Source organism: Patiria miniata, unplaced genomic scaffold (genome assembly GCF_015706575.1).
Source record: "Patiria miniata isolate m_02_andy unplaced genomic scaffold, ASM1570657v1 HiC_scaffold_29, whole genome shotgun sequence".
In the NCBI taxonomy this organism is placed as follows: domain Eukaryota; kingdom Metazoa; phylum Echinodermata; class Asteroidea; order Valvatida; family Asterinidae; genus Patiria; species Patiria miniata.
In genome coordinates, this window is record NW_024037068.1 from 16,117,608 (window position 1) to 16,240,961 (window position 123,354).

Here is a 123,354-nt window from a genome sequence, read left to right on the forward strand (position 1 = left end):
CGATCAGACCCATAAATAGTAAATAGGAAGTTAACGATAGGCAAATAAAATATGGAATTTAGTAACTTTTCAGTTATGACCTATTAATTAACGGCAAGCGTGATATTAAAAATGTACATTGATTTAAGCATTGCTAATGTCGCTCGCAGAGAAGAAACTGGGACATTGAGTGCAGAAAACATGCAAAACAAATTCAAAACTCTACTTACTCTTTAGCACACAAAATTCATCAAATTTTTTAAGGAGGCAAACTATGTCCTCAGTATTTCACCAGCCAGGTTTGAGGTCTGAATTCAATTTTTTTAAGGAGACTCTTCTTCAATATATTACACCTGAAAGTGATGCCAAGTGATTTCAATTTGAAGCCTTTAATTAGTTGTACACGTCCAACTTTTGGAAAAGACTGATGACCTCTTCAGTAGTCTGGTGGCAGACTATGGAGAGATGTGTAGAAATAGAGACCGGTACCCGATGTTTCTTTTACATTTTGGACCCAAAACTTATGGCCGCAAGGTTATTGCACTTATTCTAGACAAAGGACATGAATACTACGATAAATGGTACTGATAACAATAGGTTGAATCATCAGCAAGATAAAGACAGCGTTGGACAATGATTACGTAATGGATTAAATTTTGATTCAGAGTAGTGATTTGCTCCGCAAGATAAGGCAATTTTAATTCATTTGGTTTAAATATAAATTTAGAAGTTTAAAACAGAATACAGGGCGAGTCGAAATGAAAGTGACCTGGATTAATGATTTTCCCCCTTCAAAGCAATTAAATTTTTACACCAACGAAGCATATATTAGAGAAGCATGTTCTTCCTCACTTAAAAAAAAAAATTACTGAAATTGACCCATGCTTTCAGAAGTAATGCATATTTTATTAAAATAATCCATTATTACAACTGTCCATGGAATGTCAATTGAAGCTATTGAGCTGAGTGCGAACCAGAGATTACACACAGGCATTCAAATACAAGTGAGATTTTTTATAATTTTTGACAAAACTGAAAAATTATTTTTACTGTCAGATTTTGTACTATTCATATGAGAAAATATTTTTCCTTTGCAAATTGTAATTCATTCATAAAGGCTGAAAAACGTCCTTATTTTATTGTATTTGAACGGTAAATGATCATCGGTGGACAGCTGAATTTTTTGATGTTTGTATTAAAATAGACATAACCTGTGAACATACATGTAGTACTCAAATTACATGAAAGTTTCACAGTTACTAGTCAATAATATGTACTTAATCCTAATGTTATTTCTATGAAATGGAGCTAGCCACACGTTTTACAAAACATTTTTTTTTCATTAGGTCACTTTCTTTTTGACTCGCCCTGTATTTAAAATGGTTTCCTTCATAGCACGGTGGAAACCTGAAAACACACGAAAAAGCAAATGAAAATATACAAAGTTAATTACTTTGGTTTTAAATTCATTACATTTTCCAGCTCAAAACATGCAAAATGGGCCCAATTTCATAGAGCTGCTTAAGCACAAAATTTGCTTCAGCACAAAAAAAAAACTCTGCTTAATATAATCAGTTCACCACCAAAACTCCATGTGATTGTTATGCTAAGTAAACAACAGCTAAATACCAGTCACAAGCAATGCACATCGCATGGAGTTTGGGCCGGTAACCCAATTATAATAAGCAAGGGGTTTTTTTTGTGCTGAAAGGGAATATACAACATTTGCAAAAATCGAAAAATAAAACTACCAAGTTTTTAAGAAATACCTTACTAGGATGTTGGTAAATGACAGTCTAAAGCATCCTGTAAAATTATGGCACCTGGTGTGAAGTCATTTTCAGGAAAATGGTATTTTTGTATACATTTTCCGACCACCATTGGAAAAACCTAACTATATTTCAACTACTGCTCCAAATTTACCCTTTTTCAGTCCAAATTTTGTTTGGTATTGGTTACATGTTTATGAACGGGTGCAGGCCAGCTACACTGGTTCCCTTACCTTACAATTTTCTGGCAACTATAAATTGATCCATTTCATTTTAGTGGAGTCAGGGAACCAGACTACTTGAACAATTTTGTTTTTCTTGGTTTTTCCAGCATATTCGAACATAAAACTTCAAACATGTCAGTGTAACAATATTTGATATATTATTCTAACCCGAATACTCCATTGCTGAAAATTACAGCAAAAGCCAATGATGTACATTCCCTTTAAGCAAATTTTGTGCTTAAGCAGCTCTATGAAATTGCTTAATAACCCCCTAGGCCCTCTGGCTAGGATGCAACCTCAATCCTGCAAAATCCTCCAATCGCCACAAAAAAAAAATGGATTCAGCCTCAATCCTCCAAAATCATCCGTTATTTCTTGAATTTAGTCTGTGGAGGGTGACCAATGCCTCAATCCTCCAAAATCCTCTGCCAATTACTGCTATGGTTTGAGGCAGTGTGAATGGCAGTTAGAAGCGGTGCGGATGAAATACGAGACAAACACAGGGCTGATTTATGCATGGCTGAACATAACCAATGCAGGATATGGCCTACTGGCTTGACGTAATGCATCCTCCACAAAAAAGCGATACATCTTTTAAATTCATCCTCAATCCTCTAAAATCATCCAAAGCCAGTAGGAGGATTTTGGAGGATTGAGGAGGGTTAGGGTTAATAAGATAGAGCTCAACGGTGATCAAATCCTTGTTTTGTTTAAGGGATATCTTAGCCTTGAAGCAATACATCCTCAGATCCGGGTGGTTTATCTGCATCACCAAACACTAGTTCTAGTCACTGCACTCACCCTCCTTCAAAATCCGACCCTGGCTAATTGGTCTGGCTTTGTGACCTCCGAGCTGAAGGTAGTTCGCATTTTCTTTATTCCTGGAGCGGCAAATTTAATTAAAAACGACGGTCAGACCCATGCCTTGTGTGTTTTGCTACTCGCACATAATTCACAAGTCTCAGTATTTTGGTTTTCTAGGCTACAAAATAAGCAGGAATGGAGTCGAGTCCGTCACAAGTCCACTCACAAGTACATCGTCGTGTGCCATGGAATTGGAAGTTAGCAGCCCAGGCACACAAAAAACATTGATTTGAAAGGTTTTCTTGCTCCCATTTCTAAATTGAAAACCACATAAGGCTGAAATTTGGGCTCATGAAATTTGTTAATAATTGAAATAATATTATTCTTAAGATGGATTCTTTTGCGTCGGGGTGATGTAAATCAAATTAGGTTTTGCCCTTCGAACCAGCCAACCCATCCCGTTAGCTCGGGGGTCGAGTGGTAAGATATCTGAACTAGAAAGCAGGAGGTCGTGGGTTCCAGTCCCACCCTGAGCGATTTTTTCCAACTTTCACTCGGGAGGTAACACACTGAGTATACAGTGGTTTATACCTCAGTGAAGGGCAAAACCTAATTTGATGAAATAATATTGTGCATTTTTATTTCAAAGTATTACGCAATTTTGAAGTTATTTACATTTTTATGCCAACAACCTTTTACAGGGAACTCCCGCTGCCTTAATTGTCACGTCCTTTTGCTGGGAATAAACATGGCTTTGCATACCCACTTCCGCAACAAAATGTATATCAAAGGTAAGGATTGTACTGATTGCCAGAAAAATCTGAATTTGACCCTTTGACCCATTTTTCACCCAAAAGACTTTCCACGCACCCGACGAAATCACAAGTCAAGTCACAGGTAAGAATGGATGAACAGTAACAAAGGAATGCCTTTGTCAAAGCTCATTGGAGTAGCTTGTGAGTTGAATTGGGACTGGATGGAGGACTTGCAGGGACTTCAAGTCTTGTGATGGACTTAACTATCATCCCTATCAAAAGTGGAACATCGCTACACTGAACATTCGGCTATACCAAACATTGTCCTCAGCTCCAGAATTTTGTGTGCAAAATGTACCGAACATTGTTGTTGAAAAATGTCAACCGAAGAGGGAAAAGTGGCTATTATTTCCCCAAGGAATAGATGGAGAAAGGGTCATTCCGTGTCAAATCAACACGCTTTTGGACCCGACCCTCACAGATTGAAACAATATTTGGTGTGATGATTGGCCTATATGAGAAACCCCCATAACTGAATTTTTTTGTAAATTGACTCGTTAGTTTTTGAGATACGGGTCAACGAACTTTTGACTAATTAGCATGACCTCCGAACTTTAAATACTTGTATCTCAAAAACTATAGCTCCTACAAAGCCAAGTTGTACATCATATTAAAGTTCTTTGAATGGCCTCCATTTCATAAAATAAAACCAAAATCGTAGCATGAAGTGCAGAGAAAATGCGTAACAAAATGACCTTTGACCTCGAATTACGAAAAACAATATGCTTCAAATTTTGTAATTTTTTTTCAAATGTTAGTTTATGATGTCAGCAACAATCTTAAGAAAAAATTGGGATGGGCGCTTTCAAAGTTTTTAAGTTATGATTTTTTGAAGAAAGCCTGTCCATGAAAAAGTATGCATAATATTAAATGTACATGTACAAGTAAACATGTACATGTACACTTGTACTGTGTACATGTACATGTGCACATTTTACCTGTGCATCATGTTTGCCCTTTACAACCGCATAGTCTCAACTCATATATATTAAGGGCAGAACAAAATTACTTATAAAAAATATATTATACCGGTCTACTTTCATTTTTCGCTCAACCAAAGTCTGTGTTGCAGTGTTCATCTCCTCGGCGAGAGATGAAGAATGAAGCGGATATTCTCAGGCAAAGATTCCAAATTGCACGTACCATTCTAGGAACACAAAAGCTGCACTGTTTTTGTCCGATGTCTAAAGACAATATTAAGGTGCTTGATTTTTCCTCCTCCTCAGACTCAAGGGAGGAACCAGTTTGCCTCCAAGTCCATGGACAAACTGCATGTATTGATTTTGCAGATATCAAGGGGTATGTTACAGTGATGTATGACTGTTACTGGTGGCTAGCATGTGTTCAGGAGATCCTTCCAGCATCCCAAGAAGTGGAACTGAGTTTTCTTCATCCCCATGGGCCATCTCCATCTTTCAAGTTCCCCTATCGACCAGACACACTTGTAATTCATGGCAAGGATGTACTAACAGCAGTGGAACCGTTCACTGAAACAGGACGCGTATACAAGATCTCCGCCGAGGAGATGAACACTGCAACACAGACTTTGGTTGAGTGAAAAATGAAAGTAACGTAGACCGGTATAACATATTTTAACATATTTTTATGCCCCGCGGCGAAGCCGAAGGGGTATACTGTTTCCGCCTTGTCCTTCCGTGGGTGGGTGGGTGGGTGGGTGGGTGGGTGGATGTGTAGGTGGGTGTGTGGGTGTGTGTGTGTGTCCGGACAAATCTTGTCAGCGCGATAACTTGAGAAATACTTAACATATGAATTTCAAATTTGGTTTGTGTATTGTTCTTGGTAATCCTAAGAACCCTTTTGCATTTGGGGCCAAAAGGTCAAGGGTCAAGGTCCCAGTGACTAAAACCAGTGTTGTAGGTCTCGAGACCGGTCTCGGTCTCGAGACCGGTCTCGAGACCACTTTTTGCTGGTCTCGGTCTCGGAAGCTGTGGTCTCGGTCTTGGTCTTGGCCCCCTTTGGTCTCGATATTTTGGCCGGTCTCGGGTCGAGACCGGTAATATGTAGCTTTTACAGCTCGATCGATTACTTTGTGTTCACTTCGTTCTGTACCGTTGTTATTTAAAACATTTGCTAGCCCGTAGATCAAGCTTGTTATATATAGCGGTCGGTTTGGACTCGACTGCACGTTGGAAAGTACATGTAAAGCTGCAGCAGTACCAGTCACTGAACGATTTGGAACAAGTTCGGCATTTATCTGTTGAGTCGGCCACATAAAGCAAAGTATAAACTTGTAACAATTTATGCAATAAGGGTCAACCATTTTCGGGGATTGTGTAGTTTAGCCCACCCCTGTGGGCGTAATCACTTGCATTTTGTATTCTGATAATAAATGAGGTGCTTCAAATTAGTTATATTTTCGACCCCACACAATGTTCTCTTTAATTTGGGACAGTATTTTGAAGCAAAAGTAAATTTTTCTACCTGATTTTCCAGCTTTGAACTCACACACTCTTACCAGTTACCACTCACTGTTGCCATGATAGTGTATGATGAGACCCCATTTTATATTTTGAAGTACCCCATTATTCCTCAAAAATTAAAATCCCGTTCAGAAAAAAATTTAAAATCCATATCTGGCACATTCTGGCTACCACCTCGCAACTTGTGGGTCTATATTTACAAGTCCACATTCTATGACAGAAATTTAAAAATTAATTCAACATTTTCTAGCTCCCATTTTTTCAAATCAAGTACACAAGTCCTAAATTTATTTTAGGAAAAAAGAGGCAATGTAAAATTAAAATTGCATCTTTAAATATCCGTTAGAAGTCATAGCTGAGACCAAGGGGTGACTGTGGAGTTTAGGATCCGAGTTCCTATAACAGATGAAACATCTACCTTTAACTTTTTACTTTTGTCACGATTGGGTGCAGACAACATGTCAAAGCCCATATTTCTTAAGTGTAACTACTTTTTGCACAAGTAAGGTGTTTTGTTTCAATTTGTCAACACTGCCACTGTTCAAAATTTTGGTCTGTATTCTTTGTGAATAGAAAGGTTACATTTTTCAACTACAATAACGTGTCTTGTTTTTTTTATTTCGACTATTGTTATTTATTATCAGCGGTCTCGGTCTCGGTCTCGGACCATATTGGTCTCGGTCTCGGTCCGCCTTGAAGGGGCTGGTCTCGGTCTCGGTCTCGAATCTTCAGGTCTCGGTCTTGGTCTCGGTCTCGGACTATCCGGTCTCGACTACAACACTGACTAAAACAAAAGAAATTTTGTTAGTGCGATAACTTGAGAAATACTTTACATGTGAACTTCAAATTTGGTTTGTGGATCGTTCTTGGTAATCCAAATAGGCCTATCGCATTGGGGTCCAAAGGTCAAGGGTCAAGGTCACAGTGGCTTAAACAATAAAAATCTTGTATTTATTCTGAGATCATAGGGATTAGGGATTAATTCATATAAAACCTACAGAAGACACTAATGCTGTCAATGAACGTTCCATGTGACCAAGGTACGTACGTGTAAGTTGATGTTAAAAGAGTGGTGTTATGTCATGGGAACAGTCACAATTGCGGGGCATTTGTGTTTGTAAACACACCTGACTTGGATATGAGTTGAGACTATGCGGTTGTAAAGGGCAAACATGATGCACAGGTAAAATGTGCACATGTACACAGTACAAGTACAATGTATACATATACATGTACATGTACATGTACATGTACATTTAATATTATGCATACTTTTTCATGGACAGGCTTTCTTCAAAAAAATCATAACTTAAAAACTTTAAGACCGCCCATCCCAATTTTTTTTAAGATTGTTGCTGACATCATAAACTAACATTTGAAAAAAAATTACAAAATTTGAAGCATATTGTTTTTCGTAATTTGAGGTCAAAGGTCATTTTGTTACGCATTTTCTCTGCACTTCATGCTACGATTTTGGTTTTATTTTATGAAATGGAGGCCATTCAAAGAACTTTAATATGATGTACAACTTGGCTTTGTAGGCGCTATAGTTTTTGAGATACAAGTATTTAAAGTTCGGAGGTCATGCTAATTAGTCAAAAGTTTGTTGACCCGTATCTCAAAAACTAACGAGTCAATTTACAAAAAAATTCAGTTCTGGGGGTTTCTCATATAGGCCAATCATCACACCAAATATTGTTTCAATCTGTGAGGGTCGGGTCCAAAAGCGTGTTGATTTGACACGGAATGACCCGAAAGCCTCCCATTGCTGTAGGTACATGTAGTAAGCTAAAAACCTGTGTAACTTACATGATTCAATAGTCCGCACATGTTGAAAGTCGTCTTTCAGAAACTACCAGCGTGTTCAGGGTGAAGTTCTAAACAAAGGGCGCTATTTATTGAAGAGTGAGAACCGGAACACCGGCAGCTTAAAATCGCTATACCGAACGATCGCTATTACAAACAATTTCTGTGGATCCCGCGATGTTCTTTATAGCGGCGTTCCACTGTATTATGCCTTATTATGGGCAACTGCCATTATAATAATCAAAAACACATCACAAACCTGTTTCTTATTCGTATAGCATGAACATATGAGCTGTTATTAGCTATTTTAAATTTTGCTTTTAAAAATTCTCTTGAATTTGTCAAAACTAAATTTCCATTTTGATGGAGTTGCTTACTAAACAAAATTGCTCAGCACAGAAACGTTTATCAACGCAATTATAAGTTATCAGCTAAAATGTCATGTGATGTGCATGCTTCTGACTGCTTTCCGTATGATATTCACTCATCAACAAATATATTTGCTGTGCACTATTTGGTATCATAACACGCCTATTGCTGGTTCTTTATCCTGGTTGGCTGAAACGCGGTCATGTGTGATTCACTAATCTAGGCTAGTGCATGAAATTTGCGCCAGCGTGAACTAGACGCGCGTCAAGACATGTTACAGCGCCCTCCTCATATCACAAGAGGAGAACATTCTCAATGAACTTGCCACATCTCCTCTGCGAGCTTTCTTTCGCATCATGATGTGAACATGGCAACCAAGAAACTTTCAACTACAACTTTGATGGAGGTGTGGTTGATATTCCTAATCACTAAGCTGCACTACAAGTGAACAGTGAACAGCAACTCAAATTCTGGTACAGGAGTGATGTGAGAATGTTTACTAGTGAGAGAGATTAGTCTGGCACTGATGTTTTGTAGTCCCTGCAAACGGTTTAGTCGATTTAGGTTAATGCCGTACAATGTACAATTCTGATTTGCCCATGTCAATTTTGGATGTGATAAAAGCGTGAACAAGTATATACAATGTACAATCGTGATTTGCCCATGTCAATTTTGGATGTGATGAAAGCATGAACAAGTATTTCAGTTGTGTGTTTGTCAAGATATTTTCGCATGTGTCCCATGTTACGGATCGACATGCAGGCCGATCTAGAGATTGCTGTGAGGTGAGGTTCCATGGATAGAGATGAATCAAAGATAATGCCGAGATTTCTGACTTGATTTGATGGAAGGATAGTTGGATCACCAAGGCTTTACTAATAAGTTTTCTGTTTAAAGATGATTCACAGCACGGATGATGAATTCAGTATGATGTCATGCCAAGTCTAAATCAAAAGAGTCCATCCTTACAATTTCATGGAATGTGTTACCATTCAACGGCTGTTGCTGTTGCTGCTGCTGCTGTTGTTGTTCCTGCTGCTGTTGCTGATGCTCCTGCACCTGCTCTGCCAAATCATGTCGTTCAACCTCTCGCAGTGCTTCGACAAGTTCACTATCAGGTCTGCCTTTGCGCCACCACAGGTCCAGCATCGCGTGCATCTGGTTTCCTACATTGCCTGCATGATCAGACTTGATCCTGAACAACTCTGCACTCGTTATTCCCAAATACGTTGCCAGTTCTTCCCATTCTGCTTCCAACTGTCGAGAAAGTTTCCATAACCGTTGCTGCTCGGCAATCTCTGACTGAAACATGAAACAGCAGACATTTTCTCATTGGAAGCAACCGAAATGCTAAAAATCTTACGCAGTTTGCATAAAGCTGTTGAGGTTTCAGTTCACTGGATACTATGCATTCTGAGAAAATAGACAAAACATATGGAATATCTTTTTGGGTTACCTAACTGGACTCCATATTGGACATGCATGTAAAAAAAAGGTACCTGTGGCCACACTTTATTATGAAACCATCTTCAATGAATTTACTGTATTATTTGTGATTAATTAAGTAACATTATTGTCTTTACATACACTTGCCACATCTTCGGACAGACTTCTTGAATCCCTCTTGTTATGATTTGAATCTAAAGAAAAAAAATTAACCTGATTACAAGATCAGTTTTATAAAACAATGTTGAAGTTGAATATAAATGTAGACAGCCGGTTCTTGGAGGAATGCGTCCAATCAAAGAAAAACGGCTCATCAGAAGAACATCTTGTTTTGGAGCAGTGTGGAGCATGGGGCATCGTGGTTTAATGGTTAAGTCTTGCTCATATGCCATGGTATGAGTTCATACCCTAACAGAGAAAATGGTGATTGTGTTCTTGGGCAAGACACTTTACTACAATTGCCTCTCTCCACCCAGGAGTATCAATGGGGTAACCTTTAAGGGTAGAGACCATACTGCATTGATCTTAAGCTGCTGCAGAAAACTGGTCTCATTTTTTAATGAACAGGTGTAATAAATGTTTTTCAGACTTTGGTGTCTTTGTTTTGCGAGGTAGTCAAATAAGCCTAAACTATGTCTCAGGACAGTGTTGTGGTTCAATACTTGTATGTGAGTACATTGTACAAAGCACTCGCGAGTACCAAGCTATCTGGTACCTATCTAGTCTTGAAGATTATCGAGTATAATTTTTGAAATGCCGAGTCCAAGTACTTGGACCTCCGAGTGAAAGTACGAGTACAGTATGAGTACTTTAATAATGAGTACTCCAAGTGAAAACATTTGACCGGTAGTCAGGTACATGTAGTACAAAGAGACCGGTCATATAACGAGAGGACACATGAAGTCTGTGCAAATACCAACACAATGGAAATCAGTCATCTCCACAGTAGGGAGCACGCGTGCCTCTCCGAGTGAGATTGTGTTTATTCAAAAAGTAATTTTCAATTTTTCCCCCGAGTCCTTATAATCAAGTACAAGTGCTTTGATGATGGAGTACGATTTTGAATAGTTGAGTAAAAGTATTTTGCTTCTCGGGTACGAGTACCGGGAATTCAACTCCGAGTATTTGAGATCCCAGTGCGAGTATGAGTACATGTATGAGCATTCTCAAAATGTACTCGAGTACGAGTGACAAGTACGATTACTGCAACACTGCCTCAGGACCAGTAATTGCACACTTCTTTCACTCAAGCCATGTTATACACATGGGCGTCGCGAGGGGGGGGCACGGGGGGGGCACTTGCCCCCCCCCCCTGGAAAAGCAAAAAAAAAAAAAAAAAAAAAAGGAAGAAAAAAAAAAAAAGAAAGAAAGAAAAAGAGGCGCGAATACAAAGTGGTGTAAATTTAATGAGTTGGGGGGGGGGGCAAAATGTCCCTGCCCCCCTCTAAAACTGATAAATCGAGAATGTGTTGAGAAATACAAGCTTTTTTTGGCAAAAAAATTTTTTGCCCCCCTCTAAAAAAAATCCTGGCGACGCCTATGGTTATACATTATGTATTCGTGTATTACCTGACTCCAACCCTTCCTCCCAAAGCATCTCAGAAACCTCAAATCCTTTGCGCTTCAGTGTCTGCCTCAGGCTTTTAACCGCATCCTTATCTGAAACTTGGCTCGCTCGTTGGTCGGCAAAGAACAGCTTGAAGACTTCCATGAAGGAGATCATTGCAATCAGCCGCGCACCGGTCAAGCTCTCATCAGTGAGCTGGTCTGCGCCGTCACCTGCTTCAAGACGTTTGCCTATGTCTTGAAGGGCTTGCGGGGATAAGCCACCGTAATCTCCATACATCTTTCCGGGCTCCTTCTTGACTCTTGCCCCGTCCAGATTTTCCTTGATTGAAACAAAAAATATTGAATAATGATAATGTATTCTGGTTTCCATGACAAATCTTGAAACAAAATTCCATGACTATTTCATGACTTTTCCAGGACAAAATTAGGGCTTTTCATGACATCTTAGGAGCCTAGTTACAATATACTGGCCAGTCATCAATACAGAAAGGCCTATACATGGATCCTCCCTCTTGTTCATGTTAAACTCACAGTAAACAAATTAAATTCAATGTCTGAAATGGTATTAACCCTTTCATTACCACATTGTTTATTGACTTGGCTCTCCCCAGGACCAAACTGTTTGCTCAGTCATGCGGAAATCACTAGAGCGTGAACAAAATGACCACAAGTCCAAAACTCACTTTTTTCAACCCAGATTTTCACTGCCAAGGAGTGATTTAAATCGTAAGTGTTGTGTGTAAAGTTTGTTCCTTGAACCTTACTCTTTTATGTGATGTAAAAATGTAGTCCATATGTCTAAATATAAGAATGTTATGCCTATTTGTTCATCTGGTTCCATTTATCAAACTGCAAGACACTTCACCACATGACCAAATGGCACTCCATACCTCATTTTGTGCGTGTATACTTCTGAAGCACTTTTCTCATTTGTTTGTAATGGCAACACTATGAATAAACTACACCATTAGAACGATCCGAAAACACTCTTTCAGCTGGTATATGGTTGATGTATGGACGGCCAAACATATCAACATGCCGCCTTTCTGAATAGTAGTGAATATATCTGTGTTGAGGGTGTTCTGTGTGTGGTTTCCTGGTCGACTAAAGTCGCCCATGGGAACCAGCAGGGGGGTTCTTCTTGTCGACAAAAGTCGCCCATGGTAAAGAAAGGGTTAAACAGATTTCTGAAATGAAACCCACATCTCAGACATTTTTTCCCGAAAAAACCCAGGTACAAACATACATGTAGTTCATACTGTTTTGATTATATACAACTATAGTACTTAATTTCCTTATCCTTTGGCTTTCACAGTGTTAATGCCAACTTTTTTAAACAACAAAAAATCAACAATTACAACACATTGAAGGTTAGCGACAACTGATACCTTGGAATCAGCAGAGGGTTGGTCTTGGACTCTCATCTCATTCTCGTCTGGTTTTACATTCTTTGTCTGGTAAAATATAATGCAATGAATCAGGACCGTCAATAAAGCGTGCACCGACACATACTATGAATTGTCTGAAAGGAGACACTTTATAATACTAATTTAAGTTGAAGGGAAAATTTACACGTGTATCAGTCAGAAAAATATCAGCAGCAACATCGTCTTCAGACCGGAAATACATAACTTATAAATTGTAACTATGATTAATTGCAACTTTTGAAACAATTACAAACAAAATATATATAAATAATATTGATAACAATAATTTGGGAGGCTAATCATCCTTTACTCGCAGCTGAGAAGCTGAATTGCGAAGGACGCGGCCACAACATGGTCGAGCCGCAGGCATTGTATACAATGTAGGGGCCTTTGGCAGCCAGCCATACGATCAGTACATGTATGACCACGGAGCACAGCCAGAGAGCAAAAGTGTTTGGTGGTTTTTGGGGGGATGGAGGAAAACCGGAGGGCCCAAAGAAAAACCCTTTTTGGCACAGGAGAGAACCAACGCACAACTCTACTCACATATGGTCCTGCCCGGGAACAAACCAGGGCTCCAGTGGTGAGAGACGAGCACTTTACGCATTAGCTACCCAAAATGATGATCAATTGTTGACATCATTCTGAATGACTCTAGAGTCAAGTCACTGGAAATTTAGTGCATATAAGGGACAACCCGAGTCGCTCCTGTAGTACAATGTACATGGACTCCGGGCATGGACAGTACATGTACAAAAATGTAGCGCTTTTCTACCACTTTCAAAACCTCCACTCGGAGGCACATGCACATACTGGTCCATGGATGCATGGCGCTAATTAAGAACAACAAATTCTGAGAGTGCACAAGTCGATGCATCTGTCGTTTGAGTATGGTTCTTGGTTGGTTTTTCTCCTAAATACTCCACGTGGGAGTTTATACAGGAGGCCAGAAACACCGGGGCAAGCCCCTTCTCTTAGTGATAAGTGTTTACTGGGTTCTTTTACGTGCATTTATACAACACACGGGACCTACGGCTTAACGTCCCATCCAAAGGACGAGCAATAATGGTTAAGTGCCTTGCTTAAGAGCACAAGTGTCCTCCGGCGGGCTCGAACCCACGTCACTGTTGCCTCTGAAACACCAGAACGTGAGTCCGGTGTTCTTAACCGCTAGGCCATGACACTCTTAACCGCTAGGCCATCACACTCCAGTATCGGAGACCATTAACAATAGGCTTGATTCACGTGTCAGCCATATTATATTGAAAGCGAGGTAAATCTTCATTCTCGGAACTTGTGACTAGAAATGAAAGCTATGAAGTAAAGTTAATTACAAATTATTACCAGTCTGCTCTGATGAATAATTAAAAAATTGTGATTAAGCATACCATGATGTTGTAGGCCACATTTAAAACAGAATTGAAAGTGAGGCTTGGAATGCGTAAATAGTCTGGCACCATCCCATTCACCAGTTTACAATTTATAAAATACATGTACATTCAGGGAACACGATCGAAAATGGCTTCCACATGAATAAAGGTCCATGACTTTGAATGTCTCACCCCAACCTCGTCCCCAGTGCTTACTTTGTTTCCAACCACGTTTCTAATAGTAAACCCTGGATAGGCAACTTCCTGTATCCTGATTGGATACCGCAATTGGCTAGTAATGGATTTTTATCATGTACTTGGTGCTATTATTCACAACGTGCAGTACGTGTTTTCGCGATCATTCGTCCACGTCTTCTCGAAAATACTAATTTCCTTTCTAATTTGCTCATATTAATATGAAATATGATACTGCATGTTGTCTCGATAAGATCGTAACAGTTTGATTTCAAAAATCGTGTTTTCGTAACTCACGCCGTACTCGCGCTGCTACGAATTGACTCTGTTTTTACCCCAGACACCGCATACAAAAACAAACGCTAATGTGTAACACATATCCAGGCACCAGACTGTTCCTCATTTGCATACGTGTTCAAAAATCTTGCACATGCAAATGATCCAATACCAGGGTGAGAGAGCAGGTAGTGGTGGGCGCGTACTGTTCGACACCCTGGGGACGAGGTTGGTCTCACCCCAACTCTCTATTTGCAACTTGTGTGTACCGAGTCCACACTATGTATTTGTTATGGTGCAACTCAGGTAATCCAGTTGGAATCGGTTGTCACTTACTCTTCTTGGTCTGATGCGCAATTTGACTTTGTCTTCAGTCCTTGCGTTGCTAGCTTCTGGTGGGCCGACCTGGCAGACGTAACCCTTGCAGTGCAGACTTTTCTCACAATGCGACTGTCTTTCAAAGTCAAAGGTCACTGAGTTTGTGCAGTACTTCCAAATCCTTGACTTTAGAATTGTCTGAAAACAATCAATCACCAGGACTGCAAGTGAATCCATCACAAGTCAATCACAAATCAAACACAAGTCAATCACAAGTCAATCACAAGTCAAACACAAGTCAGTAGTCAATCACAAGTCCATAACAAGTCCATCACAAGTCAATCACAAGTCAATCACAAGTCAATCACAAGTCAAACACAAGTCCATCACAGGTCAATCACAAGTCCATCACAAGTCAATCACAAATCAAACACAAGTCCATCACAAGTCAGTATTCAATCACAAGTCAATCACAAGTCAAACACAAGTCAATCACAAGTCCATCACAAGTCAATCACAAGTCAAACACAAGTCAATCACAAGTCCATCACAAGTCCATCACAAGTCAAACACAAGTCCAACACAAGTCAATCACAAGTCAAACACAAGTCCATCACAAGTCAATCACAAGTCCATCACAAGTCCATCACAAGTCAATCACAAGTCCATCACAAGTCCATCACAAGTCAAACACAAGTCAAACACAAGTCCATCACAAGTCAAACACAAGTTCATCACAAGTCAATCACAAGTCAAACACAAGTCCATCACAAGTCAATCACAAGTCAATCACAAGTCAATCACAAGTCAATCACAAGTCAAACACAAGTCCATCACAAGTCCATCACAAGTCAATCACAAGTCAAACACAAGTCCATCACAAGTCAATCACAAGTCAATCACAAGTCCATCACAAGTCCATCACAAGTCCATCACAAGTCAAACACAAGTCCATCACAAGTCAGTAGTCAATCACAAGTCCATCACAAGTCCATCACAAGTCCATCACAAGTCCATCACAAGTCCATCACAAGTCAATCACAAGTCAATCACAAGTCAAACACAAGTCAATCACAAGTCAAACACAAGTCCATCACACATGTCACAAGTTAATCACAAGTCAAACACAAGTCCATCACAAGTCCATCACAAGTCCATCACAAGTCAAACACAAGTCCATCACAAGTCAATCACAAGTCAATCACAATTCCATCACAAGTCCATCACAAGTCAAACACAAGTCCATCACAAGTCAAACACAAGTCCATCACAAGTCAGTAGTCAATCACAAGTCCATCACAAGTCAGTCACACGTCAATCACATGTCAATCAAAAGTCATCAAGTTCCAAGTCAAATCACAAGCTTTTCAAATAAATTATGACAAATTTCCTTTCTGTTCATCCCCTGGTAATTGTGATCGACTTGTGACTGAACTTAGAGGGACTTGAGTTGACTACAACACTACCAATCAATGTACTTGTGATTTCAACAATCAGGGATTTCAAAAAAGGAAACAGGACCAGTTACCTTATCCTGTCCCTGTTACCTTGGTTCTTTGTAATTTACCATTCAAGTATCATTAAGAATGTTGACTTCAAACAATGTTTTATTTGTTGGGCAGGTAGTTTGCTATTCATAATCACTCTCGGAGGAGGACTCAATCACAACAGGATATCAGAATCATAAAAGAGAGGTCAGATGTACGGTAACATGGACAGGGAAAAAAAGGTAGACCCCAAATTCTACCAGAGTAGAACAAGTCAACTTAGTCTCATTTCCCTGGCACTTTAACCGATCAGTCACTGTACCGCCCCAAACTGCCCTGCCTGTTACTCCCTGTACTGCCACAAACCACCCTGCCTGTTACTCCCTGTACTGCCCCAAATCACTCTGCCTGTTACTCCCTGTACTGCCCAAACTGCCCTGCCTGTTATTCCCTGTACTGCCCCAAACCACCCTGCCTGTTACTCCCTGTACTGCCACAAACCACCCTGCCTGTTACTCCCTGTACTGCCCCAAATCACTCTGCCTGTTACTCCCTGTACTGTCCAAACTGCCCTGCCTGTTACTCCCTGTACCGCCTAAACTGCCCTGCCTGTTACTCCCTGTACTGCCCCAAAACTACCCGACCAATGTATGGTTGCAATTGCATGGCTTCTTCTGGGAAAAAATACAATGCAATACAATGCAATACAAATTGGGGAACCGCTAACATGGGGCTGGATAGCTCAGTTGGTAGAGCACCAGCATGCTAATCCGTAGGTCACTGGTTCAAACCCCCCTCCAGTCAATTTCTTTGTTTAATTTAACTCTAAAAATATGTAATAGTGCACCTAGTCAGTTTCCCATTGTGGTTTTTTTGAAAACAATGTTAGGGCCAATGATTTTCTGTTTCAGAAAAGTGCAAATTCCGTTTGCAAATATCCTAAATTCCGTTTTAGGCTGAAAAATTCCGTTTCACATTCATCCAATACAAAAATTGGCATTTTATATACTTGTACATTAGGCCTATACCATGTACACAGAAAATAATTCCAAGACGATAATGAAATAGTCGTTTGGTTGGAGCGCAGGAAAATTGCCCCCAAAAAGATTGCTATTTTATCAACGGCCGATCAATGTACAGACGTAGTATTTAACTTCGCCACAGTCAAGTCGTATACTGCACTGCCACTGCCACACACGTGAGAAACATGCAATAGTTGTACAGGCCAATCCCATGATGTCACACACATCAGCTGGCTGAAGCGAAATTCATGTCCGCCATTTTGTTTTCGGGCTAACGTTAGCGACAAAAATAGGATAGTTTACGGTAGATTATTGGACCTAAGCACGACATGCATTTCAAAAGAGCCAAAGTTAGATGTTATACGAATGGTGGATTGATTGCACAGAGAAAAATAAACCTGCCGATGGAGCAAAAGAGACCCGCGAGAGCATGCCGTGAGTGTGATGATTTTCACCCGTGCGCTGGCCGACAGCTACATACGGCGTGCGTCGGAACTGTCACTCCCATGACCACGCGTACAACGGTAATGATCTCGTAACATTTATTGCTCTGATCTTGAACGTTTTTGTCCCACCAACATCGTGATATAAACATCACTCATTTTTTATATGGCTCGTCTGTTCAATCAATCATCAACAATTCGTTTTGTATTTGATACATTTTATGAAAGTGTGTTTTTTTTATCAACGAAATTGCAGAAGTTATTTTGTTCAGATTCAAATTCCTTTTTCCGTTTCGAAGAGCAGATTCCGCGAATTCCGTCCGTTTTCCGCGATCGCGGAAAATCATTGGCCCTACAATGTAGTAAAATGTAAAATAGGTACCGGTATAACAGCAGATGGGAGCATACCTGTGCGTCTTCAGCTTGCCAGCCTTCTGAGACGTTTCCGATTTCAACCTGCACGTCTCCCTGGTTGAAGACAACTTCCAAGTCTCGTGGCACATCCAGTTGCTGGGAACTGACGTCGTGCCTCAATTCTGTGTCCATCACATTCTGTTTAAAACCCAAAAAGTTGACTCCATTTTTACTTCAAGAATTTTCCGAGCCCCAAACTTTAATTTGTGTTGACAAACAACCTTGTCACCCAGTTGTCACCCCCTCCCCTCCCCCCAAGAAAACCACAAGAAAATCAAACAACAACGAGGAAAAAAGAGAAATTAAGGTGAAGGGAAAAAAAAGAAGAGTCTGAAAAGTCAATATTTTACTGCACATTCAATGCATATTTTAAGACTCAGACTGGAAACCTTCAGAAATGGCCCTAAAACTAGCTTAACGTACATAAATACGTATATATGAATAGTTTTGAAAAGCGCCCCCAAACGCCAAATAATGTCCACCCCCCTTTTGAAATTTTCGCAGTCAATGATTTTCTATGTTGCCTTCCCTTCCAACCCCCACCCCCTCAAAAAATGATTTCTTTGCCCCTCTCCCCCCAAAGGTTCGAGTCCCACCAGAGAGAGCTTGCAAATATTCTTACAAAGCCCTTGGACATCAGTAAGTACTTACAGTGTTTAGGAAATAATCTTGGTGAAAAGTAAAGCCCAATTTAAAATCAAATCAGAGAGTAGTCAGTACCTTCTCAGCCACAGGATCATTATTCCACAGGTGAATCCGCACAGGGTACCAGTCTTCGCTTAAGTCCAAGTCAGCTCCAAATGTCCCAACTTTTACTATTTTGGCGACAGACTGATCTTGGCTGGTCAAAGCTGCTCCACAAAAGTGACTCATCAGTAGCACGGCCTTCTGATTTTTAGTCGACACCAAGATTCCGTCGTCCTGACTATCCATAGCCTGCCAGGTTTTTGAGTCATCCTCGTCGTTGCTGCAAATGTGTGCGGAGAAATTCCATCCCGTCCCCTCCTTGGCGTGGTGGGGAAACGACAAGACCACCCTGTCTCGAAACTGCAGCCCTGTCGGACCGCACTGGATCATTGGGGATAGGGGAATGTCTTGTCCACCCAACCCATCAATGGGGGGCGCGTTGGGGTTGACGTAGATGTACACCTTTTGAAGGCTTCCCGCGGGTAGGGCGTCACGCGGGATGTACAGGTGGACATTGTATTCCTTCAGGGATAGGCTTCCACCCATCTCGTTGAAGTAGGAGATGGCGATGTAGGGCAACTGGAAAATGCTCTCTTGTAGCTCACTATCGCTGAGCCCTGCAATCTGCTTGTCATGTTCCTGCAGAATCAGCTGCAGACGGGTCGGCCGGGTGGATGCATCGTCTGAAATTAAAATAGTCACTCAAATTAGGTTTTGCCCTTCACCGACGTATAAACACTGTATACTCAGTGTATTACCTCCCGAGTGAAAGTTGGAAAAAAATCACTCGGGTGGGACTCGCACCCAGGACCTCCTGCTTTCTAGTGCCAACGTCTTACCACTCGACCACCGAGCTAACGGGATCGGTTGGCTGTTTCATATCAGGGGGGGTGGGGTATGACACCCCTAAAATCCTTCTACTTCCCCAGTATGCACTAGAAAGCAGGAAGTCGTGGGGTTCGAGTCCCACCCGAGTGATTTTTCCCAACTTTCACTTGGGAGGTAACATACTGAGTATACAGTGTTTATACGTCGGTGAAGGGCAAAACCTAATTTGATTTACATCACCCTGACGCAAATGTTCCATCTCATTTAAAAAAAAAATCCTTAGGAATCATCTCATGAGTTTATCCAAAAAAAATTCAAGATAGCCGCAACTTGATAATGGTGTATAAGATTTGGGGGACACCTCCTAACAAAAACTGCCTAGGGAGTAAATATTACATGAACTGTGTTGGGGTTTTTTCATGTTGGATTCTGCTCTTTGGGCAATTTTACCTGTTTATTCTCAACATTTTTATCTCAAATTTTAACAAATTGGATTTGTAAATTACCTTTTGGCAATTCTCTGCTGTCCGATGGTAAGTATGCCGGACTAGTTGGAGGTGATGGAGTTGAATCACTACTTGAATCGTCTAACAAAAAAGCATCATCGCTGAATTTAGGTGGCTGAGAAGAATGCAACTGGCCAATGATCTACCCGGAAAGAAGAAATAAAACAGACGTTGTAACATACAATAGAAATCACTGTCATCTCTGCTGGCTTAGGAATTAAACCCATTTGAGGCTAGACATGCTAGAATAGACTGATACAGTAGGCCCCACCCATGCGCACGTTGGCAACATCATGCAGGCGCATGTTCCAGCCCTGTGGCGTAAATCTGTATCAATGACTGGCAGGGGGATGGGGGTATGACAGCCCTAAAATCCTTATACTTTCCCAGTCGTTGCATATTCGAAAGCAAGTGGGTGGACACCATTCAACACTAGGTGGCACGGTTTATATAACCGCAGGAGTACATATCTGTGAAATGAGTGGGTTTTTTTTTTCAATGAGCGCTTAACCTCAATAGACCTAAGACATAATGACGTCGCGCTTTGTTTACATGTGCGCTTTTCAATGGGAACCAGGTAGGACGCCAGCCAATCGTGCCCATCTGGCTCCCATAGGAAAGCTCACATGTAAACAAAGCCTGACGTCATTAGGTTTTGGCAGGGCTTCTGTTTTGGGACTCTCAAAACAGTGTATTGGGGGGTCCTACATTTTGAGAGTAGCGGAAACACAAACTGACCGGCAATGCACTCCCATCGATCATCCCTAACCCCAGAACCTGGGAGTCTCCTTGGTCTGGTACCCTGTCGTCCTCTATGCTGATGCCTGGTGACCCAAAACCCTCGACACCGACAGCTGGTTGGACAGAGCTTGATGATGCTCCCTGCCCCACAAATTCACGTGTACGTGTACCGGTACCTGCTTCAGCTGAAAAATTGACAAAAGGACTGTATCAAAAACGTTATACGCTCTCACTATACTTCGTCATCACAGAATACATGTACATTTGTACCGTACTGCATAATGTTCATCATTATTGCATGCACTGAAGTTGTAGAACAAATTTTTCACATAATGTTCCCTCGGTATAAGTGCGATGTGTTTGTGCATGTTGCTGATCAGTCTAGTTTTTGTAGATGGTCTTCATCGTAACACTGAACTTGGTAGAGTCTTTAACATTTTAGAACATTTCAGATGTGCACATTGATGGTGAAAGCATTAGACTTCACAGAATGGGTCAGTTATCCTAGTGATTTATTGTCAGAGTTCATTATACTCAAAGCCAGTGACTGGGAACAAGAGGAATTGTGAAGACTTGTGATGGATTTGTGTGGACTTGTGATAGACTTGTGACAAACTTAAGGACATTTGATAGACTGAGGAGGACTTGTGATGGACTTGTCATAGAATTGTTGTATGTGAGGACTTGTGAGGGACTTGTGAGGACCTGTGCTGGACTCAACTACAACACTATGTTTATCTTACGGACAGCATCAAGATTCCATGACAGCCAGGCCCAGTAACTTTCTATGACTCCTCCCCAAAATGTCATCTGCTTGAGTAGAATGTCCTCTTCAAGATCCAACCGAATATCTAATGGTTGATAGATCTCTCGATGGTTGAGGCCCAGCGCATACACCTGCTGTCTCAGCATCTCAACAGACTCCACCACAGCTTTCTGCAATGGCTGCCTCCGGTGGCCCCTCAACCTCTGGTGCTCAAAGATGACCTCCCAACGTACGTTGATGCAGGCAAACTCTTCCACCATCAAGTCCACGCGCTGCAGCTCTCCACTGTACTCCTGCACCGGATCACTGGCTTCCACTAAGCGGGTCTGCTCAGAGATAAGCTCCACTAGCTCCTTAGTTGTACCGCTCTGTATCTCTGCCATCTTAAACTGTCTCCCTGGAACCTTCCTCTGCTCGAGAGCATCTTCTAGAATCTTGATCAGTTCCTTCTGTGCAACGACAACCTTGCGCAGCTCGGTTACGATTCTACCCTGTTTCTCTGAACCAACGTCCGTTTCTTGTCCGGGCAGGACCTCCTCCAGATTGCAGACCCACATCCTCTGATGCCACACGAGCTGTTCAAAGTGAAACAGAATAGCAGGTCTGCCGGCGCGGGATAAGTCTTCCTCACTGCTCCTTTGGATGAATGTCAACTCGTCTGCCAAACCAGCTTCCGCAGCCTTAAGCCGTTTGAGTGCCGCTAGTGGTTTATCGCTGTAGTCCAGTTCACTGTGCTTTTCCTCTCCAGGAAGCTCTTGCGTAGAAGCCTGTCCACCAGCTTGGGATACATCCCTGAGTTTCTGCTTCTCGTACAGAAGTTCCCGTCTCAAGTACAGCCACTGTCTCTGTTCCCTGTTGAATGCCCATTCCTGTTTCCCTGCGGAAAGCTCACTAACTTGTTCTTTTTCTTTTCCAATCAACTGCAGTCTGTACTCGTTCAGATTCAGTTTCAGAGTGTTGAGATGGTCTCGTTCTTTGCAGAGCTCTTCTTTGAAGGCCTGCAAATCAGATGGCTGGATACCCTTCCTTTGGACAGCGATGATACGAGTTACATTTTCCAATAGCTGCCTTTTGCTGCTCACAATCATCTTTTGCAAAAAAAAAAAAAAAGAAAACAGAAAAACTTAAGCAACTCCCAAGTTGTCTCATCGTTTCCGGTATTATTATCAAGATCTATGATTCTCCACAACTGAACATTTTAACCAGTTTGCGCCGGATGACATGTATACCCGCAAAGGTTTTGCAGTATCGGGAACTGATGACGGATAAACATGCAGGGAGCGAGGCCAGAAATATCTGTCAGCGACCCGCAGCGGGGGAGGCCGGAAATATGAGTGTGCTGCCCGAGGGTGATGGTTTCAGCCTGCCTGGCTTGAGGTCGAGTGAAAAGTAATCCTGCGCCTCGTTCCGTTCTTGTCAAAATAATCCCGGCGCGAACTGGTTAAACTACATGAAGACGTATTCATTCTAACTAAGAATCAAGCCCTCAAAGAGAGAGTTCGGAGAGACCACTGGAATTCTTGATTGCATTGCCGACAATGCCTGGTGCTCTTGAAAAGATGCTCTAGGTTTGTGCACACTCGGAATAAAATAAGTTCTACATATTTTATGACAATATCACACAGAACTTAGAAAACCCTGCTTCAGCAACGGTTTTTTTATCACATGGTTAACACATAGATTGCAGACATGTAACATCCATAACGTAATAATTTAACTTCCGTAACAACGAAAGCATGTGTCCTTATTTATAACAACAAAGTTTCACTTTGTAAAATATCATTGTATGTTTTTGTAGCATGAACCAACATACTTATTTCATTCAACTCTTGCACAAACCTCACAGATTTTTATCAGTGCGTACTGAATATCAAAAATCTATGTCTCAAAGTATAACATCTGTAGCGACCATTTGCAGCACTCACTAATTCACGTTACATTAGCATTGTCATGCTGTATATTTAAGCTAGAGTTGTACCAAATCTAAAAATAGATCTTTCACTGCAAATATTTTACTTTGCTGTTTTCAAATTGATTTTTGGAACGATGGAATATCACTTAAGAAAAACCAAGTTTAGAAACAGCGGCAAGAGAAGCCAGTTCCTACATTTAAAAGCTAACTAAGGCCAAAAAAAAAAATTTTTTTTTTTCTCTTCAAGCTTGGATTGTACAAGACAAGGTGGGGTACTATTTTGCTTTTTTGGTGTCCTCATGTACATTGGTGTCCTCCATAATTTGCCTTGGTGCTCTCGATCATTTGCCTTGGTGCAATTTCCCATTCCTTGGTGCTCTTTTGTAAAAAAAATTAAGGAGGTGCGGCAATAGAGGGCGCTGTTGGAGCTACCGCGGAACATTTTGGAAAAAAAAAAGATTGACGCGCATGATTAAAATCGATGCGCGCGCTGACCAGAGACCGACTTATTATTTTTTTTGGACTAACAGCAACTCTAAGATTTTCCCCCAGTTTTCAGATTCAGTGTGGATGCCATTAGAAAGTGCACCATTCCTTGATTGAAAAAAAAATTAAGTGTACTTTTTCCTTTTGAATAATTTTTGTTACCTCAACAAGATGTATTTGTTGGTACATTTCATCTCCTTTCATATCTGAAATACAAATAAAGGAGTTTTATTTAAACTTCCTGTACAAATCAAAATATTACTTTCATTGATCGATGTTTGTAGAGTGCACTTTTGTCAACACCCCCCCTCCCGGGGGGGGGGGCATTGTCATGCTAGTGGTTAGGGTTTGAGACTCATCAGAGGGTCAAGGGTTCAAATACAGCTATTGGCCATACTACATGTCCTTGGGCAAGCCACTTTACCCCACTTGCCTTTCTTCACAAACGTTCTCCTTTGTTTTACATGACAAGACCTCACTACTTTCACCCATGGGCGTCACCAGGATTTTTTCCAGTGGGGGTCAAAGCACATTTTCTCCCAAATCCCTGTACTTTTCCAGCATATTCTTGATTTTTAAGTTTTCGAGGGTGGGAAGGGGCATTTCCCCTCCCCTCCCAAACCAATTATATTAACAGCAATATTACTTTGCGTCTCTTTTTCTTTTCTTTTCCCCCTCTTTTTGGGGTTGTTTTTCTAGGGGGGGGGGACAAGAGTCCCCCTTGCCACGCCCATGCTTTCATCCCCCCTCCCAAAGCTTCAATGTAGCCACTTATTTTATTTCTTCTCTGTTTAATTCTAAAAGTTGTGATCGAACATAACAAGTTATTTTGCAAAGTGCGCACAATCTTATCACCTTTTTCTCCTGTAGGCGCAACCCTGTCTGTGTCGCTGGGATGTCCTTCCCTCGTTGCTGAAGTGGAGGCTTCCGCCATGTTTGCCTGCCCTGTTGACTCTCAAGAGGTGTTCGTTGGACAAGTTAAATCAGACAATAACCTGAAAAGATTCAAGATAAAAGTACGGATATAAAAGTTGGTCTTAACATGCAAGATTGTGTAGGTACAAGTATGGGCCTTGTTCTCTTCAAAGGGACACCAATTGGGCTACAAACCACGCTTTGAACGAAATGCTTTCAATCGGAAGAATTTTTTAAAGTGCGATATCGAAATGTGAAAGTCAACTTTGGTCGACTTTCACTAAACAACAGTAATCAGAATTACGGAGCACGAACTACAATGTGTGCCTTAGGCCAAAAAAAAAATATTCGGTCTCTGGTCAGACCAAAGTTCCGGAATTGACGAGGCCATGCGGCTTTTTTTTTTTTTTTTTTTTTTTTTTTTTTTTCAAGCTTGGATTGTACAGACAAGGTGGGTACTGTTTTGCTTTTTTGGTGTCCTCATGTACATTGGTGTCCTCCATAATTTGCCTTGGTGCTTTCGATCATTTGCCTTGGTGCAATTTCCCATTCCTTGGTGCTCTTTGGTAAAAAAAAATGAGGAGGTGCGGAAATAGAGGCCGCTGTTGGAGCTACCGCGGAACATTTTGGAAAAAAAAAAAGATCGACGCGCATGATTAAAATCGACGCGCGCGCTGACCAGAGACCGACTTATTTTTTTTGGTGGCCTTATTGCATTTTTATTTTACGATCTGTTTCGCAGAGATGCAGATTTCGGTACCGAGTTGTTTGTTGGAATGAATATGCCTTAAAATATATTCCTGTGGGAATATTAAGGCCTAATCGTAAGGTTTAAAGTACCCAAAAAGTACGCCAATAGCTGTTTTTTGTTTTTATTGAAATGATGTGTAGCATATGCAACCATGTGCAGAGGCGGCGCGATCGGATTGGCCACGGAATGGTATGGTCGACCACGTGCAACGCGTGCGCCTGTATAATTGATTGATTGATCGCAGGTGTACTAGAATCAGCAATAAATGCCAGAGAAGATTGTTAAAGAAGGGTGGTTAAAACCACTGGTTTTGTTATGTTTTTGATGGATGGGTCATTTCAAATATTTTTGCCAAGTACTTAAAAATATAGCCACGGCATACTTAAGTTATATTGCAAATGTTTCTATCATTTTGGGAGAATCTGCATACATTTGTAAAATGTTATGTAATTGGCACATGGTTGATTTTCAGCAAAGCAAAATTCTCTGAACTCTTTCCATGCATAGGATTTAACTAAGCTTCTTAGACTTTCGACAAAAGTATTATAATATTTGTGGATTTAGGGGCCATTCAGAATTTTCAGTGTTTTAAAATTTCAACTGGAAAGATTTCCATATACGAAGTTCACTCAACACCCTGTGTTAAACCCTATGAGATTGGACTGAAAAATTCTAAGTGTTTTCTAAGAAAATGCTTGTATTTTCTCACTGCTCAAATTGACTTTGATGACATGAAATTGCTATCTGGGGGCTTGTTAGTCAATACAGAGGAAAATTAGTGAACTTCATATATGGAAATCTTTCCTTAACTTGACCCACCCATCCACAATTTGGAAAAATAGTCAAAATTTTATAACACTGAATTCTGAATGGCCCCTTAGTTTATTTACGTCAACATTTTAATTACGACATGATTTTAAATATTTTGCATGTAGCTTGAGTAACTCCAGCTCCTAATGCCTATCGCATAGGCATATTATTAGAGCTGGAGTTACTCAAGTTATTTTGCATGCAGTTGTTTTTACCATACCAAAATCAAAAGAAATTCATTTATTTCAAACGTGTATTTAGTAACAATGTCAGATGGCAAATAAAAGTTAGTTTATCAAACTACAGACCAAAGTTGTGCACATAAACTTATCCTTTATTCAACAAACATCGATCCGCATTGTTTTAAGAAGTAGGACACAATGGAGACTCCGTTAGTCCGTAGAATGACGTTTTCCGTTTGTGCGCGAATTATGGGCACGAAACATTTGTGGCAGCCAATTTGACTCATCTGCAGACGACGACGTTCTTGCTGCTTCCTTGACGTTCAATATGTTCAATTATTTTTCCATGTAGTTTATTAGTCATTCTTACAATATTATTAAAGTCCATAACTGTGTATGAACTATGATTTAGTTTTTGCAAGAAAAAAATCGGTCAAACTAAGTGCACGAAAAATGGTCAAACGAGCCTACTCTAGCACTTAGCAGGCTTCTCTCCGGGCGTCAGAGAAGCCTTCTGTCTGATCTAAATCTAGAACATGAGCCTACACTTACCAGCACAAATATAGCTGAAGGACGTTACTCCGTCATCCTTCACTGAAACTGAAAGTTGTAGTTGCTCTTGTACTAGTTTACGAAAGTATTAATTCAACGCCGTTTGAAAGGCAAGTAAACAGGTAAAAGTATCGATATCAACTTAACTCAACTGCATTTCGTTGTGTTGTTGTGTTGAACTAGGCACCATGCGTTGGGCGAGTGGAAAGTGGAGGTGTCATATTAACTCAGACTTCAGACACCAAAGTACACTCAACCTATCAATTGGTGTTTATTGGTAAGACGCATGCGCACTAGTACGGAAATTCAATTTACTAGGGTACAATGTTTTTACAATCACCCGTTTTATGTCAAAGGTTACGCTGACGTCATTGTCTAGCCGTACCGTCGATTCGTCGAATCCAATGGGATTCCCGCACCCCCTTTATAAGGTGGGAAATCCCAAATTATCCCCGCGCCTTCCCGATTCATCGCAGGGTGACCGTTTTAGCTGATTTTCGGCTAACTTTGACAGAATTTTTGTAAAATAAATGAGTTTGACAGAAAATTTGACAGAATGGATTTTTTGGCAGATTTCTGGCAGAATTCTGCAAAGATGGTAATTTGACAGAAAAACAGCAAATTTGAATAAAAAATGGCACATTGTTTTAAAAATACTTCATACCTTTGCATAATGGGACAGCTAGGTTGGCTGGTGAAGGTGCTGAGGTTAACTGGGACTTTGTTGTGGCCGGATTTAGTTGCGGTTGCACCTTTTTACCCAAAATTTACGCGATAATTTCAGAACAATTTCATAACATTTTAAACTATAAATTGTTTATAATGTAATTTGAACGTTAATTAAGTCAATACTTCCAATCTGCATGTGATTTTAAGTGTTTATTGTGTATTTCAAGTAATTCTGTGGAATGTGGCAGATTTTTGATAAATCTGACAGATATTTTTATGTGCATTTAGCAGAATTTGGCTCTGACCTTGCGGTCACCCTGATTCGTTGGATGTCAAAATGAATAATGCATGAACTTACGGCGAATGCTTAAAAGTCGACAACTTTCCTGAAGTTGTTCAAACGTGGAAACCAGATTCAAATTGTTCAAATTAACGTCGGAACCAGATGCAGGTTTTCCGCTTTTGAAACAAAATTTTGCATTTTATTTGTATCATAATAATGAGTACAATCAGTTTTCAAGTAGAACCCATAAAATTGCTCATAACATAATTAATAGAATGCTTTTATACTATATGATATGGTGTCGGACAGTGTAATAATTATATCATTTTCGAAACCGTTATGTGTCACTAGCGCTGTACAAATACACACATTCTTGACAAAGAAAAAATATAGTCATTAGGCCTAAACAATTGATAAATTAATATAAAAATTCGTTTTGAATATTGTTTACTTACTTTTTAAAGTAAGTAAACAATATTCAAAATGAATATGAAAAATGTTGAGAATGAGCCATAAAATGATAATCAGAGATTATTGGACACTTTTCGGAGGAAATTGTTCATACCGAATCCTGTATATATTTTGTACAGTGCAGTGAGTTACAGAAATTCTGGAATAGAGCCAGCCCGCAACCCCGGCCCGCACCCATGCATCCCGTCACGATCCCTCAAGACCCAGCGGTTTGATATCGAGCTCACAAATTTAAATTCTCCGACAATTATTTACGTACATTTTTCCAAACAGAACAAGTTAACTTAGTTGGTAAATATATATTAGCACGAAGCTTAGGAACAACCGAGTAAGGTTGGCACTGAGCCATCATGGAGGGGCGCGTGGTTCCCTCACCAAAAAATCCCAAGATAAGGCCAAAAAAAAACAGTCTCCGGTTTCTGGTATGGAGCTTGCCCCAAAAGTGGTGCGGCGACGCGGCTTTTTTTTTTTTTTACCTTTTTTTTTTTTTTTTTTTTGGCTTCAAATGTCGGCTGATGACTGCAAATGGTGCCCGACTAAACTTAGTGCAAATATATGGGAGTCCAGAGAGGCCACATAAATCTTATTCTCGATCATAACCCCTTCTAAAAACACGTTAAAATTGTGCAGCAGCAGAATTCCAGTCAAACCAGTGAGTTTGGCGGTTTTGAAACATCATCTTTTATTGAAAAAAAAAACTTTTTCATTTTGCCGACGCGCATGGCTACGGCGACGCGCGCGCATACCAGAAAGCGGAGACTTTTTTTTTTTGGCCTAATATGCCTAGCCTAATATTGTGAGGTTAATTCTGCACTATGGGGGAAACCCAACGTTTTTGGACAGCCTATATACTCTGCCCGTCTTCAGTTGTACACGTATTCCCTTTTATTAGCAGCGGCATAGCTATAGCTGCGGAAGGAGGGGGGCACGCCCCCATAAAATAATCGTCGCCCGCCCAGTTCCCCCCATGGAAATTTGGCAACCGGGGAAAATAACAGTCGTATAAATTACCATGCTCAGCGGGTTGAGGTTGAAGTGCCTTTTTTTTTTACACGTTTTGTTATAATTGTTAACGAACCCCCCCCCCCCCCCATAGGCTGTTTAATAAACGTCCAGTGGAAATCGTATAGCGCCATCTATTGTCTTACATTGACTATGATGTCAGTTTAGAACAGCGCCCACATGGAAAGATAGCATCCAGGCCCTCCCCTCCCTTTGATTGTAATTGGGCGCCCCCGCCCCCACTATGACGTTCCTCCCCCCACTAGCCCCCCTCCCTCCCCCAGGACGATAACCCTGGCTACACAGCTGCCTGTTACGTCAACCGACTGGTTAAAATGCTACACGAATGGCTCTGTGTAAATGTTTAGGTTTTTGAATGGTTTAACTTACAGGGTATAGAGCGCCTAACAATGGTTTCCCGGAGGTTCGTTTCGGCCAAGATGAAAGTGCGTAACGTGTATAAGGCCTCTTCTTCGTGCAGTCTGCGGCCGTCCTAGTTCTATTCATAATAAGTAAGTTCTTATTCGTAATATGCATGCAGTGGCGGTTCTACGGGGGCGCGGGGGGGGGGGGGGGGCTAAAAAAAATCCAGAATAAAAATAAATGCAGTAGCAAAATGTAAGAATGTGACGTACATGCGAACGTTCTCACCCTAAATAGTCGTGAGAAGGGTGCATTTGTTTTGTACACTTTCAGTTAATATAGTGTACCTGATTGTAGGATTTTATCAGCGCTCCCCATTGAAAATATGGCACGAGCCATATTGAATTGAAAGTTAGGTAAAATCTTAATGTTTGAAACTTGCGAAGAGAAATGAAAAGTAACTTAATGTATAATAAATTCCAGTCTGCTTCAATGAATAATTTAACATGTGTAATTAAACATTCCCATATGAACAAAAAGGTGTTCATATTAATATGAAATGTGATACTGCATATGTTGTCTCGATATGATCGTAACAGTTTAATTAAAATAAAATCGTGTTTTCGTAACTCACGCCATGCTCGCGCGCACTGCAACGAATTGATTCTCTTTTTACCCCAGACACCAAATACAAAAACAAACGCAAATGTAACGCACAGGCAGGCACCAGACTAGTCCTCATTTGCATACGTGTTCAAAAACCTTGCCCATGCAAATGATCCAATACCAGGGTGAGAGAGTAGCTAGTGGTGGGCGCGTACTGCTCGACACCCAGGGGACGAAGTTGGGGATATACCAGCTACAAGTAAGCAGCGCCCTCAAGTGCCCATATGTAATATAAGATCCACGTGACCACCAGCTTGTAACCCCACCTTCCCCGATGTAATTTTAGTAAAGAAACCTCAATTTTATAACTAATCCAGCACTTTGGCTGTCAATTCAGTACACGACACTGAACTTATGGTTTTCATTTTCTCAGAAATGTTTTCAATCAGCAAGTGTTTGGGTTCATGTGCGAGCATGCGTATGGCCGACAACTTTGCCAGCCTTTACATACATTAAAATTGATTAAATTGATTAAAAAGATTATGTAAAATGAATCACGATTAAATCACCTCGCCCCTGGTTCTGAATCGTGGTTTATATTTTGTACATTTTTTCCTAACGGAGTAAAAAAACACAAAAAAACCCAACAACACCCCAACAAACAAACAAACACCCCAGCAAACACCAAATCATAACAAAAAAAACAAGCATTATGCTTTCGACTTATCAATAGAGAATCTGATGGCGAATTGTTATTAAAATAACATTCAGAAAATTCACCTGTGAAAGCTTAACCCAATAATAACATTGTGAAATTCAATATATTATTCATTTCAATAATGTTCAATTATATGTCATATTACCCATCAATTTTGACATTAAAAACAATGGGAATTAATGTGTAACTTAGTGTTCTCCGTGTGTAATATTGACAAGATATCAGTCAAACTGTACTTAATCATTCTCTAACAACAATTGTTCTCTGTTGTTGGGGGGGGGGGGGGTTGGAGGGGGTTGCATGTTTTTTTCCTGGGCTGTTCTCTCTATTTACATTGGTTACCAGTTAGACAACGCATCAACTTCAAAACAGCAGTTTTCATGCACAAAGCACTTCATAACACAATGCCGCACATAATGGGATCACTCAACCTCAGTAATTCATCCAGCCGTAGTGGCCTCCGCTCCAGTATACAAGAGTTCCACGCACATTCAAAAAGGCAGGGGACAGGGCCTATTCAGTGTCTGGTCCCCGATGCTGGAATTCCTTGTCACACAACATCCGCAACATCAGTTCTCTTGACAACTTCAAGGGCAGACTGAAAACTGATCTGTTTTCTCCACATAATCTATAACTTGTCTTCTGGAGTTGTCCTTAGTCGCGCATTGTTACTTGCGAAAATGCGCGCTATAAATAGTGTTATTATTATTATTATAATCAAACCATAGGTCCATGGTGCTAAACAGATATGCCTCCAGTTTTCGGATAACTGGGGTGCGGCACGTATACGTGCACTGGCAGCTAGGACAGTCAGTCCGGTGTTTCCTGGTTTCACAAGTACTGAATAAACCCGCATAGTGCAGGTAGCAGGGTGACCGTTTCAGCCAATTTTCGGCTAACTTTGACAGAATTTTTTGTTAAAAAAAACGAGTTTGACAGAAAATTTGACAGAATGGATTTTTTTGGCAGGTAGGTAGGCTTAGCCATGCGCCGTGACACGCTGTAGAGCTAGGACCTAACTCTATGATTGTACGATGTTGAAATTACGTGATGGCCGGCCGTGACTATAACGAATGACCTTGAATTGACCGAACAACAACGAACAACAACGCTGTTGCACGTAAACATCAAGACTGCGGCTGTTGGGTGAGGTGGATGATTGAGTTCGCGAATTCTGCTGTTCAAGTCCACGCAAAAATCGGGAAAGATCGTAAGTGTTTGGACGTCACTTAATTAAATGAACATGTCCATGTATATCAGCTATGGTACAGTGTTATTGAGATATTGTTATATTTACGAGTTGAAAGAAAGCCAAAATTCATGGGCAGCCAAGCCAAGTTTTTTTACAATGTTACACCATAGGCTAGGCTGCACAATATGGGTGTACATGAACATGTACATGTACATGTACTGTACGTGTACGTATGCACAATGTACTACATGTAGTCTATGTACATAATGGGCCTATATACAATGTCATGTACCATGGAGAAATAAAACATTTCTCCATGCATGTACGTACATGCACTGCTCCGATTTCCTGTACTACTACGTTAACTCTTTGAGCTATTTGCATTATAAATGCACGCATGCAGTTAGCCAAGTCGGAACCACCATTTTACCGATGAACTGCAGACTTCCCCGTTTCGAGTTTCACCACAGTCCAAAAACATTGCTATTCCTATATAAAGGTTATTCAGTTTTCGAAAGAAATCGAATGAAACACATCCATGGATGTTTAAATAATAGTTATTGATCGAGTTATTTCTTCACGAAAATCAAATTTATTGGCAAATAAAAACTGACGCTTTCTGTCCAATGTTGTTTCTTCCTGAAAACAGCGACGAATTATTTATGCAGCGTAGCCCTTAATAATAATTATGTACATGTATTCGAATGATATAACAATAGTACATAAATTTAGAGTATTTTAAGCGAATAAATTTCCGTAATCTTGTGACAGGATGTGTTACTGTTTATATGTGCCTATCAATTGTTTCCCCACCCCTCCCCGCGGGCTTCCCCACCCAAGACGTGGGGATTGTCACTTTTGAAGTGACAAAATCCCCACCCCTCGGGCAAAATTTAAGTGACAATCTCCGACCATGCCCCGACATACATACGTGGGGCGCACTAGTGATTGCCTTTCCATGCAGTACACCAATGTTAACAATGTAATTTGAGTGACCAAAATCCCCACCCTGGGGCATGAAAAACGTGACCAAATCCCGACATCGGACCTGGGGCAGCGGGGGGGGGGGGGGAGGAAACATTTGATAGGCGCTTTACTTTCACAGTGCAGGCCTATAAAGTTTTATGTTGACAGTTTTACATGAACATTTTATAACTCCATGTGATGCACTCTTTATAGTGCAGTCGATCTCCAAGAGTAATTATGAATAGCAAATTACCTACCCGACAAAAAGTCGTTTGAGGTCATTCTCAATGATACTTGAAATTGTATAATTACTGAGCACCAGAGCAGCCACAGATCTGTGTAAGATTATTACTCGCATTTTGATTAATAACAAAACAGCCCGTGTTAACTTTTACCAGTTATCTAAATAAGTATTCTCTGTGAGCAGCTTTTTAAATTTTTTCAAAGATTTGAGGCAGACAAATCTACAGGTATGTGCAATGTACTAATTTTATTTTTTTTTTAGATTCTCAACCAACCTGTATGGGTTTTTCTTAATTTGTTTAATTCATGTTTACTGTGATTTTGATGTTTTTAATATTGTAAATTATCATGCAATTTGACCTTCGGGTTACAATGTGATAATGTGAATAAAATATACCATATATTATATAAATATACCATATATAGCACAAATGTCACATTTTGTACCCTAAAATAATGTATAGAATGAAATACGTCAAGTTTCTTAGTAATTGGTTTGTCCGCCTCACCCCGATGAGAGCCGACACTTATGACCTCTAAATGTCATTACTATTTGCTGCAGGTTTGAAATCTATCCTAAATCTGAGACATTCATACCAGCCACGATGGAGTTCACGCCAGCAGGCATCGTGTTAGCCGTTGCCGCATTGTTTACTCTGTGGTGCGCCCTCTACGTCCTCACCAGCTTGGCGTTTCCTGACACGCCCAAGGCGGGCAGGAATCGTTTCGTTGTGACGCTCAACATCATCGCGACTTTAGGCTTGGCCGTCTGGTGCGAATTTTACAAAACCGACCCTTGCGATAACCCAGGTACTTTTCTAAGTAAAATGAAATGATTTTCATTTTTGTTTAATTATAATATTATTTCATGAGCCCATTTCACAGCCATTATAGCCATGAATGATGTACAGGGTGAGTAAAAAAAAAAACCACCCAAATGTCGGGACCATTGTTTTAGTGAAGTTCTGCATGTAGCACTTTCAAAATCTCGGATATGAAAGCCCAATTCATAACCTTTCTTTTAGTACAATAATCATTCAGATCACTCATGTACTTTTGAAGTTATGGAATTTTAAATACAGCCACCGTTTTAAAGTTCTGTCCACGGATCACAAAAAAATGTGTGCTTCTTTCAGCAAAACGAAAACAATTCATACACATCCCTATGTGATTTGTTTTCGTTTTGCTGAAAGAAGTTACCTTTTTGTGATCCGTGGACACAACTTTAAAACGGTGGTTGTGTTTAAAATTCCGCAACTTGAAAAGTACATAAGTCATGTGAATGATTCTTGTGCTAAAAGAAAGTTTATGAATTGGGCTTTTATATCCTAGATTTTGAAAGTGCTACATGCAAAACGTCACTAAAACAATGGTCCTGACATAGGGTTTCGTTTTTTTTTTTACTCACCCTGTAATGTTCATCTGCCATTCAGACATCAAATAGACACTGTGCATGGGTACCCTCAACGGTGACAATGATGAAGAGCTCCCACTACTACTACGGTGGAAAGCCACCGTTGTAAAAATAAAACATCGTTATTTATACTTCCAAACATAACTGGACCAAGAAACGCTATACCAATGACTTTCGTCAAAAGTAAACAAAGTTGTTCCAAAAAAATCAAAGAAACCCCTTTCGGTTAAACCCGCTGAACATGGTAACTTTAAGGACTGTGTTTATCTCTGGTTGCCAATTTGTTTATACATCCCAAACGCCCCCGTGGCTACGCCGCTCTCTATACCGTGCAATAACATAATCTAAACATGTCTGAAAAAGCGGGTATAGGCCTACAAAAAATGTTTAAACTCTAACCTCCATTTTCACAGTCGGAACTGCTCTGGTTCTTGTGACAATTCATATTGATTGATTGATTCTCGCAAACAGGTGCCGAATCCAACGCCAAGGAGACAATCCTACTGATCAACGCCCTTTCTGGGATGCTGTACGACCTCTTCCACTGTTGCTGTATCGGTCATCTCGAGAACCTGAGACAATTCGTCCATCACTCCCTGGTCATAATGATGCTCTCCACGGCACTCGCCACCGGTCGATCGGGCAGTGAGGTGGTTTACTTCCTTTTCTTCGCCTTCATAACTCTCCCCATGAACAGTCTCTTGCGTTTCATGAGGTATCACGACATGACGGAGCACATCGCGTACAAGATCGTGGACGTGACGCGTGCGGTGCTGTTTCTATTCCTCCGCGTTTCGGTAGGGGCGTACGTCGCCTACTGTTACATTCCAAACCCGGTGCCGCATATTCTGATTCGCATACCTGCTACTGCATTTAATGTCGTTGGGTTGATTTTCGCTGTCGTTAATGCACGTCGCGTTTATCGACAGATGATGCAAACAAATCAGAAAGTTGAGTAGCAAGCACTCGAGCTGCGGATCAATGCCGTAAGCCACCGGAAGCCACACTCTGAATATTCTGGCTTGCACAATGAATAACGTTACGCATAAATAGCCTGATTTGAATAACACTAACCTTAACAAAATGCCAGGATCCTACCCGGCACGGACAATCTTGTGATAAACACAAAGGACATTCCTAAAACAGATAAATACACGTACGTGGCTCACTGAAGTGGAAATGGATCATGATTCTAAGCAGCCCTTGATTTAATTCAGCGCCGCAACGATAAAACGCGGTAACTCTTCGCCATACTTTCCTAACGAAAAAAATCTTGGCCTGAAGAGCAAACATCTATCCCCTGTACCCCTAATCAAACCTGCCCTTAGCATCCTCGACTCCTCCCGTGAAACTTGAGATCTTCCCCGGTCCGGTGGTATCAGACTCAAGTTTCCTGAGCCTCGAGCAAAACACGTCCAGCTGCGGGTCCGCCAGAATCGCGACTGACGATGGGTCAGTCGCCCTCTACGTTCACGGCGATGCAAATAGTGAAAATGTTGCCTACTACTTTTCAATTTTCATTGTGTAATATTTTGTAAACAGGTTGTGATCCGCTGGTCTGCACATGCTGCGGACGTGCGGCGGCCGGAGGACAACATGCGATACTTGTACATGTTGTGTGCATACATGCGACGTGTACACACATACTGAAATTTGTATTCTTGTGGAGAAATTTTTTTGTTCTCGTGTAGTAAAGTTTTCGAGTTTGAAAGTGAAGTTTCAAAATGCTCTTATTTTAACCAGAAATAATTTCCTTGGCTAAAATTTGGACTTAATATCCCTTTTCTAAAACTCTTCCTTTTGCGACGGATCAACCCACCTTCAAAATTCCTAGTTTTTGAGTAAAATCCATATATCTATTTCGTGAACACCTTGTGGAGACGTATTCATCTCTAGAAATTGTCCTGTGGGGACGTATACAATCTTTTGTTCCCTATTGCGTGCACGTCTCCAGAGGGCACGGTGTATCAGATCCTTCTATTTCTACCTCCAAATGCTGGAAATAATGCGTATGCCACAAAATGTCCGCTGCGTCAGATGTAACTTTAAGAACCGTTTTTTTTTCTCGTCTTTTCCGAGGAACAATGCGATATTAGGTTAGTTTCCATTCAACAAGACCTTAAAAATAAGACAGACAATCGTAAACATACGCGCTGGTTCCAAATCTCTCAATTCAAATATGGCACGGGGACCAGTATAAACATTCCCATCGTACATTTATAATAAAGACAATATTTATGTGTTAAATATTTTTATCTCAATATAATTTAATATACAAACTATTTTTTAGTCACAAATTAATTTTAACTGTTTAATAAAATACAATGGATACATTTAATAAAAGGGTAACGAATAAAGTTAAATTGAGATAGCTGTCTTTACAATTCCATTGTTATTGTTTTTGGCCTCCTGTTAAACTCCCTTGCTGAGTCCTTAGCTTAGGAGAAGAACCAACCAAGTACCAAGAGTGGTAATACGGCGGACGGTGACTTCACTTTTTACAGTGAAGGCAATGGGCTATCCAGATTTGTCTTCTTCTTTTTTTTTTGTAGCGATCGGTGCTTGTGACTCATTTCGTCGGGTTGGTTAAATGGTTTATAAACTATTACCTTACGCTCTAATTCTTTGTACAGCCACAGGCAGAATTACGTAAACATTTAAAATAAAATAAAGAAATCGATAACAAATACATGTACAAATGTATATACTATTACACACACAGTTCATAATTCACCAGATAAGATATGCCTTCTATATGAGCAAAACAAAAAAGAAGTCGAGTCACATGGTCTGCAAAACATCTCGGCGAGATTCCAACTCTGACAAACACCCGATTATTGAAGTTGCATTTTAAAGGGAATATACATCATTTGCTTTTGCTGTAATTTTCAGAAATGGATGGAATTGGGGGTTTGGAAATATAAAGCAAATATAGTTACACTGACTTTTTGGAGGTTTTGGGATCGAAAATGCTATAAAAACCAAGAAAAACGATCATTTTCCTGTAGTCTGGTTCCCTGACTTCATATAAGAAGAAACAGAGCAGTTTACATACATTGGGGAATTGTAAGGTCAGGGAACCAGTCTAGCTGGCTCGTACCCGTTCATAGGTTTGTAATCGATTGCAAACAAGTGCAATGGTCAATTGGGGCCAGTATTTGAAAAAAAGCCAGTTGTTTCCAACGCTGATCGGCCGATCAGCGTTGGAAATTGATACAAAAATACCACTTTTCTTGAAAATGACAGTATACCAGGTGCCATAATTTTACAGGATGCTTTAGACTGTCATTTACCAACATCCTATTAAGGTTTTTTGCAAAAACTTGGTAGTTTTATTTTTCGATGTTTGCAAATGTTGTATATTCCCTTTAATCTAAAATATTATATCAAAATTCTTTTTTTTTCCTTCAAAATTTATTTCCATTAATTACAATATTGAAAATCTAGTTATTACAATGTTTAGAAAGTACAAATATAACAATCATAAATGATATACACAACATTAGTTTTGATGTACTACATGTATATAAATGTTTGTAAGAACCATAGGTTATAATATATATGGTGTTATCATTTTGAATAAAAATATATAAGTGTGAACAGCAGTAGGCATATTAATTAAAGAAATGTATACAGTTAAGTCATAAAATGTTGCCAGAAGTCTTTGTTTTTCTTTTGAAACTTTGCTCTGAATAATAACTCTGTAATGAACACATTAAAAATATTTATCCTTTTATTTTCTATACTCATTTTGATTCTTGCTTAATGTATTGAAAACATTGCTATCGTAATTATCAAATTAACCTCAGGTCTTCTATCAAGACCTGTTAATAGGTTTGGCAATGTTGGTGTGATAAAACTACTTTTTGTTTTTTCTTGGTAGTAAACCTTTAATTGATTCCAGAATTCAATTGTTTGTAAACAGGTTAAGAATGCGTGTTTATAGTCGTCAATCGTGTCACACGTTGAGCACAACGGACTATTCTCATTTTTTTATTTATACAATCAATCTTTCGTTGCTATTAGACGATGCATGAGTCTGTAATTGAAGTTTCTCAACTTAATTTCTTTAATGTCGACTATTTTCTTTTTCCATGTGGAAGTCCACTTAATCTTCTCACCAAATACGTTTTCCCACCACGATTCAATCTGAGGTGTTTTACCTCTTTCGTCTATCAATATATTATAAATATTTTTAGTTGTAATATCAAAATTCTTAATAAAATACGAATACTCTAATTATTTGTCTCTGAAAGAAATTAACAGTTCTCCATGAAAACAACAATGCGATTTCCAAGTGTCTTGGGAGGGTCTCCCATCCTAGATCCTGGGAACAGCACTCAGCAGTACACTCTTGGGGGAAATAAATCCATATTTACTCAGAGTCGGTGGAATCTAGAAAAGAGATTGCCAATTTTTTTTTTTTAAATAGCTTTAAAGTATTATTACCTCCGCCGATGTTTTCATCGGATTTGGTTAGTTTGTTTGTTGGTTGGTTGGTTTGTCTTATGTTAACAAGATAATCCGGATCTGGGTCTGGATCTAGGATATTGTATAGGATTCTTCACCATTTATGCGGGTATTTATTTTGGGTGTAGGCCTACTGACAGTATGGCGGGGAATAAGCCTTTTCGGAGTTCCAACTGCGCATTCATAACCTGTGACAACGCGCATTGTTTGTCTCAAATGGCCTTTGACAACATCGCGCCACTGACTTTACAAAAAGGCTGTTTGTGCATTGTGGGTACTGTCAAAGGGCATTTGAGACAAACAATGTGCGTTGTCACAGGTTACGAATGCGCGCAGTTGGAACTCCGAAAAGGCTTATAGTTTAGCCTTGGCGGAGGTTTGCGCTCTCTGGGTGCTTTCTATATGTTAATATGTACAGACCAATCCGGCGGCAGCCATTTTCTGCGGTGGCATTAGGCTCGCGCGAGCCGCGCTCAGGTAGTACGCACGCGCACTCCGGGCTCCTTTGACCAATAGAAATACCAAAATGCACACACGCCTCGTTAAGAACAACAGATCCTTTCAGTCGTCGGGCGTTGGGTATTTTGTTCAGAAGGGTCCTCTGTAGTAGGTTTGTGTGCTTAGTCTATGGGAAAGTGTTATATTAAAGGGACAAAGGAAAACACAAAGTATTGTCCTCGGGAGGACAAGAGTGTATGCGAGTTTGTTTCTGCATTCAATAGGAGACGTTGAACAATAGAGGACAATAGGGTCCCCAATTCCCGAGCGGTCCCCAATTTGGATTCGTGTTCAAAACATATGGGAGGTTTTCCTAAAAAGTTAAAGTACAAACAAAAGAGGGACAATATAGGGGGTCCCCGATTGCAGGCAAATGCACACTTCTGTCCGTGAGCGTGATACCAACGCAGTAAAAGCTTCTGATTTTGGTCGCCGAATTCATCTATAGAGACATTCAGAAAACAAACAGGGACAAAAAGAAACACAAAGTATTGTCCTCGGGAGGACAAGAGTGTATGCGAGTTTGTTTCTGCATTCAATAGGAGACGTTGAACAATAGAGGACAATAGGGTCCCAAATTCCCGAGAGGTCCCCAATTCGGATTCGTGTTCAAAACATATTGGAGGTTTTCCTAAAAAGTTAGAGTACAAACAAAAGAGGGACAATACGGGGTCCCCGATTGCAGGCAAATACACACTTCTGTGCGTGAGCGTGATACCAACGCAGTAAAAGCTTCTGATTTTGGTCGCCGAATTCATCTTTAAAGACATTCAGAAAAAAAGCACCCCGGGAAATGCTTTACAATGACTCAATACACTTTGTATACATCGGCCATCTTGGAGGTGTTACTGTAACTCACTTACAATAAATAAAACAAACAGGTCTACTCTTGCTTATATCTGTTATTGCAGTTCATCGATCGACATTTGAAACTTTGTATAAAATAGTAAACAGCTTACCTCAGTTTTGGAGCAAACGTCGAAGCGGAACTTCTGCATGACATGGACGAGCGCCATCTTGGTTTCCAGCAAGGCGAAGCGCATAGCGATGCAGTTACGCGGACCGAAGCCAAACGGCATGTAGGTGCACGGTTTGATGTTGGCCTTGTTCTCAGCGCTGAATCTGCATTTCCAAACATAAGAAAAAGGAATAATTTACAAAGGGTACTGCCTAGCGCCACCAAGCGTTTGCCTTGAGTAAGGATTTTCAAATAATACAGTGGTTCATAAGCCGGCAGTTGATACCACACAAATTGAGAAGTTATATCAAGTTTAAGTCACATGCTCAAAAAAATAAAAGCAAGTTCATACTCAGCCGGAGAGCGAACGCGACCGCGCATTGTGACGTCACGGCAAGTTTCTTGACTACGAATTCGCAAGAGTTGAACATTTCAATTCTCGCGAATTTCGCAGCAAAGTTCCATGGCGTCGAATTCATTTCACATTTGCATGTGGAGTACGAGCTTACCTCCATTAAAACGTGTGCAAGATCCCAGTTCTTGAAACAAATCAAGAACCTGGTTATATAGCTGAGAAACCTGTTTACTGTTGAACGAAACTTTCCAGCTCCGTTCTCATTTTAACCCGAACATACTTAATGCTTCTGCATCCAAGATTCAGCACTGTACGAGGGAACTTAGCACCTCGAATTGGAGGCCGGCAGGGCGAGAAACTCTTCGACATCTTTGCTTCCTTCTTCAGATTCTGAGCAGGCCGCATAAGGGCCGTGGCCGTGTAAATTCCTGGGAGGATGGCAAGGATATATTCGCCCACTTTTTGACAAGGGGTGATAAGTCATCGGATACTCCCCCCCCCCTACCGCATATTTTTGCGGCGAGAAAATAAAATGCCAAAATGTATGAAATAGCACTGAAAAATGGGGAACAGCCAAAAAATCAACGTCTTGATGCAGTGTAAGAGTGCCAGTTTGCATGAGATATACATCTGCATCATAAACAGTGACCTCTAGTGCCATGTGGTGTCCACCCCCCCCCCCCCCCCCTTTTCGAATTTCATGACCGGGGAGTTTTAGGATTTTGGCCATCCCCTTCCCTCCCCCCTCCCCCACTCGCCGGCACTGTAACCCATCCAGGAGGAATTGATAATTTGGGGCCCTCACATTATATACAAATACATGTACATTTTTTGTACATCAAGGCAAAGATATAAACAAAGACAAGACCTTGACAAGAAGAAGAACAATATGTTATTAAAAAAAAACACACAAGTAATCTGAAAGACAATTATAGTTAAGAAATACATCTAGAAATCACAAAATTGCACTGAAACTGACAATCCCCATCCCAGCTGATCATATTAGCATGATAAAACGACGAGACAAAAAAAGGAGTAACAATTAGAAGATTAATGCCACTGGTTGGGCACACGTCTCGACCAGGGCCCGTCCGCGTAATTTTTATTCCTAGGAGGGTTAGGGGCAATGTCATGAATAATTCATGTTTATCCATGAGAACGGACAATGACATCAACAGCATTGTTGTTAGTTACTCAACTAGTTACAATACATTAAAGCATTTTAAAGAACGGTTGTCGTCGAGCTATACCACACAGTAGCCTAGTGGATAGCGAGATGAGCTATGGATACAAAGATCCCTGGTTCGAATCCACGTCGTCGCTGCTCATTTTCATCAGCTATTTTTCTTCTCCAAATTTATCACTGAGATAATTTTAAATTAAGGGGAAAATAGAACGAGAACCTAAGTCTTGCAATGATTCAAAGGAAAAACTGAATTATTCATGACATTGCCACTAACCCTCCTAGGAAAAAAAATTACGCGGCCCGTCCCTCCGTTACTCCACTAAATCATTTGACTATACCTTTCGGGGTCAAACTTTGCAGGATTCTGCCAATACTCGGGACTGTAATGAAGCGCCCAGATGCTAACGAACACGCATAGTCCCTTCTCTACAGTGAACTCATCCAAACGTATGGTCTCGTTGCACAGGCGTTCCAGACTGCAAGATTAAGAAACATTCCAAATAACTTAAAGGGGTATTATCCAACAGCTTGTCGTATACACTGTAACAACATCTGGGTCAATTTTGACGGGAACAAAAAAACAATCATTTTGACCCGGAAGTGTCATTTTTGACCCGGAAAAGTGTAATTTGTGACACTGAAAAGTGTAATTTGTGACCCGGAAAAGTATAATTTGTGACCCGCAAAAGTGTAATTTTTGACCCGGAAAAGGGTCATGTTTTTATCTGGAAAAGTGTCATTTTTTGACCCGAAAATGGGTTAAGCCCAATGGAACCCGCATTCTGGGTCAATCTGAGCCGAGAGTTATTAGATTGTTCAATGTACTTTATTTTTCAGGTTGTTACGTATAATGTGAGTTTTAATCACTCAGAAAGTCTGGACGGACAAAACTATCGACGAAAGTGATATGAAATAAATTTGTCACTAAAACTTGGACCTTGAAAATGTGCCACCAGTTTCAGAGTGTTCACCAGCTTCTTAAATAACCCTAAAAAGCCATTTTATGAGATTTATTAACTCAACAAGGAACAAAGTATATGTCAGTCTCAAGAACAGAGCTTCTTTAAACGCTTTGATCCATAACTGTCATATATGACCAATTAGGAAGTCAAACATATACATTTAGTCATGCATTTTTACAGACAACAGTTTTAAAAAGTTACAAAACACTTACTGACTTCTCCTTTTTAGGATTTTCATAGCTTCTGGGAAATTGATATAAGTGCCTTTGTGTGTAAATTAATTCAGATTTATCGTTTCGCTTTGCGGTAACATGTACACTAATTAGGTAATAACTACTGTCGCTCAGTAGATATTTAGTTCTGAAAGAACTTGTCCTGCTTATTATCAACTTTCGCGAATTAGTTTTAGTTCTGATGAGAACAGTCCTGCTTAGTTCTAAAAAAAACCCGTTCTTTTAGAAAAGCCTACAATCGTAACTCAGATGACAGCCATAAATGCGAGTTATGTCCTCCGGCGTAAATGGCACTTATGATGAATAAAATGAATATTGTCGAACAGAAAAGTAGTCACGGCTGTAAGCTAAGCTGGGGTCTGTAATTGGGCGATGTAACACACGCGTGACGGCTGTCCTCATTGGACAATGTTGCACACGTGATGCGGTCCTCGTTTGACAATGTTACAGGTCAGTATAAGCGATGAGGTTCCCTGACGTGTAGTAAGTACTATAAGGAATTTTTTTATATGTATTATGAAGGAAGACAAGCTCCCTGTGGACTGTATAGCTACTTTGAAAAGTTAACCACGCTAATTCATAATTATTCAATGTATTTTCTATTTACAACTTTAGACACATTGTCTCGGTATTGTAGTTTCGTTTATGTATATTTTTACGGCGTAAAACTGGGTAAGAAAAGGATGCTTCTTATTTTGCAAAGACACACGTCGTAACTTAGACGTGTTTTAAGCCGTTGTCAAGGAACTTACGACGCGTTCAACACATCGCAATTTCGTGAAACGGATCTTACGACGCGTCGCGAGTTGCGACGTGTTACACGTCGCAACTCGCAGCTCTTCGTGAAATCGGGTGCAACTGATCGCCTGTTTTACTTACAAGACCGCTGGTGGATACAGGCGGAGAGATTCACTGATCACCATGTCCAGATACTCCATCTTGGGGATGACGTCATAGCCCAGGCTGTCCCCGGTGGGAGCGAGGTTGTCAATTTCGGCGTGCAGCTTCTCTTGTATGTCCTGGTTCATGGCGAGCAGGTAGGCCGTAAGACTCAACAATGTGCTGGTCGTCTCCATACCCGCCGTGAAGAACGTAATTGCCTAGGGAAGAATATCAATGACGTTGGTGCCAGCACCATCGGTCGTATAATGGATCTACTTTGGCCACACCAAGGGATGTGTCGCTGCATTCATAGCTATGGCAGAAGATTGAGCCTCATGCAAGCTTTATAACTTGTAAGGCCGTGGCCGAATAACTCTGTTACGGCGCGGCCGAAAACTTAACGCATAATGAAATCCACTGGCTAGCAGCTGCAGTTTCTTCCCAAAGACTCGTGTGTGAAAACTACAAGGGCATTTTGGAAACCATGCATGTAAAACAGTACACGGTCAACACTTTAAAACCAGTCATATTTCGATGGGATTGGGTATTTTATACATGCATGTTTTTGTTTTCTTTGTAATTGATAGCATTTTTAGTGAGAGCCACCAGATATAGTTCGCTTTTGGCAATCCTTCAAGGGTGTTATCAATATTGTTTTTGTTTGTTTTTTGCATTTGTTACACTAGCACGTTACCTTAAATGTTTGTTTTTGTATTCTGTGTCTATGTGTGTTCTTACCTGAGAAATAATAAATGAAATGAAATGAAATTTCAGGAGATGTACATGCAGCGCAGAGGACAACCGTCTGCTGAAAGTTGGCATCATGCATCACGTGACCACAGCATCCAATTTGTAAACAAGTGTCACATGTAATACAGAAAACTTTCATCGGTTGGGGTGATCATAACATGTAGTTTTTAAGCTTCTACCAACCTGAAGATTAGTAGGCAAGCTTTCATCCACTCCTGTGGACTTTCTCAAGCCAAGTGATTGTGTACTCAGTTTCTTGCTGTCTGTTGTCCCGAGATCACTGGAGCGCAGATTGGTGATAATGTGTAACCAGAGTCCCTATTCAGTGAGGGATTAATCCTTTTGATCCAGATGGATTCTTTCACCTTTCTTGGCCAGAAATGTGTTTCAAAGTCGATAATGTGGGCATTGTCCCATCCAATGTTGTGTCCAGTATTAAGGGCGTGTTCTGCAACTGCTGAAAGAGATGGATTGTTCTAATTCAGTCTAAGAACTCGTTTGTGTTCTTTCAATCTCTCCTTTAATGTTCTCCCTGTTTCTCCAACGTATGAACTGTCACAATCAGTGCAATCTTGTAGATAATACCTGTTCTCTCTTCTATGGGCGATTTGTCCTTGGGATGAACCCTTACTGAATAGGGACTCTGGTTACTCATTATCACCTATCTACGCTCCAGTGATCTCGGGACAACAGACAGCAAGAAACTGAGTACACAATCACTTGGCTTGAGAAAGTCCACAGGAGTGGATGAAAGCTTGCCTACTAATCTTCAGGTTGGTAGAAGCTTAAAAATATGATGTTAAGTGTCGCATGGTCTATACATCACGCCGACATAATTTATACGAAGCGAATTATTTAGGGTATCATAACGGCCAACATCGCAATGGAAAGTCTCAACGTTGAGGTTATAAAAAGTTCCTTCAGTTTCGCTTTCCCGTGAATATATGAATTAAACTCCGTTGAAGCAGAAGCTGCCGATCGGTATTTGAGCGACGTTAACGATGAAAAAATTTCGGGTTCAATAAACGTGACCGCTGTAGACCTTATGACACTCTGAGAAACGCCATGTAAAAACACAACGCAGTTTCCGACGGGTGTGTTTTAGCTTTATCCGAAAGAAAAGTGTAGGCCTACCAAACATACTTTACAAAGAAACCAGTAAGATTTAGAATTGGGCTAGATAACACTTGCTGGATAGGCATTACATTCACTGTGTGGACTTCCGAACAAAAGAGGTCCACATAAACCAGGTAGAGGCGACGTTGTGTGGACTTGGGCAAGTCCACACAGTGTTTCCCCATTTCTGGAAAACAGGTTTAGAGGCATTTTGGGGTTAGGTTTATCCGTGGCAAAATGAAGAGAAACACTAATTAAGAGAAACACTAATTAAGGGAATCATAGGGGAAAAAATGGCTTGAAAGTGTTTTCACAGTGAGAGTAAAATAATTTGTTTCAGAGGTTTTTCTTAACTACACGAAACCAAGGGAATGTCCACACTTGGTATGAAACGTAAACATGGGTGTGTTTACCTGAGCCTGGACGTCCTCGTTAGACAGTGGCTTGTGTTGCCTGGTACCTTTCCCCTTGCTCTTCACCACCGAGTCCACATCTCCCTGGTCAAGCTCGGTGTCATTGTGGGCATTAAGCATCAACTGCAGCAGATCAATGTTCTATCCAAGTTGAAGTCAGAAAACAACGAAATTATATAGCCAGAAAATGTACGTTTTAAATGCCAAAGACCATGTGAGTCACCCACACTTTGCGCATGGGGAATTCCAGTATTTGATTGGTCAATTTGGTTTATGCATGCACCGTTGTATGGAAAAGAGAAGCTGTAGTTACAACTGTAGCCTATGGACGCTCAAATTTAGTGTATAAAAGGCGTTTCAGGGCTAGGATTTAGGCAGTTGATTGCTTGATTCTCCAGTGATAATTGCAGAGGCTCTTGATTAGGATGGCATGACATGACAGATGATGAATGATTGAAGGCACGACCACTGTTCTTGATTGACTGTTTCCGTTCACCAATTATATTAGTCTATGTTCTAGGTCAGATCTACTTAAGATTAAGGATTCCAGGACAAAGTCCAAAGGGAAATAAGTTGCGTCACCGACGTTGGCCCACCCTTAAGTTGCTCCACCCACCTTCCGACTCCACCCACATTCTGACTCCACCCACATTCCGACTCCACCCTTATTTCAACTCCACATTTCGATTCCATTTCCCCATTCCCACTCCAACTCCCTAGGGTGTTCCGCTGGCCCTACTTCCACCAGTGTAACTGGTCCTGTCCATCGAGAAGAGGGGATAGCCTGGTGCTGTGGCCCACCATTGTACCACTGCAGGGATAGGACACGTCATGGCGGCAGGACACCACCAGACGAACCAGCCAGACGATCGAAGGAGAGCTGGCGAGACATGTCCATACACACAACCGCATAATGTGGATATAGTTATTGTCCAACTCTACTTGCCTACTGTTGTTCTCCTTTGTTTCTATTGAAATCTGAAACTACATATCGCGTCACACCTGGGGTACCGAGACTTCTAATAAAGACCGACTTGCGGGGTACTGTCCACATTGTTACCCTTTGTTCGTGGTACCCCATAAGCTCATGTATAAGAACACTGACAGGTGGACGGACAAGGCCCCCTCGGCGAATAAAAATACCATCTTCAGTCAATTTGTTAGAATTTTTGGCTGATGAAACCCCCCTCCTGTGAAAATTCCTGGATCCGTTCCTGCTGTCGGCCAGCGTTCGAAGCTAATTGTTTCCGTTCTTGTTTCATTCTCTTCGTTCGTTCATTTACGTGTACATTACTAAGACACAACACAATCCCAAAAACATTCGAGCCAGTTGTATGATCCAAGCCAGTGTTTAAATTGAAATTTAGCGTAACTGGTTATGTAAAAATATTCATTTTGCAATGAATGGCACCCTCAAGCGTACAATAAGGTAAAGCGACCCCCCTCCTTCCCTCGCAAGTTTGAATCCTATCTAGATGTACCACGAGTGGCCAGAAAAATAATACCATCCCCATTCTTTTGAATAGTCATAATAGGCTCAACCCCCCCCCCCCCCCTCCCCCGGGCTCCCCCCCTTTTTTTTTTCTTTTTTTTTACAAATGCAGGAATAAAATGTAAGTGCGCTTTAAACATTTTTTTAATCTACTCCTTAATTTGTTTGCTCTGCATATGTTTGTCGCACCTTAGATGTGCCTTCTCCCTCTTTCCGCATCTTGAGAGCTTCTTCCGCAACCTCCTTGAGATAATCTATGGCTGACTGATCGACAATGGTGACATTCATCCATTTCAAGAGCGGTACCAGGGGTGGGAATACCACTGCATAAGAATGACCAGAATAAAAACAAGGTTTTCACTGAGGTTTTGAACTCGTGTTCACTTTTTCTATTCAAAATGCTGAGGCATTAACATGTTTTTTTTAAGACACCAGTTAAGGAACTTTTATTTGCTCGGACATCAAGCTCATGATAGACCTTGATCCAGATAACGACTTATGTGAGGGGATTCCCCATTCATTTGCAGCACTGCATAATGAACATGGATGATTTGATGATTTTGGTGGTTTTTTGTGTGCATGCATCTGGTCTTCACAATGTGCCAGATCTAGCTCATTAATCCAATACAATATTGTATTCGTGCCTACACTAACACTCCAAAAAATCCAGGTTCAGATTTGACCCGGAAAAGGGTCAGGCGGGGCCTGACCCTTTTCCGAGTCAAAACGACCCTTTTTCCGGGTCAAAATGACCCGGAGAATGAGCCATACAGTGTAATTTTGACCAAAAAAAAGTGTCATTTTTGACCCGGAAAAGGGTCAGGCCCCACATGACCCTTTTCCGGGTCAATTCTGTCCCGGGACTTTTAGCGTGTAATTTAAGCCGCGCGCGTTGTTTTTTTTACTGCAGCAAACATCGTCAATGGATAATAATTATATGGTTAGTTTGATGTATATTCATAAGAAAATAACAATGACGTCACACCATTGCTCTCAATCATTGTGCATGTACACTAAATCATTTCAAAGAACGGCTTTCGTCAAGCTGCCACACATAGTGGATAGTGGAATGAACTATGGATCCCAAGATCTGTGGTTCAAACCCATGCCCATTTTCATCAAATACTTTTGTTGGTTGGGATAAGTGTAATTGAAGGGGAAACACTACGAGAATCTACAGTATCTTCCATCAACACTGCGTGATAAATATTCATGTTAGGGTGCGTGATGTGATTGGTTCAATACGATATGCTGCAAAAATATATATATACGCATTAAATTGAAGCTGCCCTCAAGTCGACCTTGTGACAACACAAGTACTAGATAGTCGGCTATCTACACTACACATCTGTTCATTCAACAATTTGTGCCGAACGCTGATTGGCTACACAATGAAATAATGATCCTGATGTGCATATGGCGTCACACAGGTCGACTGCGATTGATTCCCGCGCCTGTCGCGAACACGCCGCAGAATTTGTTTTTTTTTCTGCTGTTGTGGCTGTTCACTGATTTGTTTTCCCTTAGCGCCGATCGTCTTAATAATCGTCACAGTAACACTGAGGTCGCGAAATATCGGCGACTATAATTTGTTCTCGACAGTCGTAGCTCAGGCACAGCTGGACTGTTCTGTGTCGTCATAAGGACGATTTACGGACGGCATAATCTTCCTGCTTAGTGTTACTTACTCGCAAGAGCCACACCCGGATTTGCGTTGCCGAAGTCAAATACCTTCTTCGCATTATTCACGAAGGGATCGTCTTTGTCTTGTACATTCACTTGCAGACCGAATCCACATCGGGCAATCACGTCCAAGGTGTAGCCTCCAAACAATCTAATCAAAATATACACAATATTATGTCAAAAGTAAAGCTTAAAGGCAAAAAAATCTTTTAAATTGTTCTTATTCCCATTTATAACTAAATAGCATACATAAGTTGAATCTATTTTGATGAAACAAACCAATAAACAGGAGGCAAATGCTGATTCTTAATGGCTCGGTATATTGAGCCGAAGTTGCTGAATGTGTCTAAGGCGGTGGTAGTGAGTAGTAGTGAGCGGAACTTACTCCCTGCATTCCACGGGGGTCCCACCCTCCTGTGCCCTGTCGAAGCCAGACACCAGTCTTTCGCAACACTCATTGATCAAAACAGACATCTTAAAACAAAAGACACACAAATTATATCTTAACATACAAAAACGCACCTGAAAAAAAATTCCGCACTGCAACTGATGTTTATATAGACACACTTTTTGTATTATTGTCATTACAGAATGACACCTTAAAGTTTAGGTTTGCGGTAACACCACGTAGTAATAACTACTGTGGCTTAGTAGATTTAGTTCTGATAAGAACAGTTCTGGTTAGTTCTAAAAAGAACGTGTCTATCCATCTATTTTCGCTAAGTAGGTTGGAAGGCGTTGGGACTTCTCGCAATTATCTTCACTGAGGCTGAGTGAGTTAAGTTTGGGCTCAACGTTTCCACTAGCCTACTCTAGTCATGGTCAGGAGACTGTCTCAAGTTATTGATATGTCTTAAAATAACTGGGAAAACTATATAATACAGTTTGGCGGAGACGAAGACGACGTTGACCCCATTTCTGCCCAGAAAATTACGTGGCTAGAGCGCCTCGATCGTTCACTCAAGAAGAGCGCCTATGGGCTCCGTGCGCCAACAAGAGGGCGCCCTTTTACCTAGCAACGACGTCCCATGGGCGGGACATTTAGTTGGTTGACGCGCACCGTTCCTTGTGTGTGACGCAAGTACACCAGGGGATTTGTATATAAAAATTATGTACACGCAGTGGTACATGGTGGTACGGCCGCGCGTCGCGGCAAAATTGCAGTCAGGCAAGAGCAAGTTCGCGCAAGGACTATAGTTAACCATTGGTCGACTATTGCTTGCCCGAACTCTGTCTAGTCGACGATGGTTGACTACTCTAGTCGACTATTTGGAACCAACCTACTGGGGCTGGTTGCATCGCTGGTAACCATAGCCGCGCGCGTTCATAACGTACAGCAGGGAGCCAGGATCCAGACGTTTTGCAATGACATTTTGACCAGCGTTCGACCAGAGACGTTCGCACTTTGCTATTAGTGCGCAGGCGTAAGGTACGTCACAAACCAACCACTAGTCGACTAATGGTCCTTGCCCGAACTGGGCCCCAGATGGCGTCGGTCGGTCACCCCAACTGTACTGTCTTTGCCGGTGAGGGGATACTTGTAAACAGAACGGATAGATACCTTTTTCATCTTTACAGCACTGAACGTTGGCGACAGGATGTTACGAACATCTTTCCATTCCTCGTTGGCGAGCATACTCAAGCCTCTGGTCAATGGGGGTATGAGGAGGGGAAACACCTGCCAAGATATGGATAGTGAAACGAAAATAACGATATATGTCTCTGTGTATTAGAGTAACAAAGCGAAGCGATCCTTAGTCAACCTCGTCCCTGCCCAGCTCGATCCGGAGTCCCATGCTCGACTCCATTGTATTCACCACGGAGGCAAGCAAGTAAATAGGTCCGTCCGAGTATTTTTCAAACATAAGGATTGTTCCGTTTTACGGTTTTGATATACATGTACATGTTCATCGAACGGCTATATGGATTGTTTTTTTGTGCACACGCTTGTTTTGGTCACGTGATTTTGACGCCTACAAGACCTAAGATTCGCCTGCATGTATAGCCAGAATCTTCAGTTAAGTTTAGAAAAACAATACTCTATTAAATTCATCGTCATGACTCCAACCAATACAAGCTCTGCTGAGATCGCTTCAGGGACAATAAAGGTGGCGCTCGAGACCTCAAGATAATACGGATGCCCTTTTTTGTACGTGGGTTTTAAAACAATTGGTGGCGCACTATTGCAAAATGTCTGTATAATTTACAAAGAAGTGAGACGTTATAAGGAGAAGGCCGAACTCAGTACCAAATTTTGAATTCAAATTCACCTAGACCCAGTAACTCGAGCACTAGAACTCTCTTTTTTGTATTATGCCTTTGGTCAGGCCGCGGGGTACCACATTGTAGCTAGTACGACCGACTAAAGGCAGAATACCCCCCCCCCCGGAATTCTAGCGCCCACCGTCTCACTTCAACCACATTGCCTCACCCTGCGGTTGCAAAAATGGTTGAAATTCTTGACCAGGACTTTCTTGATGACATCTGGATCGTTGATGAGTAGAATGGGGCGTCGGAATTCGTACATCCTACAGAGTTAAACAAAAAACACGGTGTTTTGGATAAATCTCTCTCTTTTTTAACACAAAACAAAACCTGAGTATAAACCTAGAGCTTTAATTTGGGGTGTTTGCATCAGCTCTCTCTTATCTCAAGATTTAATCCACTTGTATGGGGTGTTTATTACCCGATAAAGGCCCATCACCACCAGCAGGAAAAAATTATAATTATCACTGTGTAAAATATTAACAACGAAATACTGGTTTGAAAACTAATATAGGCATACCCTGGCTTTTAAAAGCAAGATCACCACATGCCTTTTAAGCACACGTTGGGAACATTAGCACACCGGAGGTCCAAAACAAGCCAAGACCACAAGCGAAACTGATTACTGTTACCATAGTGCAAAACAAAGTCATTATATCGTATGTCATTGTTTGTGTAGAAAAACAATGAGAAAAGGGAAAGAAAATACTTATTTTATTCATAAACATGGAGTTTTTGGTCGGGGTGATGTAAATCAATATTAGTTTTGCCCCTCACCGACGTGTAAACACTGTGTGTTACCTCCAAAGTGAAAGTTGGAAAAAAAATCACTTGGGTGGGACTCGAACCCATGACTTCCTGCATGCTTTCTAGTGCAGACGTCTTACCTCTCGACCATCAAACTTATGGAATTGGTTGGCTGGTTCGAATCTGATCAGATTAGGCCAAACCTACCATTGAAAGACTTATTTTGCTGTATGTTTACATTATCGTTACTAGTTTTCCTTACCCTACTACTTTCCCTTTTTCCTTCACGAAATCTTCCATTGCAAGGTGAAATCCCTGCACAAGAGTTTTAAGAAAGCACATTATTCAAACAGTTAATACATAAAATCAGCCAATCTGCGGCACCCTTGCCCTTTTACGCCAATCGGGCACGCTATCAATTATATCACCATGGCCCCCTTCAATGGCGAAAGCATTGCCCTAGCCATTTATTAGTCTTGGCCTAACACTATATAGTGATCGATAGTACGCCCTCTAATGGCAAAACAATTAGACCAGCAGGCCAACTCGCACTAACGTCTTGGCCATTTCGTATCAGCGGTTTATTTTTTCTTTATTTTCTCTGTAGGCTCACCTTAAGGAACCAAAATCAGCGATCGAGAGGAGGATGGCTCGCCCGACGGTTGTAAACATATACGCGTCTCCCGGTACGTGATCAAGCATCAGCGCTTTACTAATTAACCAATCAGCGGGCGAGAAAAGGTCAGTCGAGAAAAAGTTCAATATGGCTCACGGTTGTAAACATATATGCGTGCTATACGTGCGCGACCATGCAAGCATGGAGCTATAACAGGTTTGTTCGAATTAGTATAGACGGTCTTATGTACATAAAATGCCCCCCCCCCTACGAAATGACCAATACGTTAGTGCGAGAAAGTACATGTAAAAAGCAATTATACAAGGGCGCTACAAAACAATGCAACTATTGGTTAAAAAAGCAAAATCTGTAAACATTTTATTCGGCACTGATTTAGATAAACAACCACCATTCATAAACAGGCAGGACCTAGCTTAATAAAATATTTATTGTAGCATTACTTTTTATTTGCCAAGTTCAGCTCTTATTCCACTGAACACTCAGCTTTTTGGAAAACGCAGGTTGCAAAAGTGTCAGTCTGTTACCGTGGCAAAACATAACTTTACCCGACCCCGCTACCGCTAATTTCGAACCCTGTTTGATGACAATTCTGATACGATCTTACCTCTGAAAACTTGTATGAGCTACCGAAAATCGGGATGTAGTCCGCCACAGGAACGCCTCGTCGCTGGAAATATTGGTGGCACCACCAGTCATAACTGCAAAATGAGACCAGATTGAAACCAGATTATAATCATTGCAGGATAGGCTTAGGCCGAAAACAGTACCTGGTGAGTCTCAAAACTCACTGAGCCATTCTTTGAAATGCATGCATGACTGAGTGATATAATGACGCCATTGAAATTTTCTTATGAAAAAACACAACATCGAACTAGCTGATCCATGATATCCAATGATTCCCATTGACGACCGGTTGGAGTCTAGATAATTATGCTGAGATCGATCGCCCCGGTCACATTTATAAAACCATCATGGAGGAATTCCTCCATGATAAAACTTGCCAAGCATATTTGCCAAGCATCAATATTTGCGATTTGGAGACCATGTCGTGAATATTGGCGTCAACTTGGCGTCAATATCTGCGAGAGGCCATGTCGTGAATATTGGCGTCAATTTATATGTGCGATGTCCCTTTAAAGCCACCATACGTTCCTCCTAGAAGCGCAACAAGTAGTAAGGGGGGCGGGGGTACGGGACCAAAATCGAAAAAATCTGCGGCGAGCCTGGGCACGCCGCTCTCGGTTTTGAAAAAATAGGGGAATCCCCCCGATCTCCAAAAAAAAAAAAAAAAAAAATCCTGACGCCGGGAGAGAGAGAGAGAAAAAAAAAAAAAAAATCTGACGCCGGGAGAGAAAAAAAAAAAAAAAAATCCTGACGCCGGGAGAGAGAGAGAGAAAAAAAAAAAAAAAAAAATCTGTCGTCGCTAAAATGAGGTGATGTCACCACCACGTGACCTTGAAAAATGTGTGAGTCACCACCACGTGACCTTGAAACGTGTTGAGGCACGATAAAAATTTGGCGTAAACAACGCGACCTTGAAAAATGTGTGAGTCTGATTGCTTATAAATCCAAAGTCTGTCTTCCAAAAAAAAATGAGAAAAAAATATTATATTTCCTATAATAAAATGGAGAGTAATATGTTCAGACCGACCGTCAAAGGATATTCTAAATGGAACAAAGCCACGCTGCGTGATTACGTACAGCGGTATAATATACCGCACAATGAAAATGTTTCTCTTACTCGTTAAGTATACATCGAGGGGATAAAACATTATGAAAGTAAATTTAAAAACTTGAGGAAAAAGAAACTTTATGAGCTCAAACAGATTGTAGACGAACAAAATCTAGAATACGTACCGACGGGTTATAAAGGACGAGTTTTGAAAAAGGATTTAATCTCGGCGATTAAAACATACAGACAACCCGAATACTTTACAGAGTCAGCTTTTAGAGAAACGAGAAGGTTTAGAAATTACTACAGAAACTGGGAATTAAACCCCAGACTTTATAACCATGATTTGATCAAGTTTTTTGATTCGCACAAGGAACAAATAGTCAATAAAATCAAGTCAGAATTGAGAGAGCTGAGAGGTTTAAAAATGGAGCTCACAATCAAAATAAAATACGAAAAAACCAAACCGGATGGTACGATCGAAACGATCGAAGCTATTCATTATAGCAAGCCGAAAGCCGTTTTAAATCAAAGTCAAATAAAACAGGCTTTAAAAGAAGAGATCGCCAGATATTTAGAAAGGATGAAAGGTATACGAATCAAGGATCGGGTTGGGTTTTAAAAAAGATAATGGCGTTATACATCAACATCAACAGATATAATCCAGCGAGAGGTAGTTCTTACATAAACCTACCCGAACATCTTAAAATTAAACAGGCGATGATAAACATCAAAAACAAAGACGACGAGTGTTTGAGATGGTGTTTGAGAGCTGCTCTTGAGTTGTATACGGATAAAGTAAAAAATCAAATAAGAAATAATCCTAAATATAAAATTCATAAAGAAGAACCCGTTGTATACACCAAAGACGACGGACTCAGTTTTAAAGGCGTTGACTTTCCGTCACCGGTCGATCAGATACCCAAGATAGAAAGACAAAATAATTTATCGATAAACGTATATGGTTATGAGGATGAGATATATCCATTATACGTGTCTAAAAACTACGGGGCAAAAGAGATCGATCTGCTTTTGATTTCTAAAGGTGACAAGCATCACTATTGTTGGATAAAATATTTACGAGGTTGATGTACGACGTTACAAAACATAAATGTAAGAAATATTTTTGTCGAAGATGTCTATGTCATTTTACCAATCAAAACAAATTAGACGGACATATCGCCGATTGTAAGGGTATAGATGCACATCCATCAAAGATTGTATTTCCTATGGGTAAACCAAAATACATAGACGGGCAACCAGGCGAAAGAGACGTACCGATATTAGAATTTAAAAACTATAGGCACAAACAAAAAGCACCATTTGTCATTTATGCTGACTTTGAATCCATACTACAAACAACAACAACAACACCCAAACAGACACTGACATCTAAACCTACTCACTCAGACAAAGAGACAAACACAAAAAAGATTAACGTTCACAAAGCTAGCGGTTATTCGCTAGTTGTCGTCCGATGCGACGGTAAAAATGTGTATCAAGAGACTTATAGAGGCAAAGACGCTTCAACTAGATTTATAACGACGTTGTTACAATTACAAAGCGATATTAATTGTCTATTTGAAAAACCCCAAACCATGAAATTTAACGAGCGAGCTAAAGAACATCACGATAAAACAAACACGTGTTGGATTTGTGAAAAACCAATTTATCCCAATTACTCGAGCAACTGTCAGTGTCAGAAGCCCAGAGAACCCAAGACGATAAAACAAAAGAAAGAATATCAGTACAAAAATAGTAAGGGATTTACCGAGTCTAAATGTCTCGACTGTAAAAAGAGAATCAACAAATTTAGAAAGGTGAGAGATCACTGCCACGTCACTGGTAAATATAGGGGTGCCGCACACGCTTATTGTAACCTCAAACTACAAATTAAACCCGGTTGTACACCGATACCAGTCTTTTTTCACAATTTACAAAATTACGACGCTCACTTGATCATGCAGAGTATTTCAGAATACGATAGCCAAACAGAAATAGAAGTGATCGCTAAAAATTCAGAAAAGTATATATCGTTTTCGATAGGAAATCTACGATTTTTAGACTCGTTTAGTTTTATGGCATCATCGTTGGATAAATTAGTGAAAGCTTGTCCAAAAGAGTCGTTTCAGCTACTCAAAAAGCATTTTAAACATCCTGACTTGCTATTACAAAAAGGAGTTTATCCGTACGAATATATGAACTCGTTTGATAAGTTTCAAGAGACCAGCCTACCACCCATCGGCAAGTTTTACAGCAGACTAAAAGACGAACATATATCGCAACAAGACTATGACAGAGCTCAACGCGTGTGGAACGAGTTTAATATACAAAATCTAGGAGAATATCACGACTTGTACGTGACTACCGATACGTTATTACTTGCAGGTGTATTTGAAAACTTCAGAAGAACGTGCATTACAAACTACGGGCTAGATCCAGCCAATTATTACACCGCACCCGGATTGTCCTGGGATGCTCTATTAAAACACTCGGAAGTTAAACTCGAACTGTTGCAAGACGTAGACAAACATTTATTTTTTGAAAAAGCAAAACGAGGAGGCATATCTAGCGTGGGTGGAATGAGACATCACAAAGCCAATAATCAATATCTTGATGACTACGATTCAAACAAGCCCTCTAGTTATATCGCTTATCTGGATGCCAACAATCTGTACGGTTGGGCTATGAGTCAATATCTACCGTACAGCGATTTTAAATGGACACCCTCGAAACCGTTTACCGAAGAAAGAATATTAACGCTTAAGAAAACGTCCAACACCGGTTACTTTTTTGAAGTAGACCTCGATTACCCGCACGATCTACACGCCAAGCATAACGATTATCCACTAGCGCCCGAAAATATGGTCATACCCCAAGATTGGATGTCTGATTATCAAAACGAGTTATTGGATACCGAACCTAGTAGCGACGTACAAAAATTAACGTGTACGCTTAATCCAAAACAAAAATACGTGTTGCACTACGTCACGTTGCAGATGTATCTCAAACTCGGCTTGAAACTAAAAAAGGTACATCGCGTGTTAAAATTTAAACAAGCGCCTTGGATGAAATCTTACATCGATAAAAACACACAACTCCGAACAAAAGCGACCTCTGATTTTGAGAAAGACTTTTTTAAACTGATGAATAACAGCGTGTTTGGTAAGACGATGGAAAACGTTAGAAATCGAATAGACGGTTATCTACTGAGAGACAATAACGAGAGCGATCAAGAAAAATACAAAAAAATTATACAGAAACCGAGCTATAAAACAACAACGCCGTTTCCAGAATGTGACCTGTCGTTTGTCGAAACGTACAAGACTAAAACCTTGTTAAACAAACCCATTTACTGCGGAGTGAGTATCTTAGATCTATCTAAGACGCTGATGTATGATTTTTATTACAACCGATTGAAAGACAAGTACGGAGATCAAATCAGGTTGATGTATACGGATACGGACAGTCTGTTGGTTGCCGTTTACACGGATGACATATACAAAGACATGCAATCTCACGGGCAACACTACGACTTTTCAAATTACAATCTGGATCACGAGTTATACGATCCAACCAATAAGAAAGTGATCGGTAAATTTAAAGACGAGTTTGGAGGTAAGGTCATTCAAGAAGCCGTTTGTATAAGACCTAAGATGTACTCGATTTAAGCAGATGACAACAACATCACTCTTAAAAAAACCAAGGGGGTCACAAAATCGGTCACTGACAAAAAATTAAAACACCGGCACTACTACGACTGCATCTTTAAAAATAAATCTAAAACAGAAACGATGACTCACATTAGGTCGGAAAATCACATCCTTTACACCATATCGCTAGATAAATTGTCGTTGAGTCCGTTGGATACCAAGAGGTACATTTTACCGGATGGAATACACACGCTCGCTTATGGTCACCGTAATCTAGATATTAATTAGGCGGTAATTGCGTGTCCTCGGGTACGACTTGAAGCTCTTGTCTCACAAAACTCCTTTTTGGACCGTTTTGAAGGTAATAAAGAGTAGGACCCGTCGTGACTTTTTTACCGTTAATCATTTTAAATTGACTCGTTCTTTTTTCCACGTTAAAGATGTCTATGCTCCAAATGGGATCCGTGGCTCTTCTCGAGGTTCCACCCTCTTGCTCACCCGGGTAATATAAATATCTAACCATGGCATCTTGCGGTAATTGTTGCTCTTTTGTTTTAACGGGGTTAGCCGGCGATTGCCGGACCTGTTCTAGTTTAACCGCCTCTGACGGTGCTTTAGCTATTAATCTCGTCGTTTCATCGTTTATAGCTTTGATCACGCTGGGTAATCGCTCGACCCATTGCGTGTTTCTACTCTCGGGATTTAACATTTCTTGAGCGTACTGATGACCAAACAGTCTCTCGGCTAGCGTTCGGTTAAATCTTTCTACGATACCCTGCGATCGGTGGTTTCCTGGTTCGCCGACGATAATCTCGACGTTTTTTGAAGTCATCCATTTTTTAAATGCACCTTTAAATTCGGTACCGGCATCTACTCTCAACGTTTTAGGGTAACTCAAAGGCGATCTCGCGTAAATCTTGACGATAGCATCTTGGGTGGAATCCGCCGTTTTAGAAACCAAAGGTTCTGCTTCGTGGTATCGACTCGCAACGTCGACAACCGTCAAAGCGTATTTATAAGTCTTGCGTTTTACTTTATCCCAGGGTAGGTATAGCACATCCATTTGGTGAAAGTTGTTTGGTGTTTCAAACTCTTGCGAAGTACTCGTAGGCCTGGGTACATACGCGGGACCCGGTAGATAAATTTGCCAGATCGCTTGTTTTTTAAGCCAATCTCTGATTACCTTTTTATCGAATTTGGTTTTATCGTATAAATGGTCGACTGCACTTTCACCTCTGCAATAACCACTCGGGCTATAATACAGTTTAGCTAATGTTTGCATATTATTTAATATAAAAGACGTTTATAATAATATGGCTAGCGTTGCTATGATGTTAGGAGGCGCGATCGTCAACGCCTTAGCTTTTACGGGGTCAAACTTTTTCTTTTCAAATCTGAAACAGAGGGATGTCGACGAGGAGCGTAAGAGACACGATTTAGCGATAGAACAACTCTCGGCCGCCAAAGATAAGTGGCAACGAGAACGAACGAAATATCTAGATTTTCTCAACGAACGTATCAGAAAACAAAATGCCTCTAAAGAAACATTTTCCAACGTAGACCGAGCGTTACGTTACTACAACGAGGTGAGTGGTCAGTCTACCAAACTACCCGTAGGACTGCAACGCGAACCCAAACTCGAAGATTTTTACGAGCCTAGCGACCAACAAATAGAAAGAGAACTCGCGTTTATCGCGGGAGGAACGCTTTTGGTGGGTCTATTGGCTTACAGATATCTTTAAATTTAAAACTCGTATAAATAAAATGAATGCGTATGGAAAAAAGCTCAATCCCAGCAGGCTATTAAAAATACCCAGATCTATCAAGGGCGAGAGAAAAGAGGTGGTCATTACCCACAATCCTAGTAGTATATCGGCGGGGCAAACGCTGAGAGTTAAGTTTCCTCAATTGGGCGTAGACGACGTGATCGTACCTGACACTTGTAAACTAGCTTTTAGTTTAGAACTCGAAGGTGGAGGTGACAACAATAGAACCATTTTTGGCAATTTAGCCAGAAATTTAGTCAGTGAAATCAGCGTCAGACTTCAAGGTCACGAAATTATAAGTTATCGTAACGCCGACGTGTATCACAACTTTAAAGACAATTGGATCAACAGCTCGGCAACTCGAAACATGGCGTACTCGGGCATAGAAAAAGAAAACGTGTCTAAACTAAGAATGGGGGCTCAAGATGCTAACGCGGGTGCCAACAACGGTAAAGATCAGGCTATCGCGGATGCCTATGGTAACAGATATTGTATTCCCCTAGACATTGACATACTGACTTCGCATCACCCTTTTTACCCCAGCGGTTTAAAACAACCTCTGACGTACGAGATAAAGTTTAACGATCACGATAAAGTAGTCAACAGTTCAGATACGGCGGCGATGTACAGTATCTCAGACTTGTCTCTCGAATACGAAGTGGTGACCAACAGAGACCTAGCCATCACCATCAGAAATAAACACAAGGGGTTAATGCAATATCTGTTTGATAAAATCCACTCGCTAGAAGTTAGATCCGTCAACAAATCGGACACGCTTTGGAACGTCAGCGTCAATCAACCCATCAGGAGTCTCAAGGGTATTTTGTTTTTGTTTAAAGATCCCACTGAAAAAAGCCCGCAGCGATTTTATAATCCAAAACTAACCAAAACATCGGTGACTGTAGAAGGTAAACCCAATCAACTCTACAGTCAAGGCATGTTTCAATATCAACACTGGAATGAAATTAACAAGTTCTTTGGAGACAGCGATACCGAAAGCGGGCGCGGAGTAGCTAAAGACTTAAATTTGATGGGTCTTGACCTCGGAGACTATCTAAAAAACAAGTACGGTCTGTGGCTCGATTTTAGAAGTAACGACGACAATTCTGCTCACGGATCCGGTAGGAAACTCGGAGACGGAGGAGGCATCAACGTTCAATTTAACAGAGAAGCCGAAAGTCAAGGTGACCTCACGATGTACGTCTTTTTGGTCATGGATGCTCAATTGACCTTGGAAGACGGGAATTTTAAATCTCTGTTAAGTTAAAATGACACAACCGCATTGCGCTTTAATCGTCGGCAAAACAAATTCGGGTAAAACCAAATGGATTTTGGATCTGTTAGAGTCAGACTATAAAAATACATTTGAAGCGATAGTCATCATTTGCCCTACCATTTTTAAAAACAAAACGTACATCGAAAGAAAGTGGATTCAAGCAGATCCCGAGGTATACCTCTGCGATCCGGAATTGTACAAGATGACGCTCAACGAAGCGATCGATTTTTACAGTAAAATATTCGAAGGTGTTGCCACGCTGTTTATCTTGGACGATTGCTCTTCGGATCAAGAGATTAAATATCGCAAAAAGACGTGCGCGCTAAGCAAGATGGCGTTTAGCGGAAGACACGTCAATCATAGCTGTTGGTTACTGACCCAAAAGTACAACAGCGTTTTAAAGGATTATAGAGAAAACACGGCTTGGTTGGCGTTATTTTACTGCAAAGATAAAACATCGTTTGATCAAGCGTTAGACGAAAATGACGTCGTACCCATTGAAGAACGAGATTATATAAAACGACGTTTGAGAGATGTGAAATATAGTAAATTGGTCGTATACACCGAACCTCCAGTTAGTTACGAGCTACTTGAGTAGCTAGGTGAGTAACAATTAATAACTAGGTGAGTAACAATTAATAACTAGGTGGGTAACAATTAATAACTAGGTGAGTAACAATTAATAACTAGGTGAGTAACAATTAATAACTAGGTGAGTAACAACCTACTCAACAAGCTACACAAGCATTACAATTTGTTAATCAACAAACGTCAACAAAATACATTTTGTTGTTAGTAAATGATAGCAATATTCGAGTATTTGCAGTTTTTGGCTATTATCGTCATATCGCTTAATCTATCGTTTTACACCTACGAATACCTTTGCTTTTGTAACAAAGTTACAAAAGCTACAACAAAATTAAATTCGTTTCTAATTAAATGGAGGACATAAAACTGACTTTAACGAACGAACAAGATCACAACGCAGAACATAAAGATCGTTTGTGCGGTGTCGTAGCAGCCGGAAACTCTAGAAAGTACTTAGGAAAGGAATACACCGTTAAACATATCGAAGCTCTTGACAGCAAAGAACTCGACAAATTATATCATCTGTACGAAACTAAATTTGGAAATGAAATTGTTAAAACCGTTGGTAAATACACTTTAAGTCTATTTTCGAGAGTGTTAGCTGTTGTTACACCCGTACAAGTTTTAGGATATAACGTCACTATAGATTCTGAAGAAGAACTCACCAACGACTTGAGTTCCGATCCTATTATAAGCGCGAGTATGGCTGGTATGTTGAGCGACGTTTGTTACAAGTACGGAACTTTAATATCACCCCTAGTTGCTACGATTATCACAACAAAACATTTAAAATTTAACAAACCTAATATAATAAATGGAAGATCAACAAGCAGCGATCACAGCTCAACCAGCAGAGACAGAGACGCCCCAACCGATGAAAACAACGTCGTCACCGACGGTAACGAGAGTGACCAAGACTAAAAATCCTAAACGAATACAGCAGGGTAAAGCTTTAGCCGAGCACAATAGACAGATGAAATTAAAATTAGCAAAAATGGACGTAACATCGGACGAAGCTACGAGCTCACCAGACTACAACTCTTGGGTGATGTGGGGTGCTATAGCGTCTATAATAGGAGTGGGGTTGCTGGTACTAAAAAGTAAGGCAACTGCGCCGGTTGTACAGCCAGTGCCGATAGTCACGCAACCCACTACACCCATCACCCCCAAAACGCTAGACATGGAATAAACCAGCAATTTAAAAATTGTTATATTAAAAACGATGAGTAACTTTGACACCAACGGAATAGCTAATACGATTTATCACGGAGCCGTCATATCGGGTCTGGTGATGGGATACGCCATGGTAGGAAATAAACTACTCAAAATGAAAGCGCCAGATTTAAGCAAACTAAGCGTAGAAGATGCGGCTAAATTGACGGGCATTATAAGTGGGGCTCTGGCCACGCAAAATTGGTTGGTGGCCCAGGGTATACTACCGGGCAGTATAATGAAACCGGCATAATTTAAATAGGAGTATTAAATAAATGGCCGATGGAGGATTTGACTTTGACCATGTCACCGAATATGAGGATCCACCTGACATTAACTTAGATGATGATGATTTAGCAGAGACCAATCTGGATTGGGATGATACTTTTGATACTCCTGATACACCGCTAGACACAGAAAGCGTCCTGGGCACGGGTACAATAAGCAGTTTATCTATAGAACTAATAAAAGAAGATGTTGATTCATTTTACAAACAAAATAATATAGACCCCGCGTTTATCGACCCCAACGATTTTGAAATTGGTAAAGACAGAAATCTATACGTTAAAACATATAAAGGTCGAGAACCATTATCTTATAGACGAGGTGGTCAAAGAATATATTACAAATTAAGTACATTACAAAGTAAATATGGTACCGCATTTATTCGCGACACCCTCAAAATCGCTGACTATAAACCAACACTACTTGCCAAACTAAAAGATAAACTCGAAAAAGTACAACCCGAGAGTATCCCCTTGACAGAACTACCCAGAGCCACCGATGAGGTAACCGAGATTATAGACGATTTACAACGCGACACCGGCGCTCAAACAGAAGGATTAAATTACAGAGAACTCCAGGGTTTAGACAAAAGTCTTCAGACGTTGAGAGGTAACATAGAACTTAATTTAGCGCGTCTCGCAGAATTAGACCAAGAGATATTTGATGCCGAACATGAATAAGGTGATCATAGGATCAGCGAAGAAGAACGACGAGAGTTAAACGATACATTGAGCGACTTAGACGCTGAAAGATCCGCCAGATTAGAAGCCGCAAAAGCCAACGAACGAGGGCTCAAAAGTCAGATCGCTAGAATCAAAGAAACGATTAATAAAATTTTAGGCGACGACACGACTCTGGCAGAAAAGATTAGAACTCTGTTTAGAGAACAAGGTGTGACCGTAGTGAACATTTTAGCCGCTTTGAGTTTAGCCATCAGCACCATAGTGAGTAGCATCGTCGCTAGCGTGAAAGGGGCGGGTGCCCCACCCACGCCAACACCAACACCAACACCACCACCAAAAGGCGGTATCAAAGAGTGGATTTCAAAACAACTCGCTAATTTTGCATCTGCTCTTCAAAAACTCGGAGTGAGCGCGTTGGGTGCTCTGCCGGGTATCACAGGCAGCGTACTCAGTTGGATATTTAACGCGCTGAGTAAGTCTGTATCGTGGTTGGCCGAACACGTGTGGGCTTTGTTTTTGGGTGTGGGGGCCTTGGTGTTTGCGTACCTGCAAAAACGATGGTAGTAATAGTTGTAATCAAGTTTAAACAAAAAAAATAAGCCTTACCAGCAGAAAGTTGGTAAGGTTTTTTTGTTGTTGTGAGATTAGAGTGTGACTTATCGCGTTGCCTCGTAAGCTAAAATACCCATGCCAACGATAGCTAATATTCCTACCGTCAACGATAATTTTTCGTCTTGGTGAGTTTGTAGTTTCGTGGGTTGGGTTAAAACTGTTGGTGCTGGTGTTAGTGTTGGTGCAGGTATTGGTGCTGGTGTGAGTGTTGGTGTTGGTGTTAGTGTTGGTGTTGGTGCTGGTGCTAGTGTTGGTGATACAACATCGGTCATAGGCTCTAGGGGTGTTGGTGGCGCGACATCATCGGTGTCATCAAAAGAGTCGTCCGGTTGAGGTTGTGAGTTTAAATCTGGCACCAAACCAGTTTTCATACTCTGGGTAGCGATTTGAAGATTGTTGTTATAGCCGTCGTGCATTCCAACCCTCAAGTTCATATCCGATGGAATTAAATACAACCCCGGTTTCACGACAAAATTTAAAGGTGTTCTGGCATACTGCAAAGAGTCTTGAAATTGATTGATACTCGTTTCCATGTCGTCTACTGCATTGATGATATCTTCAACGATGACGTTAAATTGTCTTTGAGCGTCTAATCCGGTGCCTGGTGTTAATACGCTCGTTTTTGTTTGAGCCTGCGCACCGAGTAAAGCGTACACGTAAGATCTGATCGATTCGTTGATCTTTATGATTCCCGCGGGGGTAAACGAACTCGTGTCGGGTATAAAATCTAACCAAGCCTTTTGTACCGATTCATTTTGTTCGATAAAGGCTACGGTGTAATCGCTGTAACGCCCTGAACCCTTGGGTGGATCGTCCAGACCAAACCCCATTTTAGTTCCACTCATCATATCTTTACGATACTCACTATACTCGAGATTAAGGTCGGTTGTATCATAATCGTTTCCGGGTACGGGTACGTAAGACGTGTCCCAATAATAAGCTATACCTAAACCGTTAGAGTTTGTGTCTCTCGTCTGTTTAAAAGACTTGTTTTGATCGATGCCAAACAACAAACAGGTATCGGTAAAAGCTCTGAGATTATAACTGTTGTCTAGAGCTTTAAATGCGTCATCCCCCGGTAAAGGAGCGGCAAAGTCGTACAGGATCTTTCTAACCGTAAAATATAAATGAAAGTTAAAGATGGCCCAAACGTAACGGTTGCTCGCGTTTAAAAGATCAAATCCAACACCGCAGCCCGTAGTAGCGCAATAGATCGCAAAATTTAACTGATTTTGATAAAACGACATGGGGTGTGATTTCCAACGATCTACATCCTCATCCGTTGTGATGCGAGGCAATTTATAGTCCGAGGTTAAGTCGGGAAACGAGCTTAAAAACCCGTTGGTATTATTAACTATAACTTCCAGTTCACTGGGTTTAGTGCTGTTTAAAAACTTTGCTAGGGGTGCAGCTTGATGCTTTAGCTCGTTTGCCTTGGCTACATTTTGATTTACTTGTTGCGTTACCTGATCAGCTATCGATTGTATCTGCTTTTTTAACGACTCAAAATCACTCATTATTTTAGTTTCAGTTTTAATATAAAAAGACTTTAAAATAAATGCATTCGTTTCACTTGTTTCAAAATGAGCAGACGTTTAAATTAGAAGACGTTGTAGATAATTTAAACGGTCAAAAATCTGTACGCGTAAAAAGAGTAATGTTTAACCCCGGATATTTTAATATTTCCAGCGCCACAGAGATTGATTGGTATACGCAAATAGATGGGAGACCCGCTGAAAGACCTGATGATGATAGAAGATACGAACGGGTTGACTCAAATATAGCAGTAAGAACAGATAGAGATTTTATTGCGCAATTAGTACCCGAGTACCCCTACGACTTTTTAATTAGAGACGAAAATACTTTCAATAGAGTTATAAACGATCTTATAGAAGCGTATGAAGAAGATAGACTAGACTCTGCTTTAGAATCGATCGAAAAAGAAAAAGAACAAATAATTGAAAGACAAAGAAATTTACACGATAAAAGTCAAGAAAGAACACTAACCGACGTACAACGCAATACGATTATATTTTTAATAACAACTTTATTTGAAAGAAGAGGCTTCATCGATGAAGGTAAAAAGATAGCGCTAGAATATATCGAAGGTATAATAAGCGAACCTAGAGAGAGAGTAATTAGAAATGCTGGGATAACAATACGGGGGAGTCTTGTCGTGTCTGGTGATAATTTAGATTTTATTTCTCCGAGTCTTTTAGCACCGTTACCAGCCGGAGTCACCGGTTCAGTCACCATCCCACCTGGGTGGTACGACGTCGATTGGTTCGATTTTATTTTAAATTATATACCCGGGGTAAGTTTTCGAATATTTAGAGAATCTAAAAAGGTGACGTTGGTGGTAACCGACGTCAATCTCAAATTGCGTTTAAACAGAGAAGTCTCTCGATTACTTAATTTACCCAAAGGAAGACTGATACCCAAAGTGGTGTATACGGGGTCTTACGACATTAATCCGTTTAAATTTTTGTTTATTCGCTGCCCGCAATTAAGTACGAGTGAAAACTTTTTTGATGGTCGACCGTCTGACATCTTAAAAATCATACCCGTGGCTACGCGCAAACCCGAGCCTGATAGAGTCGAGGATTTCAAGAAACTTAAAAACGGTATAATCGACAAACTGACATTTTCAATCATAGGTGAAAAAGGACAGATCATCAACAACAAGGGTGTGAGTATCATGATAGAGTTAGAGATCTTTTAATTTTAAAATCTTTTTATATTAAAAACATGAGTATAGATGGTAAGGCTTTATACCCCGATATTTCTGGAGATGTACTCCGATTAAATAGTAACGAAGAAACAAAAGTGTACAGACTTAAAAAGATTGAAGAGATTCGATCTTTAATCTTAAAAGAGAGAGACCACCGAGAGCGCACTTATAAAAAAATAAAGAGAATGATCGACACTATTAATTACGTAGAGATAGGATTAGAAGGATTGGGGGCTATAGCGGGGGCTGTCGGTATTCCCGCTCTCTTGGGTGTTATATCAGCCCCCGTTGGATTGGTGCTAGAAGGAACGTTTATAGGCGCTTTTGGTGTAGATATTTTCCTTAGAATCGCGTCTAGGCGATTATCCGCCAAGCTGAAAAAGCACGACCAGATTAAAATATTAGCAGACTCCAAACTTAACACGATTGAAGAATACGTGTCTCAAGCCATCAACGACGGAGATATATCGCACGAAGAGTTCTTATTGATTACGAGAGAGCTCGCCAAATTTAACGAGCTTAAGCAGAAAATTAGAACAAAAACCAGCACAAAGCTTCAAAAGATTAAAAACGATACAGACTTTGAAAAAGAAGTTAAAAAACGGGTAGACGAACGGCTGGCAAAAGAAAAAAAATCTCTTATCGAAAAACTTACAAGTTCAAATTCACGGTAAATAAACATTATGAAAGCGAACCACCGAGTTATACCTCTATTTCACCGCTGAGGGTGTTACCCTCGGCCCCGCCTTTATTGTAGTGGTCATCGTATCTTTTTAGTGCCTTATTAAATTGATTTTGAGTCACTTTAAATAAATCTCTAACTCGTTCTTTGTCTAATCCAACGACGTGATGATAACACGCCGCTATTAACGAGCGTTTGACGCAACCGTTTCCCCTCAATGTTTTGTAATTAACGAGCTCGTTATATTTATTGATTGTTTCTTGGGCATCTTCTGAGCCTTGCTCTGGGCACACAGACAAAACAAGTTTCTCCACAGTTTTTCTTTTGTTTCTTTTTAAAATTGACCAATTGATACGATCTTCTTGCGCATTTTCTGCCGAAAAATCAAAGTAACGTGAGACTATTTCACCGCACGTTTCACAAACTAAAAAACCATTCTCGATGATTATATGGTGATCGCACTGATCTGTTTTATCAGATAGCTCGAGGTTTTCACTCATTGATATATTTAATAAAAACCGATATTATTTTTTATTAATTTTTCAAATACTCGTCGGTCTAAACATATTACTCTCCATTTTTATATTAAAAAACAGCTCCTCTACCTTTTCACAGATAGAGAAGCTAATTTTTTTTGTCTCGAGTTTCAAGGTCACGTGGTGGTGACTCACACATTTTTCAAGGTCGCGTTGTTTACGCCAAATTTTATCGTGCCTCAACACGTTTCAAGGTCACGTGGTGGTGACTCACACATTTTTCAAGGTCACGTGGTGGTGACATCACCTCATTTTAGCGACGACAGATTTTTTTTATTTTTTTTTTTCTCTATCTCTTTCCCGGCGTCAGGATTTTTTTTTTTTTTTTTCTCCCGGCGTCAGATTTTTTTTTTTTTTTTTTTCTCTCTCTCCCGGCGTCAGGATTTTTTTTTTTTTTTTTTTGGAGATCGGGGGGATTCCCCTATTTTTTCAAAACCGAGAGCGGCGTGCCCAGGCTCGCCGCAGATTTTTTCGATTTTGGTCCCGTACCCCCGCCCCCCTTACTACTCAACAGATCACGGTCCGCAAAAGGCTATGGCCACACTAGTAGTATTCAATTCACGAGAGTGTACCCCTATAGTGTTTTTACAGCAGGCCTATATACGTATATAGCTATACGTACCACAGTGACAGGAACACCAGACCAACGATCAAAAGCAACGTGAGCGTGAATGGAGACAGATCCAATCCTACAACTTCCATGGTTAGGTCTATAATCACGTCGACCGTTCAGACGACTTAAATGTCCACTTCCTCGTCAATGACTGCCGGCAGCGCAGTGGCGGCTAGCAGTATATATTACTTATTACTATATACATGTATAGTGCACCAGGACTGATCAGGCGATGTGCCGAGCTCAACCAATGGGCCAACCAAACTGGAAATGACCATCAGTCCAATAATAACATTATGCAATGCAATAATAATTGAAGGCCGGTCGCAGACAGAACCAAATTCCAAAATGTCCAATACACAGTGTACTGTACTTTGATCGCGAACTATGTCAATAATATTAATTGTTTGCTGAATATAGTCTGCGGCAATATTGTATGGTAGCCCGTAAAGGACATGCAGTACGCAGATACAGTGTTGATCAGGTCTCATTTTCTCCGTCCATTCGTTTTGTTTTTAGCTTGAGAAACTCCAGCTCCAATGCTCATCGCGAATGGACCGATCCAGTAAGCACCGCCCCATGGTATTCTGACCAATCACAGCCGTGATTTATGTCCGACATGCGTGCACAAAAGTCCGACATGCGTGCACGCGCGTATGATGCGCGCGGCAGGAAAATGCAGTGTGGCATTGGAGAGGAGCGCGTGTTAATTTGCCCTCGTGCGCAGTGGGAGGGGCTTACTGGATTATATGCCCTATATATAGAATTCGCGATGAGCAATTGGCGCCCTTCGGAAATTCGACTCGCGATGACATGGAGGGGGAGTTGATGTCGAATTCGCGATGAGCAATGCATTGAGCGGGAGTTTCTTAAGCTAGTTTCTTTGACCTTCCATTAAGTCTTTATAGTACGCTAGTATTTGCACATCATTAATTCTTATAGGCCTATTTTGCGAGTAAAATAATACTTCGTTCTGGAGCCAACATATATACTCCATAGGTGCACTTATCATTTTATGTTCAAGTATATAATTCACAATAGTCTAGTCTTTTGTACGCCTCAGCCTATATAACCACGTCAAATTCGAGCATCAATCGCGATATCTAAATTACTGCAGCAAATGCGCGATTTGCTCCGCATTTATTTAGCATAGGCCCTACAAATAAAATTTCACTGAAAAAAAGTCCACAACTTCCCAACAAAGTGGCGGGATTCTACTAGACTCAAAGTGGTATACATGTATTACCGAAGTTGATAACTGATCAAACCAATTAATATATTGAGAAATTCGATTTTCAATAACCCTTTATGTCATGTACAAACAATGAAAGAAAAAGAGGAAATGACTAAATTTCTTCAGAAAACTTTTGAAAGAGATTTTGTATGGACTCATGGACCATGATAATAGATCTGCGATGCAAAACCTACGGTTCCGCAGATGAAAAAGAATTACGTCATCTCCGTAAACAGCAGAATGACGTCATTCGTACCCTTGGAACTTGAACACAGATTAAATGGTCCATGGATAACGTTATCGATGACGAATTCATCATGGAATTTGGCGTGGAAGATGTATTTATTTTGATCCTTTTATAGTAACGAATACTAAAAGCTTGTGATTTGTTTTAAAAAAAATTATATTTTTAATTTATTATTATTTTTTTTCTGGGAGGTGGGGTGGGGGTTATTCCAGTTTCTCAACAAAGTAAAAACAGGTATGTAAGCAATTTGTGATGAACATTTTTTTATTGCACAAAACTAATTAATTCTAACAAATTCACATTTACTTATGCCAACAAAATGTATGCATCCACCTTATATTTTCCCTGATGCTCCCCCTTTCATTAAAAATACATGTACATGATTTTCCAAAACTACTATTGGTGTTTCAATATAAATACATCGCAGGCCTTTATCAAACAGAAATGATTTCACATTGGAGACTAGGCAGCCATAGACGGGGAGTACATGTATATATTGATGCATGTATTATACATTTTTATTACACAAGAAAAAGTGAACTGGGATCATACATAGCAAATAAATTGGTTAAATTTACTGTTCAAATTTTGATAGGAAATACAACAAAAATAAGCTTGTTGATCCCATTCGTGGAAAAATTGTATCATAATGTGAATGACTCAATCCCAAATACCAAATAAAATAATACATGTAGTAATAATAATAATAATAATCTAGTGCTTATACAGCGCTTTATACCAAAGGTTTCAAAGCGCTTCACAATTATTACCCCTGTTCATCAGGCCACGAGACCAGTCTTTGCAGCAGCTGGAGATCAGCGCATCCTGGTCTCTACCTTCACAGGTACCCATTTATACTCCTGGGTGGAGAGAGGCAATTGTAGTAAAGTGTCTTGCCCAAGAACACAAACACCATGTTCCCTGTCAGGGTTCGAACCTACGTCCTACGGCACGTGTGTCAAACACCGTAACCATTGGACCACAGCGTTCCACATATAAAGATTCCCTGTGGCAGTTTTAAACAACAAATATCAAGAACATGATGCATACATCAAATAATATCAGGAATGGCAGTTTTAGGTATACACTTGTTTAAAAAATTCTAACTTTTGTTACCTAATATAAAAAAACCTGTCAATCAGAACAGAACAGCACAAAATTAATATAGGCCTAGAAGAAGACAGCAGATTCTTATACAATTAAAAAGGATAAATAAACTGATGATTGATTACATATCATAGTTATCAGAATGGCCTTGATGTGATAATACCTGTAATTTACAAATGTACAGCGACAAATTCAAGTATTAACAATACAAAAAACACTAATTAAAACCTGCATTACATTTTCTATTAAAAAATCATCAGCGATAAATGGAATAGAGGGACGCAGTGTTGTAGTCGAGGTATACTATGTGTGATGCAGCGGCGTAGCCAGGGTTCTCACCTTAGAAGGGTAGGTGGTGGGGGGGGGGGGGGGGGTGGAGGCTGCCCATTTTCTGTTACACCTGTTAACCATGGTCACTTATACAGGCATCAGATCCTCTGATTTCCATGATTTTACTTTTCATGAAGCCATAACAAATTGAAAAATACTGTTTAGTCTTGTGTATTTTTGAATTTCCTCGTTTTCTAAATTTCCAGCTGCATGCCTGCTTATAGGACTAACAAATTTTCCGATTGGGGGGGGGGGGGTTTGGTTTATGGGTGTGTGGATGAACGTAAAATGTCTGCGTACACGTCAACCCATAAATGGCCTTTGCATTCGCGAAGGTTGCACTGCTAAACCTCCCTAACATGCCTAATGAGAGCTAGTCCCATTGAACAATGCCACAGTTGCATCATGCTTGAAGTTAGTGACCACAGACTCCGAGGCATTTTTGAGCTGATTGATCTTGCTACACTGAGCAGAGCCCAATTCCACGGCGCTACTTAACAGTTAGCAGGAACGTTGTGCTAATTACCGGTATACCAGCAACCTGTGCTAACCTTAAGCACTATTTCATTTCCTCTCAGGTAAGCGTCCCTTTTACCGTGATTACTGCTTACGGTCTCCATGAAATAGACGGAGGCTCTGTTAGCAGGAAATCGTGTGCGCTTAGCAGCGCCATGAAATTTGGCCTAGGCCCGAGTACTGCATGTTGCTCCGCTCAGCAGAGGTTCGAGCCAAAAAGAGAGTTAAAGAAGAAAGAACGCGAGTTGCTGGGATCTCATGGCATAGTCACGATAGTGGTGGATTTTGAAAGATTCAGGATGGTGCTATGCGAAAACGACCAGTAGATTCAGGTTAAAGGCAGATTTAGCGAAAACACCAGTATTTTGGCTTGAAATCTGTCTTGCTATATAACACATTTTTAAAAGTAGTTTTCAGATGCACAGATTCTCAAACCATGGCCAAATGTCATAAAGCTAAAGCAGAAAATATTGCATTGCAAAATTATTATTTGCAAAAATTCCGCAGAGTACCAGTCACAAGCCATATACATCGCATGGCATTTTGGCTGGTGACCTGTTTTTGCTTAGCAGTTAAGTTTCTGTGCTTAGTCAGTTCCATCTTGTGGTTCATGTAAGTACACAGATCATATATTTGTATGGTCTTTACTGACTCGCCACAGTCCGCTACCAATGAAAAGGAAAAAAGTTGAAGACAATCGGCGCTAAAGAGACGGCATGTCATACATCCCAGTCCATGGGCGGAGTCAGGGGAACGCGGCGGGCGGTGCGCCACGGCAACAGCCACGAGAAGACAGATCCTGCAAGACAAGGGAACAAACGAAACGCAGAAACCATGGACAAAATATAATGGTGCATTTGCTGTACGGTAAAAAATGAAATCTTAAAATGAAATTACGTAACTTTTGCAGGACAAAAAAAATATTGTTTCCATGCATGACCAATCCCTACGCTAATTTGTCATTTTATGAGCCTATTTATTAACCCTAACCTCCCCAACCCTATCAAAAATCCATCCCCCATTTTGGTGGATTTTTACCACTCGACCACCGAGCCAACGAGATTGATTGGCCGGTTTGAATCTGATGTACATAGCAGCGGGTATCGCATAAACTATTATAAGATGGAATTTTGCGTCGGGGTGATATAAATCAAATTAGGTTTTGCCCTTCACTGACGTTTAAACACTGTATGATACTCAGTGTGTTACCTCCCGAGTGAAAGTTGGAAAAAATCACTCAGGTGGGACTCGAACCCACGACCTCCTGCTTTCTAGTGCAGATGTCTTACCACTCGACCACCGAGCTAACGGGATCGGTTGGCCGGTTCGAATCTGATGTACATAGCAGCGGGTACCGCATAAACTATTATAAGATGGAATTTTTGCGTCGGGGTGATAACACACTGAGTATACAGTGTTTAAACGTCGGTGAAGGGCAAAACCTAATTTAAAACATTACTAAACATGGAATAGCCACCTTGCATTTGCATCTACGATGCATTTGTGAGATGTTCTTTTTTTAGCATTTACTTAGGTAAATGACAGTCCTTACCTTTGCCGAAGACTTCCTGTAGCAGCATCATCTTGGACTTCTCCCCTTTGATGCTTCGATAGCCGTTGGAATTCCCCGTTTTGTCGTGCTTGTTCTTCACTTGTTCAACAGCAGTTTCATCTTCAAATATTGCTTGGAACTTTGGAGGAGAAATACAATGAAACGTTACACTTCTAACAATGGAAGGCATTAAGATGGAAAATAAAAAATCCACAAAATAATCGGTATGGTGTTTGGGGGTCGCTGAGGGCTAGAGAACAAAGTACAGTGGAACGCTGCTATAACGAACATCGCGGGATCCACAAAAAATGTTCGTAATAGCGATCGTTCGGTATAGCGATTTTAAGCTGCCCATGTTCCGGTACTCACTTTTCAATAAATGCGCCCTTCATAACTTCACCCTGCACGCCCTGGTAGTTACTGAAAGACAACTTCGAACACCTGCCGACTATTGAATTATGTAATTACACAGTTTTGAGCTTACTACCTGCATTGATGGGTGGCTTTTCCCTTCTATGCCTTGGGGAAATAATAGCCACTTGTCGCTCTTCTGTTTTCAACAACAATGTTCGGTTGGTTTTGTACACAAAAATCGGGAGCCAAGGACGATGTTCGGTATAGCCGAATGTTTGGTATAGCGGTGTTCGGTATAGCGACGTTCCACTGTATATGTACCGGCATATGGTATGTGTTTGAATTTGTCCAAAGGCATCCCTTACAATACCCATTTCTTTTGTTCTTTACACTTTCATCTCAGTAAAAACATCTCACAGCAAAAACCTCATGGATTCCAGATTTCAAAAATTTACTGTTTAAAAAAATGCTGAAAAGGGGACAAAATGCTGACAAAAAAATCCTGAAATCAGGGAATATTCTGACAAAAAATGCTGAAACCAGGACAAATAAATCATGAAATCAGTAAATAATTTAATAAAAAAAATGCTGAATCAAGAAAAAAACCTGACACAAATTCCTGAAATCAGGGAGAAATCTGACCAAAAATGCTGAAATCAGGAAAAATCTTGAAAAAAAAAAAAAATTCAGAATCAGTAAAAATACCGACAAAAAAATTGTGAAATCAGAAAAAATCCTGGCAAATCTCAGCCCTGCTATCCCCTTTCGTTTCTAATATCCATTGCTAAATTGCATCTAGTGGATAAACCTGCAATATATCACAAGCCCCGCCCATCCAGAAGGGACCCATTTGATTGGTCAGCTGACTCACCTGATCGCATCCAATGGCTACGACAAACAAACCAAAGAGTAGGGACAGCACCACTAAGACGATACTGTGAGCTCTGTTAACACAAAAGGACATCACAAAACTCAAGTAAACAGAAAAATTATATTTGGAGTTACAGCCATGTAAGACCATTTGCTAACCGTGCATTTTGTTCGTTTCCAATAATAACACCACGCAAAATCCAAAGAAGAATGTTCAAAACCTAACCCGTTGAAGTTTCAGCTCAGTGGATACTATACATTTTGAGAAAACAGGGAAACCGTACGTCCAATTTTTGGTAACTGGATTCTGTTGCTAATGCATAAAAATGATACATTCCACGCAGAACAATTTCACAGGGACTTTGATACTGGTCCTATTCACTTTGAGCAAGGTTTCTGTCAGTAAGTCGGTAGGTACTTTTCTGGGTAATCGGAAATGATTCTACATAGTACATGATGTTCAAGCTATAGTCCATCATTTGCAGCCATCCAAAAAGTAACTGGCGTAATTATTGTTGAAAAACATACTTGGTTGAAAGATAGTAAGGGGACTAAACTCCCTGTGAAATTATTCTTTCTGGCAAGCTGTCATTTTGAAGTAATCAACGAAAGAAGGCCTTTCCTAGGAAAATTTAAATTAGTAGTTCGTTTTGTTATTCAGCGAAGTGCGCGCAAGCATTGGCGGTTGCTATAATTATAGCGGTTGCTATAATTCATCGGATCAGTGCCGACATCGCGTAGCTGCAATCGGCTCAGTGAGAAGGTGTCTCGGACGCTGAATTCAGGCGCAATTCAAAACATGATTCAGCAACTTTTGATTTGAAATTGAGATCCTAGAATGCTGTTTTTCTCGGAATATACAGCTGAAGCTGAGCTGAAACTTCATCAGGTTAGTTGTTCAGTATCCTTCATTAGATTTTGAACACTTTTGTTGCTTCAAACGAACAAAATGCACAAATTACAAATGATGGACTATATCTTTAAGTGCTACACTAAATTGCATTTAGAATTCCATCATGCACAGTTGCGGTACAATCCCCGCCTTCTACCGCTACGTGGACCCAAGTTCGAATCCCGCCTGGGCTAATATGTGGATTGGGTTTTCAGTCCCTGCATTGTACCTGATTCTGTGGGTTTTCCCAGAATATTCTTCTGGGGTTTTCCTCCCACCTCTAAAACTGTAATTTCTTCTCATTGTCTTCTCTCTACAGGTTTCTTCAGGCTTTCGGGCTACAGCGCGCTTTTGAGGAATCATCAGTTTCATTACCAGAAATAAATAATAATAGATATTAATAAAAACAAGTTGCTGTACTCACATTCTTGCATTTTTCTGTATCATGTTCTGACAAATGGGACAATCGTACGTCCAGGATATGATGGTGACAATCACAGCATACAACCCTGCAATACCTGGCAAAATACGAAGAACAACAATTGAATGTCAGGGACAGGGCTGTGCATAGTCTAGGGGCTACACGTTGTTCTTGTTTGATACGCGATAACGTTAACCCGCCGCCGTGATACCGGCCACCGCGAGAGGGCGCTATCACGACCAACCAATATCGCCCACGAACCCGTCAGAACAACGTCTAGGGAAACTCTTATTGGTTGTGTAATGCACGCGCACTTGTTTGGCCTAATATGCAGCACGCAATTCAAAAAATTTATAGTAGTTCTGAAGCAAACTCTCAAATTTCTTCCAGTGCAATAAAAGATGCAGCAATACCTTTGTGCAACTTCACTGGTCGGCTCTTTGTTACGTGTAGTATGTGTAGGACTGAAAATGGACCGTAATTGCCTGCAGAAGTCGCGTATGCGCACTAGTTTCCCCCATTTTTCGGGGGGAAAAATCAGCAGTTTCCCTAGACGTTGTTCTGACAGGTTTGTGGGCGATATTGGTTGGTCGTGATAGCGCAGTGGCCGGTTATCACGGTGGCGGGTTATCGCATATCAAACAAGAACAATGTCTAGCCCTTAGACTAGGCTGTGCATCGGAACCGGGTTCCGGAGTACCTGATCGCTAATGTCAGGAACCGGTTCCAGATTATGGGATCGGGTACCCAGAACCAACTTTACAAATGACTACCAGCTGAGTTACTTCTCAGACAACGCAAACGAATGCCATTTAAAAATGAAAACTAGGCTACATGACAAACCAAAACAGATTTTATGTTCCTGTGCATTTTAATGCGCGACAGATGGCCCTCATGAAAGTTGCAGTTTACACTGTAAAGCTATAAAGCCCTTCGGACAACTTCTGGGATTTTGAATTTTGGGGTTGCATTTCGTTTACTGGTACCCGTACCTGGGTACCCGTGTTTTACTTCAAATATCTAATATTCTGAAATGGAAGTGGAAAGGTTCAACTTACCCACATAAAATAGAAACTGAATAAAATAAATTTGGTTGAATTCGCCGACACAGTTGTTGATCCTGTAGAAAATAAAAATAGAAAACTGACTTTAGTCTCAAAGTCTATCACATCAGATTTGGAGTCTGAAATCAGCCAGCTAGGTGTTGATCTAATGACCTATGACCTATGACATAGGGCAATATGGTGTCAATTAACTCTAAATATCCTAATGTGTACTAATAGGGCATTGTGTTTAAAGGTAATAGGCCTATACAACACTTACCTTGGGGGTTAGCATTTTATAGAAAATATTGTAACACTGACCTGTTTAAAGTTTTGTTTTCATAGATGCTGGAAAAACCAAGAAAAAACCCCCACTGTTCTTGTAGTCTGATTCCCTGAGCCTACATGTACTTCAGATGAAATGAAGGAACTTAAAGACGTCGGGGAATTGTCAGGTCAGAGAACCAGACTACCTGGCTTGCTTTCGTTGACGGATGTGTAAACCAATTGCAAACACAATGTGGACTAACTAAATTGGGTAAACCGGGGGGAGTATTGAAAAAGTCAGCATTTTTTCTAACGATGGTCAGCCGACCATCGTTGGAAACTGATACAAAAAATTCCACTTTTCTTGAAAATGACAGCACACCAGGTGCCATGATTTCAATGGATGCTTGAGACTATTATTCACTCACAGTCAAGTAAGGTATTTCATAATATTTTGGTAGTTTTGTCTTTTGATGTTTGCAAATGTTGTATATTACCTTGGAATGAAATGAGTGCAAGGCCAATGAGAGTTCAAGGAAGTCAGCATCGTAACGTGCACAGCAACCAATTCGGGCGATTCACAATGCAGTGCGCCACCAAGAGTTTGCCATGGAGAGTCAACTTTTCAAGTTTACGGTCGACAAAACATGGCCCATTTGAATGAGTGTTAGTAGACAACTGAGCTATTATGTTATAGATAGGGGCATAGCATTTTGCCTCCTTCCAAAAACACACCATGTTGATAAAAGGAAAACATAAGGGCAAACATATACTCAAGTTATATGCTTACGAAACTACTGACCGGAAAAAACGAACAATTTTGAATGTCCCGCGCTGCGAATTTGTCGACCATCTCCCACAATGCACTGGGAAAAATGGATTCTCCGTGGCAAAGTATTGGTGGCGCTCTGCATTGTGAATCGCCCAAATTAGGTCTCAGGATCACTGTGGGAGTTGCCTGTCCTCCCCTACGATATGAGGTCAGGTATCCAGTCTAATAACCGTCCTATGCAAACATACACTCTGTGCCAAGTAGTCCTTTCAGTCAAAATCAATCAAGTGACTGTTTTAAACAGTTAAGAATTCCAAGCCTACACAATGCAGGATTGAGTGGCTGGGACTGTTTAAGTAACTTGATACAGCTTTGCTTTGACTGTGGGTAACTGATAAGCTAGCTGTGCCCACAACTTGCCTGCTTTGTCTGTTCATGGTCGGTTGACTGAGTTTGACTAGTCACAGTGCTTGGTTGACATATGATCTGACTGCTGGTGACTAGCCTGTGTTAAAGAGGTTGTGGAATGCTCGAAGACATTTCCGTCTTTTTTCGGGTATATGTAGCCTAAGGTGTGATGAAATAAAAACGACTATTGTTTCTGTCATAAAATGAGTACAAAAGATACTTTTGAGAGCTGTTTTTTAAGTCCTGTCATGCCTGTTTCGACCCGAACGTGCAATTTGTGTAAAAGTCTTCGTTGCGGGCAGCAAACAAAACACAGTAAATCGTGACGTAATAAACAGGACTCCCGATGCAGAGTAGCATAAACGAGTCCTGTTTATTACGTCACGATTTACTGTGTTTTGTTTGCTGCCCGCAACGACGACTTTTACACAAATTGCACGTTCGGGTCAAAACAGGACCTGAAAAATAGCTCTCAAAAGTAACCTTTGTACTCATTTCATGACAGAAACAATAGTCGTTTTTATTTCATCACACCTTAGGCTACATATACCCCAAAAATGACGGAAATGTCTTCGAGCATTCCACAACTTCTTTAAAGCATAGCAGGGGAGGTGGATGGACATTTTGGCTGTCTGTGACTGTTTAAATAGCAGGAGGGTTATATAAGGAGGCAAATTCCACTGTGTACAGCAGACGAGACTTACCACGGACAATGGTGGTCCATTTTACGTATACATCGTCGGCATATCCGGCAGTGGTGGGCCCGTGGCGGTCTGTAGGCTTCACACTTTTGACAGACTGTCCAGTTGATGCCATCCTTAAGTTTGAAGAAAGCACACCAAAAAAAAAAATAAATCATTGACTGTCCCTGATCTGTTGTAATGATCTAAGCACGAACAGTGCCATCTCGGCACAATTGCAGCATACGATCTATCCACCTCGTAGCCGGCTACGAAGTCACGGTTGATTGCCCTCAATAAACCTTCTCAGCGCTACATGTATGTACTATGCGTCATGCTCCACTGCACTCCCACTCCATATCCGAGTAGCCGCCAACAGGGTAGTTGGTTTGGACTTAGAATTTTTTCAGTATTACTCCCATAACTTTTGTGTTGCTTCGTTATCAAGCATATATCAAGCCAACAGGGTAGTTGGTTTGGACTTAGAATTTGTTCAGTATTACTCCCATAACTTTTGTGTTGCTTCGTTCTCAAGCATATAAGGACTCCCACTTCGTGGCAGTTGGTTTGGACTTAAGAATTTTTTTCAGCAACTCCCATTCATTTTGTGTTGCTTCGTTCTCAAATGGATCCCCACACAGTATCCGCGTAGCTGGCAATGGACTTGAATTGTTTCTTTTTCCAGTGATTCCAACCGCGTAGCCAGAGAATTTAGGGGTGTATTTCCGAGTGGCGGGGTATTCTGCATTTACTCTGCCATCTCGTGTCAAATTGTGTTAATCCCTGACCCCTCACTTTCCAAATTCTCTAAAACCCTTTTAAAGGTAGAGTATATCATTTGCAGCTATCCAAAAACTAACTGAGGAAATTATTGTTGAAACGCATATTTGGTTCAAAGATAGCAATGGCACTAAACTCCCTGTGAAATTATTCTTTGTGGCCTGCTGTCATTTTGAAGAAAACAATAACAGAAGGTCATTTCCAAAGATATGTCTAAAGACACATTTTTGGAAATTACGGTGTGTAGTTCGCTTTTAATTAGGCAAAGACGTGAATGGGTGCACGCAAGGATTGACATGGCGCACAATCACGCGGGTGGTATTATTTGTCCGTTCGGTGCGTGACATCATGTAGCAATCGGCTGCTGTATATCCAATTAGAATTAACAAGAGCTTCAACATAGCAATCTGGGCGCCTTGTCAATGCTATCACGTAGGCTTCCTTCAATGGGGGAAAGCATTGTGCTAGCTATTGTTCAGATAATCCATCATGGGGCAGTAGTTTTGCCCAACAGCATGCACAATGCCTTCGCCATTGTAGGGGGGCCGTTGAAGGTTGCGATCCCTTCCAGCTGTACCTTTGTGACTAGTTTCTTTGGGATTTGTCCAGCTCTCATGCCGGTGAAGTCCAGATTGATGCTGGGAAGGGGAACAATACCTTGCAGGGAAAAAAACAGAATTAAAAAAAGGTCAGGTAAAACAATTACATGTATTGAGGTTGATGACATCATCGCTTTGTCACAGACTTTAGCTTCAGGCTGCAGCTTTAGAGTTTAGTCCCACTGACTTGTCTGACTCAAGGGCGTCAATCACTTTTCAAAAGTGGGAGGGGGGGGGGAGACTTTCGTTGAACAGAACTAATGCGAGCGCGAAGCCCTTACTGCGTGGGGTTCAGGGCCTGTTTAAGGGCTCCCAAAACATTTTGGATTCTAGACGCTCTGTGGTTGATCTGAGGCAATTTCTGACCACTTTAACGCATTTTTTTTAGCCAAAGATCACAATTTAAACATCATTTTTAAGTTTGGAGTAATTGAATCGGCTATTCTGAGCTATCGAATAATATGTGGGCTACATTTTTTTGGAGGGGGCGAAAAAAGCGGGAGGGGGGACAAACGATATGATATCCCCCCCCCCCCCCTTTAAAAAGTGGGGGGGGGGGGGGACTTGTCTAGTCTGTATTATATCGTTTTCTTTAGAGTAAAAAAAAAGTAAAGTCTGTCACGAGCCAATGTGGCCGGCGGTTACATGTATATCCGGTTTCAGTGGCATGAAATCACTGAGAATATTTCTATTCCCCCTGGATGGGATGCTAGTCCATCACAGGTTACTCCCCAGCTACCCATTTGTACTCCTGGGTGGAGAGATGAGGCAAGTGGGGGTGAAGTGGCTTGCCCAAGGACACAACATATGGCCAGCAGCTGGATTCGAACCCCTGACCCTCTGATCATGAGCCACGGACCCTAACCACTGGGCCACACTTGCCCATTTCTTGAGAAGGAGAATGTTTTTCTACGTGTACAATACTTGATTGAACTTGATCTGTTTTCAACTAAATACCTTCCATTTTAAACATCAAACTTCGAGTTCTATTTGAACAAACCAAATAAATAAATGTTTGTCTAGACTTCTATGCAGAGACATTGACATTTATACTTGACCTTCACTGTTTTCACATCAAATTCAATTCAAAAGTGAAATGTGCAGTTTTTCTTATATTGGTTCGTAAAAATAACAAACAATACCAAACTAGTGAGTGTGTTAGTGAAATGAGTAGACTGGATCACGTTTGTAAACACATGTGCATTTCGAACGATAATAGGGAGTCGGGAACTAGCGCAGCTTTTATGGCGGATACCAGTTCAAGCTGGTTCCCGATTCCCTTTCACAGTTCGAAATGCACTTGTGTTTACAAACGTGACTCATTATCATAATCGATGCATCGCGCGCGCTCGGTAACGGAATCGCACTCGGGATACGGGGACCATCGAATGTACGCTGGGCATGAAGAAGAAATCGCGTCGTTCAAACATTAACACGAGTCGGAAATTTAACGTGTTCAAGATCGCGAGGGGAGCTCTCAGAATTGAACAGGAAATTTCACTTTTCTTCCGGATCGTAAGTAAACTTCAGTACAACCATCTTAATCATCGATGTCTACTTGTACCTCAGGTGGCATATCTAGTAATTTGGAGGCTGTTTTGAGGGTGAAATCTGATGTTTTTTGTTGGAAAATGTTGGTTTTTGGGACAGTGTCAGGATGATGTTGTCCAGCTCATACTATTAGCTTGGACCTTAGGCCTACTATCGCCAGACCATGTCCGAATGTTAAAAAGGCGCTAAGTTTGGTCCAAGTTACTCGGACTAGTTTCTCGGCAGCTTACCAGGGTCAGAGAGCACGGCTCTTAGATGTGACATGAAGATCATTAAGACAATTAAGTTGAACACAAGTCCATGGAAGGCACCCCATAAGCTGTAAATATAGAGAGACATTAAAAAAAATGATTGAGTTGTTATTTTCTTATTCCTTAGGCAGTGGATGTTTTGCCAGAAACGGCAAACCTTTAGTAAACGTTAGCTTGCCGGATATGCACTGAACATGCGCAGTTACTGTTTTTTTTGGTAATTTCCGGTGACAAATTTTAGTCTGGCTCCATGCCAACATTATCGTTGTAACTTCGCATTTACAAGATGGTAATCAGACCATTTTACAATTTGGGACTTTATTTCCCTTTAAAAAAAATCCCCCCAGAGCCACAAATCTGAAAAAGAAATTGAATACACGGCAATAAAATGTTGGAGACATATTAAAATAATTAAAGAAGAATATTCTTATTTTTTGGGGATGGGGAAAAAAAACCTTAAAAATTTCGCCAGCGGGGATCGTACCCGGATCTTCCTGCTCATGAGATCCGTTGCTTATCCACTAGGCCACAGGTGCTACACAACCGTTGGTGGTAATTTAATATATCTTATAATTCAGCCCTATCTTAGAGTACAGCACCCTCTGTTGATAGGGATTGCCGCCGGCAATATATCCACTATCTTTTTTTAATGTAATTTTATTTTTTGATTGAGTACCCAATTTTATTTTTAGACAATGTCCATCACAGATTTTGTCTCCTGACATGTACTGAACAGTGTTTGTTTTTGGAGCAATCGGCGGATTTGCACTGGAACTACATGTACGGTGATGTACCTATTGCTAGATTGCGCAGAAATGCCTTTGCTTGATCAGTTTATTGCCCTGCCATCGGTTGATCACTTTTTCTTTCTAATTCACGGCTATGGAGGATTATTTAACGCCTTCATATAAACTGCACACAAAACTGCATCGCGTCTATGGGTGATTCGCAGGCCGCAACTGTCGCACGCAGGGATAAATATCTTTCGGTGAATACAGCAATTCCAATTGTGGAAAGAATGTTGCAACCTGATGCTACTTCAGCTTTCTGCACTGAGCCAACCCGACACTTAAAACGTGCATGCAGAGATATGATCGATCGATGATTTTCAGTTCGCTCAGAGCGCGCCACAGGGGTACCGTACAAGCGAAATGATAGTATGCGCATGGGTACAACTTTGCAAGTAACGTACCCCCAGCGGTGCGCTCCGAGCAAACCGACAATCATCGATCAATCATCAATCGATTTTTCATCATTTTGGCCTAAAAACCGACAGAATCCAGCAATGCTTGTTATGCGCAACTTACGTGAGTATGTCAAGAGGTATAGTACGGAGTTTAGGGGCAAGCTGTGCAGCGGGTCTGTGGGAAATGTCTGTGTTTTGATGGACGTTTTTGTACTTAGTTGGTGTTTCGTGCTGCAAACAATTTTGCGGGGTTCTGTGTCTATCAATGACTGAAACTCCGCTCACACGGAGCATTCATAGCTAGTTCTAGGAGTCATGGGAGTAGCCTACCCCACCATGCCCACAATTGCAAAATGATAGACCTTCAAATTAGTGAAAACAATTCTCTAAAAAAAAAATTGGTTAGGCCTACACTTGAAATAATTTTTGAAGTGATCCGGATCCCGGAAGTGTCAATGATCCGAAACTGACGCACTGAGTGCGTGTAGGAAGTAGCCAGGCCGGCTGAATCGAGTCGTTCAGCCTCAGGAAAAAAAAAAAGAACTCATCTTATCATTTCATTTTTCCTGCTTTTCCGATGACGTTTTGCTTGAAACACAACTTTATTACCTGTCGAACATGGTGGGAATTATAAGCCATTCTACCACTACGTAATCGGCGTAAAGTACCGCAAAATAAGTGATAAAAAGGCACACAATGCCGCACGGATCGTTCCGGAAAACCACCATTTTTTCCAAGTCTGTTTCCTGGGCTGCCCTTACGTCATTAAGGCAAAGTGCCGCGTTTGTCACTTCCGTACAACGCGCTTATGGAACCAGACTAGGCCTATTCCCTTGTGCAAACTTTACCCTTGGGTCAAAGGTCGTTTCCAAGAGATACAAAACCCAAGATGGCGACGCCCATTGATCAGTTTTCGACCGACCGCATCGTGGCAGAAAAGATTGATTGATTTTTGTGCTTGAGGATTTTTCTGTCCAGGAAAGAGGCAAGATGGCGATGGAAAAACAGGCAGTGATCAAAGAGACCCACCATCGGTCCGTAACGGCCATTGGATACCACCCAATGAGACGTGAAATTTTGGCAGGTTTTGAAGGTAAGATTTTTTTCATAAAAAGAGCGCCCTCAGCGTTGACTACCTTTGTTCCTAGTCCTATACGCATGAATGTATTTGGCATAAAATTAAAAAAAAAATGTAAAATGGGCTAAGTAAATAAATAAATAGACATGCCTAAGTAAATACACAGACAAACATGACATTGTCATTGACAAATGTGAGCCATTTGCAATTCTGCTGAAATGTTATGAAAAGTTAAGACCCTCCATAATGTGCGCTGTTAGTGTTTAGTGTTAACGCTTGCAACGCGCGCATTATCACAAACAAATTGAAGGTAAATGCGTTGAAAAAGGACCGCGTAGCTTTAGGGGGTCTGACAAAAAATTTTCTTTGTAGCCCCACTTGTGTAACACACACGTGGGGCTACCAAATTTGATACAATTTACAAAGTCTTTATTTATTTTTAGCTGTGAACCTGTCTCACATTTTTCTGTTCTAATGTTTAAGTTGTTTTAAATCAGATTCTACATTTAAATTGCAGGGTATCTTCTTTTTCTGCTTAAAGGGAATATACAACATTTGCAAACATCGAAAAATAAAACTACCAAGTTTTTACAAAATACCTTACTAGGATGTTGGTAAATGACAGTCTCAAGCATCTTGTAAAATTATGGCACCTGGTGTGAAGTCATTTTCAAGAAAATGGTATTTTTGTATACATTTCCAACGGTGGTCGGCCGACCAGCGTTGGAAAAACCTAACTATGTTTCAACTATTGCTCCAAGATAACCATTTTTTCAGTCCAAATTTTGTTTGCTATTATTGGTTACATGTTCATGAACGGGTGCAGGCCAGCTAGACTGGTTCCCTTACCTTACAATTTTCCAGGATCTATAAATTGATCCATAGTTTATCTTTAGTGGAGTCAAGGAACCAGACTACTTGAACATTTTTGTTTTTCTTGGTTTTTCCAGCATTTTCGAACACAAAACTTCACAAATGTCAGTGTAACAATATTTGATCTATTATACTAACCCCTTGAATAGTTCATTTCCGAAAATTACAGCAAAAGCCAATGATGTACATTCCCTTCAGGCCCTAATTGTTGCTCTGAAGGATCTTTATTTAAAGGGAAACAAAGTCCGATAGGAACTCTAATTCCCATCATTTTAACAGGAAGTCACAACATTAAGCACGGAACCATACGGATATTTGTCATGGTATAAATGTCTGTCTAAGTACAAAAAAGCCAGTCACTGCGCATGTTCACAGTGCCAGTACAATATTGAAAACAATCGGGGGACTGCTTCACAGTTACATTTGTAAATATCCACTGCCACCACTGCAAGTAATTCGTCCATCATCACAGGATATAAAACTCACGAGGCGTTGCGGGTCCCCCCACTAGTGCAAAAACTTAAGGGAAAATACAACATTTGCAAACATCAAAAAATAAAACTACCAAATCATTTTGAAATACCTTGCTGGACTGTTAGTGATTGGCAGTGTAAAGCATCCTGTAAAATCATGGCACCTGGTATACTGTCATTTTCAAGAAAAGTGGTATTTTTGTATCAATTTCCAACGCTGGTCGGCCGACCAGCGTCGGAAAAAAAAATGGCTTTTTTTCAAATACTGGCCCCAATTGACCATCGCACTTGTTTGCAATAGATTACACACCTATGAACGGGTACAAGCCAGCTAGACTGGTTCCCTGACCTTACAATTCCCCAATGTATGTAAACTGCTCTGTTTCTTCTTATATGGAGTCAGGGAACTAGACTACAGGAAAATGATTGTTTTTCTTGGTCTGTTGGTTTTTATAGCATTATCTAGCCCAAAACCTCAAAAAAGTCAGTGTAACTATATTTGCTATATATTTCCAACCCCCCAATTCCATCCATTTCTGAAAATTACAGCAAAAGCAAATGATATATTCCCTTTAACTACTGGCACACGGGTGCCTTCTTATAGGCCCTACATTGGAAAATACTTATAAATTAAACAAATGAATGTTACAAAATGTTCATGACAACCCCAAAACATACATAATCACCATAACTTACAGGGTAGAGCCAGAACAAATTATAAGTTGTTGCTCCATATTTTGCAGATGGTGTGATCAAAACTTGGGAAGCCGAAGGTTCCAAATTGGTGCTGACGACCTACGAACATCAAGGCTGGGTGACCGACTTTTTGTATTGGTAGGTAGCCTATTTGTGCCGGCATCCTTGTGGTATATCACAAACCAATATAAAAGTCAAATCACAAAGTCGCAATACACTCTCAATTTTTTTGGGGGGGCGGGGGTGGGGGCTTGGGGGCTAAATGTCCTTACTCGCAGCTGATTGCGAAGGACCCGCGGCTACAACCAGGGGTGTGAAATCTCAGCTTTAAAGCTGATTTCAGCTTTGTTTTGTTTTGGATTTCAGCTTTTTTTCAGCTTTTTCCCTCACTTGCTGTGTACAAAAGTATAGGAGATTTTCAAAGTTCAGCTTTTTTGCACCTTTTTTCAGCTGTTTTCAGCTATTTTTATCAGGGATCACTCACACCCCTGTACAACATGGTCGAGCTGAAGTGTAAAAGTGCCTTAGGCAGCTGCCATACGACCTATGTATGCATCCACAGAACACAGCCAGAGATCGAAAGTGTTGACTTTTGAAAACATACATTTTGAAACATACATATAATACGTTTCCCGTAAAATGTCTCAATTTAAAGGGAATAATACAACATTTGCAAACATCGAAAAATAAAACTACTAAGTTTTTACAAAATACCTTACTAGGATGTTGGTAAATGATAGTCTAAAGCATCCTGTAAAATTATGGCACCTGGTGTGAAGTCATTTTCAAGAAAATGGTATTTTTGTATATACATTTCCAACGGTGGTCGGCCGACCAGCGTTGGAAAAACCTAACTATTTTTAACTATACTTCTCCAAATTTACCATTTTTTTTTTTCAGTCCAAATTTTGTTTGCTATTGGTTACATGTTCATGAACAGGTGCAGGCCAGCTAGACTGGTTCCCTAACCTTACAATTTTCCGGCATCAATACATTGATCCATTTCATCTTTAGTGGAGTCAAGGAACCAGACTACTTGAACATCTTTGTTTTTCTTGGTTTTTCCAGCATTTTCGAACACAAAACTTCAAACATGTCAGTGTAACAATAATTTGATCTATTATACTAACCCCTCAAATAGTTCATTTCTGAAAATTACAGCAAAAGCCAATGATGTACATTCCCTTTAATTGACTTCATTGGGTCCACAAAAGATTGTATGGTACGTGTGTTAGTGATTATTTTTTGTGACAGTCGCTTATCATTGGTGATGTTTGTTTTAGCGATGTTCTTTTCCTGTTTTGTTTGTGATAAAGGCATGATGGAAAGGTGATGTTCTCGTCGTCCAATGATGGAATGATCATAGCCTGGGCTTCAGGAGGTGGAGTCTATGAAAGAATTAAGGTATAATTCATCGGGGCTATTTGCACATTTATACTGTAGATATGGCTTAACCCTAATCTTCCCAAATTCTCCAATGCTCTTTGCAAAATGGAAGATGTTGCAGGATTGAGGCTTCAAGTACATGGGTCATTCCACCAGGTTGGGAAGCAGTGCATGTTACATCCATATATTTGGTTATATTATTAAAAGTATCAATGCATTCTAAACAATTGCTCAACATAATATTTGTCTTAGGGTGTTTCAATACTTGAGAAAGTTTGAAATTTTTTGAAAGTATTTTGACAAAAATATGAGCAAAAATGTATTAATTCGGATGTAACATTGACACCGTGTAAATGTAACATCCAAATATTCTTTATTTGCCATTTTTTACACGTATGTAAAATATTACCCAAACTGACAGTGCATATTTACAACTAGACACCTAAAGCACCAAGAAAAGCTTTTGTTTTGGTATAGTCAGGGTTCAAACATAGCAGAAACAATACCTCAAGTGTGGATGTAACGGTGTAAAAATCACTCAATAGAAGTGTGACATTTAGGTTTACACCGTGTCAATGTTACATCCACACAACCAAGCTATCATTTCTGCTCCATTTAATACCTGACTACCGTAACAAAAGCTTTTCTTATTGTGTTGCATCTATAGTAAGAAGTACACAAAGTGAATTTGGGTAATGTTTCGCAGAAATTAAAAAGAAAGGTACAAATGTCATATTTGGATGTAACACTGACACAGTGTCAATGTTACATCCAAAATGACATTTTTTGCTCATATTTTTGGCGAAATACATTGAAATGATTTCAAACTTTCTGCAGTAGTGAAACACCCAACAAAACTATTATGTAGAGCAACTGCTAGCAAGGCATTCATGTTTTTCTTAATATGATCGGATGTCACACACTGTTCCCCAACCCGGTGGAATGACCCATATGTGATGCGATCATGCTAAATGAGCCATTTGTCAACCCCGGTCAAAAAAAAAAAAATATTACAGATTTGAAAAGAGCACAATTATCTCAGCATTAATGCTGTGAAAACTGCATGCTGATACCATCTTTAATTCAAAAATAATGGAGGTCGGAACACCAAGAGATGTGATGTAGTGACGTGATGAAGTGGCCCTATTTTGGCCTGTATCTCTAAATGAAAATTCCTGACAAACGACTCATGTAGCTTGATCGCATCACATATGACAAAACGTGTGGCTGAAGGACACACTGTGTCGATTAGGTCTTAGACCGGATCTTGTGTTGTTTTTGCTCAGCTGTGCATACATTTTATAGGCCTATTATATTTGAAATCCTCTGCACCGCTCCAGGATGTCACTGGCTCTGCCTCAACATATTGACAAGTGAATACTGGAGGATTTTGCAGGATTAAGGCAGTGGTCACCGTAGCCTTGGTCAATGCTCTCGTCATTATTCGTCCCGCCGTACGCGGTCAATCGTCGGCATATATCCTCACGCGCTATGCACATGCATGTAAAAATACAGCGCGAACAGCGACCTCATGCGGCCACTAATTTTTTATGCAAATCAGTTGGGGATGATCTCGAGCCTTGGTTCAATCGTCGGCAAAAGCTTATGTTTTTCTTTATTTTGCGCTGGATTTCTAGCGCACGACCGCGTATGCTCATACAGATAAGTGTAGGCGGGGCTAATATGTGGAGTGTCCAATCACACCTTGGTAAATCCGGACGTCATCAAATTATTTGCAGCTATTCGCCTTTTGCGGACGTGACAGGAACCACAGTTTTTGTGCATTGGTGCCGTGTGCAGAGACACACAACGTGTACATGTATGGATTATGTACGGTGCCACGTTTCACTATGCAAGTTTCCACGCAACGATCGACCAATAAGAAAACGACATTTAAGTTCAGCTAAGGCTATTAACATAATGAGCACCACCCCCAAAACCTCACATGGACGATTGAACCAAGGCTCTCGATCGTCCCCAACTGATTTGCATATAAAAATAGTGGCTGCGTGAGGTCGCTATTCGCGCTGTATTTTTACATGCATGTGCATAGCGCGTGAGGATACATGTAAATGCCGACGATTGACCGCGTACGGGACGAATAACGACGAGAGCATTGACCAAGGCTATGGTCACCGCTGCAAGGTCCACATTCAAGAAAAAATGGAGGATTTTGCAGGATTGAGGCTGTATGCAATTTTTACATTTACTAGGCAATTGGAGATTTGCAGATTGAGGTTGCTTCCTAGCGAAATGCCGAACTCCACCCAGTGTTAATGAGGAAATTTAAAGAATTCCGGCCAGAAGTCAAGGTTTTCAAAAAAAAATATCTTTACATTGTTACAGGAATCATTTTATTCAAGCAATTTTCAAAGTCAAATGTTTTGAAACTACCAATTTCCCTTTTTTTCGTGGTGTATTTTTTTGCTAGATTGGTTCCCCCATCTATTGCATGGCAGTGAATCAGCGCCGACACCAGCTGGTGTGCGGACTTAACGGCTGCATTAGAGTCTACAGTCTCGATGAAAGTAAGGAGAGTTCATCTGGATTTAGAAGAGCCATGAAATTGGGGCTACATCTGGATTAGGCTGCATCCGAATCAACCGTCTAGAGCTAGGTCTAGGTCCGCGCCCATTGAAAATACGCGGGGACGCGCTGACAATAGACGTAGCCGTAGCTCTGGAAGCCTGTTTCGGACACGGCCTTATTCCCAGTGACTGAAAATGGCCGCATTGTAATTGACCTATCGCCGTTTGAGACTTAACCACGCCCCTTAGACAACCCTATGGAGTTTTTGTACACTAATTTTTGTTTGTCTCAGATTTTGCATGTTCTGCGTCCATTTGTATATCATGTAATTGGGCAATTCCACGGTTACTCACGTTACATTTTTGATGTACTTTTGAGTTTCTTCGGGCTGTAATTACCTTACTGAAAAGGTTTAATAACTGTTATCCCCATGGTATATAGAGTAGAAAATGTAACGTGAGTAACCGATTTTGTGCGTCTTGTTTATCGCCGGATACATAACACATTTTTCTGGACGTCATCTTTGGTGCTTAGGTAGGTCTACATGTAGGTCTACTCTATCTACTATGGGGATAATAGTTATAGCTTTTCAGTAAGGTAATTACAGCCCAAGGAAACTCAAAAGTATATCAAAAATGTTACGTGAGTAACCGTGGAATTGCCCAATTGGACAATATTTCACAAGCTGCGTTGACGCGATTCTAATGCGATTATACCGCGATAGGTCAATTGTCTGACTTGAACGCAAACTCTGACCCTTGTTTACACCCATGGGTGAGATCTCTTTCACCACTTTTCCTGATTTCAAGATTTTTTGTCAGGATTTTTCAAGATTTCAGGAATTTTAAAGAATATTATTTTGAAATCTGGATTTTCTAAGATTTTACTGTAGAGGTGTTTTTTTTTAAATATTTAAAAGATGAAATGGATAAAAAAAAATTGTTGTTTATTGGGTGCCTTTAGGCAAAAACAAATATATCACAATTATTTTGTGGATTTTTTACTCGACCTAGTCCTCATATACCTTGTTATACAGGTTGGTCCAAAATTTTTTTTTTACACTTTTTCAAATGCAGATTTCTCAAAATTGGGTAAACATGTTTGATATCTTTTAAAGATATTCATAAACTATAATATCTCGGTGGTATATGTGGTAAAAAAGGCACTGAAAATAAAGCCTCAGTTAGAAATGGCGGCCATTTACAGAAAATGGTCAAAAATTAGTTTGTCCATAATGTGTGTATGATCATTGTTATACATTGCAGATCTTTGTGCATACAGGTCTATTGTTTTGACCATTATGTCATATATAACACGCGTGTGGACAAACTGGGGTTTTTGGACAGTTTTTCTGTAAATGGCAGCCATTTCTTAATTTAGCCTCTATTTTCAACGCCGTTTTCACCATATGATATACCACCAAGTTATTGTAGTTTAGGAATATCTTAGGACAATTTCAACATGTCTCCTCAATTCTGAGAAATCTGCTTATGAAAAAGTTAAAACTTTTTGGGGGGCCACGTACTGTAGAACAATTTTTTAGTCCATCACAGTCAAGTCACCTGCCTGTTGTCAAGTAATACGGGATGAAACTATAACAAAAAAAGGATTAATGCTTTTGTCACAATTCATAGGAATTTCTTGTGAGGTGTACGTGGCTGGATGGTTTTGCATTGGTTAGTGTTGGACTTGTGTCACACTGCCTTTTACAACACCTTCATAGAATAATTTGCGATTAATTTTCCTTTTTTGTTTTTTAGAACGAGAGAAGAGTGGCGTAGTGCAGCTGGAGAATCCTTACATCTCCAAGGAGCACACCGACATCGTCAAGTGCATAGTGTGTCTAGAGTCACGGGTATACTCAGCGGGGTAAGACTTAGGAGTGGTCTGAGAAAAACATGGCCAAGTCTCCCCCAAAAGCAGTATGAAAATCAATTACCATTAAACACCAGCAGATACATTTTGTAATGGTAGTCGAGTATGCACTGTGTCTCAGGAGCATGTTGTTGGTGTTCTTGGGCAAGACACTTTACTACCACTGCCTCTCTCCACCTGGGAGTGCAATAAACGGCTACCTGTGAGTGTATGTAGAGATCAGATTGTGCTGATTTCAAGCTGCTTTGAAATTCATGGCCCAATGAACGGGGTAATTGTGAAGCATGTTGTTTAATTGTGTTCTTGGGCAAGACGCTCTACTACAATTGCCTCTCTCCAGCCAGGAGCTATAAGTGGGTACCTGTGAGGGTACCGACCATTATCGTTTTGTGGCCATCTTGATTTTTTCCCATTTAAATCAACGTAACCAAAGCTAGGCTGGAAGGAAAAATAGTCTGGTTCGTTTTTGCACCAAAAAACATTATTATTCAATACTGTTAGTGGATACATGGAACATGGCTGAAATGGTGGCAGCATAATAAAGGTCTATAGAGACCAAATTCTGCTGATCTCAATCTGCTGAGAAACTGGTTTCATGGCCCAATGAATGGAGAAAAAATTGTAAAGCTCTTTGAGACTTTGGTATATTGTAAAAACTGTGGCATGCGATCCTTATTGGAAGATCTGATCTTTTGTTTTTCTTGTATTACAAGCTTTGATTCCAAGTTGATCATCTATGACTCCTCATCGTATCCTGGCAACAAAGGCCTGACTCCTGTCTTCTGGTGAGTTCTGGAAATAACACAAACGCTGATGTGGACAACTTTTCATGTCACATAAAATCAGAGAAAGAAAATTTCAACAGGTGGATGTGAATTATCTACAACATGTCTAAACATTGTAGCACATTCTCTCACAGTTAGAATTCTTCAAATACCTTTTCATGTAGTTATCACATTCAATGAGAGGGTGTGGGAACCACAAAAAGAATTTTCTCAAAAGACCCAATTTGAGGGCATTATCTGATAACTGAATTATCTGAACTGCATTTCCCATTTCGTTTCAGTGATTGTTAAAGCTATAGTCCATCATTTGCAGCTGTCCATAAAGTAACTGACGTAATTGTTGCTGAAAAACATACTTGGTTGAAAGATAGTAAGGGGACTAAACTCCCTGTGAAATTATTCTTTCTGGCATGCTGTCATTTTGAAGAAATCAACGAAAGAAGGCCTTTCCAACGGTGCGTCTTAAGACGCACTGTTGGAAATTTCCGTTAGTAGTTTTTTTTTTTTATTCGGCGACGCGCACGCAAGCGTTGGCACGACGCACACGTGCTTGTGGTTGCTATAATTCGTCGGATCAGTGCGCGACATCACGTAGCTGCAATTGGCATGAGAATGTGTCTCAGACGCTGAATTCAGGCCCAATTTAAAACATGATTCAGCAAATTTTGATTTGGAATCGAGATCCTAGAATGCTGTTTTTCTCGGAATATACATGTACAGCTAAAGCATGAGCTGAAACTTCATCAGGTTAGCTGTTCAGTCAGCACCCTTTCAGAGTACGTGTGTTGCTTCAAACGAACAAAATGCACAAATTACAAATGATGGACTGTATGTTTAACTTCTTTCGAGATTCATCCATATCATAGTATACCATTATATATTGTTTCACTTTCAAAAAATTGTTTCAAATGTAACCAATTTGATTCAAGTGTTAATTCTCCAAGTACTTTCATCATTTGTAAATTCAGAGGTGTATGTATGCATGCCATTTTCATCATGATTTTTTCCCATGTCATTCATTTGTTTGTTTCTCTCATGCAACTTTCGTGGATATTTTTCCTACTAAGCTTGGACAGTAAGTGAATGATCAGAAATCGTTCCTTTGTGTAAGCACTGTAACAGACCCATAGAATGTGTGAGAACCAGGCGCGGTTCTAGAACCAAAATTTTTGGGGGCTAGCACGGTGGATCCAGAATTTTTTTCAGGGAGGCGTGCTGAAATGTAGACCGGTTATTTTTTCCAGACACTTAGGCCTCCGAAAATCAATAGGGGGGGAGGGGGGGGGGGGGGGGGTGGGCTCATGCCATATTTTCAATGGGGAGCGCCAATAAAATCCTAAAATCATTCACACTATATTAACTAATGCACCCTTGTAACGGCTATTTCTTCTTTAGGGGGAGACCGTTCGCATGTACATCACAATCCTTCTTTTTGCTAATGCATTTTTTTTTTTTACGGAATTTATTTTGGGGGGGCTAGACAAAAATTGGGGGGGGGGGGGCTACAGCCCCCCCTAGCCCCCCCGTAGAACCGCGCCTGGTGAGAACTGTTATAGTTTGAGAAAAGATTTGCACGACATTTGTCCGACAGTGTGGACTCGTATTTAATACAGAAACCGTTGAGCTGTTGTATAATGCGTGGATCCACAGAGCTTTAGATAATTAGTTTGACCAGTTTAAACCAGTTTGCTCGGAGGCTTGTATACACGCAAAAGTTGTGCGGTATTCGGAACGGATGACCGTAAACACGCAGGGAGCGAGGCCGGAAATGTCTGTCAGCGACTCACTCGCAGCGAGCGAGGTTGGAAATATGGGTGTGCTGTCTGAGGGGGGTGGCTTCAACCTGCCTGGCTTGAGGTCGAGTGAAAAGTAATCCCGCGCCTCGTTCCGTTCTTGTCAAAATAATCCCGGCGCGAACTGGTTAAGAAGAGAAATACTATTAGTGATTTACTTTCTATGGGTCTGTTCATTTGTTACATCTTTGCTGTGACATTGTGACCATGCACATTGATAAAGTCTTTGTATTTGAGTTTTGATTATTTGAATTTCTCACATGCAAGTGTTTGTCCTTTTGTTCACTACAAGATTGCCCATGTTTGAATGTGTTTGTTGTTGACTACTACCTTTTAGTTTTTGATGCGTTGTTTTCCTGAGTTTGCAATGTGAATTTCAGGTGAACTTTCTCTACAGTTAGTGCATAAAATCGTGAAAGTGTCGTTAGCAAGATAAGTGGTACATCTGGAATCTGAGACTGCAGTACAATCATAGAGTGAATTGAAGTAATTTGCCAACTTTCTTGCTTTCAGTAATCCCAAGGCCCATGACGCTGGTATCTCCTGCCTCGTGCTGATCAAAGACACGGAGAATAACACCTGGTAAGCGCAACATTCAGTTTGCTTTGTGGAGTGGCAGACAAAACAATCATGCATGAATATGAGCAACGTTATAGAAGGCGTTCACACATGCTGAAGAGTCACTATTTGAATGCGTTGCAATAATAGTCACTGTCAGAAACAATTTTTCCTAAGGGGTCTTTACTGTCTTTACAGATAACTATAATCGATGGTCTTCGTGAAACTGATGGTGGCACATAATTTTAGTGGTGTTCCCGAACGTGGCACACTTCAACGATTCCCCCCGATTTTGCTCATGCAGTGTTGCCAAACTTGTTTGTTGACAAACTTCAACTTGACTTAGTTAAATACTTGAATTGTTACGTTAATAAGGCTTGCTGTTTCACCTTTGTGAACAATTGCATTGTCATGAAATTTAGTCCGCAATTCAAAAGCGGTCGCGTCCGGAAAATGGGCACAAACTCGGCTCAGTGTTCCCATACGTGGCGTACTGAAAAGTCTCGGGAATTCACAATTTGAACATTTAAGAATTTCGTTAAAGTTGATAAATTCTGATAAACCGGTATTATCTCTACTGAGCGTAAAACAAAGTTTTGTCCCTGCCCTGTTACAGGCTAGTGACCGGGTCATTTGACAAGGTGGTCAAGATCTGGTCTCAGGACGGCAAACTGACCCACCGACTGGACGGCTTTCTGTCCACCGTGACAGACCTCTGCTATGTGCCCAAGAACAAGACCCTCTGGGTGGCTAGTGGTCTACCCACGGCCACGCTGTACGATCCCAAATCTGGTGAAAATGTAAGTTCTTGTAACAGACATTGTTTGTAAAGGGAATATACATCATTTGCTTTTGCTGTAATTTTCAGAAATGGATGGAAGTGGGGGGTTGGAAATATATAGCAAATATAGTTACACTGACTTTTTTGAGGTTTTGGGTTCGAAAATGCTATAAAAACCAAGAAAAACAATCATTTTCCTGTAGTCTGGTTCCCTGACTCCATATAAGAAGAAACAGAGCAGTTTACATACATTGGGAAATTTGTAAGGTCAGGGAACCAGTCTATAGCTGGCTTATACCCGTTCATAGGTGTGTAATCGATTGCAAACAAGTGCGATGGTCAATTGGGGCCAGTATTTGAAAAAAAGCCATTTTTTTTTCCAACGCTGGTCGGCCGACCAGCGTTGGAAATTGATACAAAAATACCACTTTTCTTGAAAATGACAGTATACCAGGTGCCATGATTTTACAAGATGCTTTACACTATCATTCACTAACAGTCCAGCAAGGTATTTCAAAATAATTTGGTAGTTTTATTTTTTGATGTTTGCAAATGTTGTATTTTCCCTTTAAGGGAGTGCCAAATTTTGGGTGCTTTTTCACAATCCTAATGGGCTGGCTGATACTCACTGTGAAAGGAAACAGGAATTTATGTCATTAACTTTTTGCGCTGCAAATTTGAACACATTTCAATTTCCAACTCTGGCAACTGTTCAAACCAATGTTTCAAGACGTCAATTTCACTATTGTCTAGGTCTTCAACAAGCTTCCACTTTATATATTGGCACATGCTGGCAAAAGACATAACCGTAGCTGCGGAAGCCCATTTCTAGGGGTGTGCAATTACGGGTAGTACTAGGAACCAGGTACCCGATTGAAAAAAAAAAAACCACGGGTAAATTCAAATCTCGGAAGTTGCTGTTCAGATTGTTCATTAAGGTCTGCACGATAATACTACCACATCTGTGCGTCAATACAGCAAGATACAAGTGTGTACAGCATGTACAGTGAGCTTATTAGATTTACGATGTAAACTGCAACTTTCGCAAGCGTCATAAACGTGAAATATGTTTTGTTTTCCCATGTAGCCTGGTTTTCATTTTGAGAATTCCCTACAAATGACATTCGAAACCTTTCATTTTCTGAGAAGTTACTTAGTAATTTGTAAAGTTGGTTATGGGTATCTCATAGTCTGGAATGTGTTCTTGACATCAACGGACGGGTAGTCAGGTAAACGGTTCCAATGCACAGCCCTATCCATTTCAGACACAGTCTTGTTTTGGTGTTTTTATCATTCATTGAGCTTGGTTTTACAATTCTTGTGGTTCAAGATTGACAGCTGCTGCTTTTATTAGTTTTTGTTTATCTTTGCTGCAATTTTAGGTAACAGATTTCATCGGCACGTTCCAAGAGGAAGAAGAGAATGAGAAATACCACCTGCACATCCTGACGTACATCCCAGAAATCGGTGAAGTCATTGGTAAGTCTGGGCCATATGGCGTGATTGCCTCCTTGCACGACCCCCCCCCCCCCCCTCAACGGATACGTCTTTGCGAACTAAGCCTGTGCATCGGAACGGGGTACTCACTCAAGTTCCCGACCGCTGATGTCAGGAAGCGGTTCCAGATTTATGGAATCGAGTATCCGTAATTGTCTTTGCAAATTACTTAGTAAGTTTTCAGACAATGAAAAAGAAAGGTTTTAATATCATTTGTGGAGAACTGTCAAAATGGAAACCAGGCTTCATGGAAAAACAAAACGGATTAAATTGATGACTCTTGTGAAAATGGGATTTACACCGTAAAGCTAAATAACCCACTGTACACACTTGTATTTTGCTGGATGTACCGATGTGGTGGTCTTCAAGTTATCGTGGGGACATTTATGAACAATGTGTAAAGCAACTTTCAATATTTAAAATTTGGAGTTGGGATTCTTTCACGGGTACCCGGGTACTTGTGTTTTTTCAGTCGGTTACCTGATTCCCATACCACCCACAAATGCACACCCTTACACTGTGAACACAACTATTAGTGAAAACAACTAGTAAAATTCAGCCATTGGAATTTTTTACCATCCTCGGTAAAATTAAACAGTGCGAACATGGCTTTTGAAGACAAATTCACCGCGTGTCCGTTCAAATTCCATTGCAGCCAGTACAAGTCGTCGTCACCTCATGATGTGGAAATACAACCCATCGGGCTGTATCACCGCTCTCAAATGCAAACACGCCGTAGAATGCCTCACCTACAGTAAGTAACCCTCAGCGGAATTGTTTAATGTAAAGTTACACAGGATCATTTGCTGTTTGCTCATTTGTGGATTGAAGCAACAAATTTGCCCAAAATTTTCAGTAGGACGAATAAAATCTAACTTGTCGAAGTTTTAGCTCTTGGGCTATTATACATTTCTCAGAAAACAGAGAAATGTTTACACAATTGTTTGGGTCTCGTAACTGGATTCTGTTCCAATGCGTGTAAAAAAGTCGGTGTTGTTTTCTTCCAAATTTCTTCCAAATAAGACCATCTCATGCAGAGTAATTTCTCGGTATTTCATACAGTCTTATCTTCACTTTGAGCAAGGTTTCTGTCAATAAATCGGTGGGTACTTTTCCGGTAATTGCAAATGATCCTACGTGCCTGTAAGACTCCACGCATATAAAGGCAAGTTTGTACTTCAACTGGATGCAAATGCAAAGTGCAATTGCAGCCAAATTTGCCATTCAACCCGCCTTAACTGTGCATCCTTGTCTGTAAAAATGGATGTACATGTACAGACATCTCAGTTAGAGAACTAGCAGCACTGCAGTACTCGATCCTGAATTCAAGCTCACTATAGCCCTTTTCACACTAGACAAATCTTGGGGTTGACGCAGGGTTGACGCAGGGTTGAAAACATGCATCGTTTCACACTTGAGGAATTTCAACGCTGCGTCAACCCTGCGTCAACCCTGCGTCAACCCCGAGATTGATTTTGCCCAGGGTTGAACTCAACCCTGCTCTAGACCAGGGTTGAGATTTTCAACCCCGGGTTGAAATTCTTGCCAGGGTTCGAAACAGTAGTAACTGAGCATGATAAGCTTGATTTGCACGAAACAAGTGTGAAACGATGCGGGGTTGAACGCCGGGTTGACAAATCCATAACTCAACAGGGGGCGGCACTGGGTTCACCCAGGGTTGAGTTCAACCCGGATTGAGAGGCTCTAGTGTGAAAAGGGCTTATAATTATTGTCTTTTCTCATAATGCAGCTCGCAAAGTGCCCATCCTGATATTTGACGGCGGTAGCGACGGTCAAGCGAATAAATGGGAACGCCTACAATCCAATCACTTCATGTACAGGTCAGACACCAGTAATTTTTATCAATTTAAACCCCCCCCCCCCTCCAGAAGTAGTATTGTTGCTTAAAAGAGAGTGGAAAGTCAGAAACGTTTGTGTAAAATATGAAAACGAGGTGGGAACCCGCAATGCATTTTCCAATGGCATATAGTTACAGAATATTGTGAATTTATATGAGGTTTTAATTCCCACAACGATTGTAGTGCTTCAGTAGCTCGATAAGATAAATGTGAGCAAAGTTCGAAATCAAATTAGGTTTTGCCCTTCACTGATGTTTAAACACTGTATACTCAGTGTGTTACCTCCCGAGTGAAAGTTGGAAAAAAATCACTCGGGTGGGACTCGAACCCACGACCTCCTGCTTTCTAGTGCAGATGTCTTACCACTCGACCAACGAGCTAACGGGATCGGTTGGCTGGTTCAAATCTGAGGTACATAGCAGCGGGTACCACATAAACTACTATAAGATGGAATTTTGCCTCGGGGTAAAAAAGTTCAAAATGTTTTTTTTTTTTATTTCCAAAAATGTGAATTTTCTTTCTTTGTACTTTTATATTTTCAAATCAAATCAAAGTATACCTACTTGTTCAATCTGATTCATGGATCTAAATATTTTTTTCTTAAATTTAGCTTATGAATATTTTTTGCAAGTTCTCGGACAACACTGAATCACAGTGTTCATGAAATTATGGTGAAAGGCAAAACCCGATATTGAAATACAATAATTGCAAGCTGGATTCATAAACGGACTTTGTCTCCACTACAGCAAAGAGACGTTCCTCCTCGCTGAAGCCAAGAACAAGTTAGCCCAGGTGATGAACCTTAAGAAGGAGCCTTACCAGTCAGTGCAAGTCAGCTCAGTGGTACGATCAGCCAACCCGGTACTCGGCAGCCATTATACATTCAACAAGCCGGACGCAAAGGTAACAATATACAATTGCTGTCTACTGGGATGGGGTCCATGCTATTTTGTACACCCAAGGGTGCAGATGGTTCCTGTGTTGAAAGTTAAGACTTTTTCCCTTGACAATGTGGATAAAACCATGACCCATATCATGTAGCATAGGTAGCAGAGTGTGGAATGAGTCGCGCAGTGCGTAAAGTGTTCACCTCTCCCCTGCTGTGGGCTGGGTTCGATTCCGGGCTCAGGTCATATATGTGAGAAGAATTGTTCATTGATTCTCTCCTGTGTCACAAGAGTTTTCTCCTGGTTCTCCGGTTTTCCTCCCTGCTAAAAAATCAACAGCTTCGATCTAGCTTTGCTCCATGGTAAGACATGGGTCATATAATGATGGCTGCCTAAGGCGCCGCCTTTGGCTCAACCACGTTGCAGCTGCGTCCTTCGCAAGTCAGCTTCTACCGGGAGTATGGACAATTAGCCGCGCCAGAAATATTTTTTTATTTGTGAGCAGGCGTGACGTTTTTCAGACTTGAGTCAGAAATCAAACCTTTTTAGATCTGAGCGAAGGACATTATCAGTATAAAAAGAAATGCATCTTTCAGACCTTTTATTCAATTTTTAGACTTTATTATTTTAAATTGACAGTACCATTCCTGATATAAGGGACAATAGCTTTGGCCAAGTTCGGGCAAGGACCATTGGTCGACTAGTGGTTGATTTGTGACGTTCCTTACGCCTGCGCACTGATAGCAACGTGCGAACGTCTCTAGTCAAACGCTGGTCAAAATGTCATCGCAAAACTTCTGGATCCTGGCTCTCTGCTAGCGTTGTGAATGCGCGCGGCTATTGGTTACCAGCGATGCAACCAACCCCAGTAGGCTGGTTCCAAATAGTCGACTAGCGTAGTCAACCACCGTCGACTAGACAGAGTTCGGGCAAACGTTAGTTAACCATTGGTCAACTATAGTCCTTGCGCGAACTTGGCCATAGCTGTTCAGCAGAGTCTGTCTCGCAGTAATGCGCGCCCTCACACTACATATTTTATAGGGCTCCCACTAGTGTCTTCAGAATACTGCATGTATATGGCGAGGTAAACTCTTTAATTATTTTATCTTCTGAAGGAATTTAAATCTCATACGAAAAGAAAGTTCTTCTTTAAATGTTCCTCAGCCCACAGAGCATCAGAAGCACTACCATCCTGCTCTGCTGAAAGCCACATTTGCTGAGGACTTAGATTTGCTCTTGCTGGGATCAGAAGATGGCAATGTCTGTAAGTATCTTGTTAACCCCTTAAGGACGGGTGTAATGGGGACATTCCTCCACACATAGAGCAAGTGGCCCGCATGACTGCACAGCCTTTGTGTGGTAGCGGGACTGCACAAAAGCAGCAGCTGTGGAACTACCCACTAGCCGTGTGCCACGGCATACCACAGCTGGCAACTGCATTCCAATTAGGATTAGCGGCCGAGGCCGTGACAGCTTCCCGTCCTTAAGGGGTTAAACGGATTCTTGTGCTGATCGAGACTCGAAGACAACACTGCTAGAAATATAATCAGTATACCACCATTGTGGAGTGCTGTGGCATCGTGGTTAAGGGCACTGATTCGTGGTCTGTGGGTAACGCTGCAGGTTGTGGGTTCGAGTCCTGCCTGGGGTCATGGTGCGTGTGCCCTTGGGCAAGGCAATTTGTCACTCATTGCTTCTCTCCACCCAGGAGTAAATGGGTACCTGTGAGGGCAGAGATGGTTATTGTGATTGAATTAGCTTCCTTGCGCCTAATAACAGGCTGCATCGAGCTGTATATTCCCAAGGGAGCTGAGATGGTATTTGGAATGTTTAATTGGCTCAATGATCAGGGTTAATAATAATGTAAAGCGCTTTGATCTTAGTTAAAATCGCTATATAAGAACCCGTTAATATTAATATTTATTATTAAAAAAAAAAAGTGTCACCGGTAAAATAGTAATTCATAATACTTCAAACACAAAGAGCAGTTTCTTATATCAACCTTGATAAGTTGAGCAATGGCTCCACAGCAATCACAATAAGCAAGTAAATGCATTTTCAGTCGCTATGCCACACTTCACGCCACCTAAATTGATTGCATGTTTTACACCCCCATAATTTGTCGCGGACTTGACTTACTATGAACATTAATTTTTGCAAAATGTGTCCCAAATGAACTTGATATGAAATAAATTGTGGTTTAAGTGGAGTTATGCCGTTACGTACAACTTTGTGAAAGTTAACATTTACCCTAGACTAAAATAACTCATAAGTCACTGTTCCACCCTAACCGTATCGTGCCTGTTAGTCCCTGTACTTGCCGTCCCAAACTGCCCCAACACTGTATGTTTTTATAGATTCTCATCACAGAATGAATGCACAGTACATGTACATTGTGTTACAATGAATCACAAGTGCTAATGTGTAAATGTGTGCATTTTGCAGATGTGTGGGGCTTTGACGACGCGGCTGTCAACGCTCTACGCGACATGAAGCCAGTGGGCATGCCCGAGCTGGTCAAGAAGTATGCCGTCTTGCTCCACGAAGACTCAGAGCTCCTGGTAGACAACGGACTGCACCAGACTGGCCTGATGGACAGCCAGGTACCAGACTGAGTCAATCAGGGTTTACGAAACCCTGGATTTGTTTATGACTTTGGCTTCGTCCCCAGTCTGAGGCAGAATGTCGGAATAGAACGTGAAAGTCAGCCTCGACTCCTTACTGCTCGTTCCTTACACTAACCTCTGGCTGTGATGATGACGTAAATGACGCTGAATGGCTATTCACAGCGTACTGCGCGCGTAATTCGAAGATTGCATGCTGGGCGCACCCATAATGCGCTCGCGTGCTTTGCACGTAACGTCACGTACGAAAAAAAAATTAGGATTCAAAAGTCGCGATGCCCGTACGATATGGATTATGTCTGCCGCGTTTTTCGCTAAAAAAAACCCTGTATCTGTGGTTGTAAAGGCACAAAAGGGGTACGTACATTTAATACAAATCTTTGCTAATTAACACAACGTCCAAACGTTGTGTTTGAAAGGATTGATTCTTGAATCACAACCTTTAACATTTTAAAGATGGCGTCAGCACGTAAAACGGATAAACTGCAGCCCTAATTATAATGTACCGTATTTCAGTACATTTAAATTACACAATTCCAGGGGTTACGATCGCGCAAGGCATGATGGGAAACAACATGGCGCATCGCGATCGTATCCACGGGGCACGAGGTTGCGTGAAAGTGCCTCCAGTTCATGTTCACTTGTCATGTGAACGTCTTGGTACAAAACGCTGACTAGTCTAGTCACAGACTCTTGTGTTATCTGAGTGATTGACTGAGTGGAACTTGAGGTCAATTTTTTTTCATTTTATAGGCCCAGGACTCCGTGACCAATCGTGTCGCTGGTTTCATCTGCAAGAACGTTCTGATTGGTCACAGCAGCTGCGTGACCTGCCTGACCCTTGTTGGACGGGACAGTGGATATAACTCAACATATTTGGTATGTACAGACTCACTGTGAACTAACGCCAAATGTAGGAAAACGATGACAACGTTTTTTATCAATCAGTCTGTATAAAGGGAAGGCTGTGCGAAGCCAAAAGTTACAAAGACAAACTCCCACGTGGACAAAATCAATCTCAAGTCACTACTGTGGAAAATATCACAGGGTCTGTGTTGTGTATGAAGTACAGCCTGTCTCAAAAAAATGGTACAATCAGAAAAAAAATTGGTTAAATATGAAATTTCAAAATAAGTCATTCTTACTTGGCATAATATAAAAGAACAAAGACTGGGCTTTCCAATAGTGTTTGTTTGAACTTATTTGCTTTTGTCAATTCAGAGATATAATCAATTTAGTGCGATACACCAAAAATCAATTTTGTGCCACTTTTATGCATGGGCAGAGTTGTTTCAAGTACTGTGCCATGCTGTCTTGAAGCTCACAAAAGAGTGCAACTTGGCAAAAGAAGCAAACTCGATTTTTGTGTTCCGCAGTAAACTGGAGTTATCTCTGGATTGACAAAAGCAAATGAGATGAAACAAAAAGTATTGGAAAGCCTGGTCTTTTTTCTTTAATGTGATGCTCAAAACTACTTACTTATGTTGAGATTTAATATTGAAAAAAGAAAAATCGTTTTTGATTGTACCATTTTTTTTAGACAGGCTGTATAAGGGTTCCCAGCTTCTCTGGAAACTAGGGGAACTTTGAGAATGAGCTTCTTTTTTTTTCCAGTCAGGGGAAACACGGAATTTGGGGGAAAGACCACACATAAAAATCAGGGAAAACTCAGGAAATCAGACAGTGACCCAGAAGGGAAAGGTTTTCTCCAGTTTGGCGTATGTGCATCTTGTGCCATGTGTCCAAATTGTGTTCATTGATTGACTGGTTGTGGTGGCTTTTGTTGCCTGTGTATTATCAGTATCTAACTTGCTTTGCTGCAACTTCTTGGCGTCCCTACATCCTTGTTAAAGTAAAATCATTTCTCATGGAATTTTCGAAAATGTTCTCTGAGAAATATCAGGGAAAGACTTAGGGAATTTGGCTTTCATAAAGTAGTGGAAGCCCCAAGTGTGGAACTAGTATGTCTAACCCTCCTATGCAAACATACATTCTGCGCCAAGTTGTCCTTTCAGTCAAAATCAATTAAGTGACTGTTTTCAACAGTTGAGAATTCCCAGCCTACATAACGAAGGAATGACTGGCTGGGAGTACATATGCAACTTGATACAGCTATGCTTTGACTGTGGGTGATTGATAAGCCAGCTGTGCCCACAACTTGCCTGCTTTGTCCGTTCATGGTCTGTTGACTGAGTTTGACTAGTCACAGTGCTTGCTTGACATATGATCTGACTGCTTTTGACTTGCCTGTGTTGAAGTATAGCAGGGGAAGTGGATGGAAATGTTGACTGTCTGTGACTGTTTAATAGCAGGAGGGTTAAAAGCTGAAAAGGAAGAGGTGACAAATGGATATATCCCTCAGTCCCAATACATAAATACAATGATCTATATAGTCAAATGTGTGAAGATTATTTTTTGTTTGGTTTGATTTTCCTCCCAGTTGAGCTCTGGCTGGGACCGAAGAATCTGCATTTGGGACTTGGAGACGGGCATGTGAGTAGGACCTGAAGAAGTTGGGGTACTCATCATAAAGTTGCTATAAAGAGACGCTTTTAATAAGCAAGTTAGTCATCTAGGCCCAATATTCATAGCGCTGCTTAATTTAATTATCAGTTAGCAGAAAAGTTGTGCTTACTATAGCAGAAAGTCATGCTGAGCTTAAGCACTATTTTATGGCGTGGATGTGCAAACGGTTGCATCTGCATGGAGATTTCTATTTGTACGTCACTGATTAATCAACTCCGGTGTTAAGTGTGCTTTGGTGTGCTTACTGCGTACAGTCTCTATGAAATAGATAGAAGCTCTGATCTGATAGCACAAAGTCGGCTGTTATAAGCAGCGCTATGAGACTGGGCCCTGTCCCTAAGTGTTTCAGTTAATTTGTTAAAACTCTTGCACAAATTCTGTCGGAGGTCGAAAAGCCATAATTATTCACCAAAATATGAACAACACGCTTCCCTCAAAATTACACCCACAGAAAAACCTGAAAAACTGATTATAATACAATAATAGCGTTTGAGGTGACTGCATCATGGATCTGGAAGCTGGTCATTATATGTTTGTCCAGTTGAGGTGTTGACCTTTTGTATATATTAAATTACAGCCTTTTTTGTTTTAATAAATTTCAAATTCCAGGTTGCATGACACTTTTCGGAACACGTCCCCTGATTCATATGAGGTTCAGGAGTTGGCGTGTGATGGCATCGTCATCGATATGGATTACAGCTATCAAAGGTATGAGCTCCATGCACTAACCAAGAGGGCGCCCTTTTACCTAGCAATGATGTCCCATGGGCGGGACATTTAGCTGGTTTTACGCGCACCGTTCCTTGTGTGTGACGCACGTACACCAGGGGATTTGTACTATGTACACTCGTGTACATGGTACGTCCGCGCGTTGTGGCAAAATTGCCGTCAGGCAAGATGGCGTCAGTCTGGTCCCCCCCCCCCCCCCAACTGTGCTTTCTTTGCCGGTGAGGGGGTACTTGTGAACGGAGCGGATACTCAAACTGGGAGATTTCATTTACGAATCACTAATCCATCTCCCTCAGGAGTCTGGTCACAAATCCATCGTACAAGTCAAAGCAAAAAGTCCAGTCACAAGTACCGGTAACAGGGGATGAATTAATTAACAAGGGCCCTTTTCACAATCCATTTGAAGCACTTTCAACTTGACTTTGGTAGCTGACTTGTGACTTGACTTGGGATGGACGTGTGATTAACTTGTGAGGATTTGTTAGGACTTGTGAGGACTTGTGGTAGATGTGAGGACTTGTTACATGTAGGAGTTGTTAGGACTCATGAAGACTTGTGGTAGACTTGTGACTTGTGGTGACTTGTGATGACTTGTGATGACTTGTGATGACTTGTGATGACTTGTGAGGACTTGTGATGACTTGTGATGACTTGTGAGGACTTGTGAAGACTTGTGAGGACTTGTGATGGACTTGTGGTGAACTTGTGATTGACTTTTGACTGCCTTGTGATGACAATTTTGCGATGTCTGGTGATGACTTGTGACTTGACTTGCAACAGACTCGACCTCAATACTTTGATTGTTTTCATCATGTCTGCTGTCGCAGGAAGGAATTTGCCTACGCCTCCAGCGACAAGATGGTCTACATCCGAAGGTTTGATCCCGACGGGAGCAGGATGCGTCTGACTAACACACTACAGGGTCACGAGGGTGAGATCACTCAGGTCAAATGGTCCAGGGCTAGGGCCAACTGGGTCACTGCCTCCGAGGATGGCACCATCAGAATATGGGTGAGTGTACAGGTTTCGTTACACCTAATAAAATTACCAGGACTTTGTACCAAAGACTCAAAGCATTTGATAGTTATTACCCCTGTTCATTAGGCCATGAGATCATTCTCTGCAGCAGCTTGATGAGAGCAGCGAAATCTGGTCTCTAGGTACCCATTGATACTACTGGGTGGAGAGAGGCAATTGTAGTAAAGTGTCTTGCCCAGGAACACAATTAAGCATCATGTCTCTGTCAGAGTTCCAACCCATGTACCATTACACTATCAGACCAGGGCCAAATTTCTCGGCTCTGCTTACCGTTAGCGAAAAATCCCTGCTTACTATAGTAGAAATTCCGTACTTACGGTATTTCACAGATTAGAGAGGAATTTTGGCTTTGGCCCAAGTGTACATCCCGTAACTAAAGATTCTGTGCTTGCAGGGTTAGCACAGAGTGTTTCTGCCAGCGCGGTTAGCACAAACTGGTGATCGTAAGCGCGGAATTCTGTGGTTAGCAGAGCCATGAAATTGTGCCCATCTTGCTCCACTTCAACTTCATATTTATGAACCAAATTCCTTTTTATTTCAACTAATTTCTCTTAATGATTTATTGTTGTCGTCAGAGTGGTGATGGTATGTCCTGCATCCAGACACTAGCGGCCCACGGATCGGTCACATCTCTCTGCATTGACGCCTACAACAGCTGCATCGTAGCTGGCGTTCAGAACATTATCAAGTAAGTACTGTTGTCTTGGGGTGTGTGGCCTTGTGGGTAGGGTACGTGACTCGATCATGATCAGAGGGTCAGGGGTTCAAATCCAGCTGCTGGCCATATGTTGTGTCCTTGGGTATTATAACCCCCATTTGCCTCTCTCCACCCAGGAGAAACTACCGGCATAATAAAGTCTTTCACGAGCCAATGTGACCCATCAGGCCGGCGTTTATCTCCGGTTTCGGTAGCATGAAACGACTGAGAATATTTCCAATCCCCTGGATGGGATGCTAGTCCATCGCAGTTTACTCCCCAGCTAATGCCGGTACCCATTTACTCCTGGGTGGAGAGGGGCATCTCGGAGCCGATTGCAACTACACGATATCGCGCGCTGAACTGACTAATTATAGCAACAAATTTCCAACGATGCGTCTTTAGACACATCATTGGAAACGGCCCTTTTTATATTGATTTCTTAAAAATGACAGCTTGCCAGAAAGAATAATTTCACAGGGAGTTTAGTCTCATTACTATCTTTCAACCAAGTATGCTTTTCAGTTACTTTTTAGGTAGCTGCAAATGATATGACTGTACCTTTAACCATCTTTTGGGAATTTCTGTAAGAGTTGTCCGTGCATGCTATTTGAAATTTATGACAGACCCTAGTGACATCAAATCAGTCTGGTGATGTCCACGATCATTATACATTATAACACCTCACCCACAGATTCTTTGTCTTGATTGGCCGAGAGCGAGTCACATGATACTTTCTATTTTTGCTATCTTTCTGTGCACCGCCAAAAGTACTATACCCGTAGCAACCAAAGTACTATACCATTAGCAACCAAAGTACTATATCCACGGTGCGGTATTTGTGTGCAAATGCATGCTGGTGTGCGCGTTGCATGCAGCGCGTTTTGTTCCAAAGAGAGCGCGCCGCAGAGTTGGGTTCAAACATTTCGCGAAGGGGTAGTTTGGAAGAGAGAAATACATTCTCCTCCAGTTTTGCATTGAAATTGAAGTTTATTTCAACTGTGTTCAGATTTAAAGAATTTAAATATTATAACCAAGCAGAATCTGTGGGTGAAGTGATATAAAACAAATATTGAATGCTTTATCTCATGGTGAAGTAAAACTAGCCTCCCTCGGTGATCCATGGAGCATTCTATTTTCCCTCGGCTTCGCCTCGGGAAAATAGAATGGTCCATGGATCACCTCGGGAGGCTAGTTTTACTACACCACTCGAAGCATTCAATATTTGTATACTATGAGCATTTTCAGATCCTTTGTTTCGTCTTCGGCCTTGCCTCTGACTTCTGAATCACTGAGAGGCAAACTAAACAAAAATATTCCAATTTTTGGCTTTATGTCAACAGATTGAATGTTCCTGAAGCATAACAGGCACCAAAATGTGGCTGTAGTTCCTAAAATCGGGGGCCTAAAATTTCAGCTGAAGACAAAGCCAAAGCCAGACATTTCAAAAACGCTCTATGAGTCATTTTGTTTTGGATTGGCGTAAGGTTTATCCGCATATATGCTGTTTGAAACTCATGAGAATTGTTTTTTGTAATTTGATTCATCAGAGTTTACGATCCAGACACCTACAAGTTAGTACAGACCAATGTTGGACACACAGACTCCATCCGCTGTATTCTGCACCTACCAGAAAGAAATCAGGTAAAAACGACGCCGCAGTTGGTTATGTCATTGAAATATCTAACAGTGTCATGATTCTACTCAAGTCAGCGCTTAGAGTCAATCACAAGTCAGCACAGGGGCGTATCTAGCTTTCAGGAAACTCATGGAGACTAGGGGGTGGGGTTTGATATTTGAGTGAAGGTAAGCCCCTGCTAAGGGGGGCCCGGACCATGCCCCTTTCCCCATTCTAAGGCAATTTGAGGATGAATTTAGAACTTTTGAGTCAATTTTTTTTTTTGGCCCCATTTTACGAGTACAAAATTTGTCAGCGGTGGAACGAAAAAAACCTAGATCCGCTAGTCAAACACAAGTCCTCACCAAGCAATTACAAGTCAGTCACACGTTCATCCGAAGTCCATCACAAGTTACAATGTAATCACTAATTTATTTAATCACAAGTCAATCATGTGTCAATCACAAGTCAATCGCAAATTTTACAAATCTGTGACTTCATGTTGTATTGTCTTTGAATTTGTACGTTTAAATACATTCCAACTTTATAATTTACTGAGAATTCTTTCAAATGTCAAACTTACTTTGTTTTGGCAACATGAGCTACTTTGGAGTGGTCATGAACAGCTTGAACTTTTGAAGTAAATTAGAAATTTTAAAGGATTATTTTGTAGGTTCTTATATAAGATTTTATGCTTAATTTGCATGGTGGAGTATCAGTATCGTTTTGGTTTGCAGTAACACCATGTGGTAATAACTACTGTCGCTCAGTAGATATTTAGTTCTGATAACAGCTTGTCCTGCTTATTATCAACTTTCGCTAAGTAGTTTTAGTTCTGATAAGAACAGTCCTGCTTTAAGTTCTAAAACAACTTCTCTTTATCAGAACTGAAACTACTCAGCGAAGTTGATAATAAACAGGTTAAGTTCTTATCAGAACTCATTATTTACTAAGCGACCGTAGTTATTACCACATTGTGTTACTGCAATCCGAAACGATATTGTATCGTCTTATTCTTTTGAATTGTTTTTCTTTACTTGCCAGTATGTCTCGGGTTCGTGGGACGGCAGTCTACGCGTCTGGAACGCCTTCAAGCCCATCGCTCGTAAGAAACGACTCAAGATGGAGGAGAAGCGAGAGAGCATCGCGGGATTCAGTGCCAATAACCCCAACTACCTCATTGAAGACGACGACCTGGCCTAAAGGCAGTCCTTGCTGGAGCTACGTACTGCACACTGTCATGTGCTTCAGATGTGGTGCCTAACTTTTCTGACAAAAAGAACCACGGCTGTTAAATGAACAGCCGAGTATGATCATTGTTCATATATTCTGCTCTGTGTGTTTGAGTGTGCGCCTTCAGCCCACTTCATAAAAATGAAAGCTGAACACAAGTGAGGTAGTCAAGTCTGTCGTAAGGGTCACAGGTTACGATTTATCCATAATAAGCCATTTGCGAGTAACCTATACCCTTTGGGATTTACATTTCAAACACTGACTTGCTCAGAATGCTTGGCACACTTTAACTTTGAATTCTCCAGACCAAAGACACTGTTGCTAATCACATGATTCGGGGCAAGCTCTTGCATAGTTACGTAAGAGACGCTCAGCATCAATACATTGCTCACAATGGGTGAGAATGGCACAAAGACACCAGACCATGCCGGAGCTGGGTGTTGCTAGCATAAGGCTTGCCCCGAATCACGTGATGTAGTAACAGTCTCTTTGGTCGGGAGAATGCAAAGTTAAAATGTGCAAAGCATTGGATTAAGTCAGCGTTCCAGATTTTATTCAAATTTAACTCGCAAATGGCTTATTATCAACATTGTATTTAGAATTGTTTGTGACTTGACTTGGTACCAGATAGCTTGTGATTGTCTTGTGATGGACATGTTATGACTTGTGAACCATTACAACTACCTCGTTGACAACACTCCGAACAAAAGAAACCTCTAATTAGCAGCTGATGATGATCAATTTATATTGGTCTGTGATTGGGTCTGTGATTGGGTCTGTGATTTGATCTCTACTTTGACGTTTTTAACAAAAAGGACGGCTCTATGTAAGTTTTTCTTGCATCACGCTGCCTAACTTTTCACTTCAAAACTTGTCCATGTATTTTGCCATAATGTTTTGGGCATGTGTTTTCACTAAGTTAATGGCTATATTCAGGACTTGCAATGCATTGCCTAACTCTTTCCCTTACAGCTCACCAATGCACTTTGGCAGAAGATTTTTGGCGTGTGCTTTTAGAGTTACTGATAAGAGATACCTCAGCTCCATTGGCTTGCAAAAAACTGCCAAACTTTTCATTTCACAAGTTGTCAGTGCGTTTATTTATTGAATTTTTATTTTATTTAATTCATGTTTTAACTGGGTAGCCCATTCAGTGGAATCCACTGGTCTCCCATGAGCCCAGTAAAGATAGGAAAACACAAGAGAAATGTTCTGAGGAAAACCCACAGAATCAAGCAGGGACTGAAAACCCAATCCACATGGTGGCCCAGGCAGGAATCGAACCCGGGTCACAGCGCTGGAAGGCGAGGAAAGTACCGCTAGACCAGACTCCCCCAGAAAGTTTTGGATGTGTTAAGTTTACAAAGTTACTTAAGATAATGGCTGGACTATGTTGCTTGCAAAACACTGCTGAACTTTACCAGGCATGCAACTTTTCCTCGGATCAGCTGATTTCCTCTTTTTGTACTTCCCAAGTGTGCCATTGAAAATAGGAAAACACTGTGCAAAGTCTTGGGAAAAATTTGAATTTCCTCTTTTTTTTGTGACTTCCCAGTTGCATGCCTGACTTTACACCTACAACTCATTGCTGCATTTTTTGTTGTGATGGCATGACATAGTGGCTTTCACACTGCTTGTTTTTACACCTTACAGCTCAACAACACAAACAGCTCCAAGGCTTGGTTGTAAGCCATAGTCACCTACAGTATAAGCATGATTGCTTAAAGGGCCCATCATAATGTAATTTTTTCAATGACGTCCCCGAAAACGCACCTTTGTGTTCCGCGTTTAACCTTACTTTCAATTTTCAAGGGTATTTTGGTGCTGTTTTGTTTTTTATGCAATGCAAATTTCCATATTCATGAGCAAAAGTGTGGTGTCATTTCAGTCAGAAACCTTATTGTTACAGCTATTTGCCGCACCAAAAGTTGGCAGAATGTTTGATATTTTGCTGTCATAAATCTTCCTTTCTTCAGTAACTTTTCTCAAAAATGTTTTCAATGAGCAATTTTTGGGGTTTTACAATTTTAACAGAGAACCCCTAAACTAAACAGTGTCTTCCTGAAATGACATTACAGCAACAGCGCCCTCTGTTGTCTGGCAGTGAAATGATGGAAATTGTTTGAAGTGTTGAAAGAAGTGCACTTTTCAATAAAATTAACCAAAAAGGAATGTCAAATAGTTTTGTCAAACAATATAAATTTGCACAAATTGTGTTTCAAAGAAAATTCATCTCATGGAGCCTTTAATTAAGCTACAGTTTCTAAGTTGGCCTAATACATGATGATCCTTTATTAAGTTATTCAGCAACACAACCCAGTTCAAGGTTCAGGAAAATTTGGACAGCTTGGTTAAACTGTTACGTCATATACAGTGTGGTCCAAAAACCAGAACCTCATCATACCACTACCCTGAGACTCAAACCACATGTACCAATGCATGGAGAATCTTTTTAGCAGAAAAATGAAAGCATGATCGCCCGATTCGGTTCAGTAGATTTTGCTCTAGAGCCTATTTTGTGAAGCAAGGTGGGGTCATTTTTGTCCCCGCCGCGCCCGGGAATTTGACTTACAAAACGGTAATTGACAGAGGGATTGTTATGTAATAATACCCACATGAAAAAAGTATCCTTCACAAAATAGGCTCGGCAGCAAAAACTACTGGACCGAACCGGGATATTTTGGTATCATAATTCTTCTAAAAGGATTCTCCATCAATTGATACAGGTGGTTTGAGTCTCAAGGTAGAGGAAGTGTGAGGTTCCAGGTTTTTTTATGGGTTTTTGTTAACCAAAAAAAGAGGATTCCGTTGATTTCAAGTCATGTCCTCTGTATCTTAAAAATTGAGTCAGAATAGACCCTTGAATGGTAGCCATATGTTGAAGTACCGTTATGGAAACGCATGAGTTGAGCGCTTGTGTATTATATTAACAAAAACAAATCAGAGATGGCTGTTGTGTTGAAAGGGTCTATACTTGATCTCAAGTGTAAATACTATAATTTTGCTGTAAATTGAAAATTGTAAATATTTCATTACCATAATACTACACGACTATTTAACAAATAAATACGTATACAATGTATATATGTTATGCATGCAAAATGAAGAGAAATATTGTTTTAACCTTTTTTTCTTAACAAAAGAAGTTTCCCTGTTACATATGTATATTATTCATTCTGACAAGAAGATTCGGCATCGCGTGACCAGAAATAAAAATTATGATAACATTACTTCAACTAAAAACAACAAGCCTAATTTTCAAATATGCTGTATTAACTGTTATTCTCATGTTAACAATAACAAATATGTTTATGCTACACAGTGTTTTATGGAAATACATTTCATGAAAATGATTCCATTGCTGCATTTTCAAAATAAAGACCTTGAAATGCATGTTTATTACAGCAACTGTTCCCCCCTTTAAATGTGCATTCGCATGTACAAAGCGGATTTCTCGTAATTTACGTAAAAGGAGAAACAATTTTCAGTGCAAGATAATCAACAAAAGAAAATGCACGACTATCAGACGCGGCAACGGCTGCGAGGAGTCTAGGCCGTCACTAGTAGCGCATGCCTCCTGCTTATCTGCTTTCTGAAAAAACTCCTGAAAGTTCGAGTCGTGGCCTCCGTTGCAGCCGTCGGTTGTGCACAAGCAGAGCGTACCCTGCTGGTTGTCGGTGTTGGTATGCGGGAGGCAGCACGCACGGCCGGTTGCCGGTGGGTCGTCGGTGAAGCCGCAGAACTTAAACTGACCCCGTTTTTCCTCCTGGATGTCGTCTAAGAAGCCACTACCACCACCAGAGCATTCTGAAAGACATTGTAGTTAGAAAAACTGCTTTAGATGCAACAGAACGAAAAACACATAAGCCTAACACCAAGTACTACACAGTCAAAAAAAAAATTGTTTTCGCTTTTTAACATTTGACTTTGTTTTTATTTATTTATTTATTATATTTTTTTCTGGCAATGAAACCAACGATTCCTCAAAAGTGCCCTAGGCACTGAAGCTCAAAAGCTACCCCCTCCCAGAAAAAAAAGCAGCACCTGCTTCCCCCTCCTCCTCGACAGCTCCCCCTCCCCCGACCCAAAGCTGGATCCGCCCCTAACACCTACGTTCCTCTTCACTTTCCGCTCCGTTAAACCATACGCAGACGGGATGGTGGCTCTCCACCACTGAGGTCAGTGTCTCATCGCACTCTTCCAGCATTCTCACGGACTGGTTGCTGCACGTCAGAGGGCCCTCAAAGTCGTTACATTCGTAGCACATCAAGGCTAAGCCTGTGAGGGGACGCAAAGCAAGTAATAAAAGTCAAAGCAGACCAACCGACCGGACAACCAACTTACCGGTAAAACTCACTGACTGGTCAACTTACCGACCGGTCAACTCACTGATCATGACTTGTCAACTTACCGACTGGTCAACTCACTGATCATGACTGGTCAACTTACCAACTGATCAACTCACTGATCATGACTGGTCAACTTACCGACTGGTCAACTTACCAACTGGCCAGTCGGTAAGTTGACCAGTCGGTAAGTTGACCAGTCACACTATAAACATCTTCATCCCTTAAAAATTTTATTAAAAGTCCATGGTCAACCTACTGACTGGTCAACTTACCGACTGGTCAACGTACTGATTGGTCAACTTACTGACTGGTCAACTTACTGACTGGTCAACTTACTGACTGGTCAAATACTGACTGGTCAACTTACTGACTGATCAACTCCCCTGACAGGTCAACTTACTGACTGGTCAACTTACTGACTGGTCAACTTACTGACTGATCAACTTTGCTGACTAGTCAACAACAACAAAAAAACGGTAAACAAACCCTGACTATTGAACTGACCTGAAACTGGACTACCGTGACGCCCCGTCATCCCCACTTATAAAAACGTTGATCCGCCACAGACGTGAACCCATTGACCAGTGTCAAAACTTTTTGGAAAAAGTCCCTAGACTTCAACATTGCATCAATATTTCCCACAACATTATTTAAAAAAAATCAGCCAGTTTTTGCCGATTGTTTTTATCTCATCCAGTTTAGTGTCGTCATATCCTCAATATAGATTTACACGGTGCGTAGCTATCACCCCGAAGTTGCAGCACACATTCGGAAATAAAATGTTACCTGTGATGTCAATACCTTACTCTAACACGACTGCCAGAGATTGAGCAATACTATTACAACACGAAACTGGAAGTGTCATTCAAGGCGTGAACGTCAGTTTATTTGAGAACTCCCTGGTTTTGCTCTTGAGCAATAGGCAGCAACATGCTGTAATTTGGCAATTTACTGTAAATACTACCGTGAGGTAAGGATGTCAACGGCGTGCATCCCGGGACGTCACTGCTGTCAACTGACCGACCAGTCAACTAATCAACCACTCAACTAACCAACCAGTCAACTAACCAACCAGTCAACCGACAATTACACCGGTCCAACTAACCTGGTCAACTATAACTGACTGGTCAACTAACAGGTCAAAATATCTTGCTTTACGTACAAAAAGTCAGGGGGAAGTCACTTCAGCCTTCAAACGGGTTTTTAAAATGACAACAATTTTCCCCTGACAAATCATCATCACACTTCTAGTAAAGGCGTTACGGGTATAATTCCAGCGGTAATGGCGCAATGTCTGTGACAGATTTTCAGAGCTCAGTAGATAACAAGAACATGTATTTTTCAAATCTCATACATCCACTATCTAGTAATGGTCAGTGAGATTACAGACTAGGAGTTTTGGATTATTTCTCCGAATCACTAATTAGATATCATGGTTAATTAGCGTTGTCACAGACAATATATTGCCTTTCATAGCACTGTAATTTTCCTAAAAAAAACTTGGTAGTCCATTTCATCTTGCGCTCTGGGAGTCAATTTTGATTTTCCTGCCCTTCACGCACAAACATCCATCTTTAGTCTCACATCGTATTCCTTTGTTTGACCAAGTATATAGAACCGAAAAACTTAGTGACCATCTTACCTTTCTCAAGGAAGACAAGTATGAAGATAACAGAGAGGATCATCACGTTCACTGTAGATTAGAGAACAGAAATGTGTTGGGAAAACATCATTTGAAATAAAAAATATGCGACGGAGGGGACGCCCCTTTGTTTCAGTCGTTGTGTTCCCTGAATCTCAGGAATTCTTTGGAGATATCTCGGGGGATGCATGTGCCGGGTGACAATAGTCTATGTATATTATATAGAGACAGGGGGATATAGGACACACCACCTATAAAACATGCCTTTTCACCCGAACTGAGAAACATCATCTTGAACATGTCTGAAAATCCCTCTTTAAGGGTCTATACCACGGGTAAAAAATAGCAATCGATGATTGAACAATAAACAAGAAAGACAGAAAGAAAGAAACGTTTAAGAAATAAAATTGCAAACTTACTTTCTGCTAAGTGCCGCCTGTGATTCGTTTGTGTTGCTGACTGTAGAAGAATGGCCTCGATTTTCACTCACAGTTTGATATCGTGTGACATGTCGCTACTATTTTTGTTTTTAAGACCAGTTTCGTTTTTCGCACGTACGAAATAAAACTGACATTGGCATAATGAAACGGCTGAGGTTTCGGTTTTTTGTTGTAATTCTGCATGTAAACGTCTTATTCATAGGGGAGTAGAGATTGAATTTGCAGGTTCAACACCCCTCCCTCCCCTTAAAGAAAAGGACAAGAAACAAGACGACAATTAATAACAGGTAAATGCTTGAAGCAGGCGCGGATCCAGCGGGGGTTTGGGGGTCAAAAGTCCCCTAAAACAAACTTCAGTTATTAATTAAAGGGAATATACAACATTTGCAAACATCGGAAAATAAAACTACCAAGTTTTTGCGAAATACCTTAATAGGATGTTGGTAAATGACAGTCTAAAGCATCCTGTAAAATTATGGCACCTGGTATACTGTCATTTTCAAGAAAAGTGGTATTTTTGTATCAATTTCCAACGCTGATCGGCCGATCAGCGTTGGAAACAACTGGCTTTTTTTTTCGAATACTGGCCCCAATTGACCATTGCACTTGTCTGCAATCGATTACAAACCTATAAACGGGTACGAGCCAGCTAGACTGGTTCCCCGACCTTACAATTCCCCAATGTATGTAAACTGCTCTGTTTCTTCTTATATGGAGTCAGGGAACCAGACTACAGGAAAATGATCGTTTTTCTTGGTTTTTATAGCATTTTCGAACCCAAAACCTCCAAAAAGTCAGTGTAACTATATTTGCTTTATAATTCCAACCCCCCAATTCCATCCATTTCTGAAAATTACAGCAAAAGCAAATGATGTATATTCCCTTTAACAAAGTTAATAACTCACAATACATGTATTGCTTCAGCCAATGTTCTGTTTTTTTTTCTCCCCGATGAATACAATGCCTCATCTACCCGTCGAAAATTGATCGAAGGTATGATGTTCCATAATGTGCCATCAGCGTCGCATTTATCGGCATTTTTTTTCGATGTCGCATTTTTAAGGTCTGGCAGGGATCATTTTGATCGATTTCATGCGAGACTTTTTGCAACCAGGTCCGGATTATCCAATAGGCACAGTAGGCACTGTGCCGGGCCTAGGGCCAACGAAAAATTTAGTCTACGCAAAGGCCATGGTCTATGATGCGTGAACGACAGAATTGCTGATTACGTAGGCAAGACCCCACTTCCTGGCCTCCTAAAGTTTGACCAATCAGCGGGCGCTTTCTATATCGGGTCTTCGGTCATTCACCCGTTGCGCGTCATATAGTTTTTACATGGATAAAATTAACTGTGTCACCCGCTCTGTATCATGTTACGCAAATGCGCGCCCGGTTGTTGTTGTATTACAAAACACTGCATTCGAATTGACCAATCACAGTTTTAGTCCTGATTTGGGAATGAAATGACGTCACGATGTAGTAAAGTCGACTCCGATTGGCTGGCGCGCGGCTTGCATAAATCTGCATGTCTACATATCAGACGTTATACAGGACTTGGCTCCGTGGATAATGGGTGATACTCAGACTACGAAAAATTCGGGGGCCTACGAAAATACCGCAGTGTGCCACACATCACATGCTATGCCTACTCACACACACCCACACATTTTTTGTTAACACCGGTTATTGTGGACCCCCTATTGTCCCTAATCCTCATTCCTTTGTACTCTAACTTTTTAGAAACAGCTCTCATTGGTTTTGTGCATGAATTTCAATGGTGGACTATCGGTCAATCGTGGACCCTTTGTTTGTGCCCTATTTCCTTTTGTCCCTAGTCCACGATTACCGGTGTTTACATACTTACCCGTACATACAGAAAACATTTTTTTTAAAAGTGTTAAGGTATCTCTCAGAAATTGATTTCACCAACAGCATGTAGGCATAGGCCTACATGCAGGCCCTACGTGCAATACGCTGAAAGTCGTGTGGTTCTGAAGCACGGTGCCAACCATAGGCGTCGATCTGTGGGGGACGGGGGACATGTCGTTTGAAATTCTTCCCCAACTATTTTCGTCCCTAGGTAAAATATTGTTTAGCCTCTACATTTGAGTCTATAGCTCAGAATAGCTGATTCAATTACTCCAAACTCGAACATGATGTTAAAATGATTAAAGAAAAATAGTTGAAAAACTCGAAATCGAAAATAAATTGTCAATTTTGACATGCCCATCCCTTCGTTGAGAACAGTGCACCGTTTTGTGAATCAGTCCACTTATAGGGGACCTAGGCCTATCCATTTCATGGTTATTGTATTCCAGGTAAGTTTTCTCTGACTTGAGTCCATTTATTTCTCACAAAAGGCCCCAAAAGGTGTTATTTAAGGGCGCAAACAACTAAATTCCAGATCTGTAGCGAATAAATCCAAGTCAGGGATCTCATCCTAGGTTTTTTTTTTTTTGGGGGGGGGGGGGGAGGGGAGGGGGACTGGATGTTAAAGTGGGGGGTGGGGGTGGGGGGGGGGGGCTAAATTCTTCCCAAATATCAGAAGGGCGGGGGGGGGGGGCTGGACAATATCTTTTCCATAATGGGGCGCTGTTCAAAACTGATATCATGGTTAATGTCTGACAATAGGTGGCGTTATTCACTTTTTACGAGACTTAAAAATTAACAGCCATCCGCGAAAAGCATGGTTTTCGTAAAAACAAATACACAAAAACTGAAAATAAGGCACTTTATGTTAAACCCGCGAATATTTTTCTCCAGTTGCCATTTCCAGTGAGGGGGGGGGGGGCGATTTTTTTTATTGGGGTGGCCTGCTTTAAACCTGTGTTTTTTGTATGCGGTGTCAGTGGTAAAAACAATCAAATCGTCGCGGCGTAATAAAGATCCAAAAACACGATTTTCTTTAAAGTTAAAATGTCACAATCTTATCAAGACAATATGCAGTATACACAATTTTATTACAAGCAAGCGAAATGAAAAAAAGAGCAATTCTTTTGAGGTAAAGCGGACGTAATAATTCATATTTTACGTAAATATACCTATACATGTGGGAAACAACAACAAGTACACGACATAAACATTTGCTATTGCGTTGTCGAATCGGGAAACAGGAAGCAAGTCTCCCACCCATGGGCGTCGCGAGGGGGGGGGGCAAGGGGAGCGCTTGCCCCCCCCCCCCCCCAGGAAAAGCGCTAAAAAAAAGGAGAAGAAGAAGAAAAAAAGAAAAAGAAAAAAGAAAAGAAAAAGAGGCGCGAAGTCATAGTGGTGTAAATTTAATGAGTTGGGGGGGGGGGCAAAATGTCCCTGCCCTCTCTAAAACTGAGAAATAGAGAAAATGTTGAGAAAATTTTCTAGCAAAAATCCTGGCGACGCCCATGCACCCAGGGGTTACTATTGGAAAACGAGGTTGAAAATAAAGTAACCCCAGGAGGACGAGGTTGTATCGTTCAAGACTGTTGGTAAACATTGAGCGTCATTTTGTCTTAGCTGTTGCATCGCGCAGGCGCAAATTGAAGTCGTTGTTGGCAACATATTTTTTTTCAACAAAAATCCTTATAACACCCTCATTACATTAGAAAAGGGCATGTTAAGGAGTCCACGTATTTCGTAGCGATTGTTGATTATTTTGTATTTTCAACAATCAAATATTATTTTTGTAATCATTAATAAACTTTTCTTAATTTTTGCAGTGTTGGGCCTTCCATAAACTTCCAAAACGTTGGTTAAAATGTTGTTGGTTAAAAAGGTTGGTTAAAATTTTAACCAACACTTTGTAACATTCTCCAATTTTGCCCAAAGTTACGTTTCCATTAGTTGGGTATTCTTTTTTAAACCAACTATTGGGCTGTTCACCTGATATTTACTATTGGTTAAAATTAGTCATTTTACCCAACGCTGGTTAACTTGAATTCGGTTAAATTTGGCTTCCATCATCAGAAATAGTCAGAATCTTTTGGTCTGGGAACCAGACTGTAAAATGTGCCAACCACAGGTCGGCCATGGACGATAGAAAGGTCTATAGTAGTCTGGTTCCCAGACCAAAAGATTCTGACTATTTCTGATGAATCTTAGGTCAGGTAGCCGCTAGTTTATGTTTACAATATAAGGCACGTGACGAAAATATCCGAAGTTT

General features: G+C 40.8%; 6 protein-coding genes across 9 annotated transcripts; 2 read left to right on the forward strand and 4 right to left on the reverse strand.

Annotated features, from left to right (window-relative positions):
* Window positions 1-2,594: 2,594 nt before the first annotated feature.
* LOC119735688 lies at window positions 2,595-35,712 on the reverse strand. 3 transcript variants are annotated; one of them, XM_038209542.1, is made up of 14 exons: window positions 35,637-35,712; window positions 24,956-25,095; window positions 24,263-24,306; window positions 21,680-22,790; window positions 20,934-21,121; window positions 20,196-20,337; window positions 18,895-19,544; window positions 18,169-18,312; window positions 14,827-15,006; window positions 12,611-12,676; window positions 11,223-11,541; window positions 9,795-9,847; window positions 9,197-9,509; window positions 2,595-2,853 (listed from the first exon to the last, which is right to left on the reverse strand). In XM_038209542.1, the coding sequence occupies exons 2-14, from the start codon at window positions 25,032-25,034 to the stop codon at window positions 2,780-2,782; spliced, it is 3,363 nt and encodes a 1,120-aa protein (XP_038065470.1). In that variant the 5' UTR covers window positions 25,035-25,095; window positions 35,637-35,712; the 3' UTR covers window positions 2,595-2,779. The 3 variants fall into 3 exon arrangements, with proteins under 3 accessions (XP_038065470.1, XP_038065469.1, XP_038065471.1); XM_038209541.1 differs by lacking the exon at window positions 35,637-35,712 and adding an exon at window positions 27,311-27,547; XM_038209543.1 differs by lacking the exon at window positions 35,637-35,712 and adding an exon at window positions 27,311-27,545 and having other exon boundaries at window positions 9,177-9,509.
* LOC119735689 (TLC domain-containing protein 5-like) lies at window positions 31,946-36,221 on the forward strand. Its single transcript, XM_038209545.1, has 3 exons — window positions 31,946-32,632; window positions 34,386-34,633; window positions 35,709-36,221. Exons 2-3 carry the CDS (start codon window positions 34,429-34,431, stop codon window positions 36,194-36,196), a joined length of 693 nt encoding a protein of 230 aa, XP_038065473.1. The 5' UTR covers window positions 31,946-32,632; window positions 34,386-34,428; the 3' UTR covers window positions 36,197-36,221.
* Window positions 36,222-38,609: 2,388 nt separating this feature from the next.
* LOC119735872 (cytochrome P450 3A24-like) lies at window positions 38,610-70,695 on the reverse strand. 2 transcript variants are annotated; one of them, XM_038209816.1, is made up of 13 exons: window positions 70,203-70,695; window positions 54,489-54,582; window positions 53,510-53,562; window positions 52,667-52,763; window positions 51,797-51,913; window positions 50,621-50,709; window positions 50,241-50,386; window positions 48,742-48,875; window positions 47,061-47,201; window positions 44,779-44,999; window positions 43,043-43,180; window positions 41,165-41,327; window positions 38,610-39,632 (listed from the first exon to the last, which is right to left on the reverse strand). In XM_038209816.1, the coding sequence occupies exons 1-13, from the start codon at window positions 70,280-70,282 to the stop codon at window positions 39,558-39,560; spliced, it is 1,548 nt and encodes a 515-aa protein (XP_038065744.1). In that variant the 5' UTR covers window positions 70,283-70,695; the 3' UTR covers window positions 38,610-39,557. The 2 variants fall into 2 exon arrangements, with proteins under 2 accessions (XP_038065744.1, XP_038065745.1); XM_038209817.1 differs by lacking the exon at window positions 70,203-70,695 and adding an exon at window positions 54,886-54,992.
* A 1,225-nt stretch (window positions 70,696-71,920) lies between these two features.
* LOC119735661 (palmitoyltransferase ZDHHC3-like) lies at window positions 71,921-86,027 on the reverse strand. Its single transcript, XM_038209458.1, has 9 exons — window positions 85,863-86,027; window positions 84,047-84,135; window positions 82,244-82,323; window positions 80,911-81,023; window positions 78,775-78,836; window positions 77,720-77,813; window positions 76,405-76,477; window positions 75,180-75,318; window positions 71,921-74,426 (listed from the first exon to the last, which is right to left on the reverse strand). The coding sequence occupies exons 1-9, from the start codon at window positions 85,979-85,981 to the stop codon at window positions 74,347-74,349; spliced, it is 849 nt and encodes a 282-aa protein (XP_038065386.1). The 5' UTR covers window positions 85,982-86,027; the 3' UTR covers window positions 71,921-74,346.
* Window positions 86,028-86,105: 78 nt separating this feature from the next.
* On the forward strand, window positions 86,106-113,037 carry LOC119735660 (uncharacterized WD repeat-containing protein alr3466-like). Its single transcript, XM_038209457.1, has 21 exons — window positions 86,106-86,346; window positions 88,421-88,511; window positions 89,690-89,777; window positions 92,191-92,287; window positions 94,049-94,157; window positions 94,877-94,948; window positions 97,255-97,323; window positions 97,916-98,099; window positions 99,463-99,559; window positions 100,233-100,331; window positions 101,328-101,418; window positions 102,183-102,339; window positions 103,488-103,587; window positions 104,769-104,926; window positions 105,701-105,826; window positions 107,388-107,440; window positions 108,083-108,181; window positions 109,030-109,213; window positions 109,816-109,928; window positions 111,488-111,581; window positions 112,600-113,037. Exons 1-21 carry the CDS (start codon window positions 86,244-86,246, stop codon window positions 112,756-112,758), a joined length of 2,343 nt encoding a protein of 780 aa, XP_038065385.1. The 5' UTR covers window positions 86,106-86,243; the 3' UTR covers window positions 112,759-113,037.
* Window positions 113,038-116,207: 3,170 nt separating this feature from the next.
* LOC119736106 lies at window positions 116,208-117,060 on the reverse strand. The gene is made up of 2 exons (XM_038210118.1): window positions 116,902-117,060; window positions 116,208-116,595 (listed from the first exon to the last, which is right to left on the reverse strand). The coding sequence occupies exons 1-2, from the start codon at window positions 117,053-117,055 to the stop codon at window positions 116,273-116,275; spliced, it is 477 nt and encodes a 158-aa protein (XP_038066046.1). The 5' UTR covers window positions 117,056-117,060; the 3' UTR covers window positions 116,208-116,272.
* Between the last annotated feature and the right edge of the window lie 6,294 nt (window positions 117,061-123,354).

Coding starts and splice junctions, on each gene's coding strand:
- LOC119735688 (XM_038209542.1), bottom strand. CDS start 25,034: ATGGCGGAAGCCTCCACTTCAGCAACGAGGGAAGGACATCCCAGCGAC. Junction 15,007..18,168: donor GGCAAGCTGAAGACGCACAG/GTATGCTCCCAT, acceptor GATTGTTTTCAG/ACAATTCTAAAGTCAAGGAT. Junction 11,542..12,610: donor AACCCTCTGCTGATTCCAAG/GTATCAGTTGTC, acceptor GTTTCAATCAAG/GAAAATCTGGACGGGGCAAG.
- LOC119735689 (XM_038209545.1), top strand. CDS start 34,429: ATGGAGTTCACGCCAGCAGGCATCGTGTTAGCCGTTGCCGCATTGTTT. Junction 34,634..35,708: donor CGACCCTTGCGATAACCCAG/GTACTTTTCTAA, acceptor TCTCGCAAACAG/GTGCCGAATCCAACGCCAAG.
- LOC119735872 (XM_038209816.1), bottom strand. CDS start 70,282: ATGGAAGTTGTAGGATTGGATCTGTCTCCATTCACGCTCACGTTGCTT. Junction 53,563..54,488: donor GCTCATACAAGTTTTCAGAG/GTAAGATCGTAT, acceptor ACTCTTGTGCAG/GGATTTCACCTTGCAATGGA. Junction 45,000..47,060: donor ACGAGGACGTCCAGGCTCAG/GTAAACACACCC, acceptor ATTCTTCCCTAG/GCAATTACGTTCTTCACGGC.
- LOC119735661 (XM_038209458.1), bottom strand. CDS start 85,981: ATGGTGGTTTTCCGGAACGATCCGTGCGGCATTGTGTGCCTTTTTATC. Junction 84,136..85,862: donor ATTCCCACCATGTTCGACAG/GTAATAAAGTTG, acceptor CTATATTTACAG/CTTATGGGGTGCCTTCCATG. Junction 74,427..75,179: donor ACAGGAAGTCTTCGGCAAAG/GTAAGGACTGTC, acceptor CTTGTCTTGCAG/GATCTGTCTTCTCGTGGCTG.
- LOC119735660 (XM_038209457.1), top strand. CDS start 86,244: ATGGCGATGGAAAAACAGGCAGTGATCAAAGAGACCCACCATCGGTCC. Junction 97,324..97,915: donor GACACGGAGAATAACACCTG/GTAAGCGCAACA, acceptor GCCCTGTTACAG/GCTAGTGACCGGGTCATTTG. Junction 100,332..101,327: donor CGTAGAATGCCTCACCTACA/GTAAGTAACCCT, acceptor CTCATAATGCAG/CTCGCAAAGTGCCCATCCTG.
- LOC119736106 (XM_038210118.1), bottom strand. CDS start 117,055: ATGTGCTACGAATGTAACGACTTTGAGGGCCCTCTGACGTGCAGCAAC. Junction 116,596..116,901: donor AGCGGAAAGTGAAGAGGAAC/GTAGGTGTTAGG, acceptor AATGTCTTTCAG/AATGCTCTGGTGGTGGTAGT.